Raw genomic sequence first — 144179 nt, 5'->3', positions numbered from 1 at the left:
CCAGAAACGACTCACACGTTCCTTCTCGTTTTTATTCTACTGTAGGTTAGTAATCTTAAAGTTAAGTGAATTTTTTCTTTCTGTTTTTTAAAAAAGTTTTACGAGACGTGAAAGAAAGCTCATGAGCGTGTACTTATTATTTTGACCAGTAGTGTACATATATGAATAAAAAAAAACAGCAATAATCTGAATAGTGTCTTGAGGCGAGTCAAATGTAACAAAAGTTGTCACAAGGAACATTACAAAATCGAAATGTCGCCTGTTTTTTCGGAAACTGGTTAGCAACAACTTGAAAAGTTTTGGAGAATTTAGGAACAAACCTTTAAATAAGTCTGCATTTTATTATGACAATCCGAGCCCTCAAAAATCGACCCACTCAATAGATTTTTTGAGCACCCAAAACATTGAATTAATGTGCCATCGCCTTGCAGATATGACCTTTACATCTAATATGATCTTTTTGTTCACAGCTATAAAAAAAAAAAAAATAAGGGCAACGTTTTCCGGCGCCGAAAGTTGCCAGCTAATGAAGTCTTATCTTAGAGATATGTACTTTCTTCTGAGTGCCAAAAGTACTGCGAAAATAAGTTAATATCATTTAAAATGGCTTTTTCATTTTCCTGAAGAATATTGTTAATATCAATAACCATTTTATCATGGGTGCCACAAAATTTCCGCCGTGCCCCAGAATTCCGAGCGATTTAATTTTTCTTAGCATTGTCACAAACAAAATTCAAACTAAGGCTAAGGGTTGACACCTTTCAAGATTCAATTCGAATAGGGTTAATTTTGCAGTTTTATTGATTTTATCATATCAAATTGGTTTTTATTTTTTTCTTTTATGATATCTGTTTAGAAGAGGATACCAAATGTATCACCTGGTTTTACAATAAAACCTAACGAACAGATTATTATACAAATATGTTTATTCATTGTCGATTAGGTCGATTAGGCGACGATGTGTCAGGTACGAGTGCTACGTCCAGACTACTGCTAAGGGAAGGCGGACCGAATTGCCCGTGCCCTAATACAATCGAGAGAAAGATAGCTCAACAGAGCGATAGCGAAGGCGAAAGAAAGAAGAAAGCTAGATGCATATATAAACCGCGATTCGTGTTTATATACGGGACGAAAGAAAATTGCGAGAGATTGCAAAGGCATGCAAGTGCTAGACCAGATCATGACCATAGCGAAGGCATGTTAGGGAAGACGGACCGAATTGCCCGTGCCCTACGCGATGCTACGAAATAGAGAGCGAGAGAGTGTTCGAGAGTTTTCGAGAGAGCTAAAATTATCGATAGAACGAAAGAGCGACAGAGCGAGAATGATAGAAAGGAGAAAGGTGCGAGACGAAGAGACGAATGAACGGTTGAAACGGCTATTACAGTGAGGGGGCGGGTGTAGATACATGTCGATTACAATTAGGTACAGTGGGCAGTGCAAATAACGAACAAATAACAGGAATTACTTTAAAGCTGCACCACTGACTAAACATACTAAATATTGCTCGGCTGGAAGACCGAACAATATCAAATAATTGATTTTTCAAAGCTATACTTTTATAATTTCAAAGCAAAAAAACATCCCATATCGAGTCAAACAAAACAATGTACTCGGCAACTCTAGCAGTTGTCTGGCAACTCTCCATGCATGGCAGCAATTAGCTGCTAAAAAAAACACACATTTGAATTTTAAGGTAAACTTAAAGTAAATGCTTTTACCGAGACTGTTGGGCATCGAAGAACTACGGAGGCAACGTATTAGAATACAAACCTTGCAGCGCAGGCTTCTCAGATGCGCATCGGACTCGTTTTCACGTTCAGACGATACGTATGTGGTTTTTGTGATTGTCTTCTCAAACTACTGCTAATTTAATTCATTACAACTACCAGTTTTTGGTATAATGATCGCTATGCTTCTATTTGTGCTGCCATGGGCCTGCACTTAGCCGAACAGGGGTTTTTGACATAAATGCAATGGCAATAATGTGTAGGAAATGGTTTGTTAGTTCTGTTTTGGCATTTTGAAGCGATGCAACCTGGTAGAACTACAAATGTTTTTACAATTTGCACAAAAAGTATGCACACGTTTGACGGAAAGGAAGTTTTACTACAATGAGCTATTTTTTGAAATGCTTAATTAAAGAAAAACAGAATGCTTTCAATATAATTAATATTAAATAAATTTCTCCGAATTCGGCTTAAAAAGGGTGGCATTACTGTGTTAACTTCGAAAGTCCGAATCGCCCTAGGTGGCCACCTCGGTCTTAACGGAATCGTTAAGTGCAAATGCAGTTAGCGGATTGAATAGTGATTTACTAAAATGCTTATTTTATTAACTTAACATGTATAATGTTTAATTATTTGGATGAGGGTTAACCACCTTTATGGGAAAGTAAGAATCGAATCGTTTTAGGTGTGTTTTATGGGTGTATTTAATCATATCGTATTTGGCGAATAGATATTTGTGAGTATAGCGATTTTGATTCCGCTGAAAAATTGGTGGGTGGCACGGCGGAATGGAATTGAGGTGATTTTTCAGCGGAAGTGATTTCTGTGGCACCCCTGTATGTTTAGGTTTATTTTCTTTCACTATTAGTCTGAGAATATAAAAGGCAGCCTACATATAGGATATGTGTGTTTAGATGACGCAAAAGGCGTTTTATGGACGGTAATGTGGTTTTTCCCACCTGATAAAGACATGCCGCAAAGCAATCGTGGGCATTCCGCTCTAGGAACCATCCCAACAACTCTTCAGCAATCTCTTGCTTTCCTGACTCAGCAGCATACTCCATAGCATCCTTGTATAGTTTATCCTTTTTGCAAAGCTCAACGCTTTGTTTCCAACGGTTATTTCCTGGAAAGCGAAAAATCGAGGTAAAAATGAATCGCTGTTATTCATATTTATTTTCACGACTCACCCTTATATAAGTATGCAGCTATTCTACGAAATTCTGTGAGCTCATGCTTCTCAAGCTTCTGAGCCAGCGCAATGTTGTCAAAGTTATCAAAACCGTCGATCGAGTTGCGTAGACCTTGATAATCCTCCTCGTCGATTAAGAGACCATTAAGAGCTTCATTGATAGCTTTGTTATTAAGGGATTGTACAGAGCGCAAATAAGGCTTGACCAAAGGCAAGTATCCGGTCTTGGAAAAGTAGCTAACAGCTCGAGTATGATCCATTCGAGGAGCCAGCACTAAAAGCATATCGTTAAGCAGCAACGGCTTAAAGTCTAAATAAAATTCGATGGCCTTGTAGTATAACTCAATATTTGCCACCTTTGTTACGATGTCTTTAAAGTGTCCCTCGCGCCACGCCTCAGTCGGGTGAGCAATCATGGCAAGCACAGCGTTGTCATATTCCTCGTATTTATCGTAAAGGAACACTAGCTCCGACCAGAGATGAGCCGACTCGGCAGCTCGCAGTACTTTTGGGATGTTGACGCGGGACCAAAATAGCTCTAAGTGTTCTCGCATTTTTGATGGTTTAAATTTTGAGTAGAGTATGGCCAACTCGGTAAACATTCCCATATGTGCACGCTCTAAGCCCAGAGCAGACTCGAGTAGTGCTATAAGCTCATCGAAATATCCGCGGTTCTGGTAATAATTAATCAAATCCTCCAGCTCATCGGCATGAACAACAATATGTAGACCACACATCTGCGCTAGCCGGAATTCCTCAGCATCTACGCAAGCAAAACAAACTTCCTTCCATGTGCGCGTCGAGTTAGCCTTTCGCGCTGAGTCAACAGCACCCTGAAACTCCTTGAGATATACCAGTGTAATAGCCAAACGTGCAAAGTTGCTGACATTATTATATAGAAGCTTTGCGGCGTCGTACATTCCATCACTGAAACAGCGATCGCCAATTTTCTGTATATCTGCGTGGTTGGGACCCGATATAAACTCTTCAAGATCGGCCAAACGAGCAGTGCGGGCGAAAGCGTAAATTAATTCACTTTCAATATAAGACTCACGCGCTTTTTTACGTGCCATTTGAAGATAGCGAACAAGATCGTCCCACGATTCCACCTTACTAGCCACGTCAACCACGTCCACGTAAGCACTCGGATCATCGGCCTTTATATATGAATCAATAGCCTCTTTGACCAAACCCTGCTGTAGTTGGGCTTTGGCCAATTGTGACCAAACGGCTGACTCGTTACAGCGCTCGGCGAACTCGTTGGCCCTCTCCAAATTGTTGACCTGATCAATTAACACCTGAATGGCTGACGTATTAACATCGAATTTCTTGAAGATGGCAAATGCCTCCTCATACAATTGATTACTTATCGCAATGTTGGCTATATCCGGTGCATCGTAATTGTCCAGTCGGTTGATATAATCCATAACGCGAGTACGATCAGCTTTGATGGCAGTAAGTATGAGCAGGTTTTGTAGATTGCGATGATCGCTGAACACTGAAGAGTCCAATATGATCTTTTCCAGCAATTCAATCAGCTCATTGGGTAAGTCAGCAGTCATGAATGCCTTTACTGTCACCGAAATGTCGTCGGGATCCTGTGTTTCGGAAAGTGCTGTCTGAACGACTTGATCAATCAGCTGGCGCTTGTACGGATTAGCCTCGGACAGGACCTCCGCCCAGAGTTCGGCATCACGTCGAGCCACCAGATAACGAGCTTCACTTTTAAATAGTGAGTTTTCATTGCAGACAGCGATCAATTCGCGATCGCACTGGCCCCGCTCGTAAGCAACACAGGCCAGATGAGGGTCCCGCTTTTCACAGTAGCGACCGACCACGCGACTGTCGTAGTACTGATTCTCTTTGAGGAATCTTTCTGGGTTGTTATTGGAATCAATGTAAATCTTAGCCAAGGCATTGTGTGTGGCGGGCTCAACGCAGCCTTCGTGGACCCGAGACTCAAGCCAGGGAAGTAACAGTTTTAGCCGATTACGCTTTTCAACCTCCTCCACCAGCTCGTCCGTAGAGAACTGACCCTTGACCACTAATATGAGATTTTTGATGATATCCTCACTGCAGTCGACGTCTAGCAAACCACCCACTACAACTGGCAAGCGGGAAGGGTTTACCTTTTGCACGTAGATCTCTATATACTTTTGAAGATTGTTGCGGTATAGGTACAGCACCAGATCGTGGACAAAGTCAAACCGATCACAAACAATAATCAGCGGCAGTTGATCAGTCAGTTTAGCTTCCTTCAAGAAATTCTTTACACGCTCAGGGTTATAGCAGTTAGATTCACGACAAATTCGTTCCACTTCTTTTATCTGGTTTGTCTTACAGGCGGCCTGAATGTATTTAAAGTGAACCTCTGGATCTTGTGAAAAATTCACAATGCTGCTTAGAAAATAGAATAGCCCGTCGTAGCTCTTAAAGCTCTCAAATAGGTCAATTAGCGCCTTGGTTGTCAACTGCTCGTGGTACTTTGTGGCAATTTGTACACAGATTTGTAAATTCTGCCGTAGATTTGCTGTTAACATAGCCTTCAGACATTCCAGAGAGTCCTCCACCGATAAAGTGCCAAAAAAGCTAACCAGCCACTCAGCATTCAGCATATGTGTGTGGACGACAGCCCGCTTTATATCGTAGAGATCCGTGTAGTGCTCAAGGGCACGCTGCAACAGACCTGCCTTTTCACACAGTTGGGCGATGTGTGCCCGATCGTAGTGGGTGAACATTGCATTACCAAGTATAGCGTCAGCCACCTGTGGGGCAGACATGAGATTCATTTCAAGCAATCGCGTCTGCAGCGATCCCTCGGCCGGACGATTGTGCTTTAGGGCATCTAACAAAAAAGCCGTGCACTGTTGTACCATAGAGTGTTCCATGAAGATATCTACAGTCTGGTTAATATCCGCCAGGGGCTCTTCCTCTGCTACAAGCATAGATGCGAAACCAGCACCTTGCTCGGGATTGCTACGCATCACCGAACGCAGCAGAAAAATATAGTCTGGTGTATAGTTAACCTTCTTGGCATAAAGCACAATCTTTTGAAACTGTCCCGTTTCAGCAAAGCACTGAATCACTTTATTGGGAACATTGGCACGCAAGTAAATGGAGAGCGCTAGAGTGAGGTCTGAGGCCTTGACGAGATCGCCTAGTTCTTCGCTGCACTCAAGTTTTTCCTCCTTCAGCCATTTTTCGCAAAGTTGCTTCTTGCCTTGCAACAAAACTGGACGACACAGCTCCAGGGACTCAAACTTGTTTAACTTGCCCTGGTCGAGTAGAATACCAAAATACTGCAGTAGAGGTGGAGTCGTCGATCCTGCTGGTGTTTGTACTTGTTGAAATCGCTGAATGGTCTGAGGCGTGCGAAGAATGGCTTTGGGAGCCAGGGCAGCAACTTTTGCAGCTTCGGCGAATTGACCAGCAGTAAACAGCTTGTTGAACTTGCGGACAAAAAGATCCTCGGCTCCAGCTAAATTGTTTCGTACAGCCATTCGCAGGGCCAAGTCAGGGTTTTGCAAAACAGTGTTTATATAAGGAATGATCTGCTCTTCGTCAACAGTTACAGATAGCACCTGACCCTTGCGGTTGACGCCAATAATTCCACCGCTGACCTCGTGCGGAGCGGTCACAAAAATTGTATCAGCAGATATGCGATTCATGTATATGCACGTGGCCGTCTCCATGTCGTACAGATGAATATATCCATATTTGGTTATCAAATAGATGGTATCGTACTTCGCGGAGACCTGCATGGCCACAGGAAAGTCATTCTGGGCTTCCGGTGGGAAGAATACGTCGACAGCCTTTTTTGGAAAAGCCTGGTTACCATTAGGCGGCGTACCGACTTCAATTATGTGAAGTTTGCCGCCTGTGGCGGTACGCACTGCAAAGCAAAAAAGTGTCGTCGGTTCCTTGTTTCCGTCTATTTTAAAAGTCGCGAAACTGGCTGCATGGCCTTCGATGGCCTGCGATACCTTACGCTCAACGGAATACAGCTGCATGGCGCCGGCAACACGGCTGGGAAGGGCCGATATGCCTACCAGAAGCAGCCATTGCTGTGTAGCATTGCAGCGATAATTGATTATCTGACAGCCATTGAGGGAGGAATGTCTATCAAACATTTTTTGTGGCATCGAGTCGCCTTCCATAGACCAATGAAAGACGCTCGTCTCCGTCACCAATGCTAGAGTGTTCAAAGATATCCATTTCCAGAACACAACATCTTCATTCATCGTGTGCGCCTTCATTTTGGATTTCATCTCAATGTTAAATATTTGCAACGTCTTTTGTGCTACGAAGGATATGGAAAAATGTATCATTGCATTAGGAATTTTAAAGCTATACATTTTGTTCTTACCCTTGAGAGCAATGACTTTGCTTGCAGGATTCATTATTGCCGAGTCAGCTGAAATGGGACGTCGCGTGGGATTGGTCGAATCATTCATATCAATGATGACTACCTGGGCAGTATCATTAACTTTCTCGCGCACACAGATAAACTTGTCCGACTCCATCGTGAGCGTGCTGAATGAGAACGAGTTTGCATTGATCCCAACGTTTGTGAGCTATGCGAAAAAGATTGTATTACTCAGAAATACAGTGATTTTTATATCTTAACTTAAGCATTTACAGCAATTATCACTTTTAATCTCATAATCCAGAATGTAGTGCAAAACTGTAGAAAATATTTTTTGTGAAAAATATAATTTAATTTGATCTCTAAAACCTCTCTGTTCGTAGAAAAACGCCATATAATTGCATAATTTTAATTACATGAAAATGTAATCGAGCACAAGCTCTATCCCGCTAAAGCTTGCGCTCTGCTTATCTATGTTTATTTACGTCATCGCTTGCATCAGTTCTGAGCTTTCAGCTAGTGGTGCATCTTCGCATGCACCAGACCCGGCTGAGTATGTTTTGAAAGATCTGATGAAGAGAACTCATTTGCATTTCAGAAAGCGAAATACCAAACGAACTAAAATCATATAAAAAGAGTTTATGGGGGTGATACAGAAAATTTAAGCCTAAATATTCGTAGGGCACACAAGATCTCTAGAAATTTCATTTTTCGGACATTTTATCGTTGTTCATTAGCGATCAAAAAAGATATCTTTGTATAGGCTAGACAAAAAATGATTAAATATTGTTTAGATACAATCCAAACCTCAGTGAGCAAAGACACGTAATGAACTATAAATAAAACGAGAAGGAACGTGTGAGTCGATCCTGGAGACGCGACTTTACCTATACCCGTACTCAGTCAGTATATACATGTAGGAAATTCATAAGCAAGAATATCCCTAATATTAATAATCGAGTAGATGAATATCGAGTTGATCAAGCAAAGAAGAGGAATCGAGTAATCGAGAGAGTAGAGTTCTGGTTACGAGAGAAAGAGGTTGTGTGTGCTCAGCTCGGATAAAAATTGAGAACAGAATTGAGAAATTGTGAAAACTTAAGTTAAATACCACACAACCTCTTTCTCTCGTAACCAGAACTCTACTCTCTCGATTATTCGATTCCTCTTCTTTGCTTGATCAACTCGATATTCATCTACTCGATTATTAATATTAGGGATATTCTTGCTTATGACTTTCCTACATAAATTTTTGAGCTTAAATTTTTTATAATTTTAGAATTTACATCTTTTACTACATCTGTTATCTACATCTCCAATGTATATTCTACATCTAACATGTAGATTATACATCTCCTCCGCTAGATGGCGCTCGGGTACATAGCGAGGCAGAGTGTGCGAGCGAGAAAGAGAATGAAACCCGCTGTCTCTGCCTGGAGGAGGCGGGGTAAGCAACTGAAAATTCATTTCTTCATTCTGGCTATAATTATGATACGATCTTATTCAGATTCGGCAGTCTGGTAGATATGGTCGTTCTCTACGATACTGAGTTTTTAGTTTTATTGTATCTTTAAAAATGTGCCTGCCACAGATTTTCGTTCTTTGTGGCGGCGAAAGGGGGCGGGGCGAAATTTTTAAATACACTTGTAGCAGTATGATATCACATGAGTCTGGAAACCAAATTTGGTTGCCCTAGCTCTTATAGTATCTGAGATCTAGCCGACAAATAAGACGGACGGACGGAGAGACAGACATGGCTCTATCGACTCGGCTATTGATGCTGATCAAGAATATATATACTTTATGGGGTCGGAAACGTTTCTTTCTCTGCGTTAGACACATCCACTTTTACCACAAACTAATTAACCCCCTTAACTCTTTTTTGAGTACGGGTATAAAAATCTTAAATTTGCTCCAAAAGTGTGTGTTTGAACACCTATTTTCATTTAATTTCTCCGCAACGGGTACATTAAATTGCATTCGGTTTTTTTTAAATGATAGCCAGAGTATGTGGCATTTTTTCTGTACAAGAGTTTTTACTTTTCTATTAATAGGTTTCTCAATATTTAAAAATTAATCAAAAAATGATATACAATTTGGTCTAAAAATGTGTTTTTGAACGCCTATTTTATTTCATTTTGTTCTATTCATTTTATGATAGATTTTGTTTTTATACCTTTTTGTACAAAAATTATTTTCGGAAAAAATTACAATTTGTGTAAATATATTTGTTGCTTTTGATTACACTAGTCAACACGACATTTAGGCTGTGGACCAAAATGACTTTTTCTTATAGATTTCGGGGTTTACATTTTTTTATGGTTTTTTTTATGGTTTAATTTTGTTTAAAGAATATTTAAAATCTGGTATTTTTTCGTGGTTTTATTCAGAGGTAGTGCTTCTATTTTTCACATAACTTAAGTATCTTATATCTGGTTGCATAGAACTTTGCAGTTCTGAAAAGCTGACAAATACAGCTATAAATCCGACCCAGACACTTTGTATCTGCAGCTTAACGCCTGGAAGATATTAAGCTTTCAAATTCAGATCCCGAAATCTATAAGAAAAAGTCATTTTGGTCCACAGCGGAAAGAAAAAGTTCAATTTTGTTGAGTAGTGTTATCATTGTTTAATTTCGATGAATTTTTAATATTAAATATGTTTAGTAAGCAGCGAAGCGCTCGGGTCTGCTAGTATTTTATATTTTATTTTTGTTTCCTACATCTGTCATCTAAAATGAAGATTCTACATCTTCTTCGCCAGAGTTCGCAGAGTCGGTAGAGGTAGTGAGAATAGGTAGCGAGCGGCTGCAGCACTAGAGGCGATGGGATTAGTAACTGAAAATTAATTTCTTCAGTCTGGCTATAATGATGATCCGATCTGATCCAGACTCGGCAATCTGGAAATTTTCTACGATACTGCGTTTTCCTGTATCTTAAAAATTGTGACTTCCACAGATTCTCGTCCTTTTTGGGGGCCGAAGGGGGCGGGGGAAATTTGAAATACACTTGCAGCAGTGTGATATCACATGAGTCTGGAGACAAAATTTGGTTGCTCTATCTCTTATAGTCCCTATAAGAAAAAGTCGGTTTGGTTCGAAGCGTAAAAAAAAGTTTTATTTTGTCGAGTAGTGTTACTTGTGTTTCAGAGTATTAGAAGGCGCCACCGCCATAGTTTACCCCGCTTATTTCGTAGCTTGGGTTGCATTATTTTGCGTTTCGTGACATTTGCTTCGAAAAAACCTTGACCCTTGCCGCGGCAAGCTAATGCTAAAAGAAAACAATGTACTCGGCAACTCTAGCAATTGTCTGGCAACTCTCCGTGCATGACAGCAATCAGCTGCTAAAAAAAAACACACATTTGAATTTTAAGGTAAACTTAAAGTAAATGCTTTTACCGAGACTGTTGGCCATCGAAGAACTACGGAGGCAACATATTAGAATACAAACCTTGCAGCGCAGGCTTCTCAGATGCGCATCGGACTCGTTTTCACGTTCAGACGATACGTATGTGGTTTTTGTGATTGTCTTCTCAAACTACTGCTAATTTAATTCATTACAACTACCAGTTTTTGGTATAATGATCGCTATGCTTCTATTTGTGCTGCCATGGGCCTGCACTTAGCCGAACAGGGGTTTTTGACATAAATGCAATGGCAATAATGTGTAGGAAATGGTTTGTTAGTTCTATTTTGGCATTTTGAAGCGATGCAACCTGGTAGAACTACAAATGTTTTTACAATTTGCACAAAAAGTATGCACACGTTTGACGGAAAGGAAGTTTTACTACAATGAGCTATTTTTTTGTAATGATTAATTGAAGAAAAACAGAATGCTTTCAATATAATTATTATTAAATATATAGCTCCGAATTCGGCTTAAAAAAGGTGGCATTACTGTATTAACTATACCTCGGACTCCAACGGATTGAGCACGGAATCGGTAAGTGAAAATTCAGTCAGCGGATTGGATAGTGATTTACTAAAATGCTTTTTTTATTAACTTAACATGTATAATGTTAAATTATTTGAATGAGAGTTAATCACCAATTGAACAAAGTATGATTTGAATAGTTTTAAGTGTGTGTTTATGGAATTATTTAATGAAATCGCTGGATAAATTGTGCGCGATTTCGATTCCGCTGAAAAATCGGTGTGCGGAACCGCGAAATGGAATTGAGGTGAAATTCCAGCGGAAGTGATTTCTGTGGCACCCCTGATAAATCGATTGAAGATGGCATTTGACGATCCAATGTCCATTTCAAATCCAATGTCGTTTATATATATATGGAACTCTTATATTGCCAAAACAACAGTTTATTAGTTTGTTTGAACGTTTGGTAGATTTGGACCCTTCGTTGTCCAATGTAGAGAAGTTCAACTATCTCATTTCATTCCTGTCCGATGAAGCCTTGGGAACCGTGAAGGCGTTCCAAATGTCATATGCAAACTATCCAAAGGCTTTAGAATGTTTGGTGAAGAAGGTGTATGACATGTGTTTAATATTCTTTGAGACACTTGCCCAGTTATTTGCCTTCAGCGTGTTCTTTGCGATCAAGAGTCGCTTTCATCGTTAGGAGACGAGCGAGAGGTTGCTAACGCCATGATAATACATCTAGTGCTATCTAAGATGGACCCATATACGAAAACAAAATATGAGGAGCAGCTTAACTATGATGAGCTTCGTAGCCGATTTCTGGGTTCTCAGCAGCATTACCAATCAGCAGCCTAATAGAATTAAGCAGTGGAAAATTTCTGCGAATGCTGGGTTGGCAAATCTAACGTTCCATCGACGTCAAAAGGTAGATATGTTGCTTGGAGCAGATTCGTTTGTCGATCTGTTGTGCACAGGCCCAATCAAACTGGGTGAAGGGGCACCACTACTGCAAAAGACTCTTTTAGGATAGGTAGCGTCAGGTCGGTGTAGCAAGCTTATGACTGGAGAAGCATCTTGCTGCGTCGCAACCTACTCAGCAGAAGAACAATATTTGTCTCGATAGGTCGAGAGACTCTCCCTTAGCCATTTTTTTAATGAATCCCCCTGTATTTTGCGGAATCGCCTTTGCAGAATGCACCTGCTCATTAGTTTTGACTAAGAACTCATTGTTTCTATCATAAAAGTTAAAAGTAATAATTACAATAGGACGTGGAAAGCACTGCACTGCGGAGAAGCGCGATCTTATCAAAAAATTGATATTGGATGGAAAAACTTACAGAGAAGTTGGTCGATTGGTAGGATGCTCCAATAAAATGATTAAAAACCTCTTAAACTATGAAGAAAAGACTGAAACACGTGGGCGAAAACGATCTATGACCCCTCTTCATGTCAAAAGACTGATTCGTCAGAGCAAGAGGGATCCCTTCAAGCCTTTTATGGTCAGATGAGTCCAAAGTGGTTATGTTTGGTGGAAAGGGATCTCGATCATACGTTAGACGTCCAAAGAATACTGAATACAAACCCCAGTATACCACAAAAACTATTGAGCATGGAGGGTGTAGTGTAATGGTATGGTCCTGCTTCTCCTACTATGGAGTAGGTCCAATACATTGGACAAAACCCATCATGGATCAGCACGTGTACGTGAATATCATGGAGACAGTAATGCTTCCCTTTGCAGAATATGAAGTGCCGCTCGTATGGTCTTTCAACAGGACAATTACCCCAAACACACCAACAAGAAAGCAAAGGAATGGTTCAGGGCAAACTCTGTGAACGTTTTGGAGTGGCCTGCACAGTCGCCTGACCTGAATCCCATCGAAAATCTGTGGTCCTACGTCAAGAAGGCAGTTGCTGCTTCCAAGCCAACCACTATCCGATCACTTTGGGAAGAAATTAAAGAGTCCTGGTCCAAAATTTCCCTAAAACGATGCCAGGACTTAGTTGATTCCATGCCAAGACGCTGCACAGCTTTTATTGACATTAAAGGACACTGTACTAAATATTAGTACTAAATATAGATTTAGTATTAATAGTTAAAAATGGTTAACTAATAAATTCGTTACAAATTGCTTATTTTTTTAATTTTAAATTCATTTTTGAAAAGTGGTGCTATTTTTTATACCCGTACTCAAAAAAGAGTTAAGGGGTATATTAGATTTGTGGTAAAAGTGGATGTGTGTAACGCAGAGAAGGAAAATTTTCCGACCCCATAAAGTATATATATTCTTGATCAGCATCAATAGCCGAGTCGATATAGCTATGTCTGTCTGTCCGTCTGTCTGTCTGTCTGTCTGTCTGTCTGTCTCGATGAGCGCCTAGATCTCAGAGACTATAAGAGCTAGGGCAACCAAATTTGGTTTCCAGACTCATGTGATATCCCACTGCTACAAGTGTATTTCAAAATTTCGCCCCGCCCCCTTCCGCCCCCACAAAGAACGAAAATCTGTGGCAGGCACAATTTTAAAGATACGATAAAACTAAAAACGCAGTATCGTAGAGAATGACCATATCTACCAGATTGCCGAATCTGAATCAGATCGGATCATAATTATAGCCAGAATGAAGAAATTCATTTTCAGTTGCTTCCCCTTCTCCCTCCGGCAAACGACAACACAACTCATTCTCCTTCTCGCTCGCACACTCTGCCGCGTTCAGTGCGCGAGCAGCCCCTAGCGGAGGAGATGTAGAATCTGAATGGTACATCTAGAATCTACATGTTAGATGTAAAATATACATTGTAGATGTAGATGTAGATAACAGATGTAGCAAAAAAATGTAAAATGTAAAATTTTTTTTTTTCTAAAATTCTAAAAAATCATAAGCTCAAAAATATATAACTGACTGAGTACGGGTATAAGTAGAGTCGCGTCCCCAGAAGCGACTCACACGTTCCTTCTCGTTTTCGCCTAGTTTTATGAATTTCAATAAAGTTCCTTAAATATCTTAAAAACGTTACAAAAAAATATGATTTTTTTTGTATTATCAGGTTTGTTAGTCTCCCATTTCTAAAAATGTGCTTAAAATTTGTTTAAAGCTAAAAATGTGAGTTTGGCAATTATTTAAAAATTGCTTGTGGTGGTGGTGCTATTATTTTTTTCACAGCTGTATGTGAATGGCTTGGTTTTCTGCAAAAGTCTCCAAAACGAAATTTGGCCCAAAATTGACTTTAACACCAGTTATTCGGCTAGTCAAAAGGTGTGTCATTAGGGTAAAAAAATTTTGAAAATCCGTCTATTATCGACCTTTCTACCACTTGCAATGCGTATGACTGTCCCGTTCGACTTCAGAGAAATGTCCATGTGAAAGTACATAGTGGACATTTCACTTGTAATGAACCTAACACACTTTTTCCAAGCTACTGAGAAAAAATAACGCCCACAATTAAATCTGGCACTAACTTACAGAAATAAATACATACATATGTACTGAAAATTTAGTTTTTTTCATATTTAATTACCAATTTATTTGAAACATTTCAGATACAATAGATTTTAGGTTTATAAAAGACCAACAAGTGGTTGTCTATTGGCTAAGATCCATTGCTACTTAAATATGTACATATGTATGGTATGTACGTCACATAATAAGAATGTGAGATATGTACATACAAACTGCATGCAATTCTGAGACTACTCGCACACTATCGGCGTAAGAAACGTCAAGCAGTGCAATCTTTTAAAACTCACCTGTAAATGCTCCTGAAAGCGGATGGGCAGCGGTTGCGTCATCTTTGACAGTTAGTTCTTGACTTTAGTTCTAGGGATTATCTTATATTCCTCTTTAAATTCACAAATAAGTTTTTAATGGATTATACACACTTTTCTAGGGAATTGAAAATGATTATATACACCCAGCGGGGCATCGAATTTATTTAATTATTTATTTTTAATGCATAAATATAAATACATATTCATATGTATTTTACTCGAAATCTCACGCTTTTCTTAAGTTGCAGTTGTCTTTGTTTTTCTTTCTCAGTATTTCTTTTCCGTTTCAGAATGATACAATTTTGCGAAATGAGATACTATATACATGTACGTCAAAACTTAAGCAATCATTTGAAAGTTTTATTTTTTATTTGTTGACAAAAAGTAGGGTTGCTCGGCATTTACTCGTCTGATGACTTTTAATAAATTATAGCTAATTCCTTACTGATTCAAGAAAAAATAAAATAAACTAAAAAAAACACCTCCGTGAGAGCGAGCACAAATGCTTTATGAAAAGAAAAGAGGCAGCACTACTGACCGATTACTCTTTGCTCACCACAGTAAAGTCAGCCATGTTGAGTTGCGCTTTTAACAATTAGTCATCCACTAACACATTTAAACATTTTTTCACACAGGTTCAAGTGAAAAAATATTCTACAAACCGAATTTTTAATTTATATTTGTTTCACAACATAGGAAATACAAAAAATGTTGATTATTTAAATCTATTTGTATGCAAACATGGACTTTTCACAAATAAACTGTTTAAGTACTGCCATATGCCACATAAACAAAATAAAATGTAATGTATGTACGTATGCTTACATAAAAAAAGACTATTTAATGCCTAATAATATATTAAGACAACAGCAAAATCGTTGAATTTTAACAGCGTTTATGTGAGGTGTAATTTAAATAAGAACAAGCCTACAATTATTTTGTTGTCTTTTCGACTCAGAAACACAACACTAAACACAGGAGATGACAATTCAATTTAGATTTGGCTTTAGCACATTATTTTATTAGTTGATACGAGTGTGACCGCGGACTTATCGATCAAATATACCGTCTGATAATTTACCATCAGAAATTTATCTTCTCTTAAAAAAAAATACCGTAAATATACCTAGGAAACGAGAAGGAACACTTCTACTTATACCCAATATATATCAAATTTAACAAACTTTAATTTTTTTTAATTTTTAATTTTTTTTTGCTACATCTGTTATCTACATCTTTAATGTATATTCTACGTCTACAATGTATATTATACATCTACAATGTATATTATACATCTAACATGTACCATTTAGATTCTACGTCTTCTCCCCCAGAGGGAGCTCGCGTACATACCGAAGCAGAATTTGCGAGAGAGAAAGAGAATTAACAGTTCTCTTGCTGGAGGAGGCGGGGGGAAGCAACTGAAAATGAATTCTATATTCTGGCTATAACTATGATCCGATCTGATTTGGACTTGGCATTCTGGTAGATATGGTTATTCTCTACAATACTGCGTTTTTAGTTTTATCGTATCTTTAAAATATTCGTACTTTGTGGTGGTGGAAGGGGGCCGGGGCTCCCCAATATTTTATTGACAAAGGAATGTGTCTGGCTATCAGCAACAGCAGATTTCGACGCCTCCCGTGAACGTGTGAGTCGCTTTTGGGGCCGCGACTCTACTTATTCTCGTACTCAGTCAGTTTTTTTTTGCTACATCTGTTATCTACATCTAATATGTATATTCTACATCTTACATGTAGGTTGTACATGTACCATTTATATTCTACATCTCCTCCGCTAGGGGTTTCTCGCACAATGAACGCGGCAGAGTGTGCGAGCGAGAAAGAGAATGAATAACGTGTTTTTGGCAGGGGGAGGCGGGGGAAGCCACTGAAAATTAATTTCTTCCTGTAGATATGGGCATCGTATCGTATCTTTAAAATTGTGACTGCCACAGATTTTCGTCATTTGTGGGGGCAGAAGAGGCGGGGCGAAAGTCTGGAAACAAAATTAGGTTGTTCTAGCTCATCTCATAGTCTCTGAGATCTAGGAGCTCATCAAGACGGAGAGACGGGCATGGCTATATCGACTCGGCTATTGATGCTGATCAAGAATATATATACTTTATGGGGTCGGAAACGTTTCCTTCTCTGGGTTGCACACAGTGGCGTGGGATAAAATGAAAATTTCCTCGGGTATAATAATATCCATATAATTGTCTCTCATATATGTAGCTAACTTAATTAGATTCTATTCGTCTTCATTATTTATATATTTCATTTGGTTTTTTGTTCTCATTTTGCAATTTTTACGTTCGTGTTTGCTAGCAGAATATAGAACATTGATATCTGTTCAGGCAGCAGCCCGAACAGGGCAGCAGCGCGTCCTCCAGAGTGAGGCGTCCTTGGAACAGAATTGCCTTGGGAACGGAACGGATTGTACTGGCTTCTGCAGGGTTGCGGATTCTGATTACCTTTGGACGGTGGTGGATTCAGATCGCCTTTGGAAATGGATGGGTCGCACTCCATGGCCTCTAGCGTCAAATAGCGCTGAGTGAGGGAGGTGTCGATTTGCGTCCATGGAGGCACCTCCTTCTTGTCTGTGACGGACGCCTCCCACCGAGACCGGGTAAACGTCGGCAACTTGGAGGCACAGATAGTAACGAGGAGGCTATCCCAGTTGTCGGTGCAGACCTTGGAGTGAGCAAGGGCGGTGAGAACGACATTCATCGTGCTTTCCAGCTCTTTCAAAGCCCGACTGGTTGCGGACTCGACGTGATGCAAAAAGAGCAAGGTATTTATCTGGTTGGTCACCAGGAGCCGGTTATTTTCATAACGGTATCGGAGGGCCGACCATGCCGATTCGAAACCATCGTTGGTAAGCAGGGACTTCTCGACTATGGACTTAGGATCGCCACTTGTCTTAGCGGTTAGATGGTATAGCTTCTCTACCGGAGACAGCCTAGAATTATTTATTTAGATTGCCGTAAATAAGTCTTGGAGGCAGAATAGATGCGTAGCCGACTTGGCGAAGTCACAGGCAAAGACTTTTTGCTGTCCTTGTGTCCTGTTGGCATACTACGTACTCACACACACAGGATTTGGATGCGAAGTCAGATGCGGAATCCGCGGATTGGCGAAAGAAAAAACTTAGGATGGGCTGGGCGGGTGGTACGAAGGCAATAAAGAATAGAGAGCCCACTACTGGGTGAATGGAAGAGAAAAGTCCTCGCGCGTTGCTGGACACCAATTTTTATTACCGACTCGGATTATTTGTGGTCGCTCTTGATCGAGGTTCCCAAACAATGAGTGGATCAACCTGATATTTAAAAAATATTGTTAGTACAACGCTCCTCCGTTTACCCTTTGACGGACTTGTGAAGTGGGCAAAGTATCTTGTTTGTTTTGTGCGGATGGATTGCAGATGGAATTTTTCTCTATTTCTTGCTCCCTTGTTATGCCATGGCGATAGTAGAGCCGATCTGAGACTAGAACACGAGATTTAGAGTCAAGATTTTAACTGCTACTGCTACTTTTAACTTTGGCGGAAAACTATCGTAGCGAATATGAAATAAAACAATGATTCCTTGCACAGTCGGATTTTACTCGATGCGAAACAAACGTAAGACTTTGAATTTTTGGACAATTCGTGGGCTTGAATTTATTGATTGGCCAAACATTGGTCCTTCGAGCCGGATCTTTACCTTCCCCATAAGGAGGAGTCTAACCTTCAAGCATCGGTGGATTACATCGCTACGTTCCGAAGATAAGTACGATTTCGTCTTCCCAAATCGATTCCGAGTGCGATTTGGTTTATTCCCCGGCAAGTCCGACTTCCGCGATATATGTATATATAATCTTATATACATATCTGTTCATACAGTGCTATCCAGTTTCTGTTTTACTTTCTTTTTCGCCAACGTCATTGTTTAGAGGAGGATATCGAAGTATCACCTATCACCTTGACGCAAATATATATAAAAACGATAAATTGGCTTTCTATATATGTTGTACGTTTTAGTTCTGTTTGTGGTTGGAGCTGCACTACTTCCATCTGCGCTCAGAAACTGCAGCAGCAGCCAAAAGCTCAGCGAAAGCGCAAGCTTTAGCGCGAGAGAGCTAACAGAGCGATAGACAATAACAAAACATAGTACAACAAACAATTATGCTCGGTGGCATTTACTTAATGCTATATATTATAATTATAGGCCGGTCTGTCCGAATATCCTCCCCCCGTTAAAAGAGCCTGGCTTTCAATTGATCCAGGGTTGACGGGCAGGACGGCTAGCTTTCCAACGGCTCTCTTCATAAGACCCGTCGCTGTTCGAACCAGCACGACACTGATGATTCCATCCTTGCCTGGTATGGACTCTTCGACGCGCCCGAGAAGCCATTTAAGGGTGGCTAGTTTTCCTCCTTTGTGAGAACGACGCTTCCAATTTTGATGTTGTCCGTGGTCGCTTTCCACTTGCTCCTCTCTTGAAGCAAGGACAAGTATTCGACGCTCCATTTTCGCCAAAAGTTTTGTTGCATCTGGGACACCTGCTGCCATCGACTTAAACGATTCGCGTTGAGATGCGTGACGTCCGGTTCTGGGAACGTCGTGAAGCTAGATCCCTTTAGAAAGTGCGCTGGCGTAAGCACTCCCAGACTGTCTGGGCCTTCTGAAATGGGATAAAGTGGTCGAGAGTTAAGAATAGCCGGATCTCATAGACGAGAGTGCAAAGCTCTTCAAGGGTTAAAACAGTGGATCCGACGACTCGATAAAAATGGTATTTTGCCGACTTGACAGCCGCTTCCCATAACCCGCCAAAATGAGGAGAGCGAGGCGGGATAAATTTCCAGTCTATTCCATCACTGAGGCAAAACGAAGCGATGACAGAGACGGTTGGCTCACTATTGAACAGTTGCTTCAGTTCCAGCAGCTCATTCTTTGCGCCCACGAAATTAGTAACGTTGTCCGTCCACAACGTCCGAGGCTTTCCCCTTAGGCTGATGAAGCGTCTCAATGCTGCGATGAATGAGGCCGTAGTTAGATCCCTGACTACCTCTAACTGCGTAGCCTTTGTTGAAAAGCACACAAATATGGAGATGTAGCATTTGCATGGTGGCTTATTCCGGACATCATCCTTATGATAGAACGGCCCAGAAAAATCCATTCCAGTTGTGTGAAATGCGGGGTTCGGTTGGGCACGATCAGTTGGCAAATCTCACATCACGTGCTCAGCCAACTTTGGCTTTGTCCGGAAGCAACGGACGCATTTGCTTACGAAGCTTGGCACCAATTTTCGACCTCCAATACTTCTGACGAAGCGAGGCTGTGGTCCAGCATGCAAGAATTTTTCGTGATAGAACGTTATGATTGCCTTCGTGATCGGATTACACTTCGGCAGCAATATAGGGTGCTTTGCATCGTATGCTACGTTCGAATTTTGAAGCCTCCCGCCTACGCGAAGCAGTCCATCAGCATCGAGCAGCGGATGCAACGAAAGTAGTTTGCTCCTGGCCGGATGTGCTTTACTGGCGATGAGTGCGTTGAGCTCCTCAGCGAAATGACCTTTCTGGATACTTTTAATAAGCAAACGCGTGCTTCCGTCCAGCTCCTATCCTTGCTTCGAAGGGAGATAAAACGATAAATATATCCAAAGACACGTTGGAGCTTGCCAAACGAGTTTGTGTACTTGCTGTCACATGAGAGGTTCGTTACAACTGTTCCAACCAATGCCGTCTGTGTGCGTTCTGGTAGGTCTTCATCTGTCTGAGCATGAGAAGGCCATCCTGACGAATCCGATAACAGGTACGGTGGTCCATTTAGCCACAATTCCAAATCTAAAAGCTCTTTTGGAGAACATCCTCTTGACACTACATCTGCCGGGTTAAGATCCGTCGGCACGTGATGCCACTCCATTTCCCTTGTCAACTCCTGGATTTGCGCTATTCTGTTGGAGACAAAAACGTTAAAATTTGATGGGGCTTCACGTATCCAAGACAACACAATAGTTGAATCCGACCATCAGTAGAAATCGCAGGGTAATGAGATGCTTTATTTTACGCTAACGACGAGCTCAGCCAACAGCAACGCGGCGGACAGTTCCAACTTGGGTATGGTTAGCGTCTTTAAAGGCGCTACCTTGGACTTCGAGCAGAGTAAGCGGGATGTGGTAAGTCCTTGGCTGTTCGATCTTATGTAAACGCAAGCTCCATGTGCGGTCATGCTGGCGTCACAGAATGCGTGCAACTGGAGAGATGAGTTCGGGAGCATGACAAAACGAGGGAATTTATAGTTCTGAATTATGCGTAATTGAGATGCCATGTCTGTCCACACTGTCGACAAAGGTTCAGGCAGTGCGTCATCCCATCCTAACTCCTCCTTCCATAAGCTCCGTAAGAATATTTTGGCATTAGACAGAATAGGTGCTATTAAACCGATGGGATCATAGAATCTGGCTATAGCGGACAGGATAGCGTTTGGTGGGTGGGCCGTCTGGCATTATTTGCGAAAAATTGAACAACAGGCTATCTGAAGTAGGATCCAATACAAGTCCCAACGCCTTCGCTATGTCCGTTCCATCCTGAAACTTGAGAAGCTTCTCCCTGTCTTCGTCCGGCTCCTCATGAAGCACCATATGCTCATTGGAGCACCATTTGCGTATGGGAAAGTGTCCTCTATGCAGGAGATCCTTTACTTGTCGCCGGATCACATTCACCTCTTAAATTGTGTCTCTACCAGACATGAGATCGTCCACGTAGAAATCCCTTCATACAACTTGAGCTCCTATAGGAAATGATGCCTCCTCGTCGTACGATAGCTGGTGCATGGCACGAATTGCCAAAAAAGCGGCGGGCTTTGTTCCATACGTCACGGTCTCCAGCTTGTACACCTTGATTTCATCAGTAGGCACTTCGCGCCAAAGGATGCATTGCAAATATTCATCCGGGTGAGACATCCGTACACAGCGATACATCTTGCAGATGTCTTCACAAAGTGCAATCTTGAAGAACCTGAACCGAACCAGTGTGTTGATTATTTTTGGATGAATGGTTGGACCCGCCATCAACAATTCATTGAGGGAACGCCCATCGTCCATCGAAGACAACACGAAGCTTCGTGCTGCTGCTGTCGAGTTTTTGAATGCAATGATGCGGCAAGAAAAACTGCGCCAATTTCTGTGTGTTAGGGGCCAAAGACATGTGCCCTAGGTCTAGATATTCCTGAAGGAACGCGCTATACTGAGCCTTTAGTGACGGATTTCTTAGCAACTTTGTCTCAAGACCTTTGAATCGACGAGGAGCGAGACAGAATGAGTCGCCAAGGGCCTCAAAACCAGCAGAAGCCAAAAGCCGAACAGAATATTGACCATTTTCCAGCCGAACACAGTTTTCCTTGAACAATCGCTCGCAGAGTGTATCCTCACTTGATGGAACTTCCTCCGATATGTAACAGTTTTCAAGCTCCCAAAAACGCTTCACAGCTTCAGACAGAGAATCCTCTTCTTCCTTTAGTATGCGCGGTCGAGCTGCCGCAGCCAGAGCGCAGCGATTGGTGATGTTGTTGGCCAGACCTCCAGAGACGATCCAACCAAGTTTGGTGTTCTGGAGCGACGGCAACCTTTCAGCCAACTGTATCTGTCCAACGCAGATCAAATCGAAAAATAGACCCGCCGCTATGAGCATATCGATTCGCTGATATTCTTAGGCAGATCCCAGCCAGCAGCATTAATGTCGCAATGCGGCTGATAGTCAGTGATCGTCATCGAATGACGATGATTTAGTTGTAGATGGCCAGCTAGACGGGACGTTATGAAATTGAGCTGAGATGCAGAATCAAAAGTCGTTCGACAGGGCACCAGCGTTCCAGCTCGATTCCTAACCAAAACGATGGCTGTAGCTAGCAACACGTAATGGTTTGGGATACTGGCAATAGGTGGAGGGTGAGGTAAGGAGGTCGAGCATGAAATTAATGCGGATGTTTGATTTTGAGGCTCGCTTACCCCTACCGTGGTTGGCGAGGATGCACGACCGAATCGCACTCAGATGAGCATTGATCTTATCGCTGAGCTCCCGAAGACTCCTGGCAGATCCCATCTCAACACCATGTAGCGCAAATATCGCCGTTACGTGTGCCTGGAAATGAAGGAGCTTGTTGTCGAAACGATTAGTAGGTAATTGTAAAGCTTTGGCATAGTTCGCATCGGATATTTCGAGGGAACGTATGGTTTCTAGTGCTACCCCGTCTAGGCTAGCACGAGGATACTGGAATTTTTCCAAATTACTTAGCTCCTGCTCATTTTCCACCACAGTTGAAAACATCGAGAAGAAATCTGGCCAGTGTGCGTAGTCTCCACTGAAGCGCGTCAATACCATATGCGGCAGCCTTGACCTCCGTGATGAAGTGTTGAAATGATGAGGCATGGCCGGTGAGTTTGCCTTGCCCAACTGCTTCTGCTGTGCAGCCAACTCGCGATTTAGTTTGGCATCCATCTCCAAATAAACCGCCGTAAAATTGGACCGCGCGTCGCCGTCGAGCACCATCAGATCGAGCCTTTCTAAGCTGGTCTGTGCAATGTTAAAATCAGCGTACATTGTTTCATTTTGCTTTATTCGCGCACGTAGATCAGCCTCGTCAAACTGAATTAGAAAGTCATCGGTAATAAATGTTTTCATAGCCAAGAGTTGGCGCTGGATCGACTTCGCCTTGGCTCTGTAAAAATCAACCTCACTAGGGCCAGCAGGCAAAGCATGACCAATGTCATGGTTTTCTGCCATTTTATTAGCGTCACAATAAGTTCACACACAAATCAGAGGCACTACTTAAGTTTTCAAAGGCAAAATATAACACCCTGTATGCGCGGGGCAGCTGAAGATCAAGTGACGAAAAACCAATGGTTCGATTTTAGTTCTTCTTTTGCCTTAGCTTCTCAGGGCTTTGCACTACGCTTGAACTAATAACACAAGCGCAACAAAAACCGTTTCTGGGCGGGGTGCTTCAACTCAGTTATGAAACCGATGTCCATATATATATAGAGATGTATATAGGCTTTTTAAACGCGAACTTTTCACCGAACTACAGCCAACTGCTGGTAGTTGCACGATGTAGCAATCACTGCTTTATATTTGCTTGCGCTTAAATGTGTGTGTTTTGTAAGTGTTGAGCTACTGAGCTTTTTCAGTAGCGTTGTTTTGCGAGGTATTAAAAGACGATGATTGTTCAGGTACTATTTCAAAGTTTACTGGACTTAAGCTTTATATATATGGTTTGTATTGAAAAATAGCGAAAGGTGTGAATTTGCTAGCGAGAGTATATGATGGGTCGATTGAAGACGCGGGGCCGGTTCAAGAGTTCAAGACCTTTGAAAGCGATATATTTATGCTATGAACGTATAGAACTTTTGGCAGGCAGATCACTGTGCCAGACAGCAAAACGTTTAATTACGGTGGTGATTGATCTTGAAGTGCATCTGCTGCGCACATGAGCCTCCCTCACAGCCTTCGTCGGCTGAAAAGTTTCGGGCAGGGCCAAATGACTCAAGAGCGCAGCGTCAGGTAGGCAATGTTGTGCGATTAGATTAGCTCTGCTCTCTTTGTGCTGCCATGGGCCGGCGCTTAGCCGAACATTCTCACCCCGTTGAAGAGCACGGGTCTTTAACATCCTTCTTTGGCAGCACTGTTGTTCTATTGTCTTCAGCACCGTCTTCAGCACCGCTACTCCGGACTTTATGTCTGACCCTATGCTGGGTCGAGTGAGGGGCCACTTTAGATGAGCTAACTGAAAATAGAGAAGCAGAAAGTGGAGCTGACGGAGAAACCTCTCCTGCAACTATCCATCCCAGTCTGGTCTTTTGAAAACGTGGCAGTCCAGTTCCCAACTTGATATTGCCAGCGCATAGAAGCTCGAAGAACAGAGCCGCTCCAATCAGAATATCAACTGGCTGGGGCTGGTAAAACTTCTGATCCGCCAGAGGTATGTTGGAGGGCATGTTCCAGCGATTAATGTCGAGGATACCGTTGGGTTGGTTACCCGTAATGGTTGGAGCAATAAGTGCCGTAATGGTCGCAGCATAGTTGGACGCGTGTGATTCCAGTTGGATATCAACGCAGCATCCTTCGGATATGGCACACTACTCGCCTGAGACCAGAAGCGGAAACTTCCGAGTCTTTCTTCTGTAGCTGCAACTGTTGAGCCAGACGAGAAGTGACGAAATGCACCTGCGATCCAGAATCGAGCAGGGCACGGCAAGGAATCAACATCCCAGAGCGCATCCTCACGCTGATTATGGTAGTGGGCAAAACCACGGCGTCCCGTGGATGACTCTGGGCCAAATGCGACGAGTCTGACGATGTTACGGCATGTTCACCGACAGAGGGTATCGCGGGAATTCGTTGAGTCCATGTTGATTTGAAGAGTTGAGGCAGAATGGCTTGAGAAGTGTAGGACGGAGACTCGAAATGAAGTAGTGTGTGATGCTTAGCACCACATGCTCGGCAGAATCGTGAACGACATTCACCTTGCTGATGGCCTGATCGGAGGCAGTTGGTGCATAGCGATAGCTCCTTAGCTTCCTGGAGCCGAAGTCGAGGAGAAAGGTTGCTGAACTAAGAACATCGATATATCGAATGCCCGGTATCGCCGCAGAGCGCGCAGGCAATCGGCTTTAAGGTAGTTGCAACCAGGAAGTGTTTCCGATTGCTATTGGTGTACATGTCCTTATCGTGCTCCTGAGTCTCCTACCTCTGGCATCTTTGCTCCAGAAAAGCGGTAAATTGCTGGCTTGTGGGTATGCTATCCATTGACGAGCATTCCTCCCACTTGGCTTGTGTGGCGCTGTCCACTTTCTGTAGCAGGCTATGTATCAGAATGCACTCAGCAATCTGCTCCTTTGTCCCCACACTCTGCAAGGCGCGCAGATTGGCATTTACAGTATCTGACAATGACCGGAGTTGGGACACAGAAGAGATCTCAATACGCTGCACACCCAAAATGTCGGTGACATGTGCCTAAAATATTAAACGCTTGTTATTGAATCGTTTGTTAAGAAGGTCTAGGGCGATGGGATAGCTGGCTTGGCGGAATTCTAGCGAAGAGATTGTGTCTAGAGCAGGTCCTTTCAGGCTGGATCGTAGGTGCTGCAGCTTCTCCACATTCGTTAGGTCAGAATCCTTGTCAATTATGGAGGCAAACATGCCCCAAAACGCGGCATATTGCACGTAGCCCCACTGAATTTGGGAAGCTTTAATTCCGGCTGGCGAGGCCGACTCTGCACTATGACTGTAGCTGGGGCCTCTCCAACATGGTCCGTCCGCATTGTTGAGCATTGGAGCATTGTGGGCTGCCGCTTGTTCAACTCCCGCTTCATGCTAATCTCCAGCATGACCACGCATTCGTCAAACTCCTCCCTCAATGGACTGCCGATCTCATCGAGATCAATCCTCTCCAGGGCATTATGGTGCTCGTTGAACGAAGCGACCAGATCCGCCAGCAACTTTAGTCGCACATTCAACTCCTCCTCACTGATTTCGCCAATCCTCTCCTTACCGACGGCAGTTTCCATTCTCCGTGCTGCCCCAACCATGGATTGCACCTTGCGCTTGTTGAATGCAGCTTCCGAATCGACGAACAATGGTGAGGGGGGCAAGATTGATGGGGTGCTATTAGAAGCCATCGTGTATGTTCAGCAGAAAAGCTGGGTTTAGAGTCACTGAGAGAGTGAAGGGGTTAATAGCCGGTGAATAGCCTCGAACAGTTTTACACGAACTGTACAATCGATGCAGCGTTCAAAACACACGGTCTTGCAGTTTTACAGATCAGCAGCGAGAACTAAATGGTTTGAAACGCACTGCACTTGTGCATCCGACAACAACAAAGGCATGCACACTGAGAGCACGAAACCGAAACTAAACAACAGCAAGCAAGCGACCGCAAAGCAGATGACGCGAGAACCGTTTCTGTTCCTTGTGCACAAACGACGAACCGAAAACCCGTGGTTCAAAGCGAATTAAACCAACCGACAAGTGTTATGGTTTTGTTTTGTTCGTGTTATAATCTATATATGTATATATATGTTTTAAATCACGTCGGGGTCACCAAATGTTGAGCTACTGAGCTTTTTCAGTAGCATTGTTTTGCGAGGTATTAAAAGACGATGATTGTTCAGGTACTATTTCAAAGTTTACTGGACTTAAGCTTTATATATATGGTTTGTATTGAAAAATAGCGAAAGGTGTGAATTTGCTAGCGAGAGTTTATGATGGGTCGATTGAAGACGCGGGGCCGGTTCAAGAGTTCAAGACCTTTGAAAGCGATATATTTATGCTATGAACGTATAGAACTTTTGGCAGGCAGATCACTGTGCCAGACAGCAAAACGTTTAATTACGGTGGTGATTGATCTTGAAGTGCATCTGCTGCGCACATGAGCCTCCCTCACAGCCTTCGTCGGCTGAAAAGTTTCGGGCAGGGCCAAATGACTCAAGAGCGCAGCGTCAGGTAGGCAATGTTGTGCGATTAGATTAGCTCTGCTCTCTTTGTGCTGCCATGGGCCGGCGCTTAGCCGAACATTCTCACCCCGTTGAAGAGCACGGGTCTTTAACATCCTTCTTTGGCAGCACTGTTGTTCTATTGTCTTCAGCACCGTCTTCAGCACCGCTACTCCGGACTTTATGTCTGACCCTATGCTGGGTCGAGTGAGGGGCCACTTTAGATGAGCTAACTGAAAATAGAGAAGCAGAAAGTGGAGCTGACGGAGAAACCTCTCCTGCAACTATCCATCCCAGTCTGGTCTTTTGAAAACGTGGCAGTCCAGTTCCCAACTTGATATTGCCAGCGCATAGAAGCTCGAAGAACAGAGCCGCTCCAATCAGAATATCAACTGGCTGGGGCTGGTAAAACTTCTGATCCGCCAGAGGTATGTTGGAGGGCATGTTCCAGCGATTAATGTCGAGGATACCGTTGGGTTGGTTACCCGTAATGGTTGGAGCAATAAGTGCCGTAATGGTCGCAGCATAGTTGGACGCGTGTGATTCCAGTTGGATATCAACGCAGCATCCTTCGGATATGGCACACTACTCGCCTAGACCAGAAGCGGAAACTTCCGAGTCTTTCTTCTGTAGCTGCAACTGTTGAGCCAGACGAGAAGTGACGAAATGCACCTGCGATCCAGAATCGAGCAGGGCACGGCAAGGAATCAACATCCCAGAGCGCATCCTCACGCTGATTATGGTAGTGGGCAAAACCACGGCGTCCCGTGGATGACTCTGGGCCAAATGCGACGAGTCTGACGATGTTACGGCATGTTCACCGACAGAGGGTATCGCGGGAATTCGTTGAGTCCATGTTGATTTGAAGAGTTGAGGCAGAATGGCTTGAGAAGTGTAGGACGGAGACTCGAAATGAAGTAGTGTGTGATGCTTAGCACCACATGCTCGGCAGAATCGTGAACGACATTCACCTTGCTGATGGCCTGATCGGAGGCAGTTGGTGCATAGCGATAGCTCCTTAGCTTCCTGGAGCCGAAGTCGAGGAGAAAGGTTGCTGAACTAAGAACATCGATATATCGAATGCCCGGTATCGCCGCAGAGCGCGCAGGCAATCGGCTTTAAGGTAGTTGCAACCAGGAAGTGTTTCCGATTGCTATTGGTGTACATGTCCTTATCGTGCTCCTGAGTCTCCTACCTCTGGCATCTTTGCTCCAGAAAAGCGGTAAATTGCTGGCTTGTGGGTATGCTATCCATTGACGAGCATTCCTCCCACTTGGCTTGTGTGGCGCTGTCCACTTTCTGTAGCAGGCTATGTATCAGAATGCACTCAGCAATCTGCTCCTTTGTCCCCACACTCTGCAAGGCGCGCAGATTGGCATTTACAGTATCTGACAATGACCGGAGTTGGGACACAGAAGAGATCTCAATACGCTGCACACCCAAAATGTCGGTGACATGTGCCTAAAATATTAAACGCTTGTTATTGAATCGTTTGTTAAGAAGGTCTAGGGCGATGGGATAGCTGGCTTGGCGGAATTCTAGCGAAGAGATTGTGTCTAGAGCAGGTCCTTTCAGGCTGGATCGTAGGTGCTGCAGCTTCTCCACATTCGTTAGGTCAGAATCCTTGTCAATTATGGAGGCAAACATGCCCCAAAACGCGGCATATTGCGCGTAGCCCCACTGAATTTGGGAAGCTTTAATTCCGGCTGGCGAGGCCGACTCTGCACTATGACTGTAGCTGGGGCCTCTCCAACATGGTCCGTCCGCATTGTTGAGCATTGGAGCATTGTGGGCTGCCGCTTGTTCAACTCCCGCTTCATGCTAATCTCCAGCATGACCACGCATTCGTCAAACTCCTCCCTCAATGGACTGCCGATCTCATCGAGATCAATCCTCTCCAGGGCATTATGGTGCTCGTTGAACGAAGCGACCAGATCCGCCAGCAACTTTAGTCGCACATTCAACTCCTCCTCACTGATTTCGCCAATCCTCTCCTTACCGACGGCAGTTTCCATTCTCCGTGCTGCCCCAACCATGGATTGCACCTTGCGCTTGTTGAATGCAGCTTCCGAATCGACGAACAATGGTGAGATGGCAAGATTGATGGGGTGCTATTAGAAGCCATCGTGTATGTTCAGCAGAAAAGCTGGGTTTAGAGTCACAGAGAGAGTGAAGGGGTTAATAGCCGGTGAATAGCCTCGAACAGTTTTACACGAACTGTACAATCGATGCAGCGTTCAAAACACACGGTCTTGCAGTTTTACAGATCAGCAGCGAGAACTAAATGGTTTGAAACGCACTGCACTTGTGCATCCGACAACAACAAAGGCATGCACACTGAGAGCACGAAACCGAAACTAAACAACAGCAAGCAAGCGACCGCAAAGCAGATGACGCGAGAACCGTTTCTGTTCCTTGTGCACAAACGACGAACCGAAAACCCGTGGTTCAAAGCGAATTAAACCAACCGACAAGTGTTATGGTTTTGTTTTGTTCGTGTTATAATCTATATATGTATATATATGTTTTAAATCACGTCGGGGTCACCAAATGTTGAGCTACTGAGCTTTTTCAGTAGCATTGTTTTGCGAGGTATTAAAAGACGATGATTGTTCAGGTACTATTTCAAAGTTTACTGGACTTAAGCTTATATATATATGGTTTGTATTGAAAAATAGCGAAAGGTGTGAATTTGCTAGCGAGAGTTTATGATGGGTCGATTGAAGACGCGGGGCCGGTTCAAGAGTTCAAGACCTTTGAAAGCGATATATTTATGCTATGAACGTATAGAACTTTTGGCAGGCAGATCACTGTGCCAGACAGCAAAACGTTTAATTACGGTGGTGATTGATCTTGAAGTGCATCTGCTGCGCACACGAGCCTCCCTCACAGCCTTCGTCGGCTGAAAAGTTTCGGGCAGGGCCAAATGACTCAAGAGCGCAGCGTCAGGTAGGCAATGTTGTGCGTAAGAGATTAGCTCTGCTCTCTTTGTGCTGCCATGGGCCGGCGCTTAGCCGAACAAAACACTCTGTGAAAACAATTAGATTGACTACAAATGCAAGTGTTCAATTGCAAAACGATGCTTCAGCAGATTGGTTTTCCAGACAACTGTTAGACATTGGTAATGGCATACTTCCCGTTGACAATTCTGGCTTCGTTCGTTCGTTCCTCGTTCGTTCTCTTTCGTAGTGACCAGACGTGTTTTTGTTTTGCGCTCCGCATTTTCCTTTTGTTTAACTTAAACAGCCGGTGTTTTTTATCTATAATTTAACTCTCTTACTAACTTACATTAAAATCATTCTTTTACCGCGGGTGCATGCCTGTTAATTGTGTAAAAACACAACTTATTTAATAAATTTTGTGCGTCGGTTAGTCGTGTGTTTGTGCTGTTGCTTTTCGTAAGTACGCCCTCTCATTACATTTAGCCGCTCTTTGTCGTAGTTATTGCCTTCTATCACTCTCTCTATCACCTAACTCTCAATAACTGTTCTTTCGCTCTCGCTCTTGTAACCTTTTGTGCAGTAACGCTCTCAATTATAAGCTGTTGCTGCAACCACTCTCCTCTCTCTCTTTTTTTTCCGATTTCGCTTTAAGCATTGCTCTAAGCATTTGCTCTGCACAGTGGTCTGATTGCTATTTGTTTTGAACTTTTTTTTCCCGAAGTAAAAAAAAAATAAAAGACATAAATATGGAATTTTCTGTCGTCTGTGCCAAAAAAACCTGCAAGAAGCAGATCACCCATGACCAGCCCAATATCCCCTGCTGGCTTTGCGAAAGCGTAGTGCACGCAAAATGTGTAGGGATCTCGGGCCGTGTAGGAGACGCCATTTCCCAAAACAACGGCCTACATTATAGTTGTGAGGAATGCCGTGCTATGGAAAACGACATGCGTTCGTTCATGAGGCAGACGCGGAGTGGCTTCAAAGAGCTGATCGTAGGCTTTAAACAGCAATATGATCGGCTCTTGGCCATGAACACTCAGTTCAGCAGTTTACAGCTGCTGGCTGAATCTCCGAGGCGCAAGAAGTCTACTCCGCGGGACTTGCAAGTGCCGACTGCCTCATGTCCGCCGGCATCTGAAAAACTTACTCCGACCACTCCCTTAGTGCAGCAGTTGATTACGTTTGCTACTCCAAGGGCAACGATCGCTGCTGGTGATGCAGATTCGGGAGCCGAATGCGTCACTTCGGAGAGTATGCAGTTAGAAATGTCTGTAGAGTCCGTGTCCATCGAGTCCGCACCCAACCCCTTAACTATCCCCTCAGTTTTGCTCCCACCAGCTAATAGATGTCCAGGACCACCGGATACTGCCATCACAGGTACTAGGCCTGTGGTGCCAAAACCACTGGTGGGAGTCCCACCAAAGCGACAAGTTTTTGTCTCGCGGCTAGCCCCTGACCTCACATCCAATGATGTGACCGCTTTTATACAAAGCAAAATAAAAGCCGTCGGCTTAAAGGTGGAAAAATTTAACTTTTCTTACGCCAGGGAGATATCTTCCTTCAAGATAAGCGTCTCCCCAACTCAATTTGAAACCATTTGTTCCGCCAAGTTTTGGCCAGAGCATTTGGTGGTTAAAGAGTTTAAGCCTAAGAAAAAGAATAGGCCCCCCATTACTCTTCCTAGCATTCAGACCAGTGCTCCATCTCCATCCTCATCTTCCACCTCAACTTCTACCCATCCAAAAAACTAACTTCCTCTCTTTTAGTTACCTACCAGAATGCTAGAGGCTTGCGTAGTAAGCTCAGCACTCTTTTCCTTGAGAGTCTCGCATTCTCGTCCCACGTTATTGTGTTCACCGAGACCTGGTTAAAGCCGGACATCCTTAGTTCCGAAGTTTTGGCAGGTCGGTACACAATTTTTAGAAATGACCGTTCGTCTCGACGTGGAGGTGGGGTCCTTATTGCAGTGGACTCAAATTTCACGTCGGAACATTTCATGGTCCAGGTTCAACAAGACCTGGAATTCCTGTGCGTAAAACTGATTCTCCCAGGCTTTTCCATTTTCATTACTTGCTCGTATATTCCACCTTCCTCGGATATCTTAATATACGAGCATCACCTGACCGCTTTAAAAACTGTTTCTTCCTCGCTATCAGATAAAGACCATATGATAGTTCTTGGTGATTTTAATTTGCCAGGTGCTGTTTGGTCTTCGGTAAACGAGTCTAATAATCTTGTGCCCATGTCACGACATGACTTTATCGACGGCTTGCTAGACCTATCCCTGTCTCAAGTCAACCATGTGAAAAATTCCTTGGGTCGATTGCTTGATCTGTGCTTTGTCTCGGATCCGACCATAGCGTTGTTAACCCGAGCCCTTCCGCTCAGTATACCTGAAGACTCCTACCATCCTACATTCGAAGTGTCAGTCGATATTGGCCCTACTGTATTGGATCGAATGAGTAGGCTATCTGAACGTGTCCGCTGCTTTCGTAAAGCCGAGTTTACGAAGCTTAATAACCTTATTAGGGATTTTGATTGGTCCGCTCTGTACTTGTGCACTGACGTTATGAAAGGCACACACATTTTTTACAATGTACTTGACACATTTTTTGATTCTTGTGTCCCACTTTCTTGTCCGGTTAGATCTGGAAAGCCTCCTTGGTTTACCAAGTAGTCTAATCCAGTCTAGTCCAGTCTAAAAAATTTAAAATCAAGACTTTATAAAAAATTTCGAGAAGTTGGTTCTCCCTCTTCGCTTTCTCACTATGTAATAGCTCGGTCAAATTTCTCCGTTCTTAACGCTCAATGCTATAAGAACTACCTATCTCGATGCAGGATACGATTTTCACAGGACCCTAAACAGTTTTACAGCTTCGTAAATAGTAAGCGTAGAACGTCCGTACATCCATCCTCGTTATCTTTTCTCAATATGTCAGCAAACAATGATCAGGCAATTGCCGATCTTTTTGCCAAATTTTTCCAAACAACCTATTCTCATGAAAGCTACTCTGGTCAGCCGTATCCATACAGTTTACCAAGGTCGAATGGCATCTTCAGCCCCTTGTTAAATGAAAGCTCACTGCTTCATGATCTTCGACTAGTTAAGCCGGTGTTTTCACCAGGTCCCGACGGAGTTCCCGGCTGTGTACTCAGGTACTGTGCCGACGCTCTGTGTGGACCCTTGCTTAAACTATTCACCCTATCCATTAACTCTTCATGCTTCCCCCCCATCTGGAAGGAATCTTTTATTATTCCGCTCCATAAGAAAGGTAGCAAGTCTGATGCAAATAATTATAGGGGTATATCTAAGTTATCCGCTATTCCTAAAATGTTTGAAAAAATTTTAACTCCGCACTTGCAACATCTCTGCAAATCACTTATATCTCCGTCCCAACACGGATTTATAAGGCGACGATCAACAACCACAAATTTATTAGAGTTTACCTCTTTTATCATTAAAGGCTTTCAAGGTAACTTGCAGACGGATGTCATTTACACTGATTTTAGTAAAGCATTTGATTCTGTAAACCATTCCCTTTTAGCACAAAAACTTGACCTTTTAGGGTTTCCGCCTAATCTTTTGAGATGGATTTCTAGCTACCTTTGTTCTAGGTCTCAAAGAGTCCTCTTCAAAAACTCCTTCTCTTCACCTGTTAAGGTTACTTCTGGAGTACCACAGGGCAGCCATCTAGGCCCCCTACTATTCACACTCTTTATTAATGATCTGTCTTCAGTATTAACAAACTCTCGAGTACTCATGTATGCGGATGATGTTAAACTTTGTGTCCAGTATAAGGACATTTCATTTCACTCTCGCTTGCAATCCGATCTCAATAACTTTCAATCATGGTGTTGTGCAAATATGTTACACCTAAATGCCTCGAAATGCAAAGTAATGACATTTCATCGCTCCAGCCCCCTATTGGCTCCTTATAGCCTCTGCGGTGGTTCTCTTGAGAGAATTACCTTGGTTGATGATCTTGGTGTTAAATTAGACCCAAAGTTGAAGTTTTCTGAACACATTTCTACCATGGTAAATAAGGCCATGGGTGTGCTTGGGTTTATAAAGAGGTGGTCAAAGGAATTTGACGACCCCTATATAACGAAGACTCTCTATATCTCGCTTGTTCGTCCGATTTTAGAATACGGCTCTTGTGTATGGTGCCCCCAGTACAAAGTACACCAGGACCGTATAGAATCAGTCCAGAAAAACTTTTTACTTTTTGCTCTGCGTTGCCTTAACTGGGATGCAGGTGTGAGACTGCCATCTTATCCTCGTAGATTGCTTTTAATAAACCTTCCAACCTTAGTTAGTCGTAGAAAAATGCTTGGTGTGATTTTTATGCACAACCTGATCAAGGGTGATGTAGATAGCCCTGACTTGTTGAGCCGCATAAACTTTACGATTCCTCAATTCCCTCTACCACATAATATCAACTACTAATTCCCTTCCTCTTCTTAAATCACTAATACTAACATACCTTTCCCGTAATTAGTTATATTTTTTAGCTATCATTGCATGCTTAGCTCTTTGAGTTGTGTTTAGCTCTAATTTTCCTCGAATTTTAGTCTAACACCTATCTTTCCTGCATGCTCGCGATCGGTTCGGTAACACGCGTCGCGCGTCATGCGGCAGCGCCCCTCGGTCGGTTGGGCGGGAGGAGGGCTGCGTTTCTGCCTGGGTTCCGCGCGTAACAGGCTTCGGCTTAGTGTCGCATGGGCCACTTGATGGTGCAGTCATTGCATATCAACGTCCAGACAAAAAAAAAAAAATAACGCTTCCAAATAATTTTTGCACTTTTGTGTCATCGAAGGAATACTTGATTCAGAGCGTGTTTCCAAATATTGTACAAAATTATAGAAACCATGACTGGTTGAGGGAAAGAGCAATTTTGGCCGGAACAAATAAAGATGTCAATGAGATCAACGCATCTATTTTGAATTCCATCCCAGGAGAAATGGTTGCGTATAGGTCGATTGATACAATTATCAATCAAGATGACAACTTCATGCCAACGTTCAAGGTAATTAAATCGTTTTGTTTATGCAAATTGTACGTTTGTTCTCATTCTATCATATATTTTATTCAGATTCAAGGCCAAATATACCATCGAGCTGGCTCTTTGTTACCTTTCGACAACGCAGACCACCAATTTTTGCAATTATATTTTATCGGGAACGCGGAAGACGAAGCTGATCGTCGGTGTGCCATAATTACCAACACGCGAAGACAAATTATTTTCGATTTGCAAAATATGTTCCATGAGCACAACGAATTGGCGAACATGCAAGGCGTTTCAATGCACAAACAGTTGACGAAGTGGCAATAGTCATAGTTGGTGAGCAATTTAATAATCGTGATATTGTGCTTCAGCGTAGAAATGAACAACTTGAACGTGTATCCGAGACTCATCGCTGTTATGATGCACTACAATATCCCATATTGTTTTGGAGCGGACAAGATGGCTATAATTTCAACATTAAAATGATAAATCCAGTAAACGGTCGAGAAGGAACAAAGAAAGTTAGTGCTATGAATTATTACGCATACAGGCTGCAGATACGGCAAAATCAAGACAACCACATAATGAGGTGTAGAGTACTTTTCCACCAGTATATTGTTGACATATGTATATGCAAAAATTGAATCGGAACGGTTAAATTTTCTTCGATTCAACCAAGTCAAATTACGTTCCGAAGAGTATATTCATTAGCGTGATGCCATTAACAACGATGGTAATGCACAAAACGTTTGAACTATGATAATATTACCGTTCGTATGTTGGAAGTCCACGTCATATGTTTGAGTACGTGCAAGATGCGATGTCATGCGTTACGGTCGACCAGACCTCTTCATCACCTTCACGTGTAATCCGCAATGGGAAGAAATCTCGGATTATTGATTGTTGGCCAAACATCGAAAGATCGCCATGATTACTATTTACGAAGCTGTAAAACTGTTTAGGGTCCTGTGAAAATCGTATCCTGCATCGAGATAGGCAGTTTTTATAGCATTGAGCGTTAAGAACGGAGAAATTTGACCGAGCTATTACATAGTGAGAAAGAGAAGAGGGAGAACCAACTTCTCGAAATTTTTTATAAAGTCTTGACTTTAAATTTTTTAGACTGGATAACTCCTTGGTAAACCAAGGAGGCTTTCCAGATCTAACCGGACAAGAAAGTGGGACACAAGAATCAAAAAATGTGTCAAGTACATTGTAACCCTGTCATTGTAAAAAATGTTTGGGGAGCGAGAAGGAAAAATGGTTGCCTTTCGGTTGTTGGAAGGAAGGGAGGGGAAGCAACTGAAAATAACGTCAGTGCTACAAGTCGCAACAGAGCGGACCAATCTTTAAAATCGTCTGCCACGATAAATTAATTTTAGCTTCACTGGTGAAACTCGGCTTTACGAAAGCACCGGACACGTTCAGACAGCCTACCCATTCGATCCCAATACAGTAGGGCCAATATCGACTGACACTTCGAATGGTAGGATGGTAGGAGTCTTCAGGTATACCTGAGCGGTAAGGGCGTCAACGCTATGGTCGGATCCCGAGACAAAGCACAGATCAAGCAATCGACCCAAGGAATTTTTCACATGGTTGACTTGAGAACAGGGTAGGTCTAGCAAGCCGTCGATAAAGTCATGTCGTGACATGGGCACAAGGTTATTAGACTCGTTTACCGAAGACCAAACAGTACCTGGCAAATTGAAATCACCAAGAACTATCATATGGTCTTTATCTGATAGCGAGGAAGAAACAGTTTTTAAAGCGGACAGGTGATGCTCGTATATTAAGATATCCGAGGAAAGTGGAATATACGAGCAAGTAATGAAAATGGAAAAGCCTGGGAGAATCAGTTTTACGCACAGGAATTCCAGGTCTTGTTGAACCTGGACCATGAAATGTTCCGACGTGAAGTTTGAGTCCACTGCAATGAGGACTCCACCTCCCCGTCGAGACGAACGGTCATTCTAAAAATTGTGTACCGACCTGCCAAAACTTCGGAACTAAGGATGTCCGGCTTTAACCAGGTCTCGGTAAGCACAATAACATGGGACGAGAATGCGAGACTCTGAAGAAAAAGAATGATGAGCTTACTACGCAAGCCTCTAGCATTCTGGTAGGTAAATAAAAGAGAGCAAGTTAGTTTTTTGGATGGGTAGAAGTTGAGGTGAAAGATGAGGGTAAAGATGGAGCACTGGTCTGACTACTAGGAAGAGTTATTCTTTTTTTAGCCTTAAACTCTTTGACGACCAAATACTCCGGCCCAAACTTGGCGGAACAAATGGTGTCAAATTGAGTCGGGGAGACGCTTATCTTAAAGGAAGATATCTCCCTGGCATAAGAAAAGTTAAACTTTTCCACCTTTAAGCCGACGGCTTTTATTTTGCTTTGTATAAAAGCGGTCACATCATTGGATGTGAGATCAGGGGCTAGCCGCGAGACAAAAACTTGTCGCTTTGGTGGGACTCCCACCAGTGGTTTTGGCACCACAGGCCTAGTACCTGAAACTGAGGGGATAGTTAAGGGTGCGGACTCGATGGACACGGACTCTACAGATGTTTCTAACTGCATACTCTCCGAAGTGACGCATTCGGCTCCCGAATCTGCATCACCAGCAGCGATCGTTGCCCTTGGAGTAGCAAACGTAATCAACTGCTGCACTAAGGGAGTGGTCGGAGTAAGTTTTTCAGATGCCGGCGGACATGAGGCAGTCGGCACTTGCAAGTCCCGCGGAGTAGACTTCTTGCGCCTCGGAGATTCAGCCAGCAGCTGTAAACTGCTGAACTGAGTGTTCATGGCCAAGAGCCGATCATATTGCTGTTTAAAGCCTACGATCAGCTCTTTGAAGCCACTCCGCGTCTGCCTCATGAACGAACGCATGTCGTTTTCCATAGCACGGCATTCCTCACAACTATAATGTAGGCCGTTGTTTCGGGAAATGGCGTCTCCTACACGGCCCGAGATCCCTACACATTTTGCGTGCACTACGCTTTCGCAAAGCCAGCAGAGGATATTGGGCTGGTCATGGGTGATCTGCTTCTTGCAGGTTTTTTTGGCACAGACGACAGAAAATTCCATATTTATGTCTTTTATTTTTTTTTACTTCGGGAAAAAAAAGTTCGAAACAAATAGCAATCAGACCACTGTGCAGAGCAAATGCGTAGAGCAATGCTTAAAGCGAAATCGGAAAAAAGAGAGAGAGGAGAGTGGTTGGAGCAACAGCTTATTAGTGAGAGAGTTACTGCACAAAAAGTTACAAGAGCGAGAGCGAAAGAACAGTTATTGAGAGTTAGGTGATAAAGAGAGTGATAGAAGGCAATAACTACGACAAAGAGCGGCTAAATGTAATAAGAGGGCGTACTTACGAAAAGCAACAACACAAACACACGACTAACCGACGCACAAAATTTATTAAATAAGTTGTGTTTTTACACAATTATCAGGCATGCACCCGCGGTAAAAGTATGATTTCAATGTAAGTTAGTTAGAGAGTTAAATAATAGATAAAAAACACCGGCTGTTTAAGTTAAACAAAAGGAAAATGCGGAGCGCAAAACGAAAACATGTCTGGTCACTACGAAAGAGAACGAACTGGCCTTTAACGAACTTTAATCCCTCTCACGCATGCGCGTCTTTACTTTATACACCTAACTAATCCTATCCTCTTCCTTCTTTTCTTCAGCAACGGAATCCCGCTCTCACCGATACTGTCCTACACCATAGAGCCTCCTTGGAAAGCCGATAGATGGCGCTTCGACCCAGCCCTGGACCAAACTATCGCTGAGGTGGGACTGGAACAACACTAAATAAAGCGTTTGGAAAACTTCATTCTCAATTAACATATGCATTAATATCAGGATAAAGAAAGGCAAGAAGCATGGTTAGATTATTTGTAATTGGTGCTGCTCGCTCAGTTTGAAAGTTGAAGCATCGCTTAGGAGATGGAAAGGCATTCCAGGGACGATAAATTAGAAGTTGCTGTTACCGCCGCTGGACTATTGCTTCCGCTCACGCGCCAGGGGGGGGGCCGCCGTTCGCAATACGTGTGTCACCCTCCTAAAATAGTCTTAAGCAACGCACACAATTAATTAAGAACTCTCGATCAACAACTCGACACATTCTTGTCCACACTATAATTTAAAACACCCCACCTCTTGGGACATTTCGCAATCGACGGCCTACATAAGAAATATAATTTGCGTTATTTCACAATAAGTCAAGCTAGCATAAAATTATCGACCTACCGGCCCAAATTCAGCAAGCACCCTTCGCCAGGCCGAGTTCGCAAAACCTCATTTCGAAACCCAATTCCCAACTGCAGCCTCAGCTAAAAACACTCTCATCAAACCACACTAACCAACTAAGCAATTGTCAATGAAGCACCAAGCTTCGACCCACTTACCACGCCCCACAATTATTGTCACCCAATAATCAAAAGTTAGCAATAAGCAATTATTTCCGGGTCTCAGGTGTGATCGCCAGCTGCATAAAAGGGCCAAGATCATCCGAAAGAGCAGGCAATCCATCAGCCCGAACACAAGACACTGCACTACGCAGTCCCTCAGTCACACACCCAAGACACTGCACTACGCAGTCCGCCAGCGCACCATTCAACTACGAGTCAAAGTAGCAACGTAAAAGAATTAAAGTGAATGAAAAAGAAAAGGACCCTGGACAGACTGATGCATACCTCAACCTGAAATAGGACCTCACACTCTTTAGTAAAGTACCAAAAGGAATATTGTGAGAGAGGTGATGTGCTGTGCTAGCATTTGCAGTCGAAAGCGTACCTGTGTTCGCTATTGTAAATGAATTTCCCGCATGAGAGCTCCACGCCTGCGTTTTTGTTTTGGAAGAATGGCAGCTTGTGCTAACGAGGCCTCCGAGCGCTTTATATGAGGTGTAGCTATCGATTTAACTATGCATAAGACCTGCCGATATACTGGCAGGCATATCTGCGTCAAAGCTAAGGGATAGGCCACTCCCGCTGTTTGCAATACGGGCTACGCTGCTCTCATTATCATCATCCTGAGCATCTACATAGTTGTGATCATCTTCGATGGTGGAGTCCAAATTATTTGGCTATTGCTGAAGCTGCTGTTGGGACCTGTAAAATATATATGAAATTTCTGTTTATTTCCTCACGGAACCATACCGACTTTTTCTGATAGATTTGAGGCTGAATGGCTATCAAGAGTTTTTAAAAGCTATTGAAACTAGTTTATAATAAAAAAAAAGAGGATCGTTTTTAATAGGTAATGTTTGCACAATTTATTCTTATTAGTACGGGGAGGTAGGCGTCAGTATGATGACCGATACAAATAAAAGCGATTCGATGGCTATGAAGATTATTTCATGACTAACTCCAAGGGCAGATGGACCGAATCGCCCTATGCAGCAAGTCTTGGAAGAGAGTGAGGGTTAGCGTTGGAATGGGAGCAGCTCGGGCAGATGCTAAGCCAAGCACGTACGTCATATGGAGCGCGAGAGACGAGCTTAGATTCTGAAACAGCAACAACAAAGCGAAGACAACAGTATAGACAGACGAAAGAACGAAAGGCTGCCAGCGTCAAATACATATATATTTTTTTTGTATAATTTATTATTGGGTAACTGTAGGGTAACAGTAGATGGAAGAGTGCCTGAAACCTGCGGGACTGCCCCGACGCTTTGCTTCGCAGCGGACTGGCGGGTCGATTTAGACCCCTCCTTCCATGCCATTGCGCATCCAATCGAGCTCCCTCAGCTTCCGCATATCCTCTGAATGCTCACTCAGATACTCGGGACCTGTAATCTTCGCTGCGTAGCATCTTGAGCTCCAACGAGATTTCCCTAGCTTCCTCGGCTAGGTCCACCACTAGAAGCATTCAAGCGATGACCAGAGCCACATCTTCCGAGATGGTTCGAAAGTACCTCAAGGTAGCGGATTGCTCTCGAAGATGTGATCTCGACGGAGCCAACTCGCACCGTCGCAACCTCCACTTTCTTGCGGCTGGAAATCAACACCGCTTCCGTCTTCTGTTCAGCCAGCCTTAGGCCCACTGATGTCAGCCACTATTGGATCACGACCACCGCTTGGTTACACACACCTGGCCACCACTTCTCCGAGGTGCTTGGCTACCACTACATACTGTCCAAGTATCGCTAGGAAGTTGGAGCTTGAGGATAGCATCATACATTACGTTCCAGAAGGTCGGGCGGAGGACAGAGCCTTGGGGAACGCCGCATGTGACCTGGTTCTCCACGGTGCCGTGGTCGGTGTCGTACAACAGCCTCCGGCATTCGTTTAAAAGTGAAAAGCCTCAAATCTATCAGGAAACGTTATTTCTGTTTCTTGAGGAAAAAAAAACTCGGATTTGATCGACTAGTGTAATTTGCATTATTTCTGTTTTAAATTCAAATTATTGAGTTATATATTTACTGTCATCGAAGAAAAACTTAAACATATAAAAAATTAATTTGTTTACTTTTATGTATACAAAAAGAATAATATTTATTTTAAGTTAGGTTGACCCGGACGGCCCTCATGGGGCCACGCATAGGCAGATATGGCCCTTAGTTGTCCGGATGGGTTGGGGGGGTGTGAATGAACCTTCTTCATTGTTGTGAGGTTTCAAAGTCCTTGAGGATCGAGGTGTTTTTCGCGAAGGCAAGTAGTTCCCCTGGTGTCTTTATAGAGGCCTCTTCCAGTGATGCCATCACCGGGGTACCCAGGTATTTTCTTCTTGCCCTTGATAGCGCCGGGCAGCTGCATATGAGGTGTTCCAGGGTTTCGATAGCCCCTTCTTCATCGCATTCCCTGCAGTTACCACTGCTGGTGATGCATAGTTTAACTGCGTGTGCTGCAGTCAGACAGTGACCTGTGAGTATTCCCACTAACATTCTGCAGTCCTTCCGTGGCAGGTGCAGTAAGTAGTGGCTAAGTTTACCATTGCACTCCTTGCACATGGTTTTCGAGATTCTGCAGGTGGTGGTACTCTTCCAACTGCTTCTGGCCTTCTTGTCCGCTCGTTTCTCCAGAGCGCATTGTAGGGTTCTAAGGGAGACAGGCACGTTCTCGGTTCTGTCAATGACCAACCCGACGCCTTCCTTAGCCAGTATATCCGCTGTCTCGTTACCTTCGATGCCCTGGTGGCTGGGAACCCAATAGATCCGCCGTGCTTAGGTAGTCTAATGCCTCTCTGCTCACCAGGACGTTTTCTGGAATTGACTGCTGACGACTGCATGGATCTTATCACCACCTGGCTGTCCACGAACAGGTTTACGACGCCGTGTGAACGATCGATGGACTGAGCTGCCTCCGCCACTTTCCGTATGGCGTAGACTTCCGCCTGGAATATGCTGCATTGGCCCGGTAGCTTATAGGACAGCCTTATCTCAGAGTCTGTACAGTATATGCCCGCTCCTACTCCTCCTTCCATCTTGGAGCCGTCGGTGTAGATGTTGAGGTGTTGAGTCTGATCCCGACCCCTTTTCCAGTCGTCGGGTCCCATAAATGAGATTGTCTTTACATCCAGGCAAGTTTGGGGGATCATGTAGTCAGATATACTCGTCACATCTCGGCCAATTGAACTGTGACCGAATCCTTGTAGAGACATGTTTCCTGATGCTACTAGGCGTTGTGCCGCTCTTTCCTGCAGTCAGTTGAGCGTAGATGTACAGAGGGTCAAATCCGATTACGGTTTCGAGTGCTTTTGTTGGGGTTGTCCTCAGCGCCCCCGTAATGCAAAGCAGTGCCTGCCGCTGGGTCCTTTCCATAAGCTTATTGTACGTCGTCTTTTCTGTCGCTTGCCTTCATACTAAGACTCCAGCAGAGTCGGTCGCACCACCGAGATGTAGATCCACTGCATTAGAGAAGGTGACAGGGCTCATGTTCTGCTAAGCATCTTCTTGGATGCATATAGCGCAATGGTGGCCTTCTTCACCCTTTCCACTACATTGGGCCTCCATGCCAGCTTGCTGTCCACTACTATGCCGAGGTATTTGACTTGTGCTTTCGGGGTCAGCCTGGTTTTATCAATTTTCAGGGGGATCCATGCCGGTACCTTGTATCTCTTGGTAAAGAGGATGAGGTCCGTATTGTCCGCGTTAATACTGAGTCCTACTTTTTCCGCCCACTCACATATCTCCCTGAGTGTTGATTCCATTATGGCTTAGAGTCTATGGCTTAGAGTCGATGGACATACTCCCGTAATAATTATCCTTATGTCATCTGCCTAAGCTGTTATTTTTGGGGCTTTCCTCTCGAATCTGGTCGTCGAAAACCAGGTTCCACAGGAGGGGCGAGAGGACTCCACCCTGAGGTGTGCCTCTGTATGCCCCTTTCACCATGGAAGCGGTGCCCCACTCTGAATACATCTTCTTTATCTAGAGGTTGATTGCGGGATGCGTGTTGGTCGCTTCTAGGCGGTCCATTATTGCGTTGGTATTCACGTTATTGAATGCTCCGGATATGTCTACGAACACTCCTAGAGCATACTTCTTATTTTGAAGGGCATTTTCGATGGTGGCTACTATCGAGTGCAGTGCCGTCTCTACCGATTTCCCTTTGGTGTAGGCATGCTGGTTGGTTGACATTCGCCCCCCTACATCGTTTCTGATGTGTAGATCCAGCAGCTTTTCTAGTGTTTTGAGTAGAAACGAGGTGAGGCTTATCGGTCTGTAGTCATTGGGGCTCTTTCCTGCCTTTGGAAGGAAGACAATCCTAGAGGTCCTCCATTGAATAGAGATATAGCCCGTGCTCAGGCAAGCTGAGTATATTTCAGAGAGCCATGGGGTGATCACGTCTTTGGTCGCCTGTAGCATGGCTGGAAATATACCGTCTAGTCCAGGTGCTTTCGTACCCACAAAGGAGTCTATAGTCCAGTGGATTCTCCTAGACGATATGAGACCCGTTGGGGGATGCTGTTCCTCAGTTGCTAGGTCCTGATGCGTTGTAGCGTCAGCAACCTCGGTGCATCCTGGAAAGTGAGCTTCCATTAGTGCTGTTATGGCTTCTTCACTGCCCTCAGTCCACTGTCCATCGTTTCGCTTGAGCTGACTCTGTATGGTAGGTTGCTTTGATAGCAGCTTGCGGAGTCTAGCCGTTTCTGGGACTTTCTCGATATTGGAGCAGAAGTTCCTCCAAGAGTTTCTTTGTGCCCTTCGTATTTCTTTCTTGTACTCCCTGAGTAGGATTATGTATTCCTCATTGATAATCTCATCGCTCGCCTGTTTGGCGATTTTGAGGAATTCTTTGAGGTTGTTTCTTTGGAGCGATAGGTCCCGGTTCCACCAGAGTGGTTTGGTCCTCTTTTTCGTTCTCGAGGGTGGGCACGATGCGTGGTACGCATCCAGTAGTTCTTTGGATAGGGTCTCCAGGGACGTTTCTATGTCTTCCGGTGATTTCACTGTACCCGGACGATTCGCGAGCTTCGAGGTAACTGTCTTACTGTCTAAGCTTTTCCCAGTTTGTGTTCCGGGGGTTTCTATATCTGTGGAGAGTGTTCAAATTCGCACTTAAACTGAATTTACTTGAGAAGGATGGTCTTTCAAGGACTCTCCAGCCGGATACCAAAGTACTCTTCCCGTCACGAATTTTAAATCTAGCACGTTTGAAGAGGTGGGACCTACGAAGGTGTATTCCTCTCCTACGTTTTCTACTAAAAGGTTAGTTGATAGTATGAAGTCTAGAAGTGACTCCTACCTCTATCGTTGATGTCGGGGCTTCCCCACACGTTGTGATGTGCGTTTGCGTCCGTACCGACGAGAAGTTGCTGGTCTTTCGGGCTGGCTTCCGCCACTAGATGCCTCAACTCTTCAGGTGGAGCTGGCCTGTCGTGTGCCATGTAGCAGGAAGCTACCATCAGGCGCCTTTCCTTACTTTCTAGCATCACCACGGTCAGATCATCAAGGCTGTAATGAGACATAAGGTGAGCATGGATTCCCTTTTGTACGAGTACGGCGGTTATGTTCCTGCTTACCGATGGTGGATAGAAAACGTTAAAATTTGAGGACTTTAGTCCGGCCACAGCATTGCCTAATGCAACCGATGGCTCCTGGACTAAGGCTATATCGGCGGGCCCTTGCTCCATGGCAAAGAGGAGCTTCGCCGACGCAATTCTACTTTTGTGGAGGTTGAGCTGCAGCACACTCAACATGTGCGTCTGGCTCAGCTCGGCTGGACGGGTTGACTACTACATCCCCCACGTCATCTTCCCGAATCTTGGGTACAGCAGGTCCTCTGCCTCCTTGCTGATCTGGATGATCGCACTCTGGCCCCCCTCATTGGGTAGTGGGCTCCCGATGTGCAGTATCCTCCAGTTCGCCGTTGGCACATCAGGGTTCTGCCGCTGTAGTAGCTTCAGCGCACGGTCCCCTTGGATTGCGATGGGGAAGAGTACCTTTGCCTTTGGTATGGAAGGGATTAGCTCCCTGTCCACCTCCTCCAGTTTGGCCCCCTCCCACAACACTTCTAGTTGGCAGACCATTTGCGACAAACCACTTTAGTGTGGGGTCGTCAATACATTTGAGTATTTTGACCCCGACCACTGACCTTTGCTTTCCGCTGGGATTTCTTCACCTGTCTGGGTGTGGAGCCTGCCACCTTGGGCGTTGCCGCTTGCTCACCGGAGTGTCCTTGATGGCACTCTCGGTCGAGCGTTGCCTTTTGGGTGGCTCTTGCGTAGCCCATCCTTGATGCTCTGTGCGTGAGCTGGTCTGGTTGGGACACGCAGCTCCAGATTGCCGCTCCACCGTTTGAGCTTTGCTGCCAGACTCCGTCGTGTTTGCTCGCATACGGCTCGCTAAGTATAGCTAGGTCTATATTCTGCTCCAGGACTGTTTGAGCAGCGACTGTATGTCAGCATGTGTACGTGTGACGTATGCAATCTCATTTTACACAGGCAAGTCATACATGCACATTAGGGCGGGGTCAATTTGTTCGGGTCAACTGCGTGAACGAAAGTCGTTTCGTTCTCTTTCATAGTGACCAGACGTGTTTTTGTTTTGCGCTCCGCATTTTCCTTTTGTTTAACTTAAACAGCCGGTGTTTTTTTTTTATCTATAATTTAACTCTCTAACTTACATTAAAATCAATTTTTACCGCGGGTGCATGCCTGATAATTGTGTAAAAACACAACTTATTTAATTAATTTTGTGCGTCGGTTAGTCGTGTGTTTGTGTTGTTATACCCGTACTCAAAAAAGAGTTAAGGGGTATACATATTAGATTTGTGGTAAAAGTGGATGTGTGTAACGCAGAGAAGGAAACGTTTCCGACCCCATAAAGTATATATTTTCTTGATCAGCATCAATAGCCGAGTCGATATAGCCATGTCTGTCTGTCCGTCTGTCTGTCTGTCTGTCTCGATGAGCGCCTAGATCTCAGAGACTATAAGAGCTAGGGCAACTAAATTTGGTTTCCAGACTCATGTGATATCCCACTGCTACAAGTGTATTTCAAAACTTCGCCCCGCCCCCTCCCGCCACCACAAAAAACGAAAATCTGTGGCAGGCACATTTTTAAAGATACGATAAAACTAAAAACGCAGTATCGTATAGAATGGTCATATCTACCAGACTACTGAATCTAAATCAGATCGGATCATAATTATAGCCAGAATGAAGAAATTCATTTTAAGTTGCTTCCACTGCCCCCTCCTGCCAACGACAACGCAACTCATTTTGCTTCTCGCTCGCACACTCTGCCGCGTACAGTGCGCGAGCAACCCCTAGCGGTGGGATGTATAATATAAATGGAACATGTATAATATACATGTTAGATGTAGAATATACATAATATATGTAGATGTAGAGAACAGATGTAGCAAAAAAATGTAAATGTACAATTTTTTTTGTTTAATTCTAAAATTCTAAAAAATCATATGGGCAAAAATATAAATACTGGCTGAGTACGGGTATAAGTAGAGCCGCGTCTGATTGCTATTTGTTTTAAACTTCTTTTTTTCCAAAATGTGTAGGGATCTCGGGCCGTGTAGGAGACGCCATTTCCCAAAACAACGGCCTGCATTATAGTTGTGAGGAATGCCGTGCTATGGAAAACGACATGCGTTCGTTCATAAGGCAGACGCGGAGTGGCTTCAAAGAGCTGATCGTAGGCTTTAAACAGCAATATGATCGGCTCTTGGCCATGAACACTCAGTTCAGCAGTTTACAGCTGCTGGCTGAATCTCCGAGGCGCAAGAAGTCTACTCCGCGGGACTTGCAAGTGCCGACTGCCTCATGTCCGCCGGCATCTGAAAAACTTACTCCGACCACTCCCTTAGTGCAGCAGTTGATTACGTTTGCTACTCCAAGGGCAACGATCGCTGCTGGTGATGCAGATTCGGGAGCCGAATGCGTCACTTCGGAGAGTATGCAGTTAGAAATATCTGTAGAGTCCGTGTCCATCGAGTCCGCACCAAACCCCTTAACTATCCCCTCAGTTTCGCTCCCACCAGCTAATAGATGTCCAGGACCACCGGATACTGCCATCACAGGTACTAGGCCTGTGGTGCCAAAACCACTGGTGGGAGTCCCACCAAAGCGACAAGTTTTTGTCTCGCGGCTAGCCCCTGACCTCACATCCAATGATGTGACCGCTTTTATACAAAGCAAAATAAAAGCCGTCGGCTTAAAGGTGGAAAAATTTAACTTTTCTTATGCCAGGGAGATATCTTCCTTTAAGATAAGCGTCTCCCCGACTCAATTTGACACCATTTGTTCCGCCAAGTTTTGGCCGGAGTATTTGGTCGTCAAAGAGTTTAAGGCTAAAAAAAGAATAGCCCCCCATAACTCTTCCTAGTAGTCAGACCAGTGCTCCATCTTTACCCTCATCTTTCACCTCAACTTCTACCCATCCAAAAAACTAACTTGCTCTCTTTTATTTACCTACCAGAATGCTAGAGGCTTGCGTAGTAAGCTCATCATTCTTTTTCTTCAGAGTCTCGCATTCTCGTCCCACGTTATTGTGTTTACCGAGACCTGGTTAAAGCCGGACATCCTTAGTTCCGAAGTTTTGGCAGGTCGGTACACAATTTTTAGAAATGACCGTTCGTCTCGACGGGGAGGTGGGGTCCTCATTGCAGTGGACTCAAACTTCACGTCGGAACATTTCATGGTCCAGGTTCAACAAGACCTGGAATTCCTGTGCGTAAAACTGATTCTCCCAGGCTTTTCCATTTTCATTACTTGCTCGTATATTCCACCTTCCTCGGATATCTTAATATACGAGCATCACCTGTCCGCTTTAAAAACTGTTTCTTCCTCGCTATCAGATAAAGACCATATGATAGTTCTTGGTGATTTCAACCTGCCAGGTACTGTTTGGTCTTCGGTAAACGATTCAAATAATCTTTTGCCCATGTCACGACATGACTTTATCGACGGCTTGCTAGACCTATCCCTGTCTCAAGTCAACCATGTGAAAAATTCCTTGGGTCGATTGCTTGATCTGTGCTTTGTCTCGGATCCGACCATAGCGTTGTTAACCCGAGCCCTTCCGCTCAGTATACCTGAAGACTCCTACCATCCTACATTCGAAGTGTCAGTCGATATTGGCATTACTGTATTGGATCGAATGGGTAGGCTATCTGAACGTGTCCGCTGCTTTCGTAAAGCCGAGTTTATGAAGCTTAATAACCTTATTAGGGATTTTGATTGGTCCGCTCTGTACTTGTGCAATGACGTTATGAAAGGCACAAACATTTTTTACAATGCACTTGACACATTTTTTGATTCTTGTGTCCAACTTTCTTGTCGGGTTAGATCTGGGAAGCCTCCTTGGTTTACCAAAGAGTTATCCAGTCTAAAAACCTTAAAATCAAGACTCTATACAAAATTTCGAAAAGTTGGTTCTCCCTCTTCCTCTCTCGCTAAATAATAGCTCGGTCAATTTCTCCGTTCTTAACGCTCAATGCTATAAAAATTACCTATCTCGGTGCAGGATACGATTTTCAAATGACCCTAAACAGTCTTACAGCTTCGTAAATAGTAAGCGTAGAACGTCCGCACATCCATCCTCGCTATCATTTCTCAATATGTCAGCAAACAAATTGCCGGTCAGGAAATTGCCGATCTTTTTGCCAAATTTTTCCAAACAACCTATTCTCATGAAAGCTACTCTGGTCAGCCGTATCCATACAGTTTACCAAGGTCGAATGGCATCTTCAGCCCCTTGTTAAATGAAAGCTCACTGCTTCATGATCTTCGACCAGTTAAGTCGGTGTTTTCACCAGGTCCTGACGGAGTTCCCTGCTGTGTACTCAGGTACTGTGCCGACGCTCTGTGTGGACCCCTGATAAAACTATTCACCCTATCCATTAACTCTTCATGCTTCCCCCCCATCTGGAAGGAATCTTTTATTATTCCGCTCCATAAGAAAGGTAGCAAGTCTGATGTAAATAATTATAGAGATATATCTAAGTTATCCGCTATTCCTAAAATGTTTGAAAAAATTTTAACTCCGCACTTGCAACATCTCTGCAAATCACTTATATCTCCGTCCCAGCACGGATTTATAAGGCGACGATCAACAACCACAAATTTATTAGAGTTTACCTCTAAGCCTCATTAAAGGCTTTCAAGGTAACTTGCAGACGGATGTCATTTACACTGATTTTAGTAAAGCATTTGATTCTGTAAACCATTCTCTTTTAGCACAAAAACTTGACCTTTTAGGGTTTCCGCCTAATTTTTTTAGATGGATTTCTAGCTACCTTCGTTCTAGGTCTCAATGAGTCCTCTTCAAAAACTCCTTCTCTTCACCTGTTAAGGTTACTTCTGGAGTACCACAGGGCAGCCATCTAGGCCCCCCTACTATTCACACTCTTTATTAATGATCTGCCTTCAGTATTAACAAACTCTCGAGTACTTATGTATGCGGATGATGTTAAACTCTGTGTGCAGTATAAGGACATTTCATTTCACTCTAGTGTTGTGCAAATATGTTACACCTTAGTGCCTCGAAATGCAAAGTAATGACATTTCATCGCTCCAGCCTGTTTTTGGCTATTTGTAGCCTCTGCGGTGGTTCTCTTGAGAGAATTACCTTGGTTGATGATCTTAGTGTTAAACCCCAACTTAAAGTTTTCTGACGCATTTCTACCATGGTAAATAAGGACATGGGCGTGCTTGGGTTTATAAAGAGGTGGTCAAAGGAATTTGACGGCCCCTATATAACGAAAACTCTCTGTATCTCGCTTGCACAACCTGATCAAGGGTGACGTAGATAGCCCTGACTTGATGAGCCGCACAAACTTTACGATTCCGATTAGATCTACTAGAAACATTATTCCTTTGTTCCTTCCGCTTTGTAGATCAAATTATTCCTTGCACGAACCATTTAGGGTCCTATGCTCGGACTTCCTTTTCTTAAATCACTAATTCTAACATACCTTTCCCGTAATTAGTACTATTTCTTAGCTATCTTTGCATGTTTAGCTCTTTGAGTTGTGTTTAGCTCTAATTTTCCTCGAATTTTAGTCTAACACCTATCTTTCCTGCATGCTCGCGGTCGGTTCGGTAACACGCGTCGGTTGGTTGGGCGGAGGAGGAGGGGCTGCGTTTCTGCCTGGGTTCCGCGCGTAAAAGGTGCAGTCATTGCATATCAACTTCCAGACAAGCGTCCACCAGAATCGGAATCTACTGGGTTTCATTTTAGCTTATAAATAACAATAGCATTAAACGGGATTAGATACCTTAACTTGAGAAAAATATGTATATATACATACATATGTACATTCACAACAAAATCACTGTACGTCTCATTGGTACGCCCGATATTGGAGTACTGATCTTGTGTATGGAGCCCTCAATACAAAGAGCAACAAATTCAAATTGAATCCGTAACAGACGGTTACCTCCATATCGATCCAGGTTAAAACTACTCGACCTACCCTCCTTACACCATCGCAGAATTTGCAATGGCGTCTTATTCATTCACAAGCTCATTCTCGGGCTTGTGGACTCCCAAACTCTGATGGGACAGATACATTTTACAGTTCCTTCCAGACCAACCCGAACTTTCCGGCCTATCCGTTTACCCTTCAGCAGATCTAACTTCGCGCGGCACGAACCTTTCCGTGTTCTTTGCAATAATTAAAATTCCTTTTACAATACCATATCTACCGAAATATCCCTTGATACGATTTTACGTAACGTTTATTATCACCTTAACCTATCAAATTTGTAAAACCTTTCTTTTCTTCATCTATTATATTTTTCTTTAAGTATGTATATTCCTATTATAGTTCATAGTTAGCAGATATTTGTTAATTAATAAAAATAAAATAAAAATAAATAAATATTAAAAATTTCAGACCGATGACTAACTGCGTCAAAAGTTACATACTTTTAGCTCCCACAAACTACAATAATTAATTACAACAAAAAAATATACATCAAATTTGTTGTAAAAGATGCATCAGAATCGAACCCAACATGATCGGAAAATGTGTTACTGTTTTTAATACCTTAAATTCCTTAATATACCTTAAATACCTTAACCTGAAATCTTCATGCTTCTCAGCGGCATTTCGGCATTTCTTGCGAACAAAAATTGACCCGCCCTAATGCACATGCTGCTACTTCTCTCTCTCTCTCTCTGCCCACAGTCTGACCAAATCTGCTTGCAAAATTCTGTAGCATGTCTAAATAGCGTGCAGCCTCAGAAAAATTATGCTTGACGTGCAGCCGCTGCATCGTTTACAGCCAGCTTAATGGCATGGAATGACGGGAAATTGTTAAGATGAAATTTCCTATAGAAGAGAGATTATCCCGCCAATAAATAGAGAGACAATGGGCACGTTCACCGAACAACTTGATCAGAGACACTAACCATACAGTATATAGATGTGCCAGTTCATACAACGAAAGGGGCGCAAGCTGAGTGTTCTGTCCCGGCTCCCAGCGCTTCGGCTCTGTGAGGCTGAGACACTCGGGTCGGGAGCCAGGCCATTCGGGTCGGGAGCTGGGCCGTTCGGCATGTATGACTCATGTCGAGAAGCGAAAGCAAGCTGAGAATTGCAAATGTATGTGTGTAAACAGACACGACAAAATTTTGTATCAATTCTTATTTTCCGAAACCGTTTTGAGTTTCGTTTCCAGGTTACGTAAATGTGTGTGTGCCATGTATTCACACATACTGTGCTTGTGTGTGGGCTCTACAATTGTTGGCCGCTTGAATTGGTTTGTCGTTTTGTTTTGAGGGCTGATGTGATGTAGCGACCTATTGGGCCGGATCAACCCTGAACCGGGCCCTGGGCAACCATTATATTACTATTATATTATTATATTATATATATAATATATATATAATATATATATATTATATTATATATTATATTATATTATTATATTTTGTATTCAATATTTGGAGTTTTGTCTTTTCAACAAAATTTTTTTTTTTTCTAGGAGGGCCCTAGGCAACTGCTAATCCGGCCCTGGACCTATTCCCGTCGTAAGACTTCATCTTGGTGTGTTCTGTCGCTCGACTCGACGCGGGTCGGGTCGAGGCATTGACGAAGCCGTTCATAAAATATTTTTTCGTTTTGTTTTGAAAAGCTGTTGTTGCGACGGGCGCGCAGGGTATTTCTTCCATTCTCCTTTCGGCTTGCCTCTGCTTTCGGCTTCGTCAATGCCTCGACCCGACCCGCGTCAAGTCGAGCGACAGAACACACCAAGAAAATATGAAGTCTTACGACGGGAATAGGTCCAGGGCCGGATTAGCAGTTGCCTAGGGCCCTCCTAGAAATAAAAAAAAATTTTGTTGAAAAGACAAAACTCCAAATATTGAATACAAAATATAATATAATATATATATATATATATATATATTATATATATATTATATATATAATATAATAATATAATAGTAATATAATGGTTGCCCAGGGCCCGGTTCAGGGTTGATCCGGCCCTGAATAGGTCGCTACATCACATCAGCCCTCAAAACAAAACGACAAACCAATTCAAGCGGCCAACAATTGTAGAGCCCACACACAAGCCCAGTATGTGTGAATACATGGCACACACACATTTACGTAACCTGGAAACGAAACTCAAAACGGTTTCGGAAAATAAGAATTGATACAAAATTTTGTCGTGTCTGTTTACACACATACATTTGCAATTCTCAGCTTGCTTTCGCTTCTCGACATGAGTCATACATGCCGAACGGCCCAGCTCCCGACCCGAATGGCCTGGCTCCCGACCCGAGTGTCTCAGCCTCACAGAGCCGAAGCGCTGGGAGCCGGGACAGAACACTCAGCTTGCGCCCCTTTCGATGTATGAACTGGCACATCTATATACTGTATGGTTAGTGTCAGAGATCAGTGATGGATTTCTTTAAGTAGTGTTGGTAAACGCACATGATTTAGTGTTTTTGATGCAAGAATTCATGGATTAGATTTTTGGAAATGGATCGTGAAAATATTACGATTCACATATACTTTCGTGTATGATGGATTGGTCTTGGCTTATATCGATAACTGACATAGAATATGAACTAAATCGTAAAGCCTAGTACTCAGATCGAAAAACTGTTTGCTAGCAAAAAGATGTCATATATTTTTCGAGCGACCAGTGGTGTGACCAGAGGTGTGCACTGCATTCCGAACGGTTACACTGCTCAGACCGCTGCTTGGTTTTGTTTAAAGTTAACAAAATGCACTTCTTCGGCTGGGGCCGCTCTTCCCCAGGCATATCCTGGGCTCCCCAATATTTTATTGGCAAGGTAATGTGTCTGACTATCAGCAGGAGCAGATGGCGACGCCACCCGTGCCGACCACCGTGAAGACAAACTGTTTTGAAAGCAATATTTATTTTATATTTATGAAAATTAATAAAAATATTATATTATATATCCATATAATTGCCCTTTATATAATGCTGCATTAATTAGATTCTATTTGTCTTCATTATTAAAATATTTCATTTGGTTTTTTGTTCTCTTATTGCAATGTTTGCTTCGTGTTTGCTGGCAAAAGATATCAAATTGATATCTTTTTCGAGGTGGGTCGAAACATACCAAAAAAACAAGCAAATACTTCTGATACTTTTCCAGTATATACCGATCTTTTTGTTTTTTGATCTGAGTACTGCCTTCCGTACAGAGCCTAGAAAACAGTTTTTGCCGTAAAACATTTCTTATCGGTTTCATACGAATATCAACCCTGATTCTGTTCGCTAGGTGTTTTTTTCGATCTGAGTACTAGGCTTAAAGAAAAATATATATAACCATATTAATAAAAAATCATGAAATTGGCTGATACTTCTGATTTACAAAAAATATTAAAATTTGACTGTTACTGTTTTTTGTTTCGATTCGCGAATCTCCTAAGCCAATATCGATAGGTTCTAAGCCGATTGTATTGGCAACGTCGCGATAGTAAAGTATGGATCATAAGCGTTTACCAGAACTCAAAACATGATGGATGAGATCATCATCGCTGATCAAGTTGTCCTGGTGATCCAGCCCAATGCCTCGCGAAAAGGCGAGCAAGTCCCAACATTGAGAGAATGTATGGAAGTTTCGATAATAAACCTCTGAAAAGGATGCAATTTATTATATATATATATATATAAATATATATTTTATATATTATTTACATATACATACATATACCGTAAATATACTTTGAACTCAATTTCGACTTCAAAATATCCGAAGAAGTATATAATATATTTAAACGGTTGCCCTGGTTGATAAGCCAGAATATGAAGAGAATAGAATACAATTCATCGGCAGCGATAAGTAGCTAATAGAATCTCTTGACTATTTATATCGAATAGTTCAATCGCTTAGTTTTGCAACGAAATTGCGAGAAATATTGCATCGACTATATTTCCTAACGCCTTTTTCAAATTATGCTGGTTAAAAATAAAGTTGGCAGCACTATAGGCAATCTAATATCAATTTAATTTAAATTTAAAAAGAAAATCGAAGGGGTAAATATATGCTCATTTAGATAATACCGACCCGGGCATATGAACAATTAACAAACAAATTGTTCTCTTTAGATTAGAAATGCTAGGCTAGATTGGTACAAAATAAAAAAAGTTTAAGCAGATGAAAAAAACGCGCGTTGGGTGCATTCCAATAACTTGAACACATTAAAAAAATTTTATTTATGTGACGTGCTGGTTTAGTTATTGTGAAAAATCAATACATAAGGTTTTTTTTTTGTGTATGTGAGTGCTTCAGATTGTGTAGCAAGTTTGTTAAACAAAAGTACTTCCTTGACGCTAGCTCACGCGCACAGGATACCATACCACAGCACGTAGGGGAGGTCTGCATCAGCCAACACAAAGCGTCACTTTATCTTTCTACAAACTAAACGCCAGCAATCTTGCATAAACTCAACGCAAAACTTAAAACTCCTTGCATCCAGGTATGAATTTGTTTATTTTTAATAAATGCAAATGGTATTTACATTCATTATACATAGATGATCAATATGATATGTAGCTGTTTTTCATTGCTACATCCTTGATATTAAGTGAAAAGCTAGAAACCACAAAAAAATCTATAATTATGGATCTATGGATTAATATATAAATATTGCTATTATTAACTTACATGTACGTATGTATATATGTATGTGCAAAACTATATATTTTATTTCCTAGTGCCGAGTTTACCCACGACTCGAACTGTAAACATTGACATAGCCTCAAATTGTATACTGTCTCTTATTTTATTTTTGTTGTGCTTGGTAATACTTGTGATATTTATGTGTGTGTATGAACATACACACATATGTATATTTTTGTCTCATATTCATATGTCTATGCTCATACTTGTGCATATATGTAGTGTTGCTGTTGGTTGCGGCTTTCTGCTCCTTCAAAACAAATTTAATCATAAAATACTTGCTCTTACGCCAACTAAATATCTATTTAGATATGTATTTCTCTCTATTTTAAAAGCATTTATATGCATGTGAACATACAGATGCATATGTATGAAATTTTTTTTTTATGGATGCATTTAATTTATTTACATATGTATGAATGTACCTACATATGTATGTAGTTGAATGCTCGAATTTTGCTTAAGCCCTTTCGTTTTCATTAAGCTTACCACACTACACTCCGCGACACAAAAATAAGCCTTCATCCAAGTGTCTATTTCTATAAAAAACTTGTAAATCTGTAATAATTAGGCAGTTACCGGCTTTCACAACAAAAATGTGATTTTTCAAAACGAAAAGTCAGGCACTTGCAAAAGGAAAAAATAGATGATTGACATGAATTAGACACCATTTCCAGTTCAATTGATCTTGTGGCCTTTTTATAAATATTTTTTTTTAAATCAACCTCAAAATTAGCTCTGAAAAAATTGATCAGGTAAAAAAAAGTGAATTCATCTTAACAGCTGTTTCAGCCCGATTTGGCTATCGATAAATCTCTGTTGACAGAGGCATTTTTGTACGAGATGGCACTACCGCGTGGGTATAATAGGCTGTTTACACTGGGGCTGCATGCTTCTTTGCGTCTTGCTGGAGACGCAGTTTTTTTTTACTTAGGTTAAGCATGGGTCCCTAGTGGTGTCAAAAAGTTGCTTCGCTCTATGATGCATGTGCGTCTATTCGAAATATTCAATTGCTTTTGCGCTTAACAGCACATTTTTGCACTTTTCTGACTATCAGCGCAATTATCAGCACTAAGAAAGCGTTGGTTCAAGGAATTTGACGACCCATATGTCACCAAAACACTATGTCCACAGTACAAGGAGCAACAGTCCATTCTCGAATCGGTCTAAAAACAATTTTTGCTTTACGTAATTTAAACTGGGACTCGGATAGAATCTTGCCACCTTATCAATCAAGGCTGCAACTAATTACGCTCAACACGACCCTTTTCGAATTTTATGCTCTAATTATAATAATCTTTATCATACCCTATCCCCTGAATTATGCTTAATAATTATAGCCAGTAAGATATACAGTTGTGTTCAATGAAATAGTAGTGCCGCACCTCATCACTTTCAAAACTCTTTTTGAGACACTTCCAGTTATCCAAATTGAACAAATGATACCTTTTTAAATAGACTGGACTGTTAGCATTAGAAAACCGAAGAAATATCCATACATTTCAGTTCCATTTTCTAGTTTTACATGACATAAGCCGAATACCCATAAAATATGCTGTTCAATGAAATAGTAGTGTTTTTTTAGAAAATTAAAAAACAACGAAACTCAAATAAAAACATATATTTCATGTTCTTCATGTTTCTTGAGCTTTAATATTTAGTTTTTTATTAATTTGGTTTTCATTGCGAACTTGCACCGGCCGGCTATGGGTCATTAATCTCTTGCCAACGCTTCAATAGGATTTGAGACAATAATCCATGAACCACTTGCTAAAACTTGGCTCTGGTTCACGGATTTGCAGTTGCAACAATGTATTTGGTATTCCAGCATAAGATTTCGATGAGATTTATATCCAGTTGGACAGTTGGCCATGGAAAAACGTCGATCTTTTCCGATAAAAATAAATTCCTAGCGAGCTTTTCTGAGCATTTTAAGTCATTATCCTGTTAAAAGATCCTGTTAACATGAATTTTTAAACTGTAATATGAATGTAATGTATTCTAAAGTATACCTACATACACAGTTTCGCTCAAAACCACACTATACTCAAACGCCAGGCTAGAAAGTACTAGCTTATAAGAGCTGGGCCCCATAGGGCTCAGCTAGCACGCCCAATGCTAATTTTTTCATGATTTTAGGTGGTAATCGGATTTCTGTGAATGCCAAACATAATCTTTTGAGTTTATCTTAACATATAATACAACTTTACTATCTTTAGTCAAAAGTATTTTTGTCACTGTGACACAGGCCATTCCACATGCGTTTTTCCAAACTGAAGTCGTGCACCCATGTACTCTCAGACCCAAACGCGGAGCTTTCTGGGACTTCTTGCATTCAAATAATGTGTAATCAACCGTCTAAGAACCGTCACATCACTGACAGAGCGACTTACAATTTTTTTCATAATTTTTGAGGATATTAAAGGCCTGGTCTTGCCTTCGACCATCGCCGACCATCCTCTAAAAAATAATTTTTTCGCATAAAAAATCGATTTCCAGTCTACTTCTTTTAGTTAATTGAGTTAAATACAATAGTGAGAGTGCCTACAACTTAGTTTTCAATCCCATTATGCCTCCTGCCTTAAGTTTTTAGTCTAACTCTTAGGTCTCCTCTTCTGGACCGAACAATGATTTCTTCAACGCCTCAAAATCAAAAGTACCGCTATGTCCAAAACTTTCTTTCATCAAATTATTCAATAACCAAATTGAACTTACGGATGGTGACTTATTTAAAAAAAATTGCTTTGCTTTTTCATTTTTAAAAATTAATTTAACCCAGCACTACTATTTCATTGAACAGCAGATATCATGGGTAGTTGTCTAAAGTCATAAATAACAAGAAGATAGAATGCAAATGTAATGGGGTTTCTTCAAGTTTCTAATGCTTACATTCCAGGCTTTCCGTCAAGGTATCACTTGTTCAATTTGAAAGACTAGAAATATCTCAAAAAGGGTTTTGAAAGTGATGAGGTGCGGCACTACTATTTCATTGAACACAACTGTACCTGTACCTACAATCCTCTAGTTATTAATTATTTCTTATATCCCCTTTTTTCCTTTATTTTAAATCATAGTTTATATTAGCAGATAGTTGCTGATGATCTAATTTTGCAGCTAAAAATGTATGGTTGTGCCAAAAGGTAAAACTATACATAAAATCATTAAATAAAATACTTGAAAATGGTTTATTATTAACATACAACATTTTTGTGACCCCCTGATGCCATTAAGACACTGACGGAGACGAACATCGATGGTTTTCATAATTTGAAGAACTACCACAAACTCTACAAAGAAATGTCGCAAAATAATAATTAAATATGAGAATCAATTCTCTTTCGTCCATTTTCTTGTCGTCTTGCATAATTCTGTTGATTTCCCATAATTTGTTTAATTTCCTTGTCATCAAGCACCCAAATCAAAATTCAAGACGCACGTCTGACAATGTGAACGCCTTTTCTGCTTCATTGCGTCTATTCCGATATCGATAGGAAACGGGCCCAAAGTGAAAAGGCTATAACAGGAGTAAATTTGGCGCTTAACAGTACAAAGAGTAAACAAATTCACAAAAGAGATCATAATCGGATTCCTTAGCATTAAGTTGACAGAATTTTGTTTTTATTTTGGCACCAAAAATATTAAAGGAGTATACGAGGGCTGCTATTTATGTTTCTGGTCGAGGTGACTTTTAGCCTGATTAGGACCCAATAGTCATTTGCATTAAAAAGTAAAGTATTTTCTGGTATAAAACTTCTTATAACTTTTTCTTTTAAAGCCTAGTACTTAGACGCGCTAATTTTTCCGTCGACCGAAAGTTCTATATATTCGGTTCGGTGCCCAGTGTGACCAAAGTGGGCAACGTGTATTCTCTACGTTTATACTGTTTTGGGTTTGCTTACGAACGGAAATCTGTTTAAATTTAAAATTTTCATTAAAGCAAGCAGAAATGAGGGCGATGTGAAGATGGAGGACGACAATGCAAACCGCAATATTGGATAAATCCGAACATGCGGGACAGAAATGCAATCAACATGCTTTTTATTTCCTTTTATATGATTAAAATGAGTACCGAGTTTAAGATTAATAAGTAATAATATCCATATATTCGGTATTCATTCGACTGCCTTGATTAAATTTAATTTGTTTTCATTATTGCACTTTTGTAGCTGGCTTGCACTTGTTTACTTTTACTGTTTTACTGTGGGTGTGTGTGTATGTGCCTTGTGGATGACGAAAGATAGAATATTTATATGTTCCGTTCGAGATGGGAAAAGACCATCGGTTGCTTTTCTAGTATGTATCGAATGGCCTTTTGAAGGAACTGCGAAATTTTCGGTCGACCGAAAAACTGATGATTTCTTATCGTTTCCATACGAATATCATCCCTGATTCGGTCGACGGCAAATTTTAGCGCGTTTGAGTACAAGGCTTTACGTCCATGTTTAGAATCGATAAATGAAAACTTCATCTCAGAAGAAAATTTAAATTAAAGGCTTGTCTCCAGAATCGCGGGAAATTCCTGCCAGACATTTTCTATTTGTTCCGGTTGATGAATCAGCTGTGTGTTGTAAGCAGTGCCAATTTTGAAATTCTATTAAAATTAAGAAATGAAAAAAAAAAACGAGAAGGAACGTGTGAGTCGTTTCTGGGGACACGACTCTACTTATACCCGTACTCAGTCAGTATATACATTTTTGAGCTTATGATTTTTTAGAATTTTAGAAAAAAAATTTTACATTTTTTTGCTACATCTGCTATCTACATCTACATATACAATGTTTATTCTACATCTAACATGTAGATTGTACATTTTCCATTTAGATTCTACATCTCCTCCGCTAGGGGTTGCTCGCGCACTGAACGCGGCAGAGTGTGCGAGCGAGAAGGAAAATGAGTTGCGTTTTCGTTTTGCGGGAGGGGGCAGGGGAAGCTACTGAAAATTAATTTCTTCATTCTGGCTATAATTATGATCCGATCTTATTCAGATTCGGCAGTCTGGTAGAATGCGTTTTTAGTTTTATCGTATCTTTAAAAATGTGCCTGCCACAGATTTTCGTTCTTTGTGTGGGCGGAAGGGGGCGGGGCGAAATTTTGAAATACACTTGTAGCAGTGTGATATCACATGAATCTGGAAACCAAATTTGGTTTCTCTAGCTCTTATAGTCTCTGAGATCTAGGCGCTCAACAAGACGGACAGACAGACAGACAGACAGACAGACAGACAGACGGACAGACATGGCTATATCGACTCGGCTATTGATGCTGATCAAGAAAATATATACTTTATGGGGTCGGAAACGTTTCCTTCTCTGCGTTACACACATCCACTTTTACCACAAATCTAATATACCCCTTAACTCTTTTTTGAGTACGGGTATAAAAATGCACTCTGACGATGAAGTGATTGTGTTGGTGGCATATAGTTGCAATGAAAAAAGGAAGAATTTGCATCTCTTTGGTTTTGCGCTGGGTGTCAGGATTATCTCAGTCCACACACTGTCCCGATAGGCACCTATCGATATAAATCTGTGGATTCCGCTCATGTTGCTGGATACACACGCCAGAAAAACGTATACAAAAATTTCCTGCCACAGGAATTGACAGGAATTTTTCGATTCCGCGGTGCTGCATACTATTCATAACACATTCAAATGTCTGTCATGACTTTCTACCATATTTAATGTGGATTTTTAAGCCAAAAATGATAACAGCTTAGTAAAACTTTTATTGATGAAAAATATTTATAAAATATATATATATTAAAATATTTTATAAGTAAATTTTTTTCTACATCAGTTATTTTCTTCTACAATGTAGATTACACATCTCCTCCGTCAGAGGGCGCGCGCTGCACGCATAAAAATGAGTGTTAGCGAGAGAGAGAATGTTAAGAGCTGGAAGAGGGTAGCCACGGCAAAACTTCTTCATTATGGCTATAATAATGATCCGATTTAAAACAGATTCGGCATTCTGGTAGATATGTTTATTTTTTACGCTTTGGTTTTCTCGTATCTTCAAAGTTGTGTATGCACAGCTTTTGGTTCTTTGCTTTTGTGGAAGGGGTAGAGGCGAAATTTAGAAATACTCTTGTAGCAGTTTGATATCACATGAGTGTGGAAATAAAATTTGGTTGCTCTAGCTTTTATAGTCTCTGAGAACTAGTCGACAAACAAGACGGACAGACAGCTATATCGATTCGGCTACTGATGCTGATTAAGAATATATATGTATATGTCGGATCATATTAATATTCCCAGTGTATTTTGGTCTGTCGGGTGCCTACGAATCCCCTTTTTGATTGTTCTCAGTGTATTATCACTGTTTCCTTTGTACTTCGCTCTTTGTCGTATGTTTCATCTCCTTGGCCGAGTTGCAGTTGTTTCTATGTCGGCCAGGTGTTCATTAGCGAGTGTATTCTTAGAAACTCGCTCGTAGATGATAAAAGGAGCGAGAGAAAGGGACGCACGTCGAGCGTGTTCCTCTGCGGTGATGAGTGTGAGGGAGGCAGATATAGAGACAAAGGGAAATTGCGTAACGTAATCTCGGAGCTCTGATTTGCAATACCGAGAAAGTAGTTGCGTTAGAGAGTTTGCCCACACCACGAGCCAAGCGGAGTAATTCTCTATTGACGTAGAACCCTAGTTAAAATGGCAGATCCAACCCAGGAAAATATTAATCCAACATCAGAAGTGGGATCTGTGTTAACTCCTGCTATATCTGTGGAGCAGTTGCGTGTTGTTATGGAGCTGGCCAAAGCTATGCAGGCAACGACTACACAAAAGACTGGCGTCACGCTTCCAAAATTTAATCCTGAGGCAGTGGGCGCTGACGACTCCCAATAGTGTGTTCCAAGGAGGCGACCGTTACCAAATCAGAAGCATTTCAGCAGAAGAGTATCAATCAGTGCTTTGTGTCAGAGCCTAAAGGAAGTATGACACAGCGAGGTCCGAACTTTCCAATTTGTTTTGACTCTGGCGCTGAATGCTCGTTTATGAGATGGAGTATTGGTAAAAATGTATCGGGGAAACGCATCAATAACATTGTAATGTTAAAGGGTATTGGCGATGCTGGTATATACAGCACATTGCAAATCTTAAGCACTGTTGTAATTAATGAAAATGTCCTTGAAATATTGTTTCATTCTGTACAAGATATAGAATTGCAGAATGATATTGTAATTGGACGAGAAATTCTTAAGCAAGGTCTTAATGTTTTACTTTCATTCGATTAATTTGAAACCTTGAAACCCAAATCTGTTAATATTTGTGCAGCTTATGAAATGCCAATTAGTCTATTTAATGTTAATACTGACCTGATTGATAATGACAAAGAAAAGTTGATTAAATTACTTGAACAATATTCTGCAGCTTTCATTGACGGAACGCCTTGCTCTTTTGTTAGTACTGGTGAAATGAAATTACGATTAATAGACTCAAACAAAACCGTGCAGCGGCGACCGTATAGACTCAGCCCTGAAGAAAAGCTAACGGTTCGGTCTCAGATAAGTGAATTAATAAAATGTAACATCATTAGACCCAGCTGTTCTCCGTACGCTAGCCCTATTTTGCTTGAAAAAAGAAAAAAAAAGTTCGGACCGAATTTGTGTCGATTACACTAGTCAACACGATTTTTCCTTAAGGAACAAAACGAACTTTTTCTTAAAGATTTGGGGCTTAGAAATGGTTTGATGATATTTGTTTTTTTCTATGGCAGAACTTTTTTTTAAAGAATTTTTGAAAACTATTATTTTTTTTTTAACCTTTTTTCAGAGGTAGCGCTTGTTTTTTTCACATAACTCTAGTATCTTACGTCTGGTTTTAAAGAACTTTGCTATTTTGAAAAGATAATTGAAACAGCTAGAAGTTGAGCCCAAACACTTTGTGATTTCAGCCACCGTCTGGGAAATATAAAGCATTGAAATGCAAAAATTATGATTTTTGTGCGGTATTTCTTACGAAATTCTGACTTTAAAAACTCAGGAAAAGTCGAAAAAAAATTATATCCTGTGTTCTCTATTTTTTTGTGTATAGGTGCATTAATTTCGTCGCTTAAGGTATCGCTCATTAAAATCTATGGAGAGACTTTGGAGCTAAAATTCGTTAACCAAACCTAAAATATGGAAAAAATGAACAAAAAATACCTTTTGGAAGGTTGCGAGCCCAACTGCCCATTGGGAACAAAGGAACGCGATCAGGTACCAAAAGGGCTGTACATTTGGTTCGACTTTTTCTGAGTTTTTAAAGTCAAAATTTCGTAAAAAATACCGCACAAAAATCATCGTTTTTGCATTTCAATGCTTTATATTTCCCAGACGGTAAGCTGAAATCACAAAGTGTTTGGGCTCAACTTCTAGCTGTTTCTATTAGCTTTTCAAAATAGCAAAGTTCTTTACAACCAGACGTAAGATACTAGAGTTATATGAAAAAAAACAAGCGCTGCCTCTGAAAAAAGCTTTAAAAAAAATACCAGACTTCAAAAATTCTTCAAAAAAAAGTTCTGCCATAGAAAAAAAACACTAATTCTTAAAGTCCCATATCTATCAGAAAAGTCGGTTTGGATCCTTGAGGAAAAAAAAAGTTCGATTTTGTCGAGTAGTGTTATCGAGAGCTAAACTCAAACATGGTTTCTGAAAAATACCCCTTGCCGCTCATCGATGACCAGATTGCCAGACTATGTGGAGCTAATTATTTTACTTGTTTAGACATGGCTAGCGGATATCATCAAATATCAATGCACCCTGATTCGGTAGAATACACTGCGTTTGTAACGCCAGAAGGTCAATACGAGTTTTTGAAAATGCCGTTTGGTTTGAAAAATGCACCATCCGTTTTTTAGCGTAGCGTCATGAATGCACCTGGTGCCTAAGCTCAGTCATACGTTATTGTTTACATGGATGATATTATGGTGGTGTCTATAATGTGTCCATACCTTTGAGTTGGGTCTGGAGAGATTAAAAATTGTTCTGGATATTTTGAATACGGCTGGATTCTTGTTCAACATTTCAAAGTGTAGTTTTCTTAAAACTGCTGTTCATTATTTGGGATATGAGAATCAGTTAGTAGCTTGAGACAATTCATCGGTTTGGCTTCATATTTTCGTAAATTTGTGCCTGGATTTTCAAAAATGATGAAGCCACTCTATTCTCTTACATCAGTGAAGGAAATCTGTTTGGATATTAAGAGTTTTTAATAGCCGTTGAAACTCGTTTGATTTTAAGAAAAAAGTCTAGCGTTTCAATGGGGAATGTACAATTTATTTTGTATTGGTAATGTAAAGTAGGCGTTAGTATGACCGATATGATAAAGCGATGCGATTGATACGAAGATTATCTCTCTACTAGCTACAAGTGCAAATGGGCCGACTTGCCAGCGCCCTATGCAGCAAGTGTTAAAGAGAGCGAAAACGAGCGATGAATGGAGAGCAGATCGGGGCAGATGCTTAGCCGAGCACGAACGTCATAGGGAACGCGAGAGACCAGCTTAGATGCTGCAACTGCAACAACAAAGCGAAGAAGGCGAGATAAAATGAAAGAGCGGCCGCTGCCGTGCTAGGCTTATGTAGGTAGGCTTATGTACAGTCCTTTAGCTTCGATATACAGTATAGGGAAGGCAATCGTATGGCCCATGTTGATTTTTTGTCAAGAAATCTAATTCATGCAAAACCCGATTCTATAAAATGTAAAATTCCTGAAAAACTAGTGAGACTGACAGAGATTTCCAACGATTGGCTCTTAGCTGAGCAGCGACTTGATTCAGATCTGATTGATATTGTTAACAAACTTAATGACAGTGAGCTGCTGAAGATTTGACAAAGACATACGAATTAAGAAAGGGTGTGTTGTTTCGCAAAATTCAAAGAAATAATAGAACGCGTTGTTTGCCCCTAGTACCACGTGCATTTAGATGGTCAGTAATAAATCAAGTTCATGAATCAATTATGCACTTAGGTTGGAGGAAAACGCTTGATAAAGTTTATCAATATTATTGGTTTCTTCACACGAGAGCTGTGTGACGGCTATGAAATCATCCATTTCTTTGTTTGGGGTTCCGACCCGAATCATTGCCGATCAGGGTAGATGTTTCACTAGTGCAAATCTATGGGTAAACGGTCAACTTGCAGCCGGTTGACCAAAACGACTCAAACCTAATTTTACCTGAAAAATACCGTTGCTGGTCCAATGCCAAAGGAACACGTTCAGGTACCAAATATGCAACCCCTTTCGTTTGCTTTGTTTTCAATTGGCAGTTGGGCCCGCAACCTTCCAAAAAGTATTTTTTGTCTATTTTTTAATTTTTGAGGTTTGGTGAACGAATTTTAGCTCCACCGTTTATCCATAGATTTTAATGAACAATACCTTAAACGACGCCAAATTAATGCGTCTATCTAAAACTAAAAATGAAAAAAAAATTTTTAAATACCAGACTTTAAAAAATTCTTAAAAAAAAAACTAAACCATAAAAAAAACCATAATTCGTTAAACATTTTTAAACCCCGAAATCTATAGGAAAAAGTAATTTTGGGCCACAGCCTAATTGTCGTGTTGACTAGTGTAATCAATGAATATACATATACCTACAAACATATGTATGTATATGGGTTACCTTACATGTGCATAGAATTGGCTTATATATTTACATATACATAAAGTCGCCGCTCATATTGGCTCCCGATTTAATATCGGTACCCAGGGAACACCACGAGGAGGCCAAAATTACATATGTATAAACACATACCAATTCTTTCAATATATGTAAAAATATATATAAAAAGAATGAAATATATATAGAAAAGTCCTATGAAAAAAAAGGAATTTATTGACAAAGTTGCAAAGTCGACGTCATTTGCACAAAAATGTACGTACATACACATTTAATTTAGTGTATACATGTCTTAAAGGAACATTTTCACACTTTCGATGGTATTTTTAGAAAATACTGTTAAAATGTAAAACCTAGTACTCAGATCCAAAAACTGTTTGCTAGTAAAAATATGTCATACATTCTTCTAGCGCCCAGTGGTGTTACCAGAGGTGTGCACTGCATTCTGTACGGTGACACTGCTCTGACAGCTGCTTGGTTTTGGTTAAAGTAAACCAAGTTAATGAAATGCACTTCTTCGGCTGGGGCCGCTCCTCTCCATGCATATCCTGGCCTTCCCAATATTTTATTGCCAAACGAATGTGTCTGGCTATCAGTAGCAGCAGATGCAGCAGATGGCGACGCCTCCAGTGCAACCGCCGCCGACCATGAAGAAAACATGTTTTCAAAACAATATTTGTTTTGAATTCATAAAAATGAATAAAAATAATCAATTATAATATCTATATATTTGTCCTTCATATAGCTGCCTCAATTAGATTCTATTTGTCTTCATTATTTAAATATTTCATTTGGTTTTTTGTTTTCATTTCGAAATGTTTACGTTTGTGTTTGCTAGCAGAAGATAAAACTGTATATTCCACAAGCGTTTTTGTGGACACACGAGTACAAGTCTGGGCGGTGGGTGCACAATAGTGAGTTGCAGATAGACTTCTCGAAACTGGCTGATCGACAATACGCACGTCTGTTCGTTGGTAGCATGAATTTCCACTGTGCTTATAACAGAATGTAAGTGCTTAATATCTAGTTAACATGATGCGAGATGATTGACTTGAAAACGAGAGCAGAGTGTGAGTATAAGAGGGGAGTACTTATGAGTGTTTGACACTACTAAGGGAAAGGTTGACCGAACAAGAACATTGATATCTTTCGGTAGGGGCTGGCAACATATCAACGTATACAAGCAAATACCCTCGGATACTCTTCTATTACCTACCGACCTTTTTTTGTTGAACTGAGTACTGCCTTCCGTACAGAGCCTAGAAATCAGTTTGTGCCCGAAAAAAATTCTTATCGGTTTCAGACGAATATCAACCCTGATTCTGTTCTCGAGCTGTTTTTTTGGATCTGAGTACTAGGCTTAAGCAAAATCAGTATGGCATTATAAAGTTTGGAATGTGCTCTGAAAATTTTAAGATCAATTTTTTTTATTTTTGGCCTATGGCAGCACCATCACCCACTGTGCATCGGTATGATTTTTTTTAGAGTAAATGTACCGCATTTTATGTATCACCAGGAAATATTTAATTGGTATGGTATTTAATTCCAATTTTGCTATGAACAATGCTTAAAACGACGCCTTTTTAATGCATCTATACACAAAAAATATAAGGACACAGGCTACAATTTTTTTCGACATTCCCTGAGTTTTTAAAGTCAAATTAAAAAAAAACGTACCGCACAAAAATCATCAATCATCATAAACATTTGAAAGTTTAATATTTCCCTGGTGGTAAGCTGAACCACAAAATGCTTAGGTCCAATTTAAAGTTGCATTTATTAGCAATTCAAAACGAAAAATGGCATTACAACGAGATATAAGTTACTTAAGTTTTGTAAAAAAGCACTACCTCTGAAAAAAAGAAAGAACATTTTTTTTAATTCTTTAAATGAAAGTTCTGCCATAGAAAAAAATTAGAATTCTTAAAAAAAATTTAAAGCCCTAAGTCTATCAAAAAAAGTAGGTTTGTTTCGAAGGGTAAATAAAAAGTTTAATTTTGTCGAGTAGTGTTATCACCGGAGCAACTATGGAATACTAAGTCATTTTTCTTTATTCTAGCTATAATAATGATCCGATCTGAACCACATTCAACAATCTATAGTCTATGGCAAGATATGGTCATTCTTTACCATAATTTGTTTTCGGTTTTTTCGTATCTTCAAAATTGTGGAAGCCACAGATTTTCGTCCCTTGTGTGGGCTGATAGGGCGGGGCGAAGTTGTATCACTTGTATCAGTGTAATATCACATGAGTCTAGAAACAACATTTGTTTGCTCTAGCTCTTATAGTCTCTGAGATCTAGGCGCTCATCGGGACGGACAGACAGACAGGCTATATGGACTCGGCTATTGATGCTGATCAAGAATATATATAATATAGAAACGTCAGAAACGTTTCCTTCTGTGCGTCACACTCATCCAATCTAACCACAAATTTAATATACCCCTTTGAGTATCGGGTATAAAAATTAGATTCAGTTTCGAACTCAACAAATGTGGACTTATTCTTTAAGTTCTTAACACCTAAAATAAATAAGTTTGAGTTAAGGTTAAGAAAATTTTGAAAGTAACTTTCATTAAAATTTTTTATTAGCGATAAGCAGCAGACATAATTTTGTTGGTACCTATAACTTAGTACTGTTATATTATGATTTTGAATTATTTTTTTGTACCAATCCAAAGGTTCCATTGAATTATTGTCAGTCATTTTAAGATATAATATAAGTACGGGCACTTGTTGTGTAGGTCCAGGTTTAGGTTATTTTTGGTTTGCACTAATGTAATATGTTGGTGTATTAGTGGTATCCATTATGTGGGGATAAGGTGGATCCCCGATTTTATCACGGTTTATGCTTAACTCTGGACTTAATATTATTTAATATTCATTTTGTTACAGGTTAAAAAAGGATACAAATTTGGTATATAGCACAAACTGCATAGCTTAGTGAGTTGAGGTTAAGCAAAATGAACGCAGTCTCTCAAGAATTTTGCGTACGCTGGAACAGCCATCTTGGTAGTATTGGAGCCGCTTTTCCACAGCTTTTAGCCGGACAGAGGTTTGTCGATGTAACACTGGCCTGTGAAGGTCACCAGTTGCATTGTCACCGTCTAGTGCTGGCCGCATGTTCCACATACTTTGAAGCCATACTGGCGGAAAATCCCTGTAAGCATCCCGTTATAATTTTACCAGGAGAGATCAAGCTCTGGGAGATTCAGGCGCTTGTAGATTTTATGTATAAGGGAGAGGTAAATGTCACGCAAGCCGGTCTGGGCCAATTGCTTCGATGTGCCGAACAGCTTCGAATACGCGGTCTATACGGGTCAGAGGCAGCAATAAACTACAATCATCTTCAACAGATGAGGAAGGAAACTGTCAAAGACGTAGCCCCAGTCATCACGAGACTTAATAATATAGACGTGACTGAAACTGAAGATGCATCCACAAATTCAATTGCCTCTACGACCACGCCAGCACAGACAGCCAAACAGCACCACCACCAACAACAACAACTAACACTGCAAAAGCAGCACAAGGAACTGCGTCAACGTCAGCAAGCAAATGGTAGTAATACCCTGCAGCTACAGAAATCACTTCTGCATCAACCACAACAGGCTCCAAATACCGCCCCCTCAGCAACAGCTTCCAACAACTCAAATTTACCGACCGAAGACGAGTACGCGGATGATACCTCTAATAATTGGAACACATATAATGATCATTGCGAAGACTATAGCCTATCCGCAACAACTGAAAAAAAAAAATCACAGATGTTTCTCCTCCAGACAAGGTTTGTGATCAATTTTGCTAGATTTGTAAGATTATAATATTGTACGGGGATCTTTATATTTTTTTGGACTAGCAGTGAAAATTAACAGATATTATTGAAAATGCTTTTATTTGCTTTTATAAATTTGCTCTATGAAGATGAATACCTAGTTTCAAACACACTTTTGGCACTCAGAAGGCAGAATTTCTAAGACTCTTGTTTTTATCCGCATTTTCCGGTGTCGAAAAACGTTGACCACGCAATACGCATGTTTTTTGCAATTTTCCTTTTATGCTCTGTACTCGATCATTTTAGGGATATATTATACTACTCGACAAAATCGGTCTTTTACATTCCTCAAGGAACCAAACCAACTGTTTCTGATATATTTGGGGATTTACAATTTTTATACTCGTACTCAAAAAGAGTCAAAAGGTATATTAGATTACCACAAATACCAGTGGATGTGTGTAACGCACAGATGGAAACGTTTCCGACCTCATAAAGTATATATATTATTGATCAGCATCAATAGCCGAGTCGATAGAGCCATGTCTGTCTGTCCGTCTGTCCGTCCGTCCGTCTTGTTTGTCGCCTGGATCTCAGAGACTCAACGAGCTAGGGCAACCAAATTTGGTTTCCAGACTCATATGATATCCCACTCCTACAAATGTATTTTAAAATTTCGCCCCGCCCCCTTCCGGCCCCACAAAGAACAAAAATCTGTGGCAATCACAATTTTAAAGAAACGATAAAACTGAAAGCGCAGTATCGTAAAGAATGACCATATCTACGAGATTCATATCATATCGGATCATAATTATAGCCAGAGTGAAAAAATTAATTTTCAGTTGTTTGCCCCGCCTCCTATAGCAAGAGGCCCGCTACTCATTCTCTTTCTCGCTCGCACACTCTGCCTCGGTATGTACGCGAGCGCACTCTATCGGAGGAGATTTAAAATCTAAATGATAACAGATAACACTACTCGACAAAATTACAACAATCAGTAATTTTTAGTCTTTTCAGTCAATTCTAAGGATATACAAACTTTTTTATTTGGTGTTATGTTGCTACAAGTTTTTAAACATAAGTGATACATTTGGTTTGCTAATGCTTGTTAACGTTTTTTAAAATAATTTAAGTTTTCTGGCTGTCTTCCTTTTGTATTCGAACCAGATTCTCTTATGAGATTCCACACATAGTCGCCCATCATGTTATCATTCCTAACACCTTGATAACGTTGTTCCATATATTTAAATTGTTGATGAAATCTATCTGTCTCCGTGTTCATCATTAACGTCGCCTAGGTTTGTCGGAAAAAAGTCCAAGTGGGACTGCAGGAAATGGACTTTTAGTGACATATTTGCCCCGATTTTTTTATAATTCTTAATTAGCTCTTGGACGATATTAACATAATCATCAGACTTGCTGTTTCCAAGAAAGTTTGTTACTACCATTCGGAATGAGTTCCAAGCTGCTTTTTCATTCTTAGGTAACATATTTGGAAATCCATCATCTTTTAGTTGTTTTTTTATTTGGGGACCATCAAATACTCCTTCTTTCACTTTTGCCAGCGATAGAAGTGGAAAAACAGCTTTTAGGTAACGCATTGATTCGCCTTCCTTATCCAGTGCTTTAACAAAATTTTTCATTAGTCCCAGCTTAATGTGTAATGGTGGTAAAAAAACGTCTTTAAACTTCACGAGAGCTGAATTCTGTATGTTGTAATTTTCCAAAGTATGTTCCTCCCGTTTTGGCCAGAGTTTTCTTGAGTAATGCTTTTCTCTAGATCTACTATCCCATAGACACAGGAAGCAGCAGTATTTTGTGTAACCACCTTGCAATCCAGTTAACATGGCTACGACTTTTAAGTCACATGCGACCTTCCACTGGTGTTCTTTATATTTAATATTTTCAAACAATTTAGCCATTGTTTGATATGTTTCCTTCATATTAACAGCATGTGCGATGGGAACAGACGGCTTTTGGTTTCCATTATGTAGCAAAACAGCCTTTAAACTTTACTTCCTTGAATAAACCAAAAATGTCGTGGCAAATGCACATATGATCTTTCGTCGTATAAAATTGTGCGTGTGCCAAATGACGCGTCCGGAAATGGGTTATGTTGACGATTTCCTTTAATAAGCCGGAATCTTACTTACCACATTATGTAGCAAAATGAGTCTGCTTGGAAAGCACATGAAAATGATCGGCCAGAGGTATCCATGACAATTGATTTTAATTAATTGTAAGATGTTTTGGTAAACAGACGATCGTATTCTGAGGGAAGTCAGAACTACACTAAGGCACAGACACTATAGGCACAGAGTTATATATCCATGACTATGATTAGGTAGACGCGACGAGATCCAATTTGTGTGGACCTGCACTTGTGAGAATATAAAGGAAACATTTGACCTGAATAGGTATCCTACCTCAGATAACGAAAAAAGGAACTGTCAACAACATTTCATACCAAAGGAACGCGATCAGGTACCAAATGTACAACCCTTTTTCGTTTGCTTTGTTCCCAATTGGCAGTTGGGCCCGCAACCTTCCAAAATGTATTTTTTGTTAAATTTGTAATTTTTTAGGATTGGTTAACGAATTTTAGCTCCAAAGTCTCTCCATAGATTTTAATGAGCGATACCTTAAACGATGCCAAATTAAGGCACCTATACACAAAAAATTGAGGTCACAGGATATCATTTTTTTTCCTTCTTTTCCTGAGTTTTTAAAGTCAAAATTTCGTAAAAAATACCGCACAAAAATCATCATTTTTGCATTTCAATGCTTTATATTTCCCAGACGGTAAGCTGAAATCACAAAGTATTTGGGCTCAACTTCTAGCTGTTTTAATTATCTTCTCAAAATAGCAAAGCTCTTTACAACAATAAGATACTAGAGTTATGTGAAAAAAACAAGCGCTACCTCTGAAAAAAGCTTAAAAAAAATACCAGTTTTCAAAATTTCTTTAAAAAAAAGTTCTGCCATAGAAAAAAAAAATATATCATCAAACCATTTCCAAGGCCCAAATCTTTAAGAAAAAGTTCGTTTTGTTCCTTGAGGAAAAATCGTGTTGACTAGTGTAACAGATGTATCAAAAAAATTTAAAATGTAACATTTACAGTACTCAGATCGAAAAAAGCACCTCGCGAACAGAATCAGGGTTGATATTCGTATGAAACCGATAAGAAATGTTTTACGGCAAAAACTGTTTTCTAGGCTCTGTACGGAAGGCAGTACTCAGATCAAAAAACAAAAAGGATGGTATATACTGGAAAATTATCCGAAATATATGCTTGTTTTTTTGGTATGTTTCGACCCACCTCGAAAAAGATATCAATTTGATATAATTTGCCAGCAAACACGAAGCAAACATTGCAATAAGAATAAATAGAACCTAGCTAATGCAGTATTAAATGAATGACAATTATATGAATATTATAATTTATTATTTATATTAATTTTCATAAATATAAAACATATATTGTTTTCAAAACATTTTTTCTTCACGGTGTCCGGCACGGGATGCGTCGCCATCTGCTGCTGCTGATAGTCAGACACATTACCTTGCCAATAAAATATTGGGGAGCCAAGGATATGGCTGGGGAAGAGCGGCCGCAGCCGAAGAAGTGCATTTTATTAACTTTCAACAAAACCAAGCAGCTGTCTGAGCAAAGTAACCGTTCGGAATTCAGTGCACACCTCTGGTCGCACACTGGCTGCTCTAAGAATATATGACATTCGTTTGCTGGCAAACAGTTTTTCGATCTGAGTACTAGGCTTTAATTCTAAAATTCTAGAAAATCATAAGCTCAAAAATGTATATACTGACTGAGTACGGGTATAAGTAGAGTCGCGTCCCCAGAAGCCACTCACACGTTCCTTCTCGTTTAAAGTACTATGGTTTTTTTTTCTATGGTAAAACTTTTTTTGAAGAATTTTTTAAAACTGGTATTTTTGTTTATGCTTTTTTTAGAGGTAGTGGTTCTTTTTTTCACATAACTTAAGTATGTTACATCTGGTTTTAAGGAGCTTTGCCGTTCTGAAAATCGAATTGATGCAGAAATTGGACCCAAGCACTTTGTGGTTTGATCTTACCGTTAGGGAAATATTAAGCTTTCAAATGCAAAAATGATGATTTTTGTGCGGATTTACAAACGAAGGTAAGATACCTCCGAAAAAAATCTTAAAAAATACCAGTTTTTTAAAATAAAAAAATAAAAAAGATCTGCCGAAGAAAAAAACGAATTTATTTTTAACCATTTTTAAAGCCCAAAATCTATAAAAAAAAAATGTTGGTTTGGTTCGAAGTGATAAAAATATAAAATAACAATATAAATAATAATAATATAATATATAATTATTATTAATTGATAATATATAAAAGAGAATAATAATATAAATATATAAAATAATAATATAAATATATAAAATAATAATATAAATATATAAAATAATAATATAAATATATAAAATAATAATATAAATATATAAAATAATAATAAAAATAATAATAATATAATAATACTCAACAAAATTGAAATTTTTATTTGCCAGCAAACGAATGTCATATATTCTTAGAGCAGCCAGTGTGTGACCAGAGGTGTGCACTGCATTCCGAACGGTTACTCTGCTCAGACAGCTGCTTGGTTTTGTTGAAAGTTAATAAAATGCACTTCTTCAGCTGGGGTCGCTCTTCCCCAGCCATATTCTGGGCTCCCCAATATTTTATTGGCAAGGTAATGTGTCTGACTACACTAGTCAACACGATTTTTCCTCAAGGAACAAAACGAACTTTTTCTTAAAGATTTGGGGCTTAGAAATGGTTTGATGATATATTTTTTTTTTTTCATGGCAGAACTTTTTTTAAAAGAATTTTTGAAAACTGGTATTTTTTTTTAAGCTTTTTTCAGAGGTAGCGCTTGTTTTTTTACATAGCTTTAGTATCTTACGTCTGGTTGTAAAGAACTTTGCTATTTTAAAAAGATAGTTAAAACAGCTAGAAGTTAAGCCCAAACACTTTGTGCGGTATTTTTTACGAAATTTTGACTTTAAAAACTCAGGAAAAGTCGAAAAAAAACGATATCCTGTGTCCTCTATTTTTTTGTGTATAGGTGCGTTAATTTGGCGTCGTTCAAGGTATCGCTCATTAAAATCTATGGAGAGACTTTGGAGCTAAAATTCGTTAACCAAACCTAAAATATGGAAAAAATGAACAAAAAATACCTTTTGGAAGGTTGCGGGAAATTGCAATAGTTTGCTTCGTGTTTGCTGGCAAAATATATCAAATTGATATAACTTTCTAGGTGGGTCGAAACATACTTTTCCAGTATTTACCGACTTTTTTGTTTTTTGATCTGAGTACTGCCTTCCGTACAGAGCCTAGAAAACAGTTTTTGCCGTAAAACATTTCTTATCGGTTTCATTCGAATATCAACCCTGATTCTGTTCGCGAGGTGTTTTTTTTCGATCTGAGTACTAGGCTTTAGGCTGTGAACCAAAACGACTTTTTCTGATAGACTTCAGGATTTGAAAATTTTTGTAGTACTTTATTTTTTTTATGATGTTAATTTTTTTTTAAGAATTTTTTAAATCTGGTATTTTTTTAATTTATTTTTATTTATTTATTTATTTATTGACTAGCAACTATCTGCTAACATACATTATGATTAAAATTAAAGGAAAAAAAAGTGGATATAGGAAATAATTAAAAATTAGTGGATTGTAAGAACAGGTATATCTTACTGGCTATAATTTTAAGGGATAATTCAGGGGATAGGGTAGGTCTAAGGGGTACAGAAAAGTCAAGCAGGACAAGAAGTGCTTCTGAGTCAACAAACCCAACTAGGAGCTTGTGTACAAACATAACGCCGTTACAAATTCTGCGATGGCGCAATGAAGGGAGGTCTAAAACTCGAGAATGCACTGTTGCTTATTGTAGTGTGGACTCCACACACAAGAAAAATATTCCAAAATCGGACGAACCAAGGAGTCGTACAGTGTTTTGGTGACATACGGGTCATCAAACTCCTTGGACCAACGCTTTATAAACGCTAGAACACCCTTAGCTTTATTTACAGCTGCAGCTATATGGCTATTAAAACACAGTCTATGTTCGAAAAGAACTCCAAGGTCATTAGAACTCGAAATTCGTTCGAGTGCATGAATTCCTAGAGCGTACGAGACAAAATGTGGAGCGCGACGGTAAAAAGTCATAAGTTTGCATTTAGAAAGGTTCAGAAAGAGGAGATTTGTTGAACACCAAATTTGCAACTCGTTTAGGTCGAGTTGAAGGCGTTTGTGCAGGTACCAATCAGAGATAGATTTTAACATCGTCAGCGTGCATTAGTGTAGCGGAGTACGTTATAACTTGAGGAAGGTCATTCACAAATAGTAAGCGTAGAACGTCCGTACATCCATCCTCGTTATCTTTTCTCAATATGTCAGCAAACAATGATCAGGCAATTGCCGATCTTTTTGCCAAATTTTTCCAAACAACCTATTCTCATGAAAGCTACTCTGGTCAGCCGTATCCATACAGTTTACCAAGGTCGAATGGCATCTTCAGCCCCTTGTTAAATGAAAGCTCACTGCTTCATGATCTTCGACTAGTTTAGCCGGTGTTTTCACCAGGTCCCGACGGAGTTCCCGGCTGTGTACTCAGGTACTGTTCCGACGCTCTGTGTGGACCCTTGCTTAAACTATTCACCCTATCTATTAACTCTTCATGCTTCCCCCCATCTGGAAGGAATCTTTTATTATTCCGCTCCATAAGAAAGGTAGCAAGTCTGATGCAAATAATTATAGGGGTATATCTAAGTTATCCGCTATTCCTAAAATGTTTGAAAAAATTTTAACTCCGCACTTGCAACATCTCTGCAAATCACTTATATCTCCGTTCCAGCACGGATTTATAAGGCGACGATCAACGACCACAAATTTATTAGAGTTTACCTCTTTTATCATTAAAGGCTTTCAAGGTAACTTGCAGACGGATGTCATTTACACTGATTTTAGTAAAGCATTTGATTCTGTAAACCATTCCCTTTTAGCACAAAAACTTGACCTTTTAGGGTTTCCGCCTAATCTCTTGAGATGGCTACCTTTGTTCTAGGTCTCAAAGAGTCCTCTTCAAAAACTCCTTCTCTTCACCTGTTTAGGTTACTTCTGGAGTACCACAGGGCAGCCATCTAGGCCCCCTACTATTCACACTCTTTATTAATGATCTGCCTTCAGTATTAACAAACTCTCGAGTACTCATGTATGCGGATGATGTTAAACTTTGTGTCCAGTATAAGGACATTTCATTTCACTCTCGCTTGCAATCCGATCTCAATAACTTTCAATCATGGTGTTGTGCAAATATGTTACACCTAAATGCCTCGAAATGCAAAGTAATGACATTTCATCGCTCCAGCCCCCTATTGGCTCCTTATAGCCTCTGCGGTGGTTCTCTTGAGAGAATTACCTTGGTTGATGATCTTGGTGTTAAATTAGACCCAAAGTTGAAGTTTTCTGAACACATTTCTACCATGGTAAATAAGGCCATGGGTGTGCTTGGGTTTATAAAGAGGTGGTCAAAGGAATTTGACGACCCCTATATAACGAAGACTCTCTATATCTCGCTTGTTCGTCCGATTTTAGAATACGGCTCTTGTGTATGGTGCCCCCAGTACAAAGTACACCAGGACCGTATAGAATCAGTCCAGAAAAACTTTTTACTTTTTGCTCTGCGTGGCCTTAACTGGGATGCAGGTGTGAGACTGCCATCTTATCCTCGTAGATTGCTTTTAATAAACCTTCCAACCTTAGTTAGTCGTAGAAAAATGCTTGGTGTGATTTTTATGCACAACCTGATCAAGGGTGATGTAGATAGCCCTGACTTGTTGAGCCGCATAAACTTTACGATTCCTATTAGATCCACTAGAAACTTCATTCCTCTTTTCCTTCCGCTTTGTAGATCGAATTATTCCTTGCACGAACCATTTAGGGTACTTTGCTCGGACTTCAATTCCCTTTACCACATAATATCAACTACTAATTCCCTTCCTCTTCTTAAATCACTAATACTAACATACCTTTCCCGTAATTAGTTATATTTTTTAGCTATCTTTGCATGCTTAGCTCTTTGAGTTGTGTTTAGCTCTAATTTTCCTCGAATTTTAGTCTAACACCTATCTTTCCTGCATGCTCGCGATCGGTTCGGTAACACGCGTCGCGCGTCATGCGGCAGCGCCCCTCGGTCGGTTGGGCGGGAGGAAGGCTGCGTTTCTGCCTGGGTTCCGCGCGTAACAGGCTTCGGCTTGGTGTCGCATGGGCCACTTGATGGTGCAGTCATTGCATATCAACGTCCAGACAAGAAATAAACAAAAGTGGACTACCTTGTGGCACTCCTGATATAACATTAACGACATTCGACAACACATTAGTAAACAAAACACGTTGTGTGCGGTTAGAAAGATATGACGAAATCCAGATTAGAAGATTAGTGGGGAAACCAATTAAAGAAAGATTGTAAATGAGCAAAGAATGGTTCACGGAGTCGAAAGCCTTGCTAAAATCCGTGAAGCAACTGAAAATTAATTTCTTCATTCTGGCTATAATTATGATCCGATCTGATTCAGATTTGGCAATCTGGTAGATATGGGCATTCTCTACGATACTGCGTTATTAGTTTTTTCGTATCTTTAAAAAATGTGCCTGCCACAGATTTTCGTCCTTTGTGTTGGCGGAAGGGGGCGGGGGGAAATTATGAAATACACTTGTAGCAGTGTGATATCACATGAGTCTGGAAACCAAATTTGGTTTCTCTAGCTCTTATAGTCTCTGAGATCCAGGCGCTCATCAAGACGGACGGACGGACAGACGGACATGGCTATATAGACTCGGCTATTGATGCTGATCAAGAATATATATACTTTATGGGGTCGGAAACGTTTCCTTCTCTGCGTTGCACACATCCACTTTTACCACAAATCTAATATACCCCTTAACTCTTTTTTGAGTACGGGTATAAAAATGCTGTTGGCATAAGGTACATGGTAGGGATACGGAGTAGATGCATGGTAGATATGTGACGAGTACGTTGATTGGAAGAAGGTGGCAAATAAATTTGCAATACCAGCAGCAGAAGATTCAGATTTGTTTTGATAATGGAGGGATGGAGGAAATGCATTGGACTTACGTTTAGAATTAACGAACGAATAGAATTTTTTTGGATCACTACGAAAATGTTAACTACATCGGGAAAGGTATTGATTATAACAAAGACTATTTCATGGTTTTTTTCAGAGGTAGTGCTTCTATTTTTCACACAACTTAAGTATCTTATATCTGGTCGCCTAATTAATGCGTCTATCTAAAACAAAAAACGCATGCCAAGAATTATTTTTCTTTCGACTTTTAACTAATTTTTAAAGTCAAAATTTCGAAAAAAAAAAAATACCGCAAAAAATTAGGAAATTTGAATTTGAAAGCTTAATATCTTCCAGGCGTTAAGCTGCAGATACAAAGTGTCTGGGTCCGATTTATAGCTGCATTTCTCAGCTTTTTTTTGTCAGAACTGCAAAGTTCTATGCAACCAGATATAAGATACTTAAGTTATGTGAAAAATAGAAGCACTACCTCTGAAAAAACAAAACATTAAAAAATACCAGACTTTAAAAATTTCTTTAAAAAAAAAACTAAACCATAAAAAAACCATAATTCGTTAAACATTTTTAAACCCCGAAATCTATAAGAAAAAGTCATTTTGGGCCACAGCCTAATTTTCGTGTTGACTAGTGTAATCAGGTAGGCATCGGTTTTCGCTATCACAAAAAAAATGCGATTTACTTCTCAAAACGAAAAGTCAGGCGCTCCCGCACTCGTAAAACGCAAGACTTCCGTTTTCAAAACGGCAACAAATTCTCGCCGAAATGAAAAGTAAACGGCTTTTTATACATCTAAACAAATCTTAATTGCAAAAGGAAAAAAATAGATTACTTAATGATGCATTGACATGAATTTGACACCATTACCAGCGCAATTGAGCTTGTGCCCTTTTTATAAATAATTTTTATTTTAACCAACCTAAAAAAAAAGATCTAAAAAAATTGGTCAGGGCAAAAACAAATTGTTAATTCATCTGTGGCAGCCCGATTTGGCTATTGGTAAATATCTGTTAAACATAGCAAAGGGCTTCTTGTATGAGCTGGCACTAGCTATATATATATACTATTGGAGAGATAAAAATGTATAGTGCATCATCACGTGAGAACGATTGGGCAGAGTTGGTTTACATTTTTAAAAATTAACCGATTACTTTTTTTTACGATGTGTACGTCGTCCAAGGTTTGATTAGAGTTTAGAACTAATCTTCGACTATGACAATTGCCTCTCCGCCTACTTAGCAGACATTAGTCAAGAAAACACCTCAATTGATGAATAATGAACTCATCTTCAACTATGACAATTGGCTCTTCGCCTACTTCCATAAAAGAAACAAATACAAAATCACTTATTTTTCGCGATCGTAGGTTGGTTTCTCCTAAATTTTCTTTTGTAAAAACATTCTGTTGGCATATACGAACAACTGAATAAAATTTGAGCCAAATCGGCCCAGCCGTTCTAAAAATTAATATTTTTCGAGATCGATGGTTTTTCTTACGTAGAAACATTTCTCTGGTAAATACGAACAACGGAATAAAAATGTAAACCAAATCTGCCCAGTCATTCTCACGTGATGATGCACTATACATTTTTATCTCTGCTTTTATATATATTTATATGTAGTCATATGTACATATGCATGTAAATTAATGAAATTGTAATAAGTTTTTATATATGTACATGCATATGTAGTACATATTATGTACCTAACTCATTTAACATATTGCCTGGTTGGGAGGTGGTTGTCTCATTTAGAGAATGTGATATTGTGAGACAAGCATGCTCTCTCTTTGGGCTCGCTTTTGGCAAAAGGGACAGCTTGATTTCTTAATGTAGAGGTTGGTGAATGTGCTAAGACATCGGCAAGCAGCCTGCGATTTTTGGTCAGAATGTGGAAAGGGAAACAGAGAGTGTGGGAGAGAGAGAGAACGCCTCCAAGCAGCTAGTGTAGGGTTGTGGTTGAATTGTGGGGGATTACTAATATTCATTGTGGAGAGGGTGGGATTTTGGTTGAACGGGAAAGCCGACCGCGCATTGCACGCGGAAGAGTGTGTGAGTGAAGGAGAGACGATGAGTAACGCGTGAGGTACATGCATATGTAGGTTACCAATGGCAAATAAATTTGTTCTTTCTGTCTATAATAATGATCCAATCTGAACCAGATTCGGCAATCTGATAGATATGATCATTTTCTTCAATATTGTTTTTATAGTTTTCCCTAATCCTTCAAGTTCTGGATGTGTCACAGATTTTCGTCCTTAGTGGGGGCGCACAGTGGTCGATTCTGCCAATCTGGCAGGGAATAAATGAAAAATTAAAATGGCGAATCTTATTAATTTTTTTTACTTTTTGGAAAGTAAACATCCCACTGATATTTATTGCGATATTTATATATTTTTCCTATCGATAGTCCAGTACCTGCACTCGGTTGAATCGCAGAAAACTTTTCTGTCCATATCTAAGTACATTTTACCGCATTTTTATGGCTTTTGGTAAAGAAAAACAAATCTAAATGTTTTGCGATTTGTATTAAAATTACCGTCCATTTTGATCATAGTTGGTTAGGTTAGGTTAGGTTAACCCAGACGGCCCTCACGGGGCCACGCATAGGCCAATATGGCCCTTAGTTGTCCGGATGGGGGTGTATGAACCTTTCGAAAATATTTATGAGGTTTTGAAGTCCCTAAGGATCGAGGTGTTTTTGGCAAAGGCTAGCAGTTCCCCTGGCGTCCTCCTGGAGGCATCCTCCGGCGATGCCAGCACCGGGGCGGCCAGGTATATTCTCCTAGCCCTTGAGAGAGCCGGGCAGTTGCAGATGAGATGTTCCAGGGTTTCAGTTGCCCCGGATTCCTCGCATTTCCTGCAGTGGCCACTGTTGGTGATGCCTAGTTTGACAGCATGTGCCGCGGCCAGACAGTGACCTGTGAGTATTCCCACCAACATTCTGCAGTCCTTCCGTGGGAGGTGCAGTATGTAGTGGCTGAGTTTCCTGTTGCGCTCCTTGCACATGGTTTTTGAGGTTCTGCAGGTAGTGGTTCTGCTCCACCTGCTTCTTGCCTGTGTGTCGGCCCGTTTCTCTAAATCGCTTTGGAGCGTTCTAAGGGAGACAGGCACGTTCTCAGTTCTGTCGTTTTCCGGCCCGACGCCGTCCTTAGCCAGACCGTCCGCCATCTCGTTGCCATCGATGCCTTGGTGGCTGGGAACCCAGTAGATCCGCACTGACTTTGTCGTGCTTAGGATATCTAGTGCCTCCCTGCTTGCCAAGACATTTCTGGAACTGACCGCCGACGACTGCATGGATCTTATCGCCGCCTGGCTGTCCACGAACAGGTTGATCACGTCGTGTGGACGATCCGTAGACTGAGCAGCCTCTGCCGCTTTCCGTATGGCGAACACTTCCGCCTGGAATATGCTGCATTGGTCCGGTAGCTTATAGGACAGCCTTATCTCAGGGTCTGTACAGTATATGCCTGCTCCTACTCCTCCTTCCATCTTGGAGCCGTCAGTGTAGATGTTGAGGTGTTGAGTCTGGTCCCGACCCCTTTTCCAATCGTCGGGCCCCACATAGTTGGTAAGTATTCAATAAAAAATATATGTGTTGGTCCTGTGCTTACATGTATTAATGGTAACTCGTTGTAGAACTTAACATTTCCTTTAGTGTGCTATTAATAACATACCCGACACTTGCATGGAATAGATCTTTTGACATCCGCCCCCATTCGTCTTCAATCTTTTTCTCTTTATGAAACCAGTCTTTTTTGAATCTTCTGTGTTGAAAAAAATTTCAACTACGTGCCACACGTTAATTTATTTGATTTTATAGGGAAAATGGCAGTGTCAAAAAGCACGCTTTTTGCGATGTTTTGTAAGGAAACTGAGTAAGAAAAAAAGCTAAAGAGAGTTGGATCCATGTTTTCACTCAATTAATTGATAACACTAGTCAACACGATTTTTCCTCAAGGAACAAAACGAACTTTTTCCTAAAGATTTGGGGCTTAGAAATGGTTTGATGATATTTTTTTTTTTCTATGGCAGAACTTTTTTTTGAAGAATTTTTGAAAACTGTTATTTTTTTTTAAAGCTTTTTTCAGAGGTAGCGCTTGTTTTTTTCACATAGCTCTAGTATCTTACGTCTGGTTGTAAAGAACTTTGATATTTTGAAAAGATAATTAAAACAGCTAAACAGCTTAACGAATTTTAGCTCCAAAGTCTCTCCATAGATTTTAATGAGCGATACCTTAAACGACGCCAAATTAATGCACCTATACACAAAAAAATATAAAACACAAGATATAATTTTTTTTCGACTTTTCCTGAGTTTTTAAAGTCAAAATTTCGTAAAAAATACCGCACAAAAATCATCATTTTTGCATTTCAATGCTTTATATTTCCCAGACGGTAAGCTGTAATCACAAAGTGTTTGGGCTATACTTCTAGCTGTTTTAATTATCTTTTCAAAATATCAAAGTTCTTTACAACCAGACGTAAGATACTAGAGCTATATGAAAAAAACAAGCGCTACCTCTGAAAAAAGCTTTAAAAAAATACCAGACTTCAAAAATTCTTCAAATAAAAGTTCTGCCATAGAAAAAAAACCATAATTCTTTAAACAAATTTAAATCCCCATATCTATCAGAAAAAGTCGGTTTGGATCCTTGAGGAAAAAAAAAGTTCGATTTTGTCGAGTAGTGTAATTGATAAAAAAAAAACTCAGCGAAAATTATTGTTAGCGAATAAAAAAAAAACGAGAAGGAACGTGTGAGTCGCTTCTGGGGACGCGACTCTACTTATACCCGTACTCAGTCAGTATATACATTTTTGAGCTTATGATTTTTAAGAATTTTAGAAAAAAAAAAAAATTTACATTTAACATTTTTTTTGCTACATATGATATCTACATCTACAAATACAATGTATATTCTACATCTAACATGTAGATTGTACATGTTCCAATTGGATTATACATCTCCTCCGCTAGGGGTTGCTCGCGCACTGAACGCGGCAGAATGTGCGAGCGAGAAGGAAAATGAGATGCGTTGTCGTGGGCGGGTGGGGGAGGGGAAGCAACTGGAAATTAATTTCTTCATTCTGGCTATAATTATGATCCGATCTAGTTCATATTTGGCAATCTGGTAGATATGGGCATTCTCTACGATACTGCGTTTTTAGTTTTATCGTATCTTTAAAAGTGTGCCTGCCACAGATTTTCGTCCTTTGTGTGGGCGGAAGGGGGCGGGGCGAAATTCTGAAATACACTTGTAGCAGTGTGATATCACATAAGTCTGGAAGTCTGCTGATCAAGAATATATATACTTTATGGGGTCGGAAAATATTCCTTCACTGCGTTACACACATCCACTTTTACCACAAATCTAATATACCCCTTTACTCTTTTTTGAGTACGGGTATAATTAAGTAATTTTGCCTCTGAGTGAAGTGTACAGCAGAAATTTAAAATACTTAAAAAAAAAAGACCAAAAATTTTAAATTTGACCCTTTCTGTGTTAATTACCTTTTTTGTGTTAATATAAAGTGTTTATAAAAACATTTTATAATATTTTGGAATACAAAAAAATAATTTTTTTTTTAAATTTATTTTTAAAAGTTTTTAAGTTAAAAAATAAAAATTAAAAATTTATTTAAATACTTCCGGATTTATGTTTATGTTTATTTTGATTTTTCCTAGTGCTACAAGTAAAACTTATTTTTAATGCACTAGTCACAGAAGAGTTATAGTTACAATTACAATATTTACTCTTATTTCTAAACAATATTTGACATACATCAAGATTAATTTATTTCATCTATTTTGTATTTAATATTTAATATAATATTTAATATACTTTAATTTAAACTCAATTTTTCATTTTTTCATTTTTATTCTTATTTTAGGTTTTTATATATATATATTTTTTTTTTTTTTTTAGTGTTATGATTGTAGGTGTGTTTTTAAATTTTTCCTAAATTGCGTTGGGTTGCTCAATGACTTTACATGATGGGGAAGCTGGTTCCATATGCGAATTGCATTTATAAAATATTGCCGTTCTGAATTCAATGTTTTGTATCGAATGCTCTTTATGTTGTTGGTTCGCGCAGAGTTAGCGAAATTAAGTTTCTGGTAAAGGTATGCTGGTTCTTTAGTGAAAACTATTTGATGTAAGAAAATTAGTGTTTTATAGTCCATCCATTTCAAAAAGTCAAGTTCAAATATCGTAGAAGCTATGTCTGATATTCTGTCTCTCCTCGTCAAATCGTAAATGTATCTTGCTATATCATTGTATGCTACGGTCAGCTTGTGTCTACTCCTAGAGTCGCAATTTCCAAATACCTCAACGCCATGCAAGAGAGCAGGAATGAGGTATGCTTTTGCAAGCATCATGCGGGTTTGGGTTGGCAGAAAGCGTTGCGTAAATTTAAGTGATCTTAGTATTCCATAAGTTCTTCCTGACGCTCTATTAACTTGGTCGACCCATGTTAATGATCTATTAATCACAAACCCTAAGTTGCTTGCCCTTTCGCAGTATTCAATCGGTGTGTTACCAATTTGAAGCCGTCTTATTGCATTCATATCCACTTTCGTTTTGTTTTTATAAATAACAAGACATTTAGACTTCATAGGATTGAGGGAAAGCCCAATAGCATAAGCCCAGTTGCTAATTTTGTCGAGTTCCCTATTACACGCATTTATACAATCATTTAGTTCGCATAGAGGTCGACTAACATAAAGTTGGACATCATCTGCATACATATGACAACTAGACTCAGACAAAACAGATGGCAGATCGTTAACATATATAACGAATAACAATGGTCCAAGAACTGATCCTTGGGGTACACCACGTTTAACAAATAAAGACGCTGACTTAGCAGTTGTTGTGACAACTGTTTGACATCTATTGCACAGGTATGAGGTCATTAGTTTTACAGCCGTTGGAGAGAAGTTGCACTCATTGTGTAGTTTTTCGACCAGAATTGCATGATCAACGGTGTCAAAGGCCTTGCTAAAGTCAAGTAGTGTCAGGAATGTTATTTTGCCCTCATCCATTTGTTCTCGTATATCCTCTACTATTTTTATAATGGCTGTTGTACAGCTTCTATTTCTCCTAAATCCAGACTGATTATCATTTAGTATTTTGTGCTCTGTCAGATAGTCACTGATCTGTTTTGCCATTAAGCTTTCAAAGGCTTTCGATAGCATTGGGAGAATTGAAATAGGTCTATAATCTTTTGAATTTGATTTTGGGATGGGTATGATTTTAGCTTCTTTCCATTTTTCAGGGAACGTTGACGTCATTAGAGCAGTATTGAATATATGGGTAATTGGCATTATAATATATGGGAGTATAAGTTTGAGAAATTTGGGGTTCATATTATCTAGACCAGTTGCGGTGGACTTTATTTTCAAAATACAGTCAAGGGCATCTCTCGGACTCACGCTGATAAAGTTAAAGTCTGGAAATGTATGACTGGCAGGTACGGAGCTCAGTCTTGTATTGTTTCTAGTGACAGGCACTGGAGGTTGCGAAAATTTTATATTTAGTTCTTCAACATTAATATTTGCTTGGGCCACAGATTGTTGTTTCCCTATCCCTATACTTTTTATTGCTTGCCATTTTTGTTTAGAAGTGATTGCTTCGTTAAGTGTTACTGTATAGTACGATTTTTTAGCTTCGATAATTCTCTTTGTCACATTCTGTCTATTTTCTTGGTAAATTTTAAAATGAGTTTCAGTCTTGTATCTCTTCCACTTATGATAAGCTTGGTTTCTTTTTTTAATTCCTAGTTTTAGGTCATTTGAGAACCAAGGATTTGCTTTTCGATTGGCAGTTGCTCTCTTTAGCGGAACATTCTGATTAAAGAGGTAATTAATATTAAACTGAAGCTGGTCAAGTTGAGTGTTAACGGATAATTGGTCATATATAGAGTGCCAGTCAAGTAGGTTAATGTCAATGTCAAGCTTTGCAAAGTCAATATTTTTGAAGTCTCTGTAGAATATGGGAGGGTCATTTTCGTCAAGATTAAAGTCATAGGTCAAAAATAATAAGTCATGTTTTGAATATCCAGGTACTGAAAGTTGATCGTATAACATTATCTTTGTTTTAACATTCACAAAAAATAAGTCAAGTAAAGTATTTCGGGTTTTTGTATAGTGTGTGGCCACCGTAGAGTTTACCAAGTTCAGTCCTAATGCTTCCATATGTTCTGTCAAGTGACTTTGTCTGAATATATCACAGTTAAAATCTCCAGTCAGAATTATATCAGTATATGTAAGGGATATGTCAGATATTTTAGTTGTCAATTCGGAATAGTCAATGTTCTGATTAGGTCGATAAATGCATCCTAGTAGTAATTTATTTGAGCTTTTTGTGTCGATCAGTTTTACAAAAATATATTCGAGTTCACTTTCTGGGGGCTGTTTGCAGACAATTTTAGTCAGGATATTTTTTCTTGTGTAAATTGCAACGCCACCCGCATGGCCAATACGATCTGAACGAAAAACATTGTAACCACTACATGCAATTAACAAATCACTACATTCAGAGACGAACCAAGTTTCAGACACACAAATAACATCTATTTTAGAATCGGTAAACATATATCTGAACTCTTCTATTTTCTTTGGCAGGCTTTGTGCATTAATATGGCAAATTTTTAGGCCAGATCTTTGCTTCACCAGAATTCTTAGCAAACCATGGGTATTAGGATTTATGCTTTCTGTGGAATCACCCATTTTAAATGTTCAAATGAAGTAATATTCAACAGCGCAAGAACAGGAAAAAATCTAAAAACACATCTAAAAACACATATTTTAATTAAAACTACTGGTAAAGTATTATTAATTTTACTTGCTATCATTTCTGCGTCACTGCTGCTCTCCTTCTTGATGGCGAAAGGAACAAGTTGGTATCATGGAAAGGTGGTTCATGTTTTCTAGAACAATGATTTCACCGTTTTGGCTTGCCCTGACATGTACTACTCCTCTTCGCGTGAACACAGCCGTTAGTTTCCTAGCCTTTTTCAGCTTCATAGCTTCCCTGAAAACCAAATAGTTTTCCTTCGTTAATTGCTCGTTGACATAAACGGGGGCCGGGGAGTCCAATCCAAGTTGCTGGAGGGTCAGTGTTTGCTGCGTTTCGCGCCTTAGCGTGCCAATTGCTCTGAGCAGCGCAGCCTTATCACTTAAGTGATCGAGCTTGACGATTATTACCGGATCAACTATTGACTGTGGTTGGTTCCGTCCTTTTCCCATGCGGTAGATGTCCTTAATGGTAGGCGCTGGGGTTAAATTTAAATTGAAGCATAGGGTGTTGAAAATATGCTTCAATTTTTCGCCTTCAACAAAGGGGACACCGTGAATGCGCAAATCGCAGGCGATGTTTGCATTTTCTTGCACAGATAGCTTGTGACTTAGCTTAGCTTCTAGATCGGCGACTCTTTGCGTTATTCCTCAAGCCTCGCCCAACTCCTTTTCAAGGAACTCCACCCGGTCGCTAAGCTGCTTTATTTGTCCAGTTAGAGTGCCTATTTTTTCGGCTAATAAATCACATAACCGATTTTCGCACTCTTCCATTTTTGTTGCAATGAGATCCGTCTGCTCCTTTAGGCGTTTGTCCAATAGTTGCAGAAGGCTTGGCGACAGAGAATCAGCTTTTTGTGCTGATTTGAGGTCAGTGTCGGTGTTTTCACGCACTCGCTTAGTAACTGGTGGCATTTCAAACTTCTAACTGAACAACTGCTTGAAAGTTGTAACACCGTTACTGCTTTGCCGATCAACGGATCTGATGTGGTGAGCGAGCGCCCTCTGGTGGAATTTGTGACAAGCTTTTCCGATATCTGTATCAATCGCTGGACAGCTGTCTAATGTTACCTCTAATGCAAAGTGCAATTGTTTTCTCCTTCACACGCTGAGTGAAAAATTTTTATTTCGCGCTTTTCCTCGTCTCCTTTCCTCACGTGAGCCAAATTTGAGTGATTTTAAGATGATGGATTTCGACAAAAATATAAAGTTGTTTTTATCCACGGCCCGGCCAGTTGGAGAGTCGGTGTCAGTTGTCGGGTGTTGGTAAGCACCTTATGCTTGGATTTTCCAACAGCTGATCTTTTATTATTTGCAGACTTCTTGGAAAAATGTATGCATTGGCGGAGCTCCGCACTAGCACGTCTTTCACAAGTTACGTTGTACGTTGTAATATATTCCAAAATACAAAAATATTTTTAAAAATGTTACTCATCGCCCGGTCGGTGCGAAATTTTGAAATACAATTGTAGCAGTGTGATCACACATGACTCTGGAAACTAAATTTGGTTGCTCCAGCTCTTATAGTCTTTGAGATCTAGGCGCTCATCAAGACGGACAGACGGACATGGCTATATCGACTCGGCTATTGATGCTGATCAAGAATATATATCGGGGTCGGAAACGTTTCCTTTTCTGCGTTGCAAACATCATCTTTTACCACAAATCTAATATACCCCTTAAATCTTCGAGTACGGGTAAAAATATAAGTCTTATTTAAAAAAAAGGTGTTTTTCCTAAAAACATGTTTATGGTGTTTGATAATATAGATAACTGAGTGGCAAAAGCGCTGCCACTCAGAGTGCTTTTGTACCTGTTACAAATACTGAATGTTGGGACACTTCCCCAAAGCATGGAAAGTCGCGCATGTTGTCATGCTTCATAAACCTGGCAAATCCCCGGACGACCTGGCCAATTACAGGCCAATCAGCCTGCTCCCCACTTTTGGGAAGCTCCTGGAACGCAGAATTCTTCACAGATTATTGGGCATACCATCCTAAAATCGAGCTATCTCTAATCACCAATTTGGGTTCAGGCTGAGGCATGGTACTCCGGAGCAGCTGCATAGGGTGGTATAGCATATCCTGGATTGCTTCCACAAGAAGCAGTACGTTGTAGCAGCGTACCTGTACACCCAGCAAGCATTCGAAAGAGTTTGGCACGGCAGATTACTTGCGAAGATAAAACCCCTGATAAACCCCCAGCTCTTCCTGATAATTGGAATCTTCCTAAAGAACAGAACGTTCCAAGTCGCACAGATCGGAGCAGTTTCCACGGTGAAGGTGATTGAAGCCGGAGTCCCGCATGACAGCGTGCTAGGGGCAACGCTGTACAGCCCTTTCAGGCACGATATGCCTATAGCTAGCGTTGACCATACGTCCCAGCCAATCGATGTGAAACTTGGCACTTTTGCCGACGACACAGCAGTACTGTCAAGGGCCAACTGTGTTTAGGACGCCACGGACAACCTCCATCGGTACCTTAAAAGGTTTGAGAAGCCAACAAGATCCGCATATATAAGGTAATCCTGGCGCCTGCATGGAGGTATGGCATCCAGGTCTATGGCAAGTTCCTCCGAAAGATCTGCGGTGCTGAATGGTATGTTGGGAACAGAGACATCGCCAAAGACTTTGGAGTTCCCTCAGTGGGTAACATTATTAACGAGCAAGCCACAAGATACCTGACTTAACTAAGGAGCCACCCGAACGTCCTCGCTAGAAGATTGGTAAGGAGTAGAACCAGGCGAAGGTTAAACCGCATCCATCCGTCCGACTTGGCCACCAGGAACATATAAATTATTGTTGCACAATCTCCGTTTTCGTCCGTTGGTCCCGCACTCAACTTAAAATAGTAAATTGTAAATAGAAATTGTCCTTGACCCTTAACAAAAGTTGCTAATCAACAGTAACAGTACGTTAAGTAATTGTACTTTATTATCTGTGATAATTGTTACAATAAACCTACATAATAAAAAAAAAACTTGACTCAATTAGTAAGGATATGTGTACATTTTTTCTCAGTTCCCCATGATATTTTCATTATTAAAATTTGAGTTTTATTTTTGAGCGAAAAAATAAAACTCAAAATTGAATCGCTATATTTGAGTTTTATTTTTTTAGCTCAAACATTATTATTATGGAAAGTTATTAACAGGTTAGGTAAGGCTGGTATATTTTGGAAGGCCTTCACGAGGCACGCATAGGCCAATATTACCCTTAGTTGTCCGGATGGGGGTGTATGAACCTTCTCGAGTATATTTAGGAGGTTTTAATGTCCTTGAGGATCAAGGTATTTTTAGCAAAGACAAGCAGTTCCCTTGGCGTCCTCTTGGAGGCATCTTCCAGGGCTGCTGGCACTGTTGGTGATGCCTAGTTTTACTGCATATGCCGCAGCCAGACAGTGACCTGTAAGTATTCCCACTTACATTCTGCAGTCCTTCCGTGGTAGGTGCAGTAAGTAGGGGCTGAGAAATTTTTTGAAACTGACCGCTCACGACTTCATAGATATTATCGCCGCCTGGCTGTCCATGAACAGGTTGAAAATGTCGTTTGGACGATCCGTAGACTGAACAACCTCCGCCGCTTTCCGTATGGCGAAGATTTCCGCCAAGAATATGCTGCATTGGTCCGGTAGCTTATAGGACAGCCTTATCTCAGGGTCATTACAGTATATGCCCGCTCCTACTCCTCCTTTGATTTTGGAGCTGTCTGTGTAGATGTTGATGTGTTGAGTCTGTTCCCGACCCTCTTTCCAGTCGTCATGTCCCATGTATGAGGTTTTTTGGACATCCAGGTAAGTTCGGGGGATCATGTAGTCTGATATACTGATCATGTCTCGGCCAATTGAACCGTACCCGAATCCTTGCTGCGACATGTTGCCTGATGCGTGGATGTCCAGGGGCTCAATTCCGAGTATGGTTTCGAGTGCTTTTGTTGGGGTTGACTTCAGCGCTCCCGTGATGCAGATCAGTGCCTGTCGCTGAGTTCTCTCCATACACTTGTATGTTTTCTTTTCAGTAGCCTGCCACCACCAGGCCAGCCTGGTTCTGTCGATTTTCGGGGGGATCCATGCCGGCACCTTGTGTCTGTCTCTAGGTAAAGAGGATGAGGTCCGTCTTGTCCGCGTTCATACTGAGTCCTACTTTTTCCACCTACTCACATATCTCCCTGGGTGTGGATTATATTATAGAGCTGAGGGTCGATGGACATACTGCCGTAATAATTATGCTTATGTCGTCACTCTGATTGCACTCGTCTGCAATTTAGAAGGTTCTTTATACAGATGTTGATTGCTGGGTCGCTTCTAGGCCATCCATTATAGCGTTCGTGCTAACGTTGTTGACTGCTCCGGATATGTCTACAAAAACTCCTAGAGCATACACGTGTAGCAAACGTCAAGGTTAGTTGATAACACTAGTCAACACGACAATTAGGCTGTGGCCCAAAATGACTTTTTCTTAAAGATTTCGGGGTTTACAAATTTTTAACGACTTATGGTTTAGTTTTTTTAAGAATTTTGTAAAATCTGTTTTTTTTTTTTGTTTATTTTAGAGGTAGTGCTTCTATTTCTCACATAACTTAAGTATCTTTTATCTGGTTGCATAGAACTTTGCAGTTCTGAAAAGCTGATAAATGCAGCTATAAATCGGACTCTGCAGCTTAACGCCTGGAAGATATTAAGCTTTCAAATTCAAATTTCATAATTTTTTGCGGTATCGAAATTTTGATTTAAGAAACTCTGGAAAAGTCGAAAAAAAAAATTCTTGGCCAAGCTGACATTTGTTTGCTTTTCAGAACTGCAAAGTTCTATGCAACCAGATATAAGATGGCTTAAGTTATGTGAAAAATAGAAGCACTACCTCTGAAAATAACCATGAAAAAAATACCAGATTTTAAAAATTCTTAAAAAAAAATTACACCATAAAAAAAAATAAAGTACTACAAACATTTTTAAATCCCGAAATCTATCAGAAAAAGTCATTTTGGTTCACAGCCTATATAAAAAGTTCAATTTTGTTGTGTAGTGTAATATAAAGTCTAGGACTGACTCACCTCTGTCGTTGATATCAGGGCTTTCTTAATGATGGCTACTAACGAATGCAGTGCCGTCTCCACCGATTTCCCTTTGGTATAGGCATGCTGGTTCGTTTGACATCAGTCTCTCCAAATAGTTCCTGATGTGTAGATCCAACAGCTCTTCTAGTGTTTTGAGTAGAAAAGAGGTAAGGCTACATGGCTGGAAATATTCCTTCGAGGTGCTTTTAAACTTGCAAAGGAGTCTATAGCCCAGTGGATTCTCTTAGAGGATATGAGATCTATTGGGGGGTTTTTGTAAATTTTCCCAGTTTCTGTTCTGGGGGTTTCTATAGACAGTTATCTGCGGAGAGTGTTTGAATTCGCACTTGAACTTAATGTAGTTATTATCTGATGGTCTTTCAAGGAATCTCCAGCCAGATACCAAAGTACTCTATCCCGTTACGAGTGTTAGCGCGTTAGACGAGGTGGGACCTACGTAGGTTCATTCCTCCCCCACGTGTAGCAAATGTCATCATTTTTGCATTTCAATGCTTTATATTTCCCAGACGGTAAGCTAAAATCACAAAGTGTTTGGGCTTACCTTGTAGCTGTTTTAAATATCTTTTCAAAGTAGCAAAGTTCTTAACAACCAAACGTAAGATACTAGAGTTATGTGAAAAAAACAAGCGCTACCTCTGAAAAAAGCTTTAGAAAAAAATACCAGAATTCAAAAATTCTTAAAAAAAAAGTTCTGCCATTGAAAAAAAAATATATATCATCAAACCATTTCTAAGCCCTAAGTCTTTTAGAAAAAGTTGGTTTTGTTCCTGGAGGAAAACTCGTGTCGAGTAGTGTAATATAAAGTTAAGGACTGACTCACCTCTGTGGTTGATATCAGGGCTTCCCCAGACGCTGTGGTGGGTATTGCCGTCCGTACCAACGGGAAGTTGCTGGTCTTTCGGGCTGTCTTCCGCCACCAGACTCCTTAGCTCTTCCGGTGGAGCTAGCCATGTAGCAGGAAGCACCCATAAGGTGCTTATCCTCGCTTTCAAGCATCACCGCAGTCAGTGCTGTATTGAGACATAAGTTAAGCATGGATACCCTTTCGTAAGAGTACGGCGGTTCTGTTCCTGCCTACCGATGGTGGGTGGAATAGATTATAATTTGAGGGCTTTATTCCTGACACTGCATTGCCCGAGGCAATCCATGGCTCCTAGACCAAAGCTATGTCGACGTGCCTGGCAATGAGGAGCTCCGTAGACGCGGCTTTACTTTTATGTGGCTGGCTCAACTTCTCTCGAAGGATTGACTATCACCGTCAGGTCACCGTCCTCTTCCTCTGAGTCGTCCAGCGCAAGACCCTGGGCGCCCTCCACGATGGACTCCAGACCAAGGTCCTTCTCCACCTCGCCTGCCTGCAGGGTGCGCACGTCTTTGTCCTCTGGGTGGCGCTTTTTGAGACGTAGGTAGACGCTACCTACGCCCCAAGCCAGCTTCCCGAATCTCGGATAGAGGATGTCCGCCTCCGTGCGGGAGCACGTGCCTAGTTCCGGCGAGCGAAGTTCCTTCCTCCGTCCTGCTGACCGAGAGCATGTCCGAGTCTGTGTCGACTACGGTATCCGTGCGGCTCAGTATGGAGTGAGTCTTTCTGGCAGTAGCAGTGCTTGACCCTTCTCGCGATCCATCTGGCCCAAAGGTCCATACGGTTAATATTTTTCGGGGGAAACAACAAGATTTCTGCAATACAGCAACTTACGAGGGGCATGGATTGGCGCTATGTGCCAACTGAAATGAACCCGGATGACATTCTGTCAAAAGGAGCAGCGCCTCGGGAGGTCTTGTAGTCTAGTTTGTGGACCTTCTATCTTGCAAGGCGAAAAAAGTAGTTGACCTAAACGTTGCTCGCCCGAAGTCAGTCTCCCGGAAATTAGACTTCGTGTATTGCTGTCGTCTGAGCGTGTCGACATCTTGCTTTCGTTTAAGCACATAAACTCATTCATTTTGCTCAGGCATCATCCGTTGACGTTTGCCGTCATTACGCATCATCATCATCATGCTGATCCGCAGTCGCTACCAGGATCGATTCGCTTGCAGTTCTGGCCCATCGGCGGCATGAAAACTGTCGCTCGGGCGTTGCGGAAATGCATCATCTGCTGCAGATCCAGACCTCGTCTTGTAGAGCACATCATGGCTGACCTACAGAAGGATCGAGTGCAGGATTCGCCTACGTAACTGGAATCGACTACTGCGGTCCTATCTATTACAAGCCAGATGAGCGCAGTCGAACGACTACAAAGGCCGTCTGGTTGGAATTAGTGAAGGACCTCACAACTGCTGGATACGCTTCGTTGCCACGCGCGTCATTCCCCGATGTATTTGGTCGGACAATGCCACCAATTTTGTGGGCGCAAGGAACGAGTTGAAGGACCTTCGGCGGCAGTTCATGAGCGAGAAGCATCGTGCTGCAGTACATAATCATTGCATCAAAAATGGCTTCGATTGGAGATTTATAACGCCTCGCTCGCCCCACTTCGGGGCTTATGAGAGGCAGCAGTGAAGATGGCCAAGCAGCATTTCTATCGCTCCATGGAATCGTCACTCTTTGGCTTTGACGAGCTGCGGACATTGGTCTGCCAAATCCAGGCAATAATAAATTCTCGTCCTCTTCCCGAAATTTCAGAAAACCCTGAAGATCTTGGCGTCCTTACACCAGGCCATTTTCTAATTGGTCGTCCGCTGATGGAGTTACCCGAGCCAGACGTTACGGGTCTAAACTTTAATAGACTAGATTGCTGGCAACGAGTCGCCTGTGCCCAACAGATCTTTTGGAAGCGTTGAAGTGAGGAGTACTTGACTCTGCTCCAACAACGTGCAAAATGGCGTACAAGGACGAACACTTCGCTGGAGCTGATGGGGCTGCGTGAGTTTCCATCCTGAGGACAACATCTGGAACCACTCGTCGAGCTATCAACAAGCTGTGCGTCCTAACCGTTGGGGTTCCTGTTAAAAGCCCTGTCATTTTAACGTGGGGGAGTATGCTCGGAGCAGCAGCCTTTAATAAATTTTAAGACATTCAAATCGTTTAGTCGCATGTATCTCTTTTACAGAAGCTCTTGAGTTAACTACTGTCGCGCTAATTGTAAATCGCTCTCTCAGTGGGTACACGCACACACACACATGTACTCTTACTGCCTATGTTGCATTGCATCGCCCTGTTCTCGCGGCAGTGATAATTATTGTTGAACGCATCGCATCGAATCGTAGTTCACGGCCACGGCCACACACATTGTAAAAACCGGTCGAACAATAAAAATATTAAATTTACCAACGGATTATATTATTTGTAAATGTAGAGTCAGAGTTGCCGAAAAAGCTCGGCAGCTTCCAACAGATTATAATGATTACGGTCCCTGGAAAAAAAAAAGCGCCACTTCTTAAAAAACATAAAAAAATACAGTTGTTTTAATTGTTTAAAGAAAATTTCTATAGAAAAATAAAGTCATTAAACCACATTAATGCCCCAAATCTAACACAAGAAGTTTGTTTGGTTTAATGCGTAAATAAAATGTTAAATTTTGAAAAATTAACAACTCTTAATGTTCGTCTATGATTTTCCAAGTTTTTTCTGGTCTGCTTAACTTTTGCATTTGGAAGTCGTTTTTCCCTACCTTTGGTATGAACACGACATTCGTGCAGGTATAGGTAACACTAAGGAACAAAGCCTACTATTTTTAAGAAGGAACGATATCAAACTTTTTTGATTCAGCTGGGGCTTCAAAAATCATTATTATTATCACTTATAAAAAAATATTTAAATTTAAAATATTTTTAATTATACATATTTTTTTTTTGTTAAACCTTTTGTGATCCTGTGTCAAAATCTCTAGAGTTTGCTGTGGCATCCCCTATAAATGTGCTCAATAAGGTACTCAAATATTTTCTGTATTGCCCACCGTTTTTTGAATTAGCTCCTAGACTTTCTCGCTGCTTACCCATGGTTTTTGGATTAAGGCTTTGTACAGAGGCGAAGTTACCCTCATGCTAAAAACATCAGATGCAACTTTTGCTTGATGTAGGATTTCTTAGAGGCATTCCAATTGTCACATAGTTTGCGTCTGGGGAGAAGATATGGGTGGGGTCATTACTAAGTCCCTCTGCTGGCTCGTGCGTTTGCCTTCGGGGCAATCCGCCTTGCCTTGATTCCTATGAAACTGCAGAACCCGCTGTTTTCTTCATTCTAGCTTTAGCATTGATCCGATCGTTGCAAGAGCTAGAATAGCTGGATTTTGCTCGCAGACTCTTGTGATATCGAATTTATCAATTGTATTTCAAATTTTGCATCTTCAAATTGCAAGATTCCTTACAATCTAACATTTTGAACATACGAGAAAACCGAATCGCATAAATATAATGACTTGTCTTATCCACCAGATATCAGATGGTTTCAGAACCAAATGTTTGTGAACGGGTCATTATTATAGCCAGAATAAAGAAAACATTTTCTCGTGCCCGACTTCCTTGCCTCTCTCTCCCTCACAACGTATCTTAGTGTCCAACTCAAACGTTCTTATCTGGACGTTGAAATGCAATGACTGCACCATCAAGTGGCCCATGGGACACCAAGCCGAAGCCTGTTACGCGTGGTACCCAGGCAGAAACGCAGCCCACCTACCCACCAAAAGGCGCTGCTACATGACGCGCGACGCGTGCAACCGAAGCGATCGCGAACGTGCACGAAAGATAGGGTTTAGACTAATATTCGATGAAAATTAGAGCTGAACTAAAATAGCTAAACATGCAAAGATACCTAAAGTAATAAATTTTCTAGTAGATCTTATTGGAATCGTAAACTTTATACTGCTCAACCTTGATCAGCTTGTGCATAAAAATCACACCAAGCATTTTTCTACGATTAACTTAGGTGGGAAGGTTTATTAAAAGCAATCTACGAGGGTAAGATGGCAGTCTCACACCTGCACCCCAGTTAAGGCCACGCAGAGCAAAAAGTAAAAAGTTTTTCTGGACTGATTCTATACGGTCTTGGTGTACTTTGTACTGGGGGCACCATACACAAGAGCCGTTCTCTAAAATCGGACGAACAAGCGAGATATAGAGTCTTCGTTATATAGGGGCAGTCCCAAGCAGTCCTTATTTACCATGGTAGAAATGTGTTCAGAAAACTTTAAGTTGGGGTCTAGTTTAACACCAAGATCATCAACCAAGAAATTCTCTCAAGAGAACCACCCCAGAGGCTACAAATAGCCAAAAAGGGGCTGGAGCGATGAAATGTCATTACTTTGCATTTCGAGGCACTAAGGTGTAACATATTTGCACAACACTATGACTGAAATTTATTGAGATCGGATTGCAAGCGAGAATGAAATGAAATGTACTTATACTGGAGCACTCGAGAATTTGTTAATACTGAAGGCAGTTGATTAATAAAGAGTGTGAAAAGTAGGGGGCCTAGATGGCTTCCCTGTGGTACTCCATAAGTAACCTTAACAGGTGAAGAGGAGTTTTTGAAGAGGACTCTTTGGGACCTAGAACGAAGGTAGCTAGAAATCCATCTAAAAAAATTAGGCGGAAACCCTAAAAGGTCAAGTTTTTGTGCTACAAGGGAATGGTTTACAAAACCGAATGCTTTACTGAAATCAGTGTAAATAACATCCGTCTGAAAGTTACCTTGAAAGCCTTTAATGATAAAAGAGGTAAACTCTAATAAATTTTTGGTTGTTGATCGTCGCTTTATAAATTCGTGCTAAGATGGAGATATAAGTGATTTGATATAAATTTTAGGAATAGCGCATAAATTATACATACCTCTATAAATATTTGCATGAGACTTGCTACCTTTCTTATGGAGCGAATTATTAAAAAATTCCTTCGTGATGGGGGGGAAGCATGAAGAGTTAATGGATAGGGTGAATAGTTTAAGCAGGGGTCCACAAAGAGCGTCGGCTCAGTACCTGAGTACACAGCCGGGAACTCCGTCGGGACCTGGTGAAAACACCGGCTGAACTAGTCGAAGATCATGAAGCAGTGAGCTTTCATTTAACAAGGGGCTGAAAATGCCATTCGACCTTGGTAAACTGTATGGATTCGGCTGACCAGAGTAGCTTTCATGAGAATAGGTTGTTTGGAAAAATTTGGCAAAAAGATAGGCATGGTTCGCCGACGAGTCAAGATTTGCTGGTTTTAGTTTGGTTTTGCTGACATATTGAGAAATGATAGCGAGGATGGATGTGCGGACGTTCTACGCTTACTATTTACGAAGCTGTAAAACTGTTTAGGGTCCTGTGAAAATCGAGTCCTGCCTCGAGATAGGTAGTTTTTATAGCATTGAGAATGAACGAACTTCTTGAAATTTTTTATAAAGTCTTGATTTAAAATTTTTTATACTGGATAACTCTTTGGTAAACCAATGAGGCTTCCCAGATCTAATCGGATAAGAAAGTGGGACACAAATTTTTGTGCCTTTCATAACGTCCTTTCATAACGTGCCTTTCATACGAAAGCAGCGGACTGGTTCAAGCCTACCCGTTCGATCCAATACAGTAGGCCCAATATCGACTGACACTTCGAATGTAGGGTGGTAGGAGTCTTCAGGTATAGTGAGCGGAAGGAATTTTTCACATGGTTGACTTTAGACAGGGACAGGTCTAGCAAGCCGTCAATAAAGTCATATCGTGTCATGGGCACTAGGTTATTAGACTCGTTTACCGAAGACCAAACAGTACCTGGCAAATTGAAATCACCAATAACTATCATATGGTCTTTATCTGATAGCGAGGATGAAGCATCCGAAGACGGAGGAGTACACGTACAAGTAATAACGAGAAGAAACGTGTGATTCTTTGGGCGTGACTCTACTTTTATACCCGTACTCAGTCAGTATATAAATATGTGAGCTTATGATTTATGTAGAATTTTAAGATATTCTAAATTTTTTTTGCTACATTTGTCATCTACATCTACAATGTGGATTACACTAGTCAACACGACATTTCCGCTGTGGCCCAAAGTGACTTTTTCTGATAGATTTCGGGTTTTTTATGGTTTAGTTTTTTTTTTAGGAATTTTTGAAAATCTGGTATTTTTTTCATGGTTTTTTCAGAGGTAGTGGTTTTATTTTTCACACAACTTACGTATATTATATCTGGTTGCAGTTCTGAAAAGCTGACAAATGCAGCTATAAATCCAGACACCTCGTATCTGCAGCTTAACGCCTGGAAGATATTAAGCTTTCAAATTCAAATTTCATCATTTTTTTGCGGTATTTTCCCCTGAAATTTTGACTTTAAAAACTCAAGACAAGTGGAAAAAAAATATTTCTTGACATGCATTGTTAGTTTTAGATAGACTTTAATCCTTTAAAGTATTGTTCAGTAAAATGTATGGAGAGATGGTTGAGCTATAATTCGCTAACCAAATATAAAAAAAATGAAAAATAGACAAACAATACTTTTTGAAAGGTTGCTGGCCCAACTGCCGATTGGGAACAAAGCAAACGAAAAGGGGTATGCATTTTTGGTACCTGAACGTGTTCCTTTGGCATTAAATGTTGTTGACAGTTACTTTTTATACCCGTCCTCAAAAAAGAGTTAAGGGGTATATTGTATTTGTGGTAAAAGTTGATGTGTGCAACGCAAAGAAGGAAACGTTTCCGACCCCATAAAGTATGTATATTCTTGATCAGAATCAATAGCCGAGTTGATATAGCCATGTCCGTCTGTCCGTCTTGATGAGCGCATAAATCTCAGAGACTATAAGTGCTAGAGAAACCAAATTCGGTTTCCAGACTCATGTCATATCACACTGCTACAAGTGTATTTCAAAATTTCGCCCCGCCCCCTTCTGCCCCCACAAAGGTCGAAAATCTGTGGCAGGGACAATTTTAAAGATAAAGATACTAAAAACGCAGTATCGTAGAGAATGCCCATATCTACCAGATTGCCGAATCTGAATCAGATGGAATTATAATTAGTGCCAGAATGAAGAAATTAATTTTCAGTTGCTTACCCCGCCTCCTTCAGCAAGAGAACCGCTACTCATTCTCTTTCTCGCTCGCACATTCTGCCTCGTTATGTACGCGAGCGCCCGCTGGCGAAAAAGATGTGGAATCTAAATGGTACATGTAGAATCTACATGTTAGATGTAACATATATATTATAGATGTAAATGTAAATATTTTAAAATTCTGAATAAATCATAAGCTCAAAAATTATGTACTGACTGAGTACGGGTATAAGTAGAGTCGCATCCCCAGAAGCGACTCTACGTTCCTTCTCGCTTATTTTTTATTTGGTGTTACAAGTTTTGAAACGTATGTGATAAATTTGGTTTTCTAGTGCCTGTTACTGTTCTTAAAATAATTTAATTTTTGTGGCTTCCTTTGTCTTCCTTTGCCATTCGAATCAGATTCCCTTATGAGAGTCCACACATAGTCGACCAACATATTCTCATTCCAAACACCTTGATACTGTCGTTCCATAGCATTTAATTGTTGGTGAAATCTCTCTCCGTGTTCATCACTAACGTCCCCTAGGTTTGTCGGAAAAGTCTAAGTGGGAGTGCAGGAAATGGATTTTTAGTGACATGTTGGCTCCAATTTTTTCATAATTCTTAATAAGGGTTTGAACGATATTAACGTAATCATCACTCTTGCTGTTACAAAGACAATTTTTTGTAACCAATCGGAATGAGTTCCAGGCTGCTTTCGTAGATAAAATATTTTCAATTGGGGGCCATCAAAAACGCCTTCTTTAACTTTTGCCAACGACAGACGTGGGAAAACAGTTTTTAGGTAACTCATCGATTCACCTTCCTTATCCAGTGCTTTGACAAAATTTTTCATTAGTCCCAGCTTAATGTGTAATGGTGGTAAAACAACGTCTTCAAACTTCACGAAAGCTGCATTTTGTATGGTGTAATATTCCAATTTATTTTCCTCCCGTTTTGGCCAGTGTTAATTCATGTTTGTGTGTGTGTGATGTGGTATGCTTACGGTACATAAACCGTTTACAATTTTGTCGTCGCAACTAGAACCAGTTGGACTGCGGAGAGGGTTTGCAAATGAGGGTCTGAAGACACGGCGACAGCCTCTGATGATTGCAGTTGCAGAGAACTAGTGAACAGGTAGTGATGGTACTGTGTCTGATACTGATTTTATTCAACAAACTTAAATTCTATTTATAGGTAAAAAAAAAAGGTACAGAAAGTGACGAGTCTAGTAAGAATATGGTAAAAGGGAATTGGAGTTAATATTGAATTAATTTGGATTTAATATGATATTGTGTTATTGGGCAATTGTGATAGTCAGCAATTGCACCAGTGTTTTTGCCCTCTGAAGAGCGATCGCATCGTTGGCTGAAATTGCTGCAGTAGCGGTTATTGTTAACTCAGCTACAATACATTGTCGTTTGTTATTATGTCTCCTGTTACATGGGTCGACCTGTGTATAGTATATATATGTATATACATATATATTAGGCTGGGCCAAACACTTTTTTTTCCAAATTTAAACGGGAAACCCCTAGTTTTGTTACCTTGGATTTAATAGTAATTTACATGTTTTTATTTTTTTTTAATTTTTTAGAGGTTGCTACCGAATTTTACAAAAAAATGTAATCAAGAACATTCAAACAAAATTTTTCAAAGACGATTTTTCCTCAAGGAACAAAACGAACTTTTTCTTAAAGATTTGGGGCTTAGAAATGGTTTGATATTTTTTTTTTCTATGGCAGAACTTTTTTTAAAGAAATTTTGAAAACAGGTATTTTTTTTAAGCTTTTTTCAGAGGTAGCGCTTGTTTGTTTCACATAACTCTAGTATCTTACGTCTGGTTGTAAAGAACTTTGCTATTTTGAAAATATAATTAAAACAGCTAGAAGTTAAGCCCAAACACTTTGTGATTTCAGCTTACCGTCTGAGAAATATAAAGCATTGAAATGCAAAAATGATGATTTTTGTGCGGTATTTTTTACGAAATTTTGACTTTAAAAACTCAGGAAAAGTCGAAAAAAAAATGATATCCTGTGACCTCAATTTTTTGTGTATAGGTGCCTTAATTTGGCATCGTTTAAGGTATCGCTCATTAAAATCTATGGAGAGACTTTGGAGCTAAAATTCGTTAACCAAACCTAAAAAATTACAAATTTAACAAAAAATACATTTTGGAAGGTTGCGGGCCCAACTGCCAATTGGGAACAAAGCAAACGAAAAAGGGTTGTACATTTGGTACCTGATCGCGTTCCTTTGGTATGAAATGTGGTTGACAGTTCCTTTTTTCGTTATCTGAGGTAGGATACCTATTCAGGTCAAATGTTTCCTTTATATTCTCACAAGTGCAGGTCCACACAAATTGGATCTCGTCGCGTCTACCTAATCATAGTCATGGAGTTAGTGTAGTTCTGACTTCCCTCAGAATACGATCGTCTGTTTACCAAAACATCTTACAATTAATTAAAATCAATTGTCATGGATACCTCTGGCCGATCATTTTCATGTGCTTTCCAAGCAGACTCATTTTGCTACATCAACGAAATCGCTTTTACCGAAACTCTCCAAAAACAGTATGAAAAAAACTTTAAAATCAAACCCGAAAGTTTTGTTGAAGAGTGGGCACCAAGCTGTATATGTCAAATGAGTAGATTGAATTTAACATCATATGATTACGACGAAAAGTAAGTAACTCTAATCCACAAACTATTAACTTTACCCAAAATACTAAACATTATTTTTTTCTTACAGTTGTTTTAGAAAAAAATTTAAATTTGGTAGTCCAATGATGTGGAAAAAAAACAGATATTCACGGCGCCGAATTTTTCTTTTGTTCAGTAAAGAAAATTGGAATTGGGAAACACATGAAAATAGTTTACCCGAAATAATCTGGTTTCGGCTTTACCCTTCCTGCTCGTCCGTCAGAGGAAATACCGTTGTTCGAATGGAACAACGGATTCAAGTAATAACTATTCAGGAATCACTTATGTTTTAAAACTTGTAGCAAAATAACACCAAATAAAAAAGTTTGTATATCCTTAGAATCGACTGAAAAGACTAAAAATTACTGATTGTTGTATGGGTTAAGGAATGAAATCCCATATCTCAGGTATTTCTACCTTGGTTTTATTGAAATATGATTAGGTAGACGCGACGAGATCCAATTTGTGTGGACCTGCACTTGTGAGATAACGAAAAAAGTAACTGTCAACAACATTTCATACCAAAGGAACGCGATCAGGTACCAAATGTACAACCCTTTTTCGTTTGCTTTGTTCCCAATTGGCAGTTGGGCCCGCAACCTTCCAAAAGGTATTTTTTGTTAAATTTGTTCATTTTTTAGGTTTGGTTAACGAATTTTAGCTCCAAAGTCTCTCCATAGATTTTAATGAGCGATGTAGCTTAAACGACGCCAAATTTTTTTTCGACCTTTCCTGAGTTTTTAACGTCAAAATTTCGTAAAAATTACCGCACAAAAATCATCATTTTTGCATTTCAATGCTTTATATTTCCCAGACGGTAAGCTGAAATCACGAAGTGTTTGGGCTTAACTTCTAGCTGTTTTAATTATCTTTTCAGACGTAAGATACTAGAGTTATGTGAAAAAACAAGCGCTACTTCTGAAAAATGGTTTTAAAAAAATACCAGACTTCAAAAATTCTGTAAAAAGTTCTTACGTTTTTAACAGTAACTAAAAAAAAATTAATTAAAAATACCTTATTATCAATATGAAATAGTTTCTAAGTTTCAATATTATTTGAAGAAACCGACGAATTAAATTTTTTTTAATGTATATTTAACCAAAAAATTGTATTTTCATTTCGTGGTAGCAACCCCCAAACTTTAAACTAAAAATTTGATAAAAATTGTACAATTTTATTGAATAACAAAGAACAGAATTGGGGGTGTCCCCTTGGAAAAACAAAAAACTAATCTTTTGGTCAAATTTTGGCCCAGACTAATATATATATATATATATTTAGTATAAGAGTATATTATGTAATATTAATTAATGCATAAATATGCGACTGAACAGCCAGAGTTTTTTTGAGTAATGCTCAGTTCTAGCTCTACTATCCCATAGGCACAGGAAGCAGCAGTATTTTTTCTAACCACCTTGAAATCCCGTTGACCTTGCACTCGTGTTCTTTATCTATATTATAAATTTGTAAAAATCTGTGTGTAAGCGGCTATCTCTATAACGCGTGCAACAAATTGCATGCTGTTTTTTTTTAATTGATAGCCAGAGAATGTGGCCTGGTTTGCACAAACAAATTTGTACTTTTCTATAAGTAGGTTCCTCAAGAATTAAAATTTAATCAAAAAAATCCTTAATTTGGTCCAAAAGTGTGTGTTTGAGTGCCTATTTCATTTCATTTCTCCGCAACGCGTGCACCCAATTGCATGCGGTTTTTTTTTAAATGATTGCCAGAGTTTGTGGCATTCTATTTCCATTTCTATACAAAAGTTTTTACTTTTCTATAAATAGGTTCCACAAAAATTAAAAATTAATCAAAAAATAATCTCATATTTGGTCTAAAAATGTGTGTTTAAACGCCCATTTCATTTCATTTTGTGTCATTCTGTAGAACCAAACATTATATGATAGATTTTGTTTTTTATAACTTTTTTTGCGAAAAATTGTTTGCTGAAAAATGTGCAATTTGTGTAAGTATATTTGTTCCTTTTGAAAATTTTTAGACCAACCAGTGTGGTTTTTAAAGTTAAATGTCGAGACGATTAAATTTGGGCCGGAGAACGTGAAATGCGTCACAAGTTGTGGCTTCGATGAGCCATGAAAGTAACCAAGACATTACACATCGCAATGAAAATAATCGTCTACGCAAAGCAGGGTCCCGTTCAAATCAACGGAACAATGATGCAACAACAACTGCAAATGAACGTCTTGATATACAAAATCTACAAGGTGTTGCGTTCACGTACAATAGTGTCACCGATTACGCTTCTCATAGGCAAATTATAATTGGTTCAATGAGCGACCGTTTTCGCCATTGTCAGGCATTAAAATTTAAAGGTGAAGCAGATGGGATGTGCTGTGCGAGTGGTAAAGTGAAATTGCCTGAATTAGGCAGCCCAACACAACCATTGAGCACATTACTTAATGGATTGACACCTGAGTCTAATCATTTTTTGAACAATATACGAAAGTATAATTCGAGTTTTCAAATGACATCTTTTGGCGCCACAAATATTATAAGAGACAACTTCATGCAAACATTCAAGGTAATTAAATAGTTTTGTTTATGCAAATTGTACGTTTGTTCTCATTCAATCATATATTTTATTCAGATTCAAGGTCAAATATACCATCGAGCTGGCTCTTTGTTACCTTTCGACAACGCAGACCACCAATTTTTGCAATTATATTATATCGGGAACGCGGAAGATGAAACTGATCGTCGGTGTGCCAACACGCGGAGACAAATTATTTTCGATTTGCAAAATTTGTTCCATGAGCACAACGAATTGGTTCAGTTATTCAAAACGTTGCTTGATCGAATGCCATCTGACGATCATAAAATTTTTATTCAAGCTGATAAAACTCTGGTTGGCGAACATGCAAAGCGTTTCAATGCAAAAACAGTTGACGAAGTGGCAATAGTCATAGTTGGTGAGCAATTTAATAGTCGTGATATTGTGCTTCATCGTAGAAATGAACAACTTGAACGTGTATCCGAGACTCATCGCTGTTATGATGCACTACAATATCCCATATTGTTTTGGAGCGGCAAAGATAGCTATAATTTCAACATTAAAATGATAAATCCAGTAAACGGTAAATTGATGAATAATTTATGATTGATTTTTATTTTAATTGAAATTAAATTTAATTTAATTCAATTTTAGGTCGAGATTTCAAACGACTACAATTTTCGCTTCGTCTTGCTTTTGCTATGACTACACTGCTCGACAAAATCCAACTTTTTTTCTTCAATGATCCAAACCGACTTTTTCTGATAGATATGGGACTTTAAATTTTTTAAAAGAATTTTTCTATGGCAGAACTTTTTTTGAAGAATTTTTTAAAGCTGGTTTTTTTAAAAGTTTTTTTCAGAGGTAGTGCTTCTTTTTTTCACGTAACTCTAGTATCTTACGTCGGGTTGTAAAGAAGTTTTTAAAGTCAAACTTTCGCTAAAAATAGAGCACAAAAATCATAATTTTTGTATTTCAATGCTTTATATTTCCCAGACGGTAAGCTGAAATCACAAATACTATTTTGGCTTGACTTCTAGCTGCTTTAAATATCTTTTTAAAATAGCAAAGTTCTTTACAATCAGACGTAAGACACTAGAGTTATGGGAAAAAAAGAGCGCTACCTCTGAAAAAAAGCTATACAAAAAAATACCAGATTTCAAAAATTCTTCAAAAAAAAATTATCAAACCATTTCTAAGCCCCAAATCTTTAAGCCTAGTACTCAGATCGAAAAAAAAAAACACCTCGCGAACAGAATCAGGGTTGATATTTGTATGAAACCGATAAGAAATGTTTTACTGCAAAAACTGTTTTCTAGGCTCTGTACGGAAGGCAGTACTCAGATCAAAAAACAAAAAGATCGTTAAATACTGGAAAAGTATCCAAAGTATTTGCTTGTTTTTTTTTGTGTGTTTCGACCCACCTCGAAAAAGATATCAATTTGATATCTTTTGCCAGCAAACACGAAGCAAACATTGCAATAAGAGAACAAAAAACCAAATGAAATATTTTAATAATGAAGACAAATAGAATCTAATTAATGCAGCATTATATAAAGGACAATTATATGGATATTATAATATAATATTTTTATTAATTTTCATAAATATAAAACAAATATTGCTTTCAAAACAGTTTGTCTTCACGGTTGTCGGCACGGGTGGCGTCGCCATCTGCTCCTGCTGATAGTCAGACACATTACCTTGCCAATAAAATATTGGGGAGCCCAGGATATGCCTGGGGAAGAGCGGCCCCAGCCGAAGAAGTGCATTTTGTTAACTTTAAACAAAACCAAGCAGCGGTCTGAGCAGTGTAACCGTTCGGAATGCAGTGCACACCTCTGGTCACACCACTGGTCGCTCGAAAAATATATGACATCTGTTTGCTAGCAAACAGTTTTTCGATCTGAGTACTAGGCTTTAAGAAAAAGTTTGTTTTGTTCCTTGAGGAAAACTCGTGTCGAGTAGTGCTATTAATAAATCAATAGGACAGTCGTTGCTAAATTGTGGTTTAAATTTGGAGCATCCGGTATTTTCACATGGTCAACTGTATGTAGGGTGCTCACGAGTAGGCAAACCTTCGGCATTTTTTTTTTTCATTGTACCGACTGCAAGACAAAAAATATTGCTTATCACAAATCATTGCAATAAATAAAATATGTTATTACATCAAAATTATCATTGTTTAATTTCTATGAATTCCTAAAAATTCAATTCGTAAGCAGCGAAGCGCGCGGGTCTACTAGTATTTTATATTTTCAAACAATTTAGCCATTGTTTTATATCTTTCCTTCATATTAACAGCATGGGCGATGGGAACAGACTGCTTTTGGTTTCCATTGTGTAAAAAAACAGCCTTTAAACTTTCCTTACTGCTGTCAATAAATAACCTCCAGTTTTTGGGTCGTAAGCTTCACTCAGTTCCATTAATAACCCAAAAATGTCGTGAAAAATGCACATATCATCCTTCGTCGTATAAAATTGTGCGTGATTCAAATGACGCGTCCGGAAATGGGTTATGTTGACGTTTTCCTTTAATAAGCTGTGGCATCCCCTATAAATGTGCTCAAAAAGGTACTCGAATATTTTCTGTACTGTCTGGGCGTTGGCACCTCAGGCAATAGTCCACTGAAGATTTTTGGTACGACATTTATCTACTCGGTTGCGGACTTCCTGTGTGGGTATTTTGTCCGAAACTCCTGGGTCTCAGGCGGATACTAGCACGAACCTGTTTCGTTTTGCTTTATTGAGACTGTCGTCCAAACGGCCACCAGGTCTTTAGTTATGAACTGTGAAAGAAGTACACAGTTTAGTTGCTTATTAAAAATCAACACCATACGCGGTCGTTTGTGATTTTCAGAATAGATTGCCTACCGTTTTTTGAATTAGCTCCTAGACTTTCTAGCTGCTTACCCATGGTTTTTGGATTAAAACCTCAGATGCGGCTTTTGCTTGATGTAGGATTTCTTAGAGGCATTCCAATTGTCACATAGTCTGCGTCTGGGGAGAAGATCTGGGATCAAGGAATATCCACCAGATATCAGATGGTTTCAGAACCAAATGTTTGTGAACGGTTCATTATTATAGCCAGAATAAAGAAAACATTTTCTCGTGCCCGACTTCCTTGCCTCTCTCTCCCTCACAACGTATCTTAGTGTCCAACTCAAACGTTCTTATCTGGACGTTGAAATGCAATGACTGCACCATCAAGTGGCCCATGGGACACCAAGCCGAAGCCTGTTACGCGTGGTACCCAGGCAGAAACGCAGCCCTCCTCCCGCCCAACCTACCGAAGGGCGTTGCTACATGACGCGCCACGCGTGCAACCGAAGCGATCGCGAACGTGCACGAAAGATAGGTTTTAGACTAATATTCGATGAAAATTAGAGCTGAACTAAAAGAGCTAAACATGCAAAAATACCTAAAGGAACAAATTTTCTAGTAGATCTTATAGGAATCGTAAACTTTATACTGCTCAAACTTGATCAGCTTGTGCATAAAAATCACACCAAGCATTTTTCTACGATTAACTTAGGTTGGAAGGTTTCATTAAAAGCAATCTACGAGGGTAAGTTTTTCAGTTTTTCTTGTCCGATTCTATACGGTCCTGGTGTACTTTATACCGGGGGCACCATACACAAGAGCCGTACTCTAAAATCAGACGAAAAAGCGAGATATAGAGTCTTCGTCGTCAAATTCCTTTGACCACCTCTTTATGAACCCAAGCTGTCCTTATTTACCATGGTAGAAATTTGTTCAGAAAACTTTAAGTTGGTGTCTAGTTTAACACCAAGATCATCAACCAAGGTAATTCTCTCAAGTGAACCACCGCAGAGGCTACAAATAGCCAAAAAGGGGCTGGAGCGATGAAATGTCATTACTTTGCATTTCGAGGCACTAAGGTGTAACATATTTGCACAACACTATGACTGAAAGTTATTGAGATCGGATTGCAAGCGAGAATGAAAAGAAATGTACTTATACTGGAGTACTCGAGAATTTGTTAATACTGAAGGCAGTTGATTAATAAAGAGTGTGAAAAGTAGGGGGCCTAGATGGCTTCCCTGTGGTACTCCATAAGTAACCTTAACTGGTGAAGAGGAGTTTTTGGGACCTAGAACGAAGGTAGCTAGAAATCCATCTAAAAAAATTAGGCGGAAACCCTAAAAGGTCAAGTTTTTGTGCTACAAGGGAATGGTTTACAAAACCGAATGCTTTACTGAAATCAGTGTAAATAACATCGTCTGCAAGTTACCTTGAAAGCCTTTAATGATAAAAGAGGTTGTTGATGGTCGCTTTAAAAATTCGTGCTAAGATGGAGATATAAGTGATTTGCAGAGATGTTGCAAGTGCGGAGTTAAAATTGTTTCAAAAATTTTAGGAATAGCGGATAAATTATACATACCTCTATAAATATTTGCATCAGACTTGCTACCTTTCTTATGGAGCGGAATAATTAGAGATTCCTTCCAGATCGGGGGGAAGCATGAAGAATTAATGGATAGGGTGAATAGCTTAAGCAGGGGTCCACACAGAGCGTCGGCACAGTGCCTGAGTACACAACCGGGAACTCCGTCAGGACCTGGTGAATACACCAGCTTAGCTAATCGGATCTCATGAATCAATGAGCTTTCATTTAACACGGGTCTGAAAATGTCGTTCGTCCTTGGTAAAATGTATGGATACGGCTGACCAGAGTAGCTTTCTTGGGAATAGGTTGTTTGAAAAAATTGGGCAAAAAGATGGGCATGGTTTGCCGACGAGTCAAGATGGATGTGCGGACGTTCTACGCTTACTATTTACGAAGCTGTAAAACTGTTTAGGGTCCTGTGAAAATCGTATCCTGCCTCGAGATAGGTAGTTTTTATAGCATTGAGCGTTAAGAAGGTAGAAATTTGACCGAGATATAACATAGCGAGAGAGAGAAGAAGGAGAACGAACTTCTTGAAATGTTTTATAAAGTCTTGATTTAAAATTTGTTATACTGGATAACTCTTTGGTAAACCAATGAGGCTTCCCAGATCTAATCGGATAAGAAAGTGGGACACAAATGTTTGTGCCTTTCATAACGTCAGTGCACAGGTACAGAGCGGACCAATCAAAATTCCCCGTGGGGTTATTCAGCTTCAAAAACTCTGCTTTACGAAAGCAGCGCACACGTTCAAGCCTACCCGTTCGATCCAATACAGTAGGCCCAATATCGACTGACACTTCGAATGTAGGGTGGTAGGAGTCTTCAGGTATAGTGAGCGATCCGAGATCCGAGACAAAGCACAGAAAAAGAAATCGACCCAAGGAATTTTTCACATGGTTGACTTTAGACAGCGACAGGTCTAGGAAGCCGTCAATAAAGTCATATCGTGACATGGGCACAAGGTTATCAGACTCGTTTACCGAAGACCAAACAGTACCTGGCAAATTGAAATCACCAATAACTATCATATGGTCTTTATCTGATAGCTAGGAAAAAGCATCCGAAGACGGAGGAGTACACGTACAAGTATTAACGAGAAGAAACGTACCCGTACTCAGTCAGTATAAAAATATGTGAGCTTATGATTTATGTAGAATTTTAAAATATTTCGATAGATTTCGGGATTTCGGGCTTTTTTTATGGTTTAGTTTTTATACCCGTACTCAAAAAAGAGTTAAGGGGAGTTAAATAGAGTTAAATACAATATTGTGGTAAAAGTGGATGTGTGCACCCCAGAGAAGGAATCGTTTCCGACCCCATAAAGTATATATATCCTTGATCAGCATCAATAGCCGAGTCGATAATGCCATGTCCGTCTGTCCGTCTTGATTAGCGCCTAGATCTCAGAGACTATAAGTGCTCGAGAAACCAAATTTGGTTTCCAGACTCATATGATATCACACTGCTACAAGTGTATTTCAAAATTTCGCCCCGCCCCCTTCTGCCCCACCAAGGGACGAAAATCTGTGGCAGGGACAATTTTAAAGATAAATTTACTAGAATTTCAACTGGCTTTTGACGCATTATCCTTACTTCGGATTTCGTGTCTGCGCCTGTCAGAAGATCGTCGATGCGAATTTAAATGAGTGTCTCTTAGATACTTCAAGCACCTGACAGCAAGAAATGATGCGCTGGCGGTGCCATAAGTTACCATATTGAGACGAAACACTTGCAAGGGATCCGAACTTTTACATCTCCAAATAATTAATTGGAATTTTCGCTGCGCCTCATCAAGTTCGACCTGACGGTACATTTTGTAATGTCTGCTGTAAGAGCGAGCAACCTTCCAAAAGGTATTTTTTGTTCATTTTTTCCATTTTTTAGGTTTAGTTAACGAATTTTAGCTCCAAAGTCTCTCCATAGATTTTAATGAGCGATACCTTAAACGACGCCAAATTAATGCACCTATACACAAAAAAATATAAAAAACACAAGATATAATTTTTTTTCGACTTTTCCTGAGTTTTTAAAGTCAAAATTTCGTAAAAAATACCGCACAAAAATCATCATTTTTGCATTTCAATGCTTTATATTTCCCAGACGGTAAGCTGTAATCACAAAGTGTTTGGGCTTCACTTCTAGCTGTTTTAATTATCTTTTCAAAATATCAAAGTTCTTTACAACCAGACGTAAGATACTAGAGCTATGTGAAAAAAACAAGCGCTACCTCTGAAAAAAGCTTTAAAAAAAAATACCAGTTTTCAAAAATTCTTAAAAAAAAAGTTCTGCCATAGAAAAAAAAAAAAATATCATCAAACCATTTCTAAGCCCCAAATCTTTAAGAAAAAGTTCGTTTTGTTCCTTGAGGAAAAATCGTGTTGACTAGTGTTATTGAGCGAGACTTGACTCGTTGTTTTACCCGACGCATCGAACACCACTTTAAGCTTAGTGGATGTACCTTGTGGTCGTTCCACGCATTGATACGGGATGAAACAGTCCGGCTGTACTGGGATTGAATTTTCTATTGCAGTCATATGGCCTAACGACAGTTATTCCTCCAAAAAGTCCATAAATATCGATTTTATGGCAGGTTCTTGGCATAATCGCCTTTCTAAAGACGAAAATCGTCTTCTGGCTGTCTCAAACCACGAACCGAAAGATGTCGGGCTAGACTTAAATGACAAAGAAACTTGCAATCGACCGGAGGGTAGACGTGTGATAGTGTCGAAAAAGGATTTTTCACACATAGTTTCTTGGGGGGTATTCAGTCTTTCTATGGATGCATTTGGAAAATTTTCAACTCCCAGAAACGTTTAGCCAAGATGTCAAGCGGGCAGGCTTCTTGAATTGTGCTCACCATAGAGCAAGTAAATGTGGCTTGAGGGCCTTTGGACTTGCAACGTCCAGACACCACCCACCCAAAAACATTCACATCACTTAATATATCGAAAAAGGCGTCTGCACCTAATAGAAATCCACTTTTTGTGGCTTATAAAAGACTAGATCAGCCAGTGGATCCAGCCTTTTCTGGATGGTACGAGGAAATCGATTAAAAAATCACGAGATCTGCCACCATTTCGAATGGGTGTATGCGAGAGCTGATTGTGGTTTGCACAACTTGGTGTGCCGATAAGCTGGACTTTCCAATACCTAACAAAGTAATATCTTTTCTAGTTCTCTTTAATTGACTTTTTGCCAATTCATCGGTGATAAAGTTCACTTGAAAACCAGAGTCCAACAATACTCTGGCTGGCTGATGTTGGGTTGAGCTTCCTTTAATGTCAACAACTGCTGTGGCTAAATTTACTTGGTCACTGTCGTGGATTTGCGATTAGAGTTATTGCAGTCGGGTGGTCCAATGCAGCTTGACTTGTGGATGAGTCTGTTGTGTAAAGATGCAACAAAGTATGATGCGGTTTCGAACAGACTCTGCAATGTGACGATTTTCACTTTGACACAATGTGTCCTTTGCGTAGGCAATTAATGCATAGCGGAACTCTCGTTGCATATTTAAAGCGTCTTAAACTGAAGCCGCGGCGAAAGCCGAGTAAGAAGTGATGAAATGATCAGTTTCCTTGAAAAATTAACATTTCTGATCTTGAGAAGGTTTGGCTTGAGCTACAGTCAACTAAGTATTTTCAGATTGCTTGCTCTGAGAATCCTGACTTGCCTTTTTTCCTTTAGATCGCCCTCTGCCCATCGAGAGGGACTCGTAAATAGCGGAAGCTGTGTCAAGAAGGGATCTCAGACCAGATGCAGACGGCCCTTGCATGCTTTGCAACTCGAACAGACGGGCTATACTATTTAAGAATATTAATCAATCATTATCGTACACCTGCATCAAGGCACTAAGGGTCTTCGGATAGTTTTGTTCGGCCACTGGATAAGCCTTTACTACTCCTGGCTCTTCTTTCTCTAGGCAAGTCAATGATGATTAAATTTCTCCACATTGCTTAATGTGGGATCGCTTTTTTTTTATTATTACGGGATTTTATTTATCGAATCTTCCCTATTAGAGACTGACGACAAGTATTCAAATCTTAACCTAATATATTTATTTAATTAATTACACTTAATTACTTAGAGTACGTCCCTAGCTAAGTATTATTGCTGGGTGGGGAGGTCTCTTCGCCGGAGTCGTGTATTGCTACTGCGCAAGTCTATTAGGATGGGCTTGCAGCTTGGCCTGATATTTTGCTTTCACTTTGGCAATTTCATCTTTAACTGATCCTACATTTAAGTCTTTATGGATATTTTCATTCCGTATGTACCATGGTGCCCCAGTGATAGTTCTTAGTATATTCTATTGAGCTCTCTGGACTATTTCTAAATTACTAACGCAAGCATTTCCCCATAGCTCGGAGCCGTATGTCCAGATGGGTTTGAGAACTGCATTGTACAAAAGTACTTTGTACTCCAGTTTTAGTGGTGAACGGGTGTGTATTAGCCAATGTAGATTACTAGCTTTAAATTTAAGTAGACTTCTCTTCGCCTCGATGTATTTATGCCAAGTAAGGCTTCTATACAGATGAACATCAAGGTATGTTAATTCGGTGGTTTGTGGAATGTTGATGTTGTTCAGCTATAATGGAGGGCAAGTTTGTCTTTTTAGGGTAAAGGTGATATGCTTCCACTTTTGCTCGTTTTCGTGTATGCGCCAGTCTGCTAGCCATTTTTCTAAGGCCACGAGATAAGATGATAAGTGTTCCGTTGCCCTTGTTGGGCACTTGGAGCGACTTAGTATGGCAGTATCATCAGCAAATGTCGAAGTTGTTGTTAGGCTGCTTGTCGGTAGATCTGCTGTGAATAGGATATACATTGTCGGTCCAAGCACGCTGCCTTGCGCTACACCAGCTTCAATTGGATGATATTCAGAGAGGAAATCTTTGCATCGTACTGCGAAACTTCTTTGCTGTAGGTATGACTCCATTATTCTGTGGAAGTAATATTTTGATTTTGTTGATTAAGCCATCTAACCAAACACGGTCGAAAGCCTGGGCGACATCCAGAAAAACAGTTTTTCAAATGCATTTCGTATACGGTTTACTTATTCAATGGTTCCGTGTTTTTCGCGAAATCCAAATTGGTGAGTCGGGATGGCACCGATGATGTGTAGGTGTTGTTTGATACGATTCAGGAGCAGCTTTTCAAATATCTTTGATGGGCAAGGCAGTAGGCTGATAGGTCTATATGATGATGGCTTGGACTTGTCTTTTCCGGCTTTATGGATCATTGTGATGACTGATTTCCTCCATTCTTGAGGATAATAGCCCCATTTCATCATGCTGTTGAATATCACAGTAAGGAAATACACTGCACAGCTCGGCAATTCTATGATAATTTTAGGGGAGATGAAATCGTGGCCCGGAGCTTTTTTTTGCTTTAAGATTTGGTCTTTAATGACCCTTGTGACTTCTCCTAATAGGAATATGATAGGCGGAGTAGCTTCGGGATTGTTGGTTGGTGGGAGCACAAAGCTATTTGTTGCTGAGTGTGTTTTGAAGACATTTTTTAGATGGACGGCAAATGTATTTGCCTTCTCTTTGTTGCTGCCCACTCTCCTGTTTGTGTACGCAAAGGTGATTCACTTTCGATTGGTGGGCATACGGCTGATTTAGCTTTCCACATTGGGAATCGTTTGCTAGTTGTGGACGGTTGCTCCATTTGGATATTTGAGCTCGGTTTTTTTCATCTTCTAGGGCTCTGCGTAGTAGGTGGTTGGCTATTTTTAGCCGCTCTTTCGAGGCAGGTGATCTGTGTGATTGCCACTCTCGGCGAAGCCTTCTTTTATCGCGTAGCAGCACTTCAATGTGCCTAGAAATACGACTGCTGTTAGAAAGTTTATTAGGTTGTAATATTGGTGTTGAGTGTTTTGCCGCCAGTGACATTGAGGATACCAATGCTTCGACTGACCTATCAATGGCATCTTCACAATTAATGTTTGGGCAGCTATCAATATGATAGCTTATGTACTTCCTGTATTTGAGCCAATATTTTTTGCTAGAAGTTAGAAAGTGTGGGCGGTCCGAAAGATGTGGATGGTCGTAAAGGTGAAGTAGAATGGGCGAGTGATCCGATGATAGATCTGTTAAGTGATCTACATGAATCTGAGCTTGCAGCACTCTTCGCAAAACTGCAAAATCATTCAAGTCGGGTTGCTAAATTGGTTCTGTGGGCCAATAAGTGGGCTTGCCGGAGAGATAAAGTCTAGCTTGTTTCGTGGGGTTATTATAGCGTTATATAGTTGTATTCCTTTCGGGTTGGTAAGTCTAGATCCCCAATGGGTGTGCTTAGCATTGTAGTCACCAGCTGCTATAAATCGGTCACCTAGTAGGTCGAAGAATGATACAAATTCTATTTCGGAAATGCAGAAGCGTGGTGGGCAGTTTACTGCGGCTAGGTTTAGGTAGCCGCTCTGAATTTCAAAATGAATTGCTGTTGCCTGTAGATAAGGTGTAGGAAATAAAGGCAATGGATAATGCCTAATGCGATTCTTGATCAGAACGCCAGTACCTCCATGTGCCTTACCATCGGGATGATTTGTCGCATAGAAGTTATAGCCATCGAGGTGAAAATAGTTTTTATTTGTTAGCATGGCGTCAATGTCGTGTTGAGCGAGGAACTGTAAGAGCTCGCATTTGTGCTGCGAAATGCCATTTGCATTCCAGAAACATATATTAAGACAGGACATTTAAACAGATTTCTGTTTGATTAGGAGCTCCAGGAGGAGATTTTATTTGCGCATAAGCTCCTGCATCGTTTGTTGTATTGCTACCATTGTGTTTGTTATAGTTACCAGCATTGACTCAATTCCACTAGGCAATTGGGATGGATTAGCAGGGATATGTTGGGCAGAGATTTCTGGGATCTGATTTGATGCCTGATTCTGCATTATTCCAGCTGTGGTTGGTTGAAGTGTCGGCTTAGAGACTGAGGCGTACGACCCGTTGTTGTAACTTAACGCCTGAGCAAAAGAAACTCCTGGAGTCGTAGTTGATGGTATATATGTTAAGTTTTGTCGGACGACCGGGCTTCGAGCTGCAGTTATTTGTTGGTTTAGGCGATTTTTCAATTCTTTATAGACAGGACAACCTCTATAGTTGGCAGTATGGTTTCCCCCACAGTTGCTACATTTTTTGGCAGATGGGTCCTCCTTATTTACGGGGCAGGCCTCAGTGAGATGAACATCACCACAGGCAACGCAGACTGCCCGTAGAGTGCAATAGTTTTTCGTGTGTCCATATTCCTGGCAATTTCGTTTGTGTGGTTCCTCAACGGTGATCCTACGGTGCAGTAGATATTGAAGCTTGTATATTGGGTGAACTTCATTTTTACTTATATGCATTCTTTCAGGTGTTCATGTATTATGTTCATTGCCATTTTGATTTCCAAGCCCTTATCGTTAAGTCCATCTATTATCTCATTGATTGGGACTGTTGGTTCAATTCCTTTGATAACCACTTGTAATCCTTTGCTACTTTTAAGTTGGTAGGTGTAGTAATTAATTTTTTCATTTTCAAGGTGTTTCGCAACTGATCGATAGTTTTGTTCGTCATTGACTTGTATTTTTGTTTCATTTATTTTATCCCTTTTTATGGACGTAGAATGTGTTTGCGTAAATATCAGTTATTTTTTTGACCAGCACTGTCTGGTTCCCTTGTCCACAACTAAACCCTCATAAATCGTGCCTAACGGCAGGCTCTTTTGCACAACCATTTTTTGGCGTCCCCGGGTGGACTTGAATTTTTTGGATTGGACAGAAGTTAGACTGGTTTAATCTTGTCGCTTCGTTGGATATCCCCATTGGATCTCATCCCTCGCTCGTTGCTTTTGCTGTTCCTGCAGTTGTCATTAGACGCCCACTGGACTTCAAACTTCGCAACATCTTTAGTGCTGCTCGTTGGTATTCCTGGTTGGTATGAACTTGTGGGATCGGTGTTCAAACAACCCTTTACAAGTGCCACAGGTAAATCAAAGTGTTCAATTACTCCATTAAAAATTAAAAAAATAACTACGTATAAAAAGGCCTGCGAATAAAATATTCAATAAAAGTGATTCGGCCAGGTACATGCACGTACAAATATTCAAAGTTATTTGGTTTATACATTGAGTGATCACTGTACTTGCGCATCATTCCCCCCTCGCCTGTCTTCGTTATAAATTTTCGTTTCTGTTTGCGCGAAAGGTTCTTGCTGGGCGCTCTTCGTTGTTGTGCTCTCTCGTTCAGTGCTCGCGCTTGCTATTTCACGTTTCGGGTTCTCTCCTTGTCTCCCACGCACTCAGCGATTCTCGCTAACACTCACATACATTACACATACCATTGCTTTGTGGTTTAGGTGCATCATTTGGTCGGTTGCTTAACAAGGTAGGCATTTTGGCGATCACCTCTCTCTCGTATTCTCTAGCACTGTTAGAGCATTGGGCAGTTAGCAGGCAGAAATAATTTGTGAGCGTAATTGCTGAGTGTGACAGTGGGATAAGTGCTTAGATTTTCAGGCATTTTGGCAATCATCTCTCTCTCTCTCTCTCGTAGTCTCTAGCAATGTTAACAGCATTAGGCAGCTAGCAGGCAGAAATAAATTGTTTAATTGCTGAGGTTGGCCATGGGACAAGTAGACAAATGAAACAAAAAAAAATGTATAGAACTGAAATGCCTGCAAAACGGCGAGGACTGTCTAGAAAATCTGCAGATGTTGACGATGTGGAGTCGTTCGACATTCTTCGCAAGCTGAGTGCAGTTAAGAAGGATATCAATCGCACGTGGAGCGTTCTTAAAGGATAAACAGTCTTCCTTTTCAAAGGCGCAATAGGAGTGCCGCATGGACATATTACAGTCATATAATAATAGAGCTATATAAGTCATATAATTAGATCTCCAAATTCAGTGGCGATTATACCGAGTATACAAATTTGATCGGCCTGTTTAATATCATAGTGGAGAGCGATCCCACAGTACCGTCAACCGTCAGCGACTTCAGACGTATTTTTGTATCGCTCTGCCGTGAAGATCAATTAATCGTGATTAATCGTAGGCATGGGTACTAGTGATCGTGCTGCCCATGAATACCATCCAATCGTGTAATAAAGATTAATAGAAATAATAGATAAGAACAAATGTCAACTTATAGGAGCACCAGCTCGGTAAAGAGCACAAGCACTGTAACCAAAGCCAAAATGAGCCAAGCCCGGCAACAGCAACAAGACGAGCGTCGGCTCTCGCAAGCAAAAAACAACGCGTACTTCTCTATACGCTCGTCAAAGGCAGCAGGACCAAAAAAAACTGCATCACTGCAAGTGAACGAGGAGAGAGCACGCTCTCTCTCCCCTGCATCCCCCGACTCGTACTGCCTAACCAACGATTTGCTAATATCGACAACAACTAGTACAATGCCCTCGCTCAAAACTTTGTCTTCGACCACAACAACGACAACAACCACAACAACAACCACTGCAATTGCTCAGCGCCCGATACTGTCGACACACTGCGAGAAGCCCCACCTCTCCCAACCAATAAGTTCGAAAAACGCTAACGCACTGTAAATTCAGACTGGGCTCGATCGCTATGTGCAAATCAAAAGAAAATTGAGCGCAAAAACTTCAAAGAACAACAATGCACCTAAACTAACTAAAAAACCCGAGAACACTGTGCCACATAAGGCACTAGCAAACAATAGATTTGCGATACTAAGTGTTTCAAATGAAGATGAAATCGCCCAAACACCCAAGGTCAAAAAATTAAGACCGACACCTATTTACGTTCGACAGGCAAATTGTGCTGAACTGGTCAAAAAAATAACTAATACAATTGGCGCAAACACATTCTACATATGTCACGTCTATAAAAAGGGGTAACATAAATGAAACAAAAATACAAGTCAATGACGAACAAAACTATCGATCAGTTGCGAAACACCTTGAAAATGAAAAAATTAATTACTACACCTACCAACTTAAAAGTAGCAAAGGATTACAAGTGGTTATCAAAGGAATTGAACCAACAGTCCCAATCAATGAGATAATAGATGGACTTAACGATAAGGGCTTGGAAATCAAAATGGCAATGAACATAATACATGAACACCTGAAAGAATGCATATAAGTAAAAATGAAGTTCACCCAATATACAAGCTTCAATATCTACTGCACCGTAGGATCACCGTTGAGGAACCACACAAACGAAATGGACCGGTCCAATGCACAAATTGCCAGGAATATGGACACACGAAAAACTATTGCACTCTACGGGCAGTCTGCGTTGCCTGTGGTGATGTTCATCTCATATATACCATCAACTACGACTCCAGGAGTTTCTTTTGCTCAGGCGTTAAGTTACAACAACGGGTCGTACGCCTCAGTCTCTAAGCCGACACTTCAACCAACCACAGCTGGAATAATGCAGAATCAGGCATCAAATCAGATCCCAGAAATCTCTGCCCAACATATCCCTGCTAATCCATCCCAATTGCCTAGTGGAATTGAGTCAATGCTGGTAACTATAACAAACACAATGGTAGCAATACAACAAACGATGCAGGAGCTTATGCGCAACCAAAATCTTCTCCTGAAGTTCCAAATCAAACAGAAATCTGTTTAAATGGCTTGTATAAATATTAGGCCGACAGAAAAACATTTCAATTGACTTCCAATAATAAGTTTATTCTAAAGCGGCGCCCTCTTCATGAGCGGCTGCTGCTGGCGTACGCTCCGTTCGCAACATAGTATAAGAGCACTAAACTTCACAATTCAAGAGCGTGATTTCATACATTTCTTTTCAAAGCCTCTGTCGGGTTTCCCAGGGCGATATTTAGTCGTCAAAATCTTAAATTATAGCCTAACGTCACCATTGTTTGTTATTTGCACTACACACTGTACATAAACATTGTTCTCGCCTCAAAAGCCTCCCGAGGACCCCTCGTCGTACAGGCCCATCTGCCTAATCGACAACGTGGGAAAATCACTGGAGCGTTGCATTTGCAGGAAGCTTCAAGCTGAAATTGCGCAGGCAGGTGACCTGTCCCACATGCAGTTCTGTTCCAGGAAGGCAAGATCGATCCGCATAGTGACTGTCATGGTCACGGCAAAAGTCATAGAGGGCACCAGGTGGCTTGGAGGAAGGAAGCAGTACTGCCTCGTTGTCACAATGGATGTAAAAAACGTATTCAATTCGGCGAAGTGGGACGTCATCCTCAGGTCTCTCAAGCGGCTGGGAATCCCAGACTACCTGGTGGCCATCATCGAGGACTAATTTCGATGCCGGAGGCTGTTGTACGACAGCGACTGCGGCACCGTGGAGAACCAGTTCACATGCGGCGTTCCCCAAGCCTTTGTCCTCCGCCCGACCCTCTGGAACGTAATGTATGATGCTATCCTCAAGCTCCAACTTCCTGGCGATACTTGGACAGTATGTTTTCCAGACGACGTCGCGTTGGTAGTGGTAGCCAAGCACCTCGGAGAAGTGGTGGCCAGGTGTAACCAAGCGGTGGCCGTGATCCAAGAGTGGCTGACATTAGTGGGCCTAAGGCTGGCTGAACAGTCTTCTGTGTTGAAGCGGTGTTGATTTCCAGCCGCAAGAAAGTGGAGGTTGCGACGGTGCGAGTTAGCTCCGTCGAGATCACATCTTCGAGAGCAATCCGCTACCTTGAGTTGAGGTACTTTCGAACCATCTCGGAAGATGCGGCTCTGGTCATCACTTGAATGCTTCTAGTGTTGGACCTAGCCGAGGAAGCTAGGGATAGATGGAGGACCTCATCGCTGGAATGCTTCTAGTGGTGGACCTAGCCGAGGAAGCTAGGGAAATCTCGTTGGAGCTCGAGATGCTACGCAGCGAAGATTACAGGTCCCGAGTATCTGAGTGAGCATTCAGAGGATATGCGGAAGCGGAGAGAGCTCGATTGGATGCGCAATGGCATGGAAGGAGGGGTCCAAATCGACCCGCCCGTCCCCTGCGAAGCAAAGCATCGGGGCAGTCCCGCAGGTTTCAGGCACTCTTGCATCTACTGTTACCCTACAGTTACCCAATAATAAATGATACAAAAAAAATATATATGTATTTGACGCTGGCAGCGGCCTTTCGTTCTTTCGTCTGTCTATACTGTTGTCTTCGCTTTGTTGTTGCTGTATCAGAATCTAAGCTCGTCTCTCGCGCTCCATATGACGTACACTATTGGTCAAAATAATAAGTACAGAGGCATCGTGCTGATTTTTTATGAAATATCTCGAATGTTTTCGAATTTATGACTGCCAATTGTTTATATTTTTAAAGACTACAGTTTTGTCAAACATTTAAATCAAAAATGAAAGTTGGGAGCACTCTTAATTTAATTCTAAGCTTAAATTTGTGCTGGCTGTGCATATTTAGTGTGGTCAAAATAATAAGTACACTGGAGGTATTTATGAATTTTTAAGGATTTAATTGGGATTTGGTCAAAGGATTGTTGGTTTTTATTGACTTCTTGCAAACTGCGAAAAGTCTTTGACGCTCGGTATATTTGAATCAGAAAATCGAAGAAGGAAGAAGAAATCTTCACAAACAACGGACACCCGCATCGCCAGTCTTGCAAAAAATTATGCGTTCATGTCTTACAAAGCCATTTCCGCTCAAATTGGCAATGAAATATCATCTCAGACCGTTCCTCGTAGGCAACATTCAATATTCAGACTTATCAGAACGTACAGCCCGAAAAGGTTCCTTACCCCGAGAAAAAAATTTGGAGATGAGGCGAAAATTTGGCGAAACAAATTTTGCACGCTCTGAGCCAGATGGTTCTAAAAAATGAAATAATATATTATAGAGCGACAAAACAAAACCAAATATTTTTGGTAATGATTACAGGAGATATGTACGACGCCCCAAAGGCAAATAATCCGACGTCCAGTACAAAAAAAATGTTTAACCACAGATTGATCAGAAACTATATATTTGAAGCGAAAATTGTGTATGTTAAATTTTTTTATGTTCTACTGTAGGTTAGTAATCTAAAAGTTAAATGGATTTAAAAAAGTTTTACGAGACGTGAAAGAAAGCTCATGAGCGTGTACTTATTATTTTGACCAGTAGTTTACGTGCTTGGCTTAGCATCTGCCCGAGCTGCTCCCATTCTATCGCTAACCCTCACTCTCTCCCAAGACTTGCTGCATAGGGCGATTCGGTCCATCTGCCCTTAGAGTAAAATAATGAAATAATCTTCATAGCCATCGAATCGGTTTTATTTGTATCGGTCATCATACTGACGCCTACCTTACTAAAAAGCATAAATTGTGCAAACATTGCCTATTAAAAACGATCAACTTTTTCTTCATTATAAACTAGTTTCAATAGCTTTTAAAAACTCTTAATAACCATTCAGCCTCAAATCTGTCAGAAAAAGTCGGTATGGTTCCGTGAAGAAAAATCATTTCGGGTAGTGTTATTTGCCCCCGTACGAATAGTAACTATCTAATAGATTATCTTTAATACAAATTAAATAAATAACATATAATAGACATCACACCTCAATACAGTTTTTTAATAAACAGAAATTTCATATATATTTTATAGGTCCCAACAGCAGTTTCAGCAACAGCCAAATAATTTGGACTCCACCATCGAAGACGATCACAACTATGTAGCTGCTCAGGATGATGATAATGAGAGTAGCGTAGCCCGTATTGCAAACAGCGGGAGTGGCCTATCCCTTAGCTTTGACGCAGATATGCCTGTCAGTATATCGGCAGGTCTTATGCATAGTTCAATCGATAGCTACACCTCATATAAGCGTGTTCGACGCTCGGAGGCCTCGTTAGCACAAGCTGCCAAATGCGTTTCAAAGGGCGAGACATTTCAAACAGTCAGCAATATGTTTAATATACCCGTCTCAACCATTCGTTTTTATATGGCGCGAAAAGGCATTCTTCCAAAACGAAAACGCGGGCGTGGAGCCTCTCATTCGGGAAATTCATTTACAACAGCGAACGCAGGTACGCTTTCGTCTCCAAATGCTAGCACAGCACATCACCTCTCTCACAATATGCCTTTAGATACTTTACTAAAGAGTGACATTACAAACGTGAGCGGAAGCAATAGTCCAGCGGCGGTAACAGCAACTTCTAATTTATCGTCCCTGGAAATTGCCACAACAGCGGCTGGAATGCCTTTCCATCTCCTAAGCGATGCGTCGACTTTCAAACTGAGCGAGCAGCACCAATTACACATGATCTAACCATGCTTCTTGCCTTTCTTTATCCTGAAATTAATGCATATGTTAATTGAAAATAAGGTTTTGCAAACGCTTTATTTAGTGTTATATGGAGGGTGGATGATATAGTAAACGTAAGGTTTGTAGGACGTCTGGTAAAGAAAACGTATGCCTACTAGTTTCTTATGCATCATAATACATATTACTCATAATACTCATAAAACAAAAAGTCCGCCATGTTGAAGATCCTAATGTGGTAAACATAGCAAAATTCCATTTCAGAACATGATTATTTTTATTTAAATTTTAATTGATCCAGGAAGATATAAATTATTGTCTGCATTTGAAAAGCATTGTACACTATTCGCATTTAATTTAAACATTTCTAGTATAAGCATTCAGGTTAATTAGGTTAATATTTTAGAAATCTCGTTTTGCATAATTCAATTAAAAAATAAAAAAATACTTCTTATTTAATTAGTGCATTTACAACAAAGGCGACTTCCTAGATTTTCCAATCATATGAACTTATCGTTCTCTAAGTTTTGATTAAGATATTAAATTGTCTACTATTATTCAAATTTTTTCGTCTCATCACTTGGCTTTACCCCAAGATATAGCAAGTAATGTATGTATACGTTTTTTATACCTCAGACTTCTTTCGAATTCATTAATAGATTATTTACTACTGTTATTAATATTTTTGTGCAATATTGCATAAAACGGATATTAATATTTAGTTTTCATGAAAAAAAGACACCGATCAAAATAAACTTAGCGAACTCCATTAAAATTCCGGCATTTTATTTAATGGTAGTTGTGTAATTATGTAAATGTGTTATGTAGTATAAATTGTAAAAAACTCAAACTAGCTGCAAACACATAGGATAGTTTACGGTCAAACAAATAATTTTAAATAAATAAATTTCCCTTTCCTACCCGGTACTCGAATATTAGTTTAGGGATATTAGTTTTGTGGTCGAAGTGGATGTGTGTAATGCACAGAAGGAAACGTTTTCGACCCCATAAAGCAGCGATGCCCAAAGTCAGCTTACGGCAGGGCACTCACCAATACTCCCAAACAAAAACACAAATACCAATAAGGGAACAATGCAAACTCGAAGAAAAGACAACAACAAAATCATAACAAAAGTCGGGTTAACACCAATCAGAGAAGAGACAAAACCGGTTTTGGCTGGACGGATCGCATACACACAAAGATGTTTGCATGTGTTGGGCTTTCGGTATGCTGGTACACAACACAAACTGTGTATGCATACAAGAATTGGTTTCCTATGCTGAGGGCAATTACAAAAACAAAAGGGCTCGGAGGGCAATGGGCCTGGGCATCGCTGCCATAAAGTATATATATTTTTGATCAGAATCAATATCCCAGTCGATAGCCATGTCTGTCTATCAGACAGATAGACGGATCCGACCGTCTTGTTGAACGCCTAGATCTCAGAGACTATAAGAGCTAGAGCAACCAAATTTTGTATGCAGCCTCCCCTGTGATATCACACTGTTATAAGTGAATTTCAAAATTTCGTCCCGCCTCCATAACTTACGAAAATCTGTGGCATCCACGATTTTAAAGATACAGGTAAAAAAGTACAAATATATAAAGCAGATTGTCGAGTCTGGTTTTGAACGGACTATTATTATAGACAGAAGGAGATTTGTATACATACATTTGTAGTGGCTACGCTACCCCTTCCCTTCCCTTTCTCTCGCTCACACACTCTGCCTCGTGCAGTGTGAGCGCTCTGGCGGAGGGGAGCGATATACAACGGTTGGTGTTGTTGTGAGAAGTGAGAGAGAAAGACAGATGAAGCGGAATAAAAGCCAGTTGCAGGCTATTGGAAACAGATAAAATATTTTAAAATTAAAATAAAATAGGTCATTAAGTGGAAAGAGGATAAACGGTGTGCATCGGATCCGATTCAAAATCCGGCGCTTACGTATAATTACGCTTTAAATATATTATTTTGGTTACATAAGTCATTCTCATATATTCTGACTGAGTACCGGGTATAAGAGTAGAGGCGCGAGATTTGCCGCGACTCACAACGTTACACATCGTTATATGTATTATATCTACAGAACCTTACATAATATCAGACTGCTTTCACTATGCAACAGACGATTAAATCATGGCATCAAACCTACTTTTTAGAGACATTACAATCTTTAAAAAAAGTTTTTTTTACGGCACGGTTTTTTTATATCTTCAAAAATTGTGTTCTCTTTTTTTTTGGGGGGCAGTGCTTCTTTTTCACATAACTTAACTATCTTAAGTCTGGTTATATGTATCATCATGTTTTTTCACACTTTTCCCCTTTTTTTAACTTTTCGTGAACTTTTAAAGTCAAAATTTTGAAAAAATACCGCAAAAAAAATTAACAATTTTACATTGAAAGCTTAATATGTAAGATGTAAGATACATAAGTTATGTGATAACAAAATCAGTACCTCTAAAAAAACATGAAAAATATTTTTTTTTTTATTTTACATTTAAAAAACCTTTATTTATCTGAAAAAGTCGGTTTGGTTCGTTAAGTAAAAAAAAACGTGGGATCGTGTTGCAAAGTGTTATCGTTTCAATAAAATACAATTTTTTTCGGTAAAAAAAATGTTTAAATGTTCAAGTAAAAACAGCTTTAAAAAACTAGCACAATATTAAAAAAAAAACACAAATTGCAAAAAAAAAAAAACCAAACGAAATATATATGCGAAGTTTATTTTAAACACAAGATAAACACTTTAAATACATTGAAAGACAAAATTAATAAATAATGAAACCTAGAAACATTCGTAAATTCACAGAAAAACCGAATAAAGGTTTTTACGCTTATTTTTAATAAAACCACCACAAAGATGAAAACATGTAAATGCCGTTAAAATTGTTTAATAGCTCCGCGACTGTCATTTTGTACTTTGCAGGAGAAAAAAAATTTGTTTGTAGGCCTGTAACACTACCCGACACGATTTCTCCTCAAGGACCAAACCCATTTTTTTTTATATATTTGGGGCTTTGAAATTAATTGATGATAATTTTTTGTATCCTTCAGAACTTTTTTTAAAGAATTTTTGAAAACTGGTATTTTTAAGCTTAATTTAGGGATAGCGCTTTTTTCACATAACTTAAGTGTCTTACATCTGTTTGTAATGAACTTTGCTTTTCTAAAAAGATGATAAATGCATCTATAAAGTCGACCTGAACACTTTTTAGCTTCAGCTTAACGTCTGGGAAATATTGAGCCTTCCAGTCCAAAATTGTTAATGCAAAATTAATGATTTTTGAGAGGTATTTTTTGAACATTTTTACTTTAAAATCTCTGGAAAAGAGTACCGCACAAAAATCATAATTTTTTCATTTGAAAGCCTAATATTTCCCAGCCGGTAAGCTGAAATCACAAAGTGTTTGATTTTAACTTATAGCTGCATTTTTAAGCTTGGTAAATGTTGACAGTTACTTTTATTCTTTATACCCTATCCGAGGTATGGATACCTATTAAGGTCAAATGGTGTTATAGTCTTTTCAGTAAATTGCTTGGCTGTTATATATCGTCTTTTAAAATTTTTGTGTATTTTAGTTTTTGTTTTGTTTAGTATTTGTTGTAAGCTAAAGTCATAACTACACTAGCAGTTGGGCCAACAAAGTTAAAAAGTGTTCAGGTATATTTTATAGCATTTATCAGCGTTTGGCCTTCAACATTAAAACCAGATGTAAGAAAAACTCTAACTCTAAAAATTCTTAAAAAAAAACGGTTCTGAAATAGATAACAAAAAAAAAACAATAATTAATTTAAAACAATGTAAAGCCCCAAATCTATCAGAAAAAGTACGTTTGGAGGAAAACAATTTTCAATTTTGTTTTGAGTATTGTTATTAGCAAAATAAGATGCTTATCAATAAAATTGCCTAATTTCAAAAACGTCCAATAGTTTTGTTAACTTGATATTTAATTTCAATATTGTATGTATAATTCCAAAATGTAACTACTCATCCAGGCCGCCTACAAGTTACTTTTTGTCTTGTGCAAAGAAAATTCAAAAGCTTTTATTTTTTTGTACAGTGTAATCATTATTTTTCCCCGATAATCGTAGAAACCCTGATTTAATTATATTCGTACTAGCGGCAAGCCTCGTGCGCACTCGTTTCGCTCTAGCACCAACCCCTGGTTAGTTCGCTTCGCTCGCTCACACAACTATTCTTCTGATCACTGCGCCTTATTAATACATCATAATTTTGCAATGATACTGAAATGGATGATAAAACACGAATTGCTTAGGCACCAAACCAAATTAATGCCATTTATACTGGCATCCGCTTAATGTTATTAGAAGTAGTTATTAGTAAAGCAGTGACATTCCGCCCAATAGTTTATTTTCTGTGCCTCTAACTCAGACACTACAACACTAACTTTCTTATTCTTACTCTAACCCAAACAACCTCCCACCCCACTCTTTTTCTTCTTCACCCACTAACTTGAAAGAAAAAGAAGCACAAAAAATTAAATATCGAGCGGTGACCGAAAAAACCGTTATTATTTTATATAACAGAGAGATAACATGACTGCTATAAAATTTTTGTTTGGCCTCATGAAGACTCAATCCATCCATTTCGTTCCGATTTGAAGTTTGTATCGGAATCAGAGACATCTCGTAGATTAAAAGGTTTAAAACAGACAAATAACCAAACAGAGAAAAATCTGCGGTATTAATTTCGAAGATACGAAACTTTTACTGGTTACAGTAACATATACTGATGCAATCAAGGTGGGTCAATAAAGGTAATTTTTAAAAATTAAAAAACCAAGATCCTGTGCAAAAGCATTGAAAACGAAATTCATCTTAATTCATAGTACATATTGATAGCTCATGTCCTGTTCTTGCCAAAAAGAGGTTGGAATAGCGCTAGCATGTTGAATTGTATTTATACTATTTAAGGAAATCATCTTAATAGTCTGGAAGTCGTCTGCAGGACTATCTTTGTTGTTATACTTACTTTTCATTATGATTTTTCACGCCAAAAATGAAACATCCGCGATCCTAAAAAATACATATTTTTTATCTATGTCGGAATCTTGTTTTTTAATATTTCCAAAAATATTCCAATCAATTTAAAATTGAAATTTGTTGTTTCATAAGAACTTTGCCAAATCAGATAATAATTCCAAATTGCATAAACTATACATTATGAAGAATATGCGAGCCGGAATACTTTGCACTATAAGTATTTACTATGCCAGAACGTTTGAACTTGTTTTTGATTATATGTAGAGACAACAATTTTATTTTTAATTTCATTTAAAATTTCGTGGTTGCTATAAACCTAACGTATACAGTACTCATGGATTAAGTCATACAAATAGTGTGTACTAATAGAACACATGCCCTTACTTTTACTGAGTACATCATATGTAAAAAATAAAGGTTTTTTGGAAAAGTACCACAAACAAAAACAAACGCCTGGAAATGATCTATAATATACATATGCAGAGCACTAGAAACTCAATTTTAATACAAATTATATTCTGACTTTCACCTATATTTTTTCGAGTAATTTAATTTTTTTTAAATTTTAGTATGCACTTTTTCTCAAGAAGTGCTAAAAAAACAATTTACGAGAAAAGTATATCTGTAATTATATATGTGTTTATATTCTTTAGCTGGATTGTGAAGGAGCAGAGGCTCCCCAAATTATTTTTTTTCACCATGAATGGATCTCTTACTATTATTTACTATTATTTTTTTTTATGTTCATTATTAGGTTGAGTGACTGCATTTGTTAGTAAGTAAGTAAGCTCATAGCATTAATCAAAATTATATTAAGTACTTGCTCGGTCGTGACTTTAGATGGGAGGGGAAAAGCACAGTGATCGCTCGGGCATCACTGATAGAACGGTGTCAAGGGAAAGCTCCACAGTTGAGACACGAACCACAACCACCAACATCAGCACAGAGTTGATACACGAACCACAACACCAGCACAGAGAGCAGAAAAGCTCAACCACCAGCATCAGCACAGAGAGAGACACCAACATGGTAAAATTACTAATAGGTGACGGATTCACCACAGTGCCTTCTCATTCGAGGACCACCAGCTTGTCAGTTGTTTGCCAAACGAAGAGTGCAGAACGTAAACGTTTGCTATCTGCTAGAGAGAGATGGTGAATAAGCTGGTGGTCCTCCACTCAGCTGACGACGTCACCTATTAGTAATTTCACCATGGACACCAATACTCACGCCAAGAAGAGAGCCGAAAGCGACAAAATGTTGCCGAGAGACCGGCATCAAGGGTGGGTTTATAAGATCGCGAGCCACAGGGAAAATGAAGAGTGAGATTCCAGACCAGCGAGCTGAACGGACGTGCCAGTGGAAGCAAAGAAGACAGATTTTGACGGCGAGCAAGGAAAGGGTGAGCAAGTCTCACCGTCGTGAGGAGGTGGGCTGCAGAGCGGTGCGTTCAAGCAGAAGTAGAAAAAGAGGAGATTAAATAAATGCAACTTAAATAACTACCAGCGCGTCTTCATCTGTCGATCTCTGCCGGTTTCCGCGACCCCCTTGATCCGTAGTTTCCCAGGGGTGCCGCCCGGCGATTGCCCAGGCATCCTCTGTCGATCTGTGCATGTTTTTTGTATTTCAAAATATTATAAAATGTTTTTATAAACATATATATATTATATATAATAATATAATATAATATATAATATAATATAATATAATATATATATATAATATAATATATATATATTAATACAAAAAAGGTATAGGTAAAATTAAAATTTGGTCTATTTTTTTAAGTATTTTAAATTTCTGCTGCACACTTCACTCAGAGGCAAAATTACTTTATTTTTTTTTTTTATTCGCTAACAATCATTTTCGCTGAGTTTGTGTTTATCAATTTTCAATTATTTGAGTGAAAACATGGATCCAACTCGCTTTAGCTTTTTTTCTTACTCAGTTTTTTTACGAAACATCGCGAAAAGCGTGCTTTTTGACACTGCCATTTTCCCTATAAAATCGAATAAATTAACGTGTGGCACGTAGTTGCAATTTGCTTCAACACAGAAGATTAAAAAAAGACTGGTTTCATAAAGAGAAAACGATTTAAGGCGAATGGGGGCGGATGTCAAAAGATCTATTCCATGCAAGTGTCGGGTATGTTATTAATAGCACACTAAAGGAAATGTTAAGTTCTACAACGATTTACCATTAATACATGTAAGCACAGGACCAACACATATATTTTTTATTGAATACTCACCAACTATGATAAAAATGGATGGTAATTTTAATACAAATCGCAAAACATTAAGATTTATTTTGCTTTACCAAAAGCCATAAAAAGGCGGTGAAATGTACTTAGGTATGGACGGAAAAGTTTTCTGCGATTCAACCGCGTGAAGGTGCTGGACTATCGATAGGAAAAATATATAAATATCGCAATAAATATCAGTGGGATGTTTACTTTCCAAAAAGTAAAAAAAATTAATAAGATTCAACATTTTAATTTTTCATTTATTGCCTGCCAGATTGGCAGAATCGACCACTGTGCCCTGGCTTGACTGAGAGTTGTACCCCAGCCTAGATCGCTTCCTTACAGGATGAACAGGAAAATATGTGCATATGTATGTATCAGGGGTGCCACAGTAATCGCTTTTACTTGAATTCCTCCTTAATTTCATTCAGCGGTGCCATACACCGAACTTTACGCTGTATCGAAATCGCGCGCTATTTGATTGGGTGTATTTCCATAAAACGCACTTAAGAAATTACGAATCTTGTGATTAACCAATATCCAAATAATTTAACATAATACCAGGGAGCGTAATCAATATATGTATTATAATACTATAAGTAACACTATAAATATACATACATGGTAATTATTATATCTCAGTTTTTTATACCCGTACTCAAAAAGAGTTAAGGGGTATTGTTTGGTTCGCGCGGCCCGCCGCCCCCCCCCACCCCCCCCCGGCCCCGCCGCCCCCCCCCCCCCTTCCCCGGGCGGGGCGGGGCCCGCCGCCGGGCGGGGCCCCCCCCCGCGCGGGCGGGGGGGGCGGGGCCGCCGCCCCCCGGGTATATTAGATTTGTGGTAAAAGTGGATGTGTGTAACGCAGAGAAGGAAACGTTTCCGACCCCATAAAGTATATATATTCTTGATCAGCATCAATAGCCGAGTCGATAGAGCCATGTCTGTCTGTCCGTCTGTCTGTGCGTCTGTCTTGTTGAGCGCCTAGATCTCAGAGACTATAAGAGCTAGGGCAACCAAATTTGGTTTCCAGACTCATGTGATATCACACTGCTACAAGTGTATTTCAAAATTTCGCCCCGCCCCCTTCCGCCCCCACAAAGGACGAAAATCTGTGGCATGCACCATTTTAAAGATACATATAGTAACATATCCATAATGCCCTACACCTACATACGCATTAAGTATACGTTAAGAACTTTACATATTCATAACCACACCCACACCCATACACGTTATGCATATGCCCAGCCGTCACCCTTACACCCATGCAACCCAAAACTCTGGAATGCAATAGAACGTCGCTGACCAATACGTTATCAGCTCGTTCCCACACTCCACACTATGACTAATTCAGAATCAGTCCCACACTCTGTAATGTCCTATTTCAGGCTGAGGTATGCATCAGTCTGTCCAGGGTCCTGAATTACAAGATATTTATAATTCACGAGGACTTTATCGGGAAACCAGGAACTTTGCCAGAAACTGAAATAGAAATCACAACACTTTTTTGGTTCTTTTAATTTTAATGGTTTTCTTTATTCTTCCGTATTCTTCCGTATGATTATGCTACCCGGTTATATTATGTTACTTACTACGACGCGGATGGTGATTTGACTGACTCTCGCGATGGCTGATTGACTGCCTCCGACGATGGCTGGTAGACGGCCGGCCTTATTTTCCCATGAAGTTACAGATACTATTTCTACTCCAGAAGGGGAGGGTTCTTACATAATATATATTGCCCAATTATAGTCTGCGCGTGCAGACAGGCTGATCGGTAACAGAAGGTTACCTAACATTAGCCTGCAGCGGCCAATACCCCGTAGGAGAGCGGAGACTGCTGACTGGCTTGCGCAGTGGGGGTTTGCCCGGTAATCGAGGGTTACCTAAGCAATCGCCTCCCAACAAGTGTCCAATGTCCCAGGTAAGGTGATCGGTGTGCACCGACCGTGGGAGGAATTTCGTTGGCACTTCGGGAATATATATGTTAGGATATTTATTTATTTAATATTATTTTAGGTACTTATTGCGTAAGCCCCTTCTGCTGGTCTCCTGCTTTGGCGTGTGCTGAGTTTGCATTTTGCTGGGGTTGATCGCTCACCTGGAGTAGCGTTGGCTGCGTCATCTGGTGACGAACCATGGGATCCGCTTACACCCCCGGGTGGGTGATGGAGAGATTGTGGCGTCGCTTGGCGGGTGCTGAGGTTCGCCTTTTCCGGGTTATCCTGTCCTTTGGCTTGGCCGGCTCCGGATTCGTCGCTGTTAGTCTCGTCACTTTAGCGTGGCGTCGGTAACGTTATATTTCTACTGCGGTTGTGATCGTGGCCTTTCTGCTGTTCTGGGTGCTTTGTAGTTGGTGTAGTTGGTGCTTGGTGGGTCGATACCCATATGACGATGGTTCCGGCGGTTTCTTTGGTCGTTATTTGTCCAGCTTCCGAATGGGGCTAGCGGGTGGCCAGGACCGCGGTAGTTCTGGGTCGTCTTCGGTGGGTTCGGTGGCTCGGGGTCAAGGTTTGATTCGGGTTTTCGGAGGATGGGTTTGTCAAATGTGCTTGACGGATGGATGCGGTGTAATCGCTTATGTGGGCGTGATCGGGGAGGCGTTGGACGTGGGTAGGTAGTTTTGTAGCTTGGCGGAACACTTGGGTGGTATTGTCTCCAGACTGGTGCATGCGGTGGCTGACGAGTCCTTTTGTTGGACCAGGCTGTTTGGGCGACGGAGCTTGGGCTGGGGGCCGCGCGGCCCGGCCGGGCGGTTCGGGCCAGTCGGTTCGACGGCGGCTTCGGAGTCAAGTGGTTGGCGTGGGCCGGAGGGGTTGTATCGAGGCGCGGGCGGCACCCGTGGTAGCGCTAGGGGGACGATGGGGGGGGCGGGGTTTGGTACGCGGGGTGGTACCGGCAGCCAGACTGGTACGGAGGGGCCGAGACGCCCTGGATCACAACAGAGTAGGGCGCGGACGGCGGCCGGCGGCCGAGCGCGCACGCAGTACGCGGGGTACTCCAGGGGGGGACGGGGGGGGCGGGGACGCGGGCGGGTGGGGGGCCCGAGGTTCGGGCCCGGGGGGGCGGGTAGTAGGGCCCCGACCGGGGGGGCAGCGGGGCCGTGGGGGTGTGTGGCGTTGGGGCCGGGCTCCGGTCGGGCCGGGTAGGCGTAGGGCCGTGGGGGACGGTGGGGGGCCCGGGGGCCGGCGGGGCCGTAGGCCGGGGTGCTGGGTTTGGTGGGTGGGGTGGGGGCTGCCGGGGGGGGGGGGCGGTCTGGGTGGGGTGTTCGTTGGGTGGGGGGGGGCGGTTGATGGGGTCAGTGGGGGCTAGGGCCGGTTGGGGGTGGGGAGCGGCGCCGGGGTCTGGGGGGGGGCGTTGGCGGACGGGTGGTAGGGGGGGCGCGAGTAGGGTGTACCCGGTGTTCATGGGGGGCCAGCCGACGATAAGCACGTTTGGTCCGGGATGCCCGCCAGCTGAGGCGCCAGTGGGTGACCCGCCGGACGGTGGGTGTTGCTAGTGGGGGGTGGGGGGGCCCCGGGAGGGGCGGCCGCCAGGTTACCAGCCACAGGCCGTCGAGGGGACGGGGGGGGGGCGCCGGGCGGGCGTCCCGACGGGGCAGGGGCGCGCGCCCCCACGACGGGGGTTTGGCCCCGCACCACACCGGCGACGGCGGGGGGGGGGGGCGGCGGGCGACCGGGGGGGGCGGGGCCCGCCCAGGGGGGGGGGGCCCCGCGGCCGGCGGGGGGGGGGGGGGGGGCCGGGGGGAGCGGGGGGGGGGGGGGACCGGGCCCGCGGGGGGGGGGGGGGGGGGCCGGGGGGCCGGGGGAGGCCGGGGGGGGGGGGGGGGGGGGGGGGGGGGGGGGGGGGGGGGGGCCGCGCGCGGGCCGGCCAGGGCGGGCCGGCCACAGCCATGCGGGAGCATCAGCTGTCAGGTGAATTACAAGATATTTATAATTCACGAGGACTTTATCGGGAAACCAGGAACTTTGCCAGAAACTGAAATAGAAATCACAACACTTTTTTGGTTCTTTTAATTTTAATGGTTTTCTTTATTCTTCCGTATTCTTCCGTATGATTATGACCCGGTTATATTATGTTTACTTTTACTACGACGCGGATGGTGATTTGACTGACTCTCGCGATGGCTGATTGACTGCCTCCGACGATGGCTGGTAGATCGGCCGGCCTTCAATTTTCCCATGAATGTCTTACAGATATCTTATTTCTACTCCAGAATGTGGGAAGGGTTCTTACATAAATATATATTGCCCAATTATAGTCTGCGCGTGCAGACAGGCTGATCGGTAACAGAAGGTTACCTAATCATTAGCCCTGCAGTCAGTGTCCAATATCCCCGTAAGGAGAGTCGGAGACTGCTGACTGGCTTGCGCATGTGGGGGTTTTGCCCGGTAATCGAGGGTTACCTAAGCAATCGCCTCCCAACAAGTGTCCAATGTCCCAGGTAAGGTGATCGGTGTGCACCGGTACCGTGGGAAAGGAATTTCGTTGGCACTTCGGGGAGATATATATTGTTAGGAATATTTATTTATTTAATATTATTTTAGGTACTTATTGCGTAAGCCCCTTCTGCTGGTCTCCTGTCTTTTGGCGTGTGCTGAGTTTGCATTTTTGCTGGGTGTTGATCGCTTCACCTGGGAGTAGCGTTGGCTGCGTCATCTGCTTGTGACGAACCATGGGATCCATGGTTCGTTAACCCCCCTTTCTTCCGGGTGGGTGATGGAGAGATTTGTGGCGTCGCTTGGCGGGTGCTGAGGTTCGCCTTTTTCCGGGTTATCCTGTCCTTTGGCTTGTGCCGAGTCTCCGGATTCGTCGCTGTTAGTCTCGTCACTTTAGCGTGGCGTCGGTAACGTTATATTTTCTACTGCGGTTGTGATCGTGGCCTTTCTGCTGTTCTGGGTGCTTTGTAGTTGGTGTAGTTGGTGCTTGGTGGGTCGATTATCCCATATGACGATGGTTTTCTCGGCGGTTTTCTTTGGTCGTTATTTGTCCAGGCATTCTCGAATCTGCGGGGCTATGTCGGGTGGCCAAGGATCCGTCGGTAGTTCTGGGTCGTCTTCGGTGGGTTCGGTGGCTCCGGGGTCAAAGGTTTGATTCGGGTTTTTCGGAAGGATGGGTTTGTCAAATGTGCTTGACGGATGGATGCTCCGGTGGTAATCGCTTATGTGGGCGATGATCGGGGAGGCGTTGGACGTGGGTAGAGTAGTTTTGTAGCTCTGGCGGAACACTTGGGTGGTATTGTCTCCAGACTGGTGCATGAACTGGCTGGTCTCGACGATGTCTCTTTTGTTGGACCAATGGCTTGTTTGGGCGACGGATGCTTGGGTCTGTGGGGCCAAGTCCGGCGGCCACGGCTCCGGGACTGGTTCGGGCTCATGTTCGGTTCGATCGGCGGCTTCGGAGTCAAGTGGTTGGCGTGGGTCTTCGGGTAAGAGGGTTGTATCGAAGGCGCTGGGCGGTTCGATCCTCCGTTGGTAGTCGCTTATGTGGGCGACGATGGGTGTGGTGTCGACCATGGGTATGATGTTTTGGTACGCCGGGTGTAGTACTCGTGCTATACTACAGCCAGACTGGTACGTGAACAGGTGAGTCGCGATGACGCCTCTGGTATCACAACAACGAATTGTATGGGCGACGAAGATCTCGGACATGGCTCTAGGCATGGCTCGATGCATGACGCTAAAAATCATGTCAGTACGCGGAAGGTACTCCATTGTGTGGGCGAGGATCGGTGTGGCGTCGGCCGTGGGTACGACAGGGCTGCGGTCGGTGTATCGTGGGGCCATCGTACTGGTTTCCGGGCCCGCGTTGAGGGGCTCTGTGGATATCAGTTTAATTATGGGCCCCGACCAGGGTGGGGTCAGCGTGGCTGTTTCCCTTGTTGCTGGGCTGTTGATCTGTTGATGCTCTGTTGCTGGACTTGGACCTGGGCTTCCTGTGTCGAGCGCCGGGTTCCAGTGCGTTAGTGCTTGTCTCGTGGGTGAGATTCTCGTAGTTTCTTTGGGGTATGTGTCCCCTGTGGTTGGCCTAGGACGCGGTCGCTCCGTAGTGACCGTGGGACTCGTTTTCCCGTTTGCTTGATTGTTGTTTCGTGTTGTTGGTTTCGGCTTCATGTTCGTGGGCCGGCGCTTTGCCTCTGCTGGGGCTGGGCTGGGTGTCGTGTTCTTCGTGGCGATCTGGGTCGTTTTGTTCGTTGGGGTAGGTCGTGGTCGTGTGTTCGCTGAGGTTTGTATGGGTGTCATGTTGGCGTGGCTAGGTGCCGAAATTGTTGGGATAGGTTGCGGACGTATGACGGCCGCCGTTGGCTTCAGTTTCTGGTGTCGGGGTTCGTGGCCTTGTACTCTGTTGGTCGGAACGGTGTGGATATGTGGTGTGTGGCACTGATCTCGTAATTGTAGAAGTGTGGTACCGCACTGGATCGTTGTTTCAATGGCGCATAGGAAGTCCATGCCGACGATAACTTGATCCAACATGTTTGGTAGGACCAGGAGGGGTATTTGAACTTCTCTTTGATCCAGTCTGATGTGCGCCAGTAGAATTTGGGTGATCTCTCTGACCGGACGCATGCATCTTGTAGGTTGGTGTTGTTGTCTAGTTGTCGGGCGAGGTTTGCACTGATAAAGCTTCGGGATGCCCCTGTGTCGACGGTGGCTTCCGTTGCCTGTCCTCCTATGGTTACCATTGCCACTATGCGGTTCTCGTTCATGTGTAGCGGGGTTTTTATTCGTGGGTCGGGGTAGACGTCGTTCCCGGCTGATCCCGTGTCAGTCGAGGACGCGAGTCGTTTCCCGACGTGTTCTGGCGACAGCAATCGATGGTCCGGGTGCCGCGCTTGCCACATTCCCAACAGAACAGGATCGAGGGATTTTGGCATTCATATGCCGCATGCCCTGCTTCACCACACCGGCGACAGGCTGCGCGTGGGTTGGCGATGGGGGTCGAAATCATGCGATGTGCTACCTCGGGCTTTGCCGTACTCACTGGGTTGGATGGCTGTCTTCTTGGTGAGTCTGCCGAGTCCCAATGAGGCTTCCGGAATGGTGTCCGATTGGAATCGTCGCTCCTCTGATCTGTAGTAGGCCGTGCGTATCTGGGCGTGTGTCGTGGTGGTGCGAGAGTGCTCGGAATGGTCCGCTCTTGAATACTCTCAAACTCCGTGGCCAGCAGTGTTAGCTGTGACAAGTCCTGCAGTTCGTGGTGGCGCACGTACATCTGGTAGGCTGGAAGGGCGTTGTCGTAGATCCTGGTTAGCTCCTCGGTTGCGTCGTACCCAGCGTGGTGCATAAGTAGACGTATCTCGATGAGGAAATCTTTGAACAGTTCCCCAGCCAATTGCTTTCGGGCTCGGATCCGGTCTTCCAATTGTTCAAAATACCGTGGTGGCAAGAAGAACGTTAAGAATTCCTGGCGGAAATTTTCCCATGAGGAACTTTGTAGGCGGCTGGTGCGGAACCAACGACTGGCACGGTCTGTGAGAAGTTCGGCCATGGCCCGCGGCAGATGGTTTGTGTCCACCCCATACGAGAGCGCGCGTTCTTCGAGCAGTTCGATGAATGATAGAGGGTCATCTTGGCCGTCAAACTAGATTCCCCACTTTCGGATGCGTTCCGCCATTGGTGCAGCGTGGTTGTAGTGGTGCCCTTCCATGGGTCGGTCGATCGCTGGCAAGATCCTTGGCACGGGTGCTGGGTGGGTCTCTGTAGCTAGGGGCCTTGGAAACGGGGCAGCAGGAGTGCGGTATTCGGTGGCTGCGGGGACTCGTAGTCCGTTCTTAGGATCCATTTGGAGAGTGTCGGATGATCCAGGAGTAGTGGGCCGTGGTGACTTGGAACGAGAGCGTGAGGCTGGCTTGGCATAGTGCCTCTCGAACTCTCCTAGGCGGACCCAGGCTTCTTGCGCGAGTGGCCCGGCGACTAGAGCGGCAAATTTCCTTCGGCGTTCATCGACCGTTCCTTCGCTGCCGAATCCAAATTCTTCGGTGAGGACTTCTAGTTCGTCCCGACGGAGTTTGTGGATCCAGCCGGTGCTGACCCCTGGATTGGAAAAGTGTCCCGCAGGGTATGCCTCCTCTGGTTGTTCATCGTCGTGATGTTCCATGTTGATTTCTGTTGATTTTTGGCACTGAGTCACTGTTAAACGGCACTTTTAGGATCGGCACTGCGTATACTTTCGCGTTTGTTTTCGCGCCCGGATTATGTAAGTGCGCGGACTTGTTATCGATTCAATTTCCTTTTTGATGGCAGTGGGTCTTTAATCCACGAAGTCCCTGATTTCGGTTTTCTTGAAGTTTCCACGAAAAATCCTTTAAAGTCCCTGCTCGGGCGCCACTTGTAATGTCCTATTTCAGGCTGAGGTATGCATCAGTCTGTCCAGGGTCCTGAATTACAAGATATTTATAATTCACGAGGACTTTATCGGGAAACCAGGAACTTTGCCAGAAACTGAAATAGAAATCACAACACTTTTTTGGTTCTTTTAATTTTAATGGTTTTCTTTATTCTTCCGTATTCTTCCGTATGATTATGCTACCCGGTTATATTATGTTTACTTTTACTACGACGCGGATGGTGATTTGACTGACTCTCGCGATGGCTGATTGACTGCCTCCGACGATGGCTGGTAGATCGGCCGGCCTTCAATTTTCCCATGAATGTCTTACAGATATCTTATTTCTACTCCAGAATGTGGGAAGGGTTCTTACATAAATATATATTGCCCAATTATAGTCTGCGCGTGCAGACAGGCTGATCGGTAACAGAAGGTTACCTAATCATTAGCCCTGCAGTCAGTGTCCAATATCCCCGGTAAGGAGAGTCGGAGACTGCTGACTGGCTTGCGCATGTGGGGGTTTTGCCCGGTAATCGAGGGTTACCTAAGCAATCGCCTCCCAACAAGTGTCCAATGTCCCAGGTAAGGTGATCGGTGTGCACCGGTACCGTGGGAAAGGAATTTCGTTGGCACTTCGGGAATATATATTGTTAGGAATATTTATTTATTTAATATTATTTTAGGTACTTATTGCGTAAGCCCCTTCTGCTGGTCTCCTGTCTTTTGGCGTGTGCTGAGTTTGCATTTTTGCTGGGTGTTGATCGCTTCACCTGGGAGTAGCGTTGGCTGCGTCATCTGCTTGTGACGAACCATGGGATCCATGGTTCGTTACAACTCCAATAGAAGGGAGAACTCTTGTAAACAAGTGAGTTCTCAAGATGAAAGCTGACACCAATCACCAGCTGCGGCCGCCTGTTTCATCCAAGCCGACGCATCTCCTAAGCCTCCCACACATAGACCAACGCATCGCTTATCAGCCGCTCTCACCAAAGCAACGCCTCTCACAACCGAAGCTTCGCCTCTCTCAGCCGAAGCCATCATCACTCAATCACGAAGACGAAATATCAGCCGAAGCCGAAAGCTTAAGGAGATAAGCTTTAAGCTTCCCAACGAGGTCTCGAGATCAATAACTCGAGAACAAGAAGACAGTTCCGTTTGAGACTTTTAACATTGAGTTGGGGAGTTCATTATCATATCCTATGTTCTATTTTATAAGTTCGGTTAAATAAAATATCTTTTTAAAAACCTACTTGTGAACTCGGGTATTCTTATTGGCGCAGCCGGTAGGATTTACAAACACTAACGTTATTGTTCCGGTACTAATCTATTAGAAGCAATCTAAACGACTAGATTGCTGGTGATTAGCGAAGCGAGTTAGACAAAGTGAATCCGCCAAAGAACGCAGCACTAGGCCAAACACAAACGTTAAACAAAACAATAATTGTGTAACCCAAAATCGCAACGATTATATAAATCACCAACAGCAACGATTTAAATAAATCAACAAGTAAATAATCCATTGAGTGAAACACGTGAAGTGAACTACAAATAAAAATGGCATTACCACCTGCAATCCATAGTGAAATTCACCTAAATCAAGCACTACTGTCAATTCGACAAGTGCCAGCCTATGACGGATCAGCTGGAAAGCTGAGCTCCTTCATTAAACGCGTTGAGTACATACATGAACTGTACCCGACGCAAGATGCCAGACAGTCACGAATACTGTTTGGAGCAGTTGAGGTGCAGCTGACCGAAGAAGCACAACGACTCTCACAGATGGTGCAACCTAACACCTGGATGGAACTGAAGAATGCTCTGATAGACGAATTCAAGGACCACGCACCCTACGAAGAACTTCTGCGACAAATCTATTTCACAAAATTCAACGGGAGTCTTCGTAAGTTTGTAGAAGATCTAGAAACTAAAGTCCTTGTAGTTACCAATAAGCTAGCATTAGAAAACAGTGCAGCCGACACCCTGATCTATCACAACGCATTAAATAATACAATTAAAGATGTAATATCGCGTAAACTCCCCGATAGGACATTTATGACCTTAGTCCGAAAAGACATAACAACACTGTCTAAACTTAAAAAAGCCGCTCTAGAAGAAGGCTTATACGAAGCTAAGATAGAAAATAAGAAGAATAATGGGAATTATTACCCAAACTTTAGTAATAATACACAACAGGCTCAGAATCCATTTGGTTCAGGTACATCTAGACACAATAATAACAATCCTGGATTGCAACAGGAGTTTCGTAACTCCTTGAATAAAGGTCAAGCACAGAATCCAGCTAATTATCAAATGAATTAGAACCAAGCTAGTGGCAGCAGGCCCAATCAACCTACCAAAAGGATTAGGGAAAGTCAAAGCGACCAGATGAAAATGGACGTAAATTTTCATCAAACAGCCTCGGAAGAAACCGAGGGGGATCCTATATAAACATAAAATTTAATAACAAAATACTTAGAGGTATCGTGGATTCGGGATCATCAATAAACATCATAAAAGAAAACATTCCGAATGCCCCCATAAAAATAGAAAACCTCAAGGTCCATACCATCAACGGACCAGTTAAGCTAACCAAAAGTATAGTTAGGCCCCCCAACAAAGTCTGTCCCAGTGAGCAGAAGTTCTACCTGTATAACTTCTCGGACAACTACGATATCCTTCTAGGAAGAGAATATCTGATGGCTAGCAAAGCCATAATTAATTACAGTGACAATACTGTAAGGTTAGGAGAAAGAACATTCCCAATCATTATTAGTGGAGCAGCAATTGAAGAGGTTAAGACCCCACATAAGTGCAAAGATACATCTTCGGAAGAAGATATTATCGCACAGAAGTGCCTTAACTCATCCTCAGAAGGGGATCAATACTTCACTTCCGCTATCGATAATGAACTAAGGGAATGTCACGAGCTAAGGCTTGAGCATCTGAACGATGAAGAGAAAGAAAAATTGAAGAAGGTGTTGTATGAATTCAGCGATGTGCAGTACAGAGATGGTGACAATTTGACCTTCACAAGTACTGTCAAACATCCGATTCAAACGCAACACGAAGATCCGGTATACAGAAAGCCATACAAGTATGCCCAAATACATGACGAAGAAGTCAATAAGCAAATCAAAGAAATGATTGAGCAAGGAATAATTCGTAAATCGAAATCGCCTTACTGCTCCCCCATTTCAATGATTCCGAAGAAGATAGACGCTTCCGGAAAACAGAAGTACAGGTTAGTTGTAGACTATAGAGGTCTCAACGAGATAACCATAAAGGATAAGCTTCCAACTCCCAGAATGGAAGAAATCCTAGACAAATTAGGAAAATGCCAATACTTCACCACAATCGATTTGGCAAAAGGTTTCCATCAAATCCCAATGGAACCTAACTCGATCGCGAAAACAGCTTTCTCTACCAAACATGGTCATTACGAGTATACTCGAATGCCATTTGGGCTAACCAACGCCCCTGCCACATTCCAAAGATGCATGAACGATCTTTTGGAAGACT

The 144179-nt window shown here is 41.1% G+C and overlaps 4 protein-coding genes and 2 long non-coding RNA genes across 10 annotated transcripts in view; 3 read left to right on the top strand and 3 right to left on the bottom strand.

Annotated features, from left to right (window-relative positions):
• Nucleotides 1-15977, bottom strand: part of LOC111081133 (clathrin heavy chain) — a 24206-nt gene extending 8229 nt beyond the window's left edge. The window contains exons 1-5 of one of the 3 annotated variants that reach the window (XM_022377086.2): nt 15759-15976; nt 14913-15048; nt 7289-7496; nt 2921-7222; nt 2690-2856 (exon numbers count right to left, since the gene is read on the bottom strand). In XM_022377086.2, the coding sequence (XP_022232778.1) occupies nt 2690-2856; nt 2921-7222; nt 7289-7496; nt 14913-14954 (4719 nt within the window). In that variant the 5' untranslated portion in view covers nt 14955-15048; nt 15759-15976. Of the gene's footprint in view, nt 1-2689; nt 2857-2920; nt 7497-14912; nt 15049-15758 lie in introns of all 3 variants that reach the window. The other 2 variants (XM_022377084.2, XM_022377085.2) reach the window with 2 other exon arrangements.
• Nucleotides 15978-55191: 39214 nt separating this feature from the next.
• On the top strand, nt 55192-126009 carry LOC111080367 (protein tramtrack, beta isoform). 3 transcript variants are annotated; one of them, XM_022375948.2, is made up of 4 exons: nt 55198-55727; nt 69425-70316; nt 124430-124848; nt 124909-126009. In XM_022375948.2, exons 2-4 carry the CDS (start codon nt 69493-69495, stop codon nt 125088-125090), a joined length of 1425 nt encoding a protein of 474 aa, XP_022231640.1. In that variant the 5' UTR covers nt 55198-55727; nt 69425-69492; the 3' UTR covers nt 125091-126009. The 3 variants fall into 3 exon arrangements, with proteins under 3 accessions (XP_022231639.1, XP_041451281.1, XP_022231640.1); XM_022375947.2 differs by having other exon boundaries at nt 55192-55727; nt 124430-126009; XM_041595347.1 differs by lacking the exons at nt 124430-124848; nt 124909-126009 and adding an exon at nt 95944-96548 and having other exon boundaries at nt 55196-55727.
• On the bottom strand, nt 55437-56305 carry LOC121404930. Its single transcript, XR_005968288.1, has 2 exons — nt 55916-56305; nt 55437-55843 (listed from the first exon to the last, which is right to left on the bottom strand). It is a non-coding gene; the product is annotated as an uncharacterized LOC121404930 (long non-coding RNA).
• On the bottom strand, nt 91196-95016 carry LOC111080368. The gene is made up of 3 exons (XM_022375949.2): nt 94144-95016; nt 93300-93446; nt 91196-92616 (listed from the first exon to the last, which is right to left on the bottom strand). Exon 3 carries the CDS (start codon nt 92239-92241, stop codon nt 91738-91740), a length of 504 nt encoding a protein of 167 aa, XP_022231641.1. The 5' UTR covers nt 92242-92616; nt 93300-93446; nt 94144-95016; the 3' UTR covers nt 91196-91737.
• Nucleotides 105987-107268, top strand: LOC111080369. The gene is made up of 3 exons (XM_041595348.1): nt 105987-106508; nt 106575-107061; nt 107133-107268. The coding sequence occupies exons 1-3, from the start codon at nt 106053-106055 to the stop codon at nt 107258-107260; spliced, it is 1071 nt and encodes a 356-aa protein (XP_041451282.1). The 5' UTR covers nt 105987-106052; the 3' UTR covers nt 107261-107268.
• A 4806-nt stretch (nt 126010-130815) lies between the features above and the next one.
• Nucleotides 130816-132892, top strand: LOC111080370. The gene is made up of 3 exons (XR_002608492.2): nt 130816-131489; nt 132607-132702; nt 132764-132892. It is a non-coding gene; the product is annotated as an uncharacterized LOC111080370 (long non-coding RNA).
• Nucleotides 132893-144179: the final 11287 nt, after the last annotated feature.

The sequence above is a fragment of the Drosophila obscura genome, unplaced genomic scaffold (assembly GCF_018151105.1).
Source record: "Drosophila obscura isolate BZ-5 IFL unplaced genomic scaffold, ASM1815110v1 contig_58, whole genome shotgun sequence".
In the NCBI taxonomy this organism is placed as follows: Eukaryota; Metazoa; Arthropoda; class Insecta; order Diptera; family Drosophilidae; genus Drosophila; species Drosophila obscura.
The sequence above is the reverse complement of the archived record's forward strand: the minus strand, read 5'-3'. Positions and strand labels throughout refer to the sequence as shown.

Bases quoted from the DNA above. Each gene is read 5' to 3' on its own strand.
- LOC111080367 (XM_022375947.2), top strand. From the start codon at position 69,493: ATGAACGCAGTCTCTCAAGAATTTTGCGTACGCTGGAACAGCCATCTT. The intron at 70,317-124,429 runs GTTTGTGATCAA...TATATTTTATAG, and splicing joins ATGTTTCTCCTCCAGACAAG to GTCCCAACAGCAGTTTCAGC.
- LOC111080369 (XM_041595348.1), top strand. From the start codon at position 106,053: ATGAGCCATGAAAGTAACCAAGACATTACACATCGCAATGAAAATAAT. The intron at 106,509-106,574 runs GTAATTAAATAG...TATTTTATTCAG, and splicing joins ACTTCATGCAAACATTCAAG to ATTCAAGGTCAAATATACCA. The intron at 107,062-107,132 runs GTAAATTGATGA...ATTCAATTTTAG, and splicing joins AATGATAAATCCAGTAAACG to GTCGAGATTTCAAACGACTA.
- LOC111080368 (XM_022375949.2), bottom strand. From the start codon at position 92,241: ATGGAGAGAACTCAGCGACAGGCACTGATCTGCATCACGGGAGCGCTG.